Genomic DNA, 144,179 nt, shown 5'->3' on the forward strand with positions numbered 1-144,179 from the left:
TGTGCCACTGTAGTTGCAAGCTGCAAATAATTCTGGTGTTGGCAATATCTTACTCAATTCCTTACGTTTATTACCTACAACATGTGTTGGTGTTTCTCAGCACGTGTCCTTCACGTTCAGCTGCTGGAATTATTCTTCCACCTATGCCACTAAGTATTCCTGTAAGCCAAGCGGTTTTAGGCGCTTCAGTCTGGAACCGTGCGACCGCTACGGTCGCAGGTTCGAATCCTGCCTCCGGCATGGGTGTGTGTGATGTCCTTAGGTTAGTTAGGTTCAAAATGGCTCTGAGCACTATGGGACTCAACTGCTGAGGTCATTAGTCCCCTAGAACTTAGAACTAGTTAAACCTAACTAACCTAATGACATCACAAACATCCATGCCCGAGGCAGGATTCGAACCTGCGACCGTAGCGGTCTTGCGGTTCCAGACTGCAGCGCCTTTAACCGCACGGCCACTTCGGCCGGCAGTTAGTTAGGTTTAAGTAGTTCTAAGTTCTAGGGGACTGATGACCTCAGATGTTAAGTTCCATAGTGCTCAGAGCCATTTGAACCATTTGTTCCTGTAAGCAAAGAAACACACACACGCACACACACACACACACACACCTTTCCGCTGCATGTTATTACGTTTAAGAGAAGGACGAGGAGATTAGTATTTAACGTCCCGTCGACAACGAGGTCATTAGAGACGGAGCACAAGCTATGATTAGGGAAGGATGGAGCAGGAAATCGGCTATGCCCTTTCAAAGGGATCATTCCGGCAGTTCATGGAAATCGCCGAAAACCTACATCTTGAACATTACGAGACTGGAATAGAAGGGAGAACTGATAGAGGTACTCAAAGTACCCTCCGCCACACATCGTCAGGTGGCTTGCGGAGTATAGATGTAGATGTACATGGATGGCCGGAAGCGGGTTTGAACCGTCGTCCTCTCGAATACGAGTCCAGTGTGCTAACCACTGCGCTTCCTCGCTCGTTGTTATTATGTTTACTTTTCTATAGCGTTGTCAACTGTGGGATGTATGTGTGTGACGTCTATGGTCAAAGGTTGTCCCCCCCTCCCCCTCTCTCTCTCTCTTTATGTGTGTGTTTCATGTCTTTGGCAACCTTTTGAAGTGAATCGTTGTTGTGCCTTTTTTGTTAACTTCCAGCTCATGGTTTCTGTTACGGATTTTAAGGCGAGACTTATCTTGAATTATGATGAATTATCTACTGTGATTCCTCTATATGCTAGTGGGGCCATGGCTGTTTTGTTTAAACATATCTTCCAAATGTGAAATGATTAACATCTAAACTTATTTAAATATTCTGTAATATTACTAATATATTAGGATTAGAGATTTAGAATAAGCGAATGACTCCGTACGTGTCCTACTCCTCTTGTGTATTCTTATGTTCGAAATAGTAAAATCATTTTAGACTACATTAAACAACCGTTGTCTTGTGGTTACTTGGGAGCAGCAGTAACTAAGACCAAATCTCAATCTGAACATCCTCATTTGGGTTCTCCGTGGTTTTTCAGAATCATGCTGCTCTGGTTCTTTTAACAAGTCCAAGATTGGTTTTCTCCGCATTTTTGTCCAGATCTGCTACTGATCTGTCTCTAATGATGCTGTTGGTAAGAAGTTAGAGTCTGCCTATCTGTTTCAAATCGTAGTCGAGTCACACAATTTTAGATTTCCCGTGCCTTACCCAAATCATTTAAAGCAAATACCAGGGCATTTCTTCTCAAAGCACTATGGCTGATTCCATTGACCATTATCGTAGAGTCCATTATCGTACAGCCAGAACTTTTACTCTACTGGATATCGATGAGAAGGTAAAAGATCTCCTTGTTATGTATCTGTCACCTTGTTTGTCGCTTTTCCTCTTTTGTATAATGTTTCTGTATGTTTCATCATCTGCTCCCTGCCGCCGTTGATTAAGCAGCTGCCAGCAGCAAGTCGTATACTCCTAGCTTACTTATTTGTTACATAGTTTAGTTCTTAATTTCTTTGCGTGTTTTTGGGTACTTGCATTGTTTAATTCATAAATTTCGACCGTATTATAGTATTTGAGAGTTGTAGCATCGCGTTTTAGTACCTGAATAGTGTAAATTCGCGTAGTCGTTTGTCTTCTGTTTTTGTTTTGAACGGCCAGTGTCGGTTGGTCACAGCCAGTGTGCTCCCTTCCGCCGTTGGATAAGCAGCTGCCAGCAGCAAGTCGTAGGCCTATACTCCTAGCTCACTTATTTGTTACATAGTTTCATATAGGAGGTGTAATTTCGAGTTTTAGTTACTGTAATCGTAAATTCAAGCAGATTGTAGCGCAGTCGTTAGGCATTTGTACAGGTTAGTTCATACATTCTTTGCGTGTTTCCCTTGCGTTATCTAGGCACGGACTCGTGTTTCAGTAACTGTTGTTCAACATCGATTACAATGGACAGGGACTGTGATCGCTGTGTTCGGATGAGGGCTGAGTTGGCATCCCTTCACTCACAGCTTCAGGCGGCACTGACTTCGGTCGCACAGCTTGAGGCTGTTGCCAATGGGCACCACTGTGGGGAGCCGGACTTGGGTATCATAGGGATATCAACCTCGTCCCGTCTGTCCCCAGATCGGTCTGCCGCTGTGGTTGCCCCGGTTGCTGCCAGTAGTGGAGCTGAGCCCTCGCCTGTGGTTGTTTGGGAGGTCGTTCCAAGGCGTGGCAGGCAGCGAAAGACGTCCCCGGAGGTTGATCAGAAAGCCTCCCCGGTGCGTCTGACAAACAGGTTTCAGGTACTGTCTCTGGCTGATCCAGATACAGCTGCCTGCCCTCTTTCAGAGGATGATTCTCAGCCTTCAAGGTCCTGGCAATCGCAGAGGGTGGGCTTATTGGTAGTTGGGAGCTCCAATGTTAGGCGCGTAATGGGGCCCCTTAGGGATATGGCGGCTAAGAAGGGGAGGAAATCCAGTGTGCACTCCGTGTGCATTCCGGGTGGAGTCATTCCTGATGTGGAAAGGGTCCTTCCGGATGTCATGAAGAGCACAGGGTGCAGCCAGCTGCAGGTGGTGGCACATGTCGGCACTAATGACGTGTGTCGCTTTGGATCTGAGGAAACTTTCTCTGGATTCCAGCGGCTATCTAATTTGGTGAAGGTTGCTGGTTTGCTTACGAGGTGAAGGCAGAGCTCACCATCTGCAGCATCGTTGAGCCGGGTGGAGGGTCTGAATCAGAGGCTCAGACGGTTTTGCGACCGTGTTGGCTGCAGATTCCTTGACTTGCGCCATAGGGTGGTGGGGTTTCGGGTTCTGCTGAATAGGTCAGGAGTTCACTACACTCAGCTGACTGCTACACGGGTAGCGGAGGCTGTGTGGCGTGGACTGGGCGGTTTTTTAGGTTAGAAGGCCTCGGGAAAGTACGGGGTGGGCTGCAATCTCAAAGGGTGCATGGCAAATATAGGACGTGCTTGGATCAAGTAATTGTCGGAATTATAGTTGTAAATTATTGTAGTTGTGCTGGGAAAGTCCCTGAGCTTCAAGCGCTAATAGAAAGCACAGAAGCTGAAATCGTTATAGGTACAGAAAGCTGGCTAAAGCCTGAAATAAGTTCTGCAGAATTTTTTACGAAGTCTCAGACGGTGTTCAGGAAAGATAGATTAGGCAGAATTGGTGGTGAAGTGTTTGTGTCTGTCAGTAGTGGTTTATCTTGTAGTGAAGTCGAAGTAGATACTCCGTGCGAATTGGTATGGGTGGAGGTTATACTTAACGGCCGACCTAAGTTAATAATTGGCTCCTTCCACCGGCCCCCAGACTCCGATGATATAGTTGCTGAACAGTTCAGAGAAAATTTGAGTCTCGTAAAAAATAAATACTCCACTCATACGGTTATAGTTGGTGGGGACTTCAACCTTCCCTTGATATGTTGGCAAAAATACTTGTTCAAAACTGGTGGTAGGCAGAAAACATCTTCCGAGATTGTCCTAAATGCTTTCTCCGAAAATTATTTCGAGCAGTTAGTCATAGCTAACACTTGGTTCAAGAATCATAAAAGAAGGTTGTATACCTGGAAGAATCCTGGAGATACTAATAGGTATCAGATAGATTATATAATGGTAAGACAGAGATTTAGGAACCAGGTTTTAAATTGTAAGACATTTCCAGGGGCAGATGTGGATTCTGACCACAATCTATTGGTTATGAACTGCAGATTGAAACTGAAGAAACTGCAAAAAGGTGGGAATTTAAGGAGATGGGACCTGGATAAACTGAAAGAACCAGAGGTTGTAGAGTGTTTCAGGGAGAGCATAAGGGAACAATTGACAGGAATGGGGGAAAGAAATACAGTAGAAGAAGAATGGTTAGCTCTGAGGGATGAAGTAGTGAAGGCAGCAGAGGATCAAGTAGGTAAAAAGACGAGGGCTTATAGAAATCCTTGGGTAACAGAAGAAATATTGAATTTAATTGATGAAAGGAGAAAATACAAAAATGCAGTAAATGAAGCAGGCAAAAGGGAATACAAACGTCTCAAAAATGAGATCGACAGAAAGTGCAAAATGGCTAAGCAGGGATGGCTAGAGGACAAATGTAAGGATGTAGAGGCTTGTCTCACTAGGGGTAAGATAGATACTGCCTACAGGAAAATTAAAGAGACCTTTGGAGAGAAGAGAACCACTTGTATGAATATCAAGAGCTCAGATGGAAACCCAGTTCTAAGCAAAGAAGGGAAGGCAGAAAGGTGGAAGGAGTATATAGAGGGTTTATACAAGGGTGATGTACTTGAGGACAATATTATGGAAATGGAAGAGGATGTAGATGAAGATGAAATGGGGGATAAGATACTGCGTGAAGAGTTTGACAGAGCACTGAAAGACCTGAGTCGAAACAAGGCCCCGGGAGTAGACAACATTCCATTAGAACTACTGATGGCCTTGGGAGAGCCAGTCATGACAAAACTCTACCATCTGGTGAGCAAGATGTATGAGACAAGCGAAATACCCACAGACTTCAAGAAGAATATAATAATTCCAATCCCAAAGAAGGCAGGTGTTGACAGATGTGAAAATTACCGAACTATCAGTTTAATAAGTCACAGCTGCAAAATACTAACGCGAATTCTTTACAGACGAATGGAAAAACTGGTAGAAGCGGACCTCGGGGAAGATCAGTTTGGATTCCGTAGAAATGTTGGAACACGAGAGGCAATACTAACCTTACGACTTATCTTAGAAGAAAGATTAGGAAAAGGCAAACCTACATTTCTAGCATTTGTAGACTTAGAGAAAGCTTTTGACAACGTTAACTGGAATACTCTCTTTCAAATTCTGAAGGTGGCAGGGGTAAAATACAGGGAGCGAAAGGCTATTTACAATTTGTACAGAAACCAGATGGCAGTTATAAGAGTCGAGGGGCATGAAAGGGAAGCAGTGGTTGGGAAAGGAGTGAGACAGGGTTGTAGCCTGTCCCCGATGTTATTCAATCTGTATATTGAGCAAGCAGTAAAGGAAACAAAAGAAAAATTCGGAGTAGGTATTAAAATTCATGGAGAAGAAGTAAAAACTTTGAGGTTCGCCGATGACATTGTAATTCTGTCAGAGACAGCAAAGGACTTGGAAGAGCAGTTGAACGGAATGGACAGTGTCTTGAAAAGAGGATATAAGATGAACATCAACAAAAGCAAAACGAGGATAATGGAATGTAGTCAAATTAAATCGGGTGATGCTGAGGGGATTAGATTAGGAAATGAGACACTTAAAGTAGTAAAGGAGTTTTGCTATTTAGGGAGTAAAATAACTGATGATGGTCGAAGTAGGGAGGATATAAAATGTAGACTGGCAATGGCAAGGAAATCTTTTCTGAAGAAGAGAAATTTGTTAACATCGAGTATAGATTTAAGTGTCGGGAAGTCGTTTCTGAAAGTATTTGTATGGAGTGTAGCCATGTATGGAAGTGAAACATGGACGATAACCAGTTTGGACAAGAAGAGAATAGAAGCTTTCGAAATGTGGTGCTACAGAAGAATGCTGAAGATAAGGTGGGTAGATCACGTAACTAATGAGGAGGTATTGAATAGGATTGGGGAGAAGAGAAGTTTGTGGCACAACTTGACTAGAAGAAGGGATCGGTTGGTAGGACATGTTTTAAGGCATCAAGGGATCACAAATTTAGCATTGGAGGGCAGCGTGGAGGGTAAAAATCGTAGAGGGAGACCAAGAGATCAATACACTAAGCAGATTCAGAAGGATGTAGGTTGCAGTAGGTACTGGGAGATGAAGAAGCTTGCACAGGATAGAGTAACATGGAGAGCTGCATCAAACCAGTCTCAGGACTGAAGACCACAACAACAACAACAGTCCACGAACCCACGCGAATTGTAAATGGTTGCGAAAACACACTTGATCTCTTAGCCACAAACAATCCAGAGCTAATAGAGAGCATCATGACTGATACAGGGATTAGTGATCACAAGGTCGTTGTAGCTAGGCTCAATACCGTTTCTTCCAAATCCACCAGAAATAAACGCAAAATAATTTTATTTAAAAAAGCGGATAAGGAGTCACTAGAAGCCTTCCTACGAGACAATCTCCATTCCTCCCGAACTGACTATGCAAATGTAGACGAGATGTGGCTCAAATTCAAAGATATAGTAGCAACAGCAGTTGAGAGATTCATACCTCATAAATTGGTAAGAGATGGAACTGATCCCCCATGGTACACGAAACAGGTACGAACGCTGTTGCAGAGGCAACGGAAAAAGCATGCGAAGTTCAGAAGAACGCGAAATCCCGAAGGTTGGCTAAATTTTACGGACGCGCGAAATTTGGCACAGACTTCAATGCGAGGTGCCTTTAATAGGTTCCACAACGAAACATTGTCTCGAAATTTGGTACAAAATCCGAAGAAATTCTGGTCGTATGTAAAGTACACAAGCGGCAAGACGCACTCAATACCTACGCTGCGCAGTGCCGATGGTACTGTTACCGACGACTGTGCCGCTAAAGCAGAGTTATTGAACGCAGTTTTCCGAAATTCCTTCACCAGGGAAGACGAATGGAATATTCTAGAATTTGAAACACGAACAGCTGCTAGAATGAGTGTCGTAGAAGTAGATACCTTAGGGGTTGCGAAGCAACTCAAATCGCTTGATACGGGCAAGTCTTCAGGTCCAGATTATATACCGATTAGGTTCCTTTCAGATTACGCTGATACAATAGCTCCCTACTTAGCAATCATATACAATCGCTCGCTCACCGATAGATCTGTACCTACAGATTGGAAAATTGCGCAGGTCGCACCAGTGTTTAAGAAGGGTAGTAGGAGTAATCCATCGAACTACAGACCTATATCATTGACGTCGGTTTGCAGTAGGGTTTTGGAACATATACTGTATTCAAACATTATGAATCACCTCGAAGGGAACGATCTATTGATACGTAATCAGCATGGTTTCAGAAAACATCGTTCTTGTGCAACGCAGCTAGCTCTTTATTCGCACGAAGTAATGGCCGCTATCGACAGGAGATCTCAAGTTGATTCCGTATTTCTAGATTACCGGAAAGCTTTTGACACCGTTCCTCACAAGCGACTTCTAATCAAACTGCGGGCCTACGGGGTATCGTCTCAGCTGTGCGACTGGATTCGTGATTTCCTGTCAGGAAGGTCGCAGTTCGTAGTAATAGACGGCAAATCATCGAGTAAAACTGAAGTGATATCAGGTGTTCCCCAGGGAAGCGTCCTGGGACCTCTGCTGTTCCTGATCTATATAAATGACCTGGGTGACAATCTGAGCAGTTCTCTTAGGTTGTTCGCAGATGATGCTGTAATTTACCGTCTAGTAAGGTCATCCGAAGACCAGTATCAGTTGCAAAGCGATTTAGAAAAGATTACTGTATGGTGTGGCAGGTGGCAGCTGACAAATAACGAAAAGTGTGAGGTGATCCACATGAGTTCCAAAAGAAATCCGTAGGAATTCGATTACTCGATAAATAGTACAATTCTCAAGGCTGTCAATTCAACTAAGTACCTGGGTGTTAAAATGACGAACAACTTCAGTTGGAAAGACCACATAGATAATATTATGGGGGAGGCGAGCCAAAGGTTGCGTTTCATTGGCAGGACACTTAGAAGATGCAACAAGTCCACTAAAGAGACAGCTTACACTACACTCGTTCGTCCTTCGTTAGAATATTGCTGCGTGGTGTGGGATCCTTACCAGGTGGGATTGATCACGTAATAGGGGAGAGAGTGTGGCAGATATGATACGCGAGTTGGGATGGAAGTCATTAAAGCAAAGACTTTTTCGTCGCGGCGAGATCTATTTACGAAATTTCAGTCACCAACTTTCTCTTCCGAATGCGAAAATATTTTGTTGAGCCCAACCTACATAGGTAGGAATGATCATCAAAATAAGAGAAATCAGAGCTCGAACAGAAAGGTTTAGGTGTTCGTTTTTCACGCGCGCTGTTCGGGAGTGGAATGGTAGGGAGATAGTATGATTGTGGTTCGATGAACCCTCTGCCAAGCACTTAAATGTGAATTGCAGAGTAATCATGTAGATGTAGATGCAGATGTGACCATAGAGTGATGACTGTAGCATGAAGCAGAGGTTTTCGACTTGATAGCTGGCTCCACAGACTAGAGCCTATTTCTTTGCATAGTGATGTTGAAGGTCTTTGGGCTGCTTGTCCTCTGGAATACAGGAGTTGGAAAAAATATATAAACACTGCGAGAAATGCATGTTGGAACATAAATGCAGATCTGGCCAATCCTACGGGTTGCGCTGTTGTATTCCACCACGAACGGCACCTGTGCAATGTCCTTAATACAATGCAAATGTCAGTCGTGGTCAGAACAGTGTTCCTTGTAGCAGTGAAGGCAGCGTGTCGGAGCTAAGGCATTCGAACTTTAACAAATTGTTGGTGCTCGTATTGCAGTTGCTGAACTGAATGTCACACTCGCGAACTCTGTCAGCAAACATGAAGGGAGCTCCATAAGCATGGAATTGCAGGACGAGCTGGAATTCCAAAACCACTCATCATTTGTGGAAATACCCGTAACCGGAAAACGAGCTGCCGAAGCCATAAAACCAGAACAAGGAAGCAATGGAAGAATGTCGTTTGGTTGGATGAATCTTGGTTAACACTGTTTCCAATTTCTGACCTTCCCAAGAGCGAAACATTAGGGGTGTTCCGTGTTGATCTGGGCAGCCATATGACGGTATTCCGTGGACGACCTCGTTAGTGTGCATGAGGAAGGACCTGATCAGACAAAATTGTCACATAGTCCTTGGCAATGTCTACTAGCACGCGCAAGAGCAACAGTGTAGCGGACCTGCACGCGCCTATGTGTCTCATCACAGTTTGTCTAAGCACAGGTAGATTTTTAAAGTAGTCAACGAAGGCAGGCAGGTAGGACCAAGGATGTTAATGAACTGGGGAGGGAGATGAGTGTTGTCTTAGAGGGAACCTTTGCCATTTTATTCACGAAGGTGGTTATTTCGCACCCCTCCGTTATCGCTCCACAGAAGGGCTGAAGAAACATATGAAACGTCCCCTTTGGAAAATTAGGAATGACTGTGCTAATAAAACCTCTTACGTTATTTGATTTTCAAACAGCTAAGCAAAACTGAACGAAATCAGACATTTCTCTGTTTACTTATTCTGATCAACACTAAACTGACACAATATTTTTAGCGCAGCGCAATCTGACTTTCAATAATCCCCACAAAAGAATGGCCCTGTCTAACAATAACCTATACCTTTCATGAATCACTTACCTCACAAAAACCTTCGTTACTCGAACTACTGCAATACAGCGAGCGCCAATACTGCCAGCTAAATAAAAGATTGTAACTACTGAAGGCACTAACTACTGTAATTTGTAAAATTTTTGTGGGGAGCATGGGGGCTATGTAAGTAGGCTATTTAGGTTTTTATGTTGGTAACGCCACGTAGCGCTCTGTATGAAAATCACTGACTGTGCTGTGTGCAGTCTGTGGCTAGTTGGCATTGTTGGAATATTCGCTATTGTAGTGTTGTCCAGTTAGATGTGAACAGCGCGTAGCATTGCGCAGTTGGAGGTGAGCCGCCAGCAGTAGTGGATGTGGGGAGAGAGATGGCAAAATTTTGAGAGCGGACGATCTGGACGTGTGTCCATCAGAAAGAGTAAATTTGTAGTACTGGATATCATGTACTGATATATATGACTTTTGAACATTATTAAGGTAAATACATTGTTTGTTCTCAAACAAAATCTTTCATTTGCTAACTATGCCTGTCAGTAGTTAGTGCCTTCAGTAGTTAGAATCTTTTATTTAGCTGGCAGTATTGGCGCTCTCTGTATTGCAGTAGTTCGAGTAACGAAGATTTTTGTGAGGTAAGTGTTTCATGAAAGGTATAGATTATTGTTAGTCAGGGCCATTCTCTTGTGGGGATTATTGAAAGTCAGATTGCGTTGCGCTAAGAATATTGTGTGTCAGTTTAGTGTTGATCAGAATAAGTAAAGAGATAAATGTCTGAGTACGTTCAGTTTTGCTCAGCTGTTTGAATATCAAATAACGTAAGAGGTTTTATCAGCACAGTCATTAATAATTTTCCAAAGGGGACATTTCACATTAGCACTCTTTGTTGCTTCAGATCGCGTTCAAATTTCATCGAATAGTTTTGAACGATTCCTGGTGGTTCCACCCTGTACAGAAGAGCAATAACTGCAGTCGCATTGCACTCCAAAGTGGTGCGATCACGTTAGGTGGGATTGATGGTTCTCGATGTCCTTAGAGAAGGCTGAATCGTCCGGGGTTGTCAGCAGTGTCGAAGGTCGTCAAAGACGTCGTCCTTTTGCCCATCGCACTTAGAACTCTCGTTTCTGATCGCGAAATGTGTGGGAATCAATGGTCCAAGAAAGGGGTACTTTCATTGACGCTCCCGTTACACCACCCTTTGAGGCCTTTTCGTTTCGATTCTGAGCAGCGACATGTCTGAAATGTTTTCCCCGTCAACCCATAAGAAACCCGCGTCATTTCTATGGTGGGCGTCGCGGTTCTGACCACAGTTTGTAACGCAGCAACCACGTTACGTAGTACTGTATAGATATACCCACTCTATTTTGTAGTTTTATTTAATGGCTTCAATAGTAATTTTAATAATAATAACGTAAGGACTTTACCTAAATTTAAACCAAAGTAATACACGCCACCAATAAGGCGACGCGAATTAATATTTTTCGTTATTAATCAAACTAAATGTAAATGAGAGTATGCAGAAGGCAGTGGGCAGGCATGCGTCAAACGATCAGTATAGAAGCGAGAAGGCGCACTGGTTGACGTGGCCGGATGTAGATGGGAGTGCCAGTTGTGCGGGACAATTATAGGTTTCTAGTACTTCCTAGAACAATTTCAGCCTAATAATACCGTCCCAGTATCAGAAATAACCCTTCAGGTTAAGAAAGACATGTTTCAAATGTAATCTAAAGCATATAATTGAGGACAGAGCTTAAGAAAACGATCTCCTCTCTTACGTGCTATTTTCTTTCATTAACTTATAAAATGAGTAACGGCTTGATTACTCATCGGCGCGGCGGGAAGAATAAAGTGGAGGGGAACGCTAGTTTTGGCGTTCTCGCTCTCGAGAATCGCTCTGAGTCCTTCATGATGGACAGACCCATATCTGACCGTTCCGATGAAATGTTGACTTTATTGGGTCAGTAAGTACCTTTACAGTACATGTGGCTTTCCAGGCTCTGCTCTGTGTCAGGAATAGCAGTTGAGTAGTGACAGGTTATTCCGCAATTCAATACGCCAGTAAAAGCGTACGTGGGGCAGTGATTTGGATTGTATGATACAAAGTCTCATTGGAACTGTAATGAACTTTAGAACAACGGCAGAACCGCGCATCGCAATCAAGGTGCAGTCTCATACACATGGGAAAAGATTACTTGCATGGCTCGGCGCTGGTGTGAATTTCCGATAAGTCTTCAGGGTTTTACTGTACGCAAGATGACCGTAGAGCCAACTGCAGTTAAACGAATCTAAATTCATTGGGTAATGTGGTAAGGTTCAGGCGAGCGAGTATTTGTTGTAGTTGCATCATTAGAAGTCCCACCTGGCAGTGCAAAATTGATTGTGCAACCGGTATTTAAATTCTAGGTACGTAAAGAGAAGACATATTGTTCTAGAAGGGGCTAACGTGTATTGCATTGTTCTGAAGGATAGAGCCTGATTCATTGTGAATATAATTTATGAACATAAATGAGAGGTTTGTCATCATAAGGCTCGTAAGGGAAAACGTCAGCCTGATACTCTGGCATTTGTGTGCTCTCTGATTAACTACATATGCCAAACATTACTGTAATAGCAATCCCTTGCAGTTGTAACATGTACTTTATTGGAGGACACTGCATCTCGGAATTATACGTAGGTTGGAGCTTAAATAGTGGCAACACTGCTGTGGAGACACAATGCAATAGAATCTACAATTATTGCCGCTGATAGCACACGTTGTTGACATACCTACCGTACCTCCGAGCAAATGGACTCGCCCGTCCCACGTCACCGACGTGCGCACAATCGAGAGAAACACAGTCACTTGTGAGCGAGCGGCCTAACGTATCGGTGTCACTATGTTTTCTAAATAGGAACAACGGAGCTGGATCAAGACTGAATGTTGCCAGAGGTCGTACAGCACGACAGTGTCATCAAGGTCTCCAAGAGGCGCGCGAGGAATCGTCATTGCCGTACAGAACATCGGCACGTTGGGTAAAAGCCTGCAACGAAGGTCGGAAAACTTTGGCAGACATGCATCGGGCAGGTCGCCCTACCATCTCTGAAGAGGACGTGCATGCTGTTGCCGCGTTAGTGGACAGTGATCGACGCCATACGATTCGTGAGCTCGCCCACGAAACCGGATTAGCGCATACGACTGTGCTTCGCATCCTGAAGGAACGCCTGGGTATGCGAAAAATTGCATCACGTTGGGTTCCGCAAGACTTGACGGAAATACAGAAATGGTTGCGTTACGACGCTGCTCGGACGCACTAGGAACGCTTGAGCGCGAAGGAGAGTCTTTCTTACGCCGTATCGTAACACTGGATGAGACATGGGCCACATCGTACGAGCCGAAACTCAAACGCCAATCCAACGAATGGCGTCATTATGGGTAGCCGCCAAAGTGAAAGTGCGTCGGAACCACAGTATGGTGAAAGTTATGGTTATTCTCGTGTACGACTGTGATGGTGTTATCCTAACGCATTACATTCCTCCACGGAAGACCGTCAATGCACAGTATTACTGTTCATTTTTGGAGCATCACCTGCGACCAGCTTTGCGAAAGAAGCGGCGACAATTTCTGCGCAACCCACCCATCATTTTGCACGACAATGCGCAAGCTGTGGCAGCTCTGTTCGGTCGATGGGACTGGGGAGTACTGTACCATCCACCATACTCCCCGGACTTAAGTCCTTGTGACTTTGATTTGATTCCGAAGATGAAGGAATCACTTCGTGGCATTTGCTTCAGAACTGTTCCAGAGATTCGACAGACAGTAGACCGCTCCATTCGCACCATCAACAGAACAGGCTCTGCTATCGGTATACTACGCTTTCAACATCGCTGGCAAAGGGTTCTGCACAACGCTGGTGACTACTTCGAAGGACAGTAACAGGTGCAAATTTGTAACTCTTTTGTATTAGTTGTGAATAAACAGTTGCCACTATTTAAGTTCCAACCCTCGTATTTTATTTTTCACGGTCGGTCCGTGTTCTTAATGCTGCAACATCCTTTTTCATTACAATATTACTTGGTTGATTTGTTGCTTCCCAAGATTACTTCCAGTGAGTAGCATCAAGAGCGGGAGAGCAGGACTATCTTTGAGAGCCAAACATATTCTAGAAATATAAAGGTCGTGGTCTGTGGTGCTTACGATACGTAACAAACGTTAGGTGAACGTTGGCCCGCTTCGAGCCCGATTGAATACAATTATGTGGTACCAACATGACTAACCACTGGCACAGATACATTAATATTACTCATATCACATTTCAGCATTCGGTTTAGTCATAATGGTAGTCAGGTGGAATAAATCTCAGAGTAATATACACTACTAGCCATTAAAATTGCTACACCGAGAACAATTGCAGATGATAAACGGGTATTCATTGGACAAATATATTATACTAGAACTGACATATGATTATATTTTCACTCAGTTTGGGTGCATAGATCCTGAGAAATCAGTACCCAGAACAAACACCTCTGGCCGTAATAAAGGCCTTGATACGCCTGGGCATTGAGTCAAACAGAGCTTGGATGGCGTGTACAGGTACAATTGCCCATGCAGCTTCAATACGATACCACATTTCATCAAGAGTAGTGACTGGCGTATTGTGACGAGCCAGTTGCTCGGCCACCATTGACCAGACGTTTTCAATTGGTGAAAGATCTGCACAATGTGCTGGCCAGAGCAGCAGACGAACATCCAGAAAGTCCCGTACAGGACCTGAAACTTGCGGTCGTGCATTATCCTGCTGAAATGTAGGGTTTCGCAGGGATCGAATGAAGGTTAGAGCCACGGGTCGTAACACATCTGAAATGTAACGTCCACTGTTCAAAGTCCCGTCAGTGCGAACAAGAGGTGACCGAGACGTGTAACCAATGGCACCCCATACCATCAAGCCGGGTGATACGCCAATATGGCGATGACGAATACACGCTTTCAATGTGCGTTCACAACTATGTCGCCAAACACGGATGCGACCATCATGATGCTGTAAACAGAACCTGGATTCATCCGAAAAAATGACGTTTTGCCATTCGTGCACCAAGGTTCGTCGTTGAGTACACCATCACAGGCGCTCCTGTCTGTGATGCAGCGTCAAGGGTAACCGCAGCCATGGTCTCCGAGCTGATAGTCCATGCTGCTGCAAACGTCGTCGAACTGTTCGTGCAGATGGTTGTTGTCTTGCAAACGTCCCCATCTGTTGACTCAGGAATCGAGACGAGGCTGCACGATCCGTTACAGCCATGGAGATAAGATGCCTGTCACCTCGACTGCTAGTGATACGAGGCCGTTGGGATCCAGCACGGCGTTACGTATTACCCTCCTGAACCCACCGATTCCATATTCTGCTAACAGTCATTGGATCTCAACCATCGCGAGTAGCAATGTCGCGATACGATAAACCGCAATCACGATAGGCTACAATGCGACCTTTATCAAAGTCGGAAACGTGATGGTACGCATTTCTCCTCTTTACACCAGACATCACAACAACGTTTCACCAGCAACGCTGGTCAACTGCTGTTTGTGTATGAGAAATCGGTTGGAAACTTTCCTCATGTCAGCACGTTGTAGGTGTCGCCACCGGCCTCAACCTTGTGTGAATGCTCTGCAAAGCTAATCATTTGCATATCACAGCATCTTCTTCCTGTCGGTTAAATTTAGCGTCTGTAGCACGTCATCTTGGTGGTGTAGCAATTTTAATGGCCAGTAGTGTAGATCGCAGACAAACAACGGTTTCGCAGCACCCTACTAATCGGAGACTATTTCAGCGTTTAGTTGCTGGTTGTCAATTCGATTATATTTTTCCCAACACAGTACGCTCGCGGTGAACAGTATCGTGTTTGAATACACGATCTGCAACTGTCGCCGTGTAGTGAAACTGTTTCATCTTATTAATAATTTTACTTTTACGACCTAGTAGGTATAATCTATTTTTAGAGTCTTCGAGGTCTTCTCGCAGGAATCGTTTTGTCTGTAACAAAATTAAGTTACAAATTTCACGATCATTGATCGTCGTTTACTTTTTGTTGTTGGAATTGCAGGTGCTTGATACTTTGCGTTACCCGTGAAACGTTTGGTAAAATTTTTAGATGTTACGGCTATGCTGGATATAACCGTCCTAAATATCCTTGGCGTCGTTAGGGATAATCTAGTGCCTGGGCGCATGTCGGTTTTTACGACCTCAGGGCGACCGACTTGGAGCCGAAAGTGGCTCGGCCGCGTCGTGTTACTCGGAGACGCCGCTCTCCCCAAGTCCCGGCCGCTTATTATTGCTGTGCTCACTGCTTTTATGGCTACTGTTTCAGTAGTATTTTGTTTCCAGTCGGACAGTTTATTGCTTACTTAGAATGATTCTGAACCAGTTTCCAGCAAAGCTTCACAAAAATCATATACAAAGCAGAAAAGAAAATTACGAAAATCCAGCCTCATCCGCTGCAGTAATTACACATTGAGCACTGCGAATATAAAGGGTTAGGCTACGGACACGGATAGCTCCAATGAGTGTAGCTCCTGTGTTGAAGTGTTTCGTCTGATACGTACACTATGTGATCAAAATTATCCGGACACGTGGCTGAAAATTACTTACAAGTTCGTGGCGCCCTCCATCGGTAATGCTGGAATTCAATATTGTGTTGGCCCACCCTTTGCCTTGATGACAGCTTCCAGTCTTGCAAGCATACGTTCAATCAGGTGCTGGAAGGTTTCTTGGGGAATGGCAGCCCATTCTTCACGGAGTGCTGCACTGAGGAAAGGTATACAGGGTGTTACAAAAAAGTACGGCCAAACTGTCAGTAAACATTCCTCACACACAAATAAAGAAAAGATGTTATGTGGACATGTGTCCGGAAACGCTTAATTTCCATGTTAGAGCTCATTTTAGTTTCGTCAGTATGTACTGTACTTTCTCGATTCACCGCCAGTTGGCCCAATTGAAGGAAGGTAATATTGACTTCGGTGCTTGTGTTGACATGCGACTCATTGCTCTACAGTACTAGCATCAAGTACATCAGTACGTAGCACCAACAGGTTAGTGTTCATCACGAAAGTGGTTTTGCAGTCAGTGCAATGTTTACAAATGCGGAGTTGGCAGATGCCCATTTGATGTATGGATTAGCACGGGGCAATAGCCGGGCCGCGGTACGTTTGTATCGAGACAGATTTCCAGAACGAAGGTGTCCCGACAGGATGACGTTCGAAGCAATTGATCGGCGTCTTAGGGAGCACGGAACATTCCAGCCTATGACTCGCGACTGGGGAAGACCTAGAACGACGTGCAGTTGACGATAACCCTAATGTTAGCGTCAGAGAAGTTGCTGCTGTACAAGGTAACGTTGACCACGCCACTGCATGGAGAGTGCTACGGGAGAACCAGTTGTTTCCGTACCATGTACAGCCTGTGCAGGCACTATCAGCAGCTGACTGGCCTCCACGGGTACACTTCTGCGAATGGTTCATCCAACAATGTGTCAATCCTCATTTCAGTGCAAATGTTCTCTTTACGGATGAGGCTTCATTCCAACGTGATCAAATTGTAAATTTTCACAATCAACATGTGTGGGCTGACGAGAATCCGCACGCAATTGTGCAATCACGTCATCAACACAGATCTTCTGTGAACGTTTGGGCAGGCATTGTTGGTGATGTCTTGATTGGGCCTCATGTTCTTCCACCTACGCTCAATGGAGCACGTTATCATGATTTCATACAGGATACTCTACCTGTGCTGCTAGAACACGTGCCTTTACAAGTACGACACAACATGTGGTTCATGCACGATGGAGCTCCTGCACATTTCAGTCGAAGTGTTCGTACGCTTCTCAACAACAGATTCGGCCGGGGTCAGGGATTTTCTTTGCCTCGTGATGACTGGGTGTTGTGTGATGTCCTTAGGTTAGTTAGGTTTAAGTAGTTCTAAGTTCTAGGGGACTGATGACCATAGATGTTAAGTCCCATAGTGCTCAGAGCCATTTTTGAACAGATTCGGTGACCGATGGATTGGTAGAGGCGGACCAGTTCCATGGCCTCCACGCTCTCCTGACCTCAACCCTCTTGACTTTCATTTATGGGGGCATTTGAAAGCTCTTGTCTACGCAACCCCGGTTCCAAATGTAGAGACTCTTCGTGCTCGTATTGTGGGCGGCTGTGATACAATACGCCATTCTCCAGGGCTGCATCAGCGCATCAGGGATTCCATGCGACGGAGGGTGGATGCATGTATCCTCGCTAACGGAGGACATTTTGAACATTTCCTGTAACAAAGTGTTTGAAGTCACGCTGGCACGTTCTGTTGCTGTGTGTTTCCATTCCATGATTAATGTGATTTGAAGAGAAGTAATAAAATGAGCTCTAAAATGGAAAGTAAGCGTTTCCGGACACGTGTCCACATACCATATTTTCTTTCTTTGTGTGTGAGGAATGTTTCCTGAAAGTTTGGCCGTACCTTTTTGTAACACCCTGTAGATGTCGGTCGGTGAGGCCTGGCACTATGTCGGCGTTCCAAAACATCCCAAAGCTGTTCTATAGGATTCAGGTCAGGACTCTGTGCAGGCCAGTCCATTACAGGGATGTTATTGTCGTGTAACAACTCCGCCACAGGCCGTGCATTATGAAAAGGTGCTCGATAGAGTTGAAAGACGCAATCACCATCCCCGAATTGCTCTTCAACAGTGGGAAGCAAGAAGGTGCTTAAAACATCGATGTAGGCCTGTGCTGTGATAGTGTCACGCGAAACAACACGAGGTGCAGCCCCCTCCACTAAAAACACGACCACACCATAGCACCACCGTCTCCGAATTTTACTGTTGACACTACACACGCTGGCAGATGGCGTTCACCGGGCATTCGCCGTACCCACACCCTGTCATCGGATCGCCACTATGTGTACCGTAATTCTTCACTCCACACAACGTTTTTCCACAGTTCAATCACCCAATATTTACGTTCCTTACACCACGCGAGGCGTCGTTTGGCATTTACCGGCGTGATGTGTGGCTTATGAGCAGCCGCTCGACCATGAAATCCAAGTTTTCTCACCTCCCTCCTAACTGTCTTATTACTTGCAGTGGATCCTGATGCAGTCTGGAATTCCTGTGTGATGATCTGGATAGATGTGTGCCTATTGTTCATTACGACCCTCTTCAACTGTCGGCGGTCTCTGTCAATCAACAGACGAGCTCGGCCCGTACGCTTTTGTACTGTACGTGTCCCTTCACGTTTCCACTTCACTATCACATCAGAAACATTGGCCCTAGAGATGTTTAGGAGTGTGGAAATGTCGCGTACAGACGTATGACACAAGTGACACCCAAGCACCTGACCACGTTTTAAGTCCGTGAGTTCCGCAGGGCGCCCCATCCTGCTCTCTCGCTACGTCTAATGTCTACTGAAGTCGCTGATGTGGAGTACCTGGCAGTAGGTGGCAGCACAATGCACCTAATATGAAAAACGTATGTTTTTGGGGGTGTCCGGACACTTTTGATCACATAGTGTAGTTTGGCCAGTCACACATATGGAATGGAGTCTGATTTTTATGTTCACATATCACAATGACATTGCTGTACGGTGAGTACCTCGATTCGGGATAACTCGCCGCCAGAGTCAACTGATGTTGGTAATACAGTGCTGATAACAGGCCTCACCAAGCATTTTAACACCGGTTGGACGTGCCACTGTGCAGCGAATCAGCCGCCCATTACATTCCGGAGAATAGCTGATGGTATAGGGGACACTGTCCCACGCATTTACGAGGCGTGTCCAAAAAGTAAAGAGGACTCTGTAATTTCGAGAGTTCTTATATGTCCGATAAGGGTGATTTTTTTCGTTGTTATCTTTGCTAGCATGTCGGAAAAGTATTTGTACAGCGTTAGCCATATCGGGTTTTCAGCCAGGTGTCCGAATACTTTTGATCACATAGTGTATTTCGTTTTCCGTGCGACAGTAGCTCCCTCACTCCAATCCAGTGGCTGCCTCTTTCAACTCAAATACAGCGTAAGCAGTCACTAAATTTCAACTTGTAAAGTTTGTAAACAGTAAATTCGTAAAACTGAAACGCAATGCTTTTAGCGAAAGTATACACTGAATATGCAGAGGACTGCAGATATTTCGAGATCATTGGTTTCGTGGGAGCAATATATCTGCGCTAAACTCAGGAACTGCTACCTGACGATGTAGAAAAGGCTCCGAGACTCGTCGTAAATAAAATACTTAAAATTTAGTGATAGATTAGATTGTGTTTTGATTTACACTGGCCACATTGGTTTTATTTATGTTTTAAATAGCCTAACTAACATGTATATACGTAAATCTAATTCAACTGCCCACGGGTGAACAGCTGGGAACACATTTCTTGCACGGAGTTTCAACAGCGTCTTCTTAATTAAGTACACACTGTTTTAAGTTCCATCAAGACTGAATTTCTTTGCATCTCTCACATGTCGGGAATTAACTTGTGAGCCTATCTCATAATGCAGAATGTTTAATGTTCAGTCACGTTATTATGGCCACGTGCTCTTGTCGAGAATGACTACCACGAGCAGTCAACATGTAGCAGCTACACATATTACGACCGAGCAGTGTTCAGACGGCTTCCTGGAGGCATGCTGTCAACAGTAAGGGTGTGAGGCAGAGGTTCGCACAGCAGACACACGATCGAACGGATGTCACAGGTGTATAGGTAAGCCAGTTTTCTGGCCCGAGGTCTTTCTGCATCAATTTTCGGACACTGATACCGATGAAATGGCTGCAGCGTATGCTGAAAGACTGCATTGTCCTTAGTGAAGGCAATCACCGTATACGAGCAGGCGTGATTCACGAGTATGTTGTTGTTGTGGTCTTCAGTCCTGAGACTGGTTAGATACAGCTCTCCATGCTACTCTATCCTGTGCAAGCTTCTTCATCTCCCAGTACTTACTGCAACCTACATCCTTCTGAATCTGCTTAGTGTATTCATCTCTTGGCCTCCCTCTCAGATTTTTACCCTCCACGCTGCCCTGCAATGCTAAATTTGTGAACTCCTGATGCCTCAGAACATGTCCTACCAACCAGTCCCTTCTTCTTGTCAAGTTGTGCCACAAACTCCTCTTCTCCCCAATCCTATTCAATACCTCTTCATTAGTTATGTGATGTACCCATCTAATATTCAGCGTTCTTCTGTAGCACCACATTTCGAAAGCTTCTATTCTCTTCTTGTGCAAACTATTTATGGTCCATGTTTCACTTGCATACATGACTACACTCCATAGAAATACTTTCAGAAACAACTTCCTCACACTTAAACCTATACTCGATGTTAACAAATTTCTCTTCTTCAGAAACGCTTTCCTTGCCATTGCCAGTCTACATTTTATATCCTCTGTACTTCGACCATCGTCAGTTATTTTGTTCCCCAAATAGCAAAACTCCTTTACTACTTTAAGTGTCTCATTTCCTAATCTAATTCCCTCAGCATCGCCCGACTTAATTCGACTACATTCCATTATCTTCATTTTGCTTTTGTTGATGTTCATCTTATATCCTCCTTTCAAGACACTACCCATTTCGTTCAACAGCTCTTCCAAGTCCTTTGCTGTCTCTGACAGAATTACAATGTCGTCGGCGAACCTCAAAGTTTTTATTTCTTCTCCATGGATTTTAATACCTACTCCGAATTTTTCTTTTGTTTCCTTTACTGCTTGCTCAATATACAGATTGAATAACATCGAGGAGAGGCTACAACCTTTCTCACTCCCTTCCCAACCACTGGTTCCCTTTCATGCCCCTCGACTCTTATAACAGCCATCTGGTTTCTGTACAAATTATAAATAGCCTTTCGCTCCCTGTATTTTACCCCCGCCAGCTTTAGAATTTGAAAGAGCGTATTCCAGTCAACATTGTCAAAAGCTTTCTCTAAGTCTACAAATGCTAGAAACGTTGGTTTGCCTTTCCTTAATCTATTTTCTAAGATAAGTCGTAGGGTCAGTATTGCCTCACGTGTTCCAATATTTCTACGGAATCCAAACTGATCTTCTCCGAGGTCGGCTTCTATCAGTTTTTCCATTCGTCTGTAAAGAATTCGTGTTAGTATTTTGCAGTTGTGACTTATTAAACTGATAGTTCGGTAATTTTTACATCTGTCAACACCTGCTTTCTTTGGGATTGAAATTATTATATTCTTCTCGAAGTCTGAGGGTATTTCGCCTGTCTCATACATCTTGCTCACGAGATGGTAGAGTTTTGTCAGGACTGGCTCTCCCAAGGCCGTCAGTAGTTCTAATGGAGTATGTAAGACGGACAAATCGCTCCCTTTAGATACATCGCTAGCGGCGAGATTGTGTACACGTTACGTGGCATACTTAATGAACTACGCACATATACAAACTTGTTTCGATAATACGTCTCCACAGGGCACAGTTGGCATCCCTTTGATACGCTGTTCGAAGTTACGATGTCTACGTTTCAAGTATCCAGCTTTAGAACTATGCAGGCGTATTCACTTCACAAGAACATTCACTCGCTCACATTTTTTTATGTTGATACGTCACTGCCCGATACCTAGAGGTCACACTGGCTGTGTTACATACACTTATTAGCTAGTATCAATTTTGACTAAGTGATCTCTCTCTCGCTCTCTCTCTCTCTCCCTCTCTGACACACACACACACACACACACACACACACACACACACACACACACACAGACTAACACACAGATAGGCTCATACACGCCAAACAGGTGGGAGCTGTTTATCTCGTAAACAAGCGCTCGCGCGCCTAGTGTGGTTGAGAGAGCGAGCGAGCGAGTGAAAGAGAGGGAGAGAGAGAGAGAGGGAGAGAGAGGGAGGGGGAGAGAGAGAGAGATAGTGCGAGTGACTTCTTGGAATGCAGCCTGTGTCAGAAGCACTTGCTTCTAATTACTGGTAGGAAGAATTACTTTTTCAGACAGACCAGTTCCATTGTATGAGTCTACAGATATTCCTGCACTTTTTTACTTTTTCCCGCAGGCCTCCGCTCCGCAGGCCAGGAGAGGCAGCCGCTACGCCTTCCGGCCTTTTATCCGCGGCCTGCATTTAGCGGCGGCCCTTATCGGCTGAGCGCAGAGGCGGCGGAAGGCCTCGCTGCTGGTGCCGGCTTTCAGCGCTGCCGGCGCCACCTGTTCCGATTTCGCGCCGCCGCTGAGCACACCCCACCCCAACCGCTGCCGCTGCGCTCGGAACGATACGATACACCCAGCTCCGCACAAATGCTCTCGCTGCCCGCACGGTTTTCCAGCTCGCCTGCCCTGTGCTGCTTATGCTGTTCCGCGTCTCTGCACAAAGAGCACTTTTGGACCCTGTAACTCTTAATACAGAAAAATTAAAGAGACCTTTGGAGAAAAGAGAACCACTTGTATGAATAACAAGAGCTCAGATGAAAACCCAGTTCTAAGCAAAGAAGGGAAAGCACAAAGGTGGAAGGAGTATATAGAGGGTCTATACAAGGGCGATTTACTTGAGGACAATATTATGGAAATGGAAGAGGATGTAGATGAAGATGAAATGGGGGATATGATACTGCCTGAAGAGTTTGACAGAGCACTGAAAGACCTGAGTCGAAACATGACCCCGGGAGTAGAGAACATCCATTAGAACTATTGACAGCCTTGGGAGAGCCAGTCCTGACAAAACTCTACCATCTGGTGAGCGAGATGCATCAGCCAGGCGAAATACCCTCAGACTTCATGAAGAATATAATAATTCCAATCCCAAAGAAAGCAGGTGTTGACAGATGTGAAAATTACCGAACTATCAGTTTAATAAGTCACGGCTGCAAAATACTAACGCGAATTCCTTACAGACGAATGGAAAAACTGATAGAAGCCGACCTCGGAGAAGGTCAGTTTGGATTCCGTAGAAATATTGGAACACGTGAGGCAATACTGACCCTACGACTTATCTTAGAAGAAAGCTTAAAGAAAGGCAAACCTACGTTTCTAGCATTTGTAGACTTAGAGAAAGCGTTTGACAGTGTTGACTGGAATACTCTCTTTCAAATTCTGAAGGTGGCAGGGGCAAAATACAGGGAGCGAAAGGCTATTTACAATTTGTACAGAAAACAGATGGCAGTTATAAGAGTCGAGGAGCATGAAAGGGAAGCAGTAGTTGGGGAGGGAGTGAGACAGGGTTGTAGCCCCTCCCCGATGTTATTCAATGTGTATATTGAGCAAGCAGTAAAGGAAACAAAAGAAAAATTCGGAGTAGGAATTAAAATCCATGGAGAAGAAATAAAACTTTGAGGTTCACTGATGACATTGTAATTCTGTCAGAGACAGCAAAGGACCTGGAAGAGCAGCTGAACGGAATGGTCAGTGTCTTGAAAGGAGGGTATAAGATGAACATCAACAAAAGTAAAACGAGGATAATGGAATGTAGTCGAATTAAGTCGGGTGATGCTGAGGGAATTAGATTAGGAAATGAGACACTTAAAGTACTCAAGGAGTTTTGCTATTTGGGGAGCAAAATAACTGATGATAGTCGAAGTAGAGAGGGTATAAATTGTAGACTGGCAATGGCAAGGAAAGTGTTTCTGAAGAACAGAAATTTGTTAACATCGAATATAGATTTAAGTGTCAGGAAGTCATTTCTGAAAGTATTTGTATGGAGTGTAGCCAAGTATGGAAGTGAAACGTGGACGATAAACAGTCTGGACAGGAAGAGAATAGAAGCTTTGGAAATGTGGTGCTGCAGAAGAATTCTGAAGATTAGATGTGTAGATCACATAAATAATGAAGAGGTATTGAATAGGATTGGGGAGAAGAGAAGTTTGTGGTAAAGCTTGACTAGAAGAAGGGATCGGCTGGTAGGACGTATTCTGAGGCATCAAAGGATCACCAATTTAGTACTGGATGGCAGCGTGGAGGGTAAAAATCGTAGAGGGAGATCAAGAGATGAATACACTAAACAGATTCTGAAGGATGTAGGCTGCAGTAGGTACTGGGAGATGAAGAAGCTTGCACAGGATAGAGTAGCATGGAGAGCTGCATCAAACCGGTCTCAGGACTGAAGACCACAATAACAGCAACAACAACAACAACTCTTAATGCTTGAGGAGCAAAACAGTGTCCTCCGAAAATTTCTAAAACTGCCCAGAATAAAAAGAGAGCTTTTCATCAACTGGATTCATTCCTCGCAAATTTTACTAAATGCTATAACGCCATGCCCCACACCTCGCTCTCCGTACACATTTATCCTCACCTGCTATTTCCTGCACCACCTGATAAAGCTTCCTTGTATCGATCACTACAATAGCTTTCTCTCCACTATGGACCAGTTGTTCCAACCCTTCTGAGAGCACTAGCTCTAAGAGAAACAGCATAAACAGCATTAGTGCCTAACTAAACTTTAGAATGAAAGCGCATTTTCTTTGACCATTTATATTCTTAAAATGGCGAAAGATAAATGATATTCAGGTTTCGCAGTGGTGCATTAAACTACTAATTAATGAGTTAATGAGACAGCTAGTATTGCTTATTTCTGACAACCTAGTTTTATAGGATAATAAAGTATTTCTCATTGCATCGCGAGTACTACCTACAACTCCTTCTCAGAAAAGAAAGCTAGCTATCCACATTGAAGGTAGACACTTGTTACAGAACATGAATCCTCTGCACCATGCCTCTCCCCAGCGGCGCTTGCTTCACTCGCACCATGCACACACATCGTCAAAAATGTGTGCTCCGTACTTAGTTTCTAAATCATTTGATTGCTGGACCCCGTACCTCTGAACTGGCCGAAATCGGATGAGTTCAGACTTACAATGCTTTTTGTGTGACCACTGACACTATTAACAACAATAATAATAACAATAGCACTGTGTAAGTCCTATAGCAGTTCAATAGCCACTACACAGTTAAATGTTGTGTTACGCAACCAGTTAGTTAGTTTATTTGTTGTGAAATGTATAACGAACCAATTGGTGAGGAACCAATATATGGGGAAAAAGATCATACATTCTTTTCAAAAGCTAAAAACCGAACTCACTGTATCACACGTTAAGCCCGGTATTTTTAAAAAAATTGTAATTATTGGTAACTTACGTACGAGGGCGTGCTGGAAAGTAATGCCTCCGATTTTTTTATGTCAAAAAAACAAAACAAATTTCATAAACATTCTACATCTTCATTCTTCATGTCTACATATTTATTCCTCAACAAAGTCACCGTGGCGACGTATACATTTCTCCCAACGAGAGACCAGTTATTGATGCGTCACTGTAGAATGCAGCCACATCACCGCTTGGACCGCTTCATGACTATCAAAGTGAAGTCTTCGAAGGGGTTCTTTAAGTTTCTGAAACAGAAGCAGGTCGGAGGGAGCATGTCGGGAAGGAATGGAATGTGATCGATGACAGTGAACTTGGGCTATTCGATTGTTGCGGAAGTCACAAGGCTCATGTGTGGTGTGGCATTGCCATGCTGAAGGAGAGTGTGCTCCATGTGAGGACGATCTTATCGAATTCGAAACTCGGTTACATCATACTGTTCCTCTCGCAGCGACGTAGTTACATCACACACCGACAGGTTACATGGTACAATTCGGAGGCCTCGAGCGGCAGTGGGCTGCAAATACTGGGTAGCTACACTATTGGCCATTAATATTGCTACACCACGAAGATGACGTGCTACAGACGCGAAATTTAACCGACAGGAAGAAGATGCTGTGATATGCAAATGATTAGCATTTCAGAGCATTCACACAAGGTTGGCGCCGGTGGCGACACCTACAACGTGCCGACATGAGGAAAGTTTCCAACCGATTTCTCATACACAAACAGCAGTTGACCGGCGTTGCCTGGTGAAACGTTGTTGTGATGCCTCGTGAAAGGAGGAGAAATGCGTACCATCACGTTTCCGACTTTGATAAAGGTCGGATTGTAGCCAATCGCGATTGCGGTTTATCGTATCGCGACATTGCTGCTCGCGTTGGTCGAGATCCAATGACTGTTAGCAGAATATTGAATCGGTGGGTTCAGGAGGGTAATACCGAACGCCGTGCTGGATCACAACGGCCTCGTATCACTAGCAGTCGAGATGACAGGCATCTTATCCGCACGGCTGTAACGGATCGTGCAGCCACGTCTCGATCCCTGAGTCAACACATGGGGACGTTTGCAAGACAACAACCATCTGCACGAACAGTTCGACGACGTTTGCAGCAGCATGGACTATCAGCTCGGAGACCATGGCTGCGGTTACCCTTGACGCTGCATCACAGACAGGAGCGCCTGCGATGGTGTATTCAACGACGAATGGCAAAACGTCGGATGAATCCAGGTTCTGTTTACTGCATCATGATGGTCGCATTCGTGTTTGGCGACATCGCGGTGAACGCACATTGGAAGCGTGTATTCGTCATCGCCATACTGCCGTATCACCCGGCCTGATGGTATGGGGTGCCATTGGTTACACGTCTCGGTCACCTCTTTTTCGCACTGACGGGACTTTGAACAGTGGACAGTGTTACGACCCGTGGCTCTACCCTACATTCGATCCCTGCGAAACCCGCATGTTGCAGGTCCTGTGCGGGCCTTTCTGCATGCACAAAATGTTCGACTGCTGCCAGCACATTGTGCAGATCTCTCACCAATTGAAAACGTCTGGCCAACGGTGGCCGAGCAACTGGCTAGTCACAATACGCCAATCACTACTCTTGATGAACTGTGGTATCGTGTTTAAGCTGCATGGGCAGCTATACCAGTACACGCCATCCAAGCTCTGTTTGACCTAATGCCCAGGCGTATCAAGGCTGTTATTACGGCCAGAGGCGGTTGTTCTGGGTACTGATTTCTCAGTATCTATGCACCGAAATTGCGTGAAAATTAATCACATGTCAGTTCTAGTATAATATATTTTGAATACCCGTTTATCATCTGCATTTCTTCTTGGTGTAGCAATTTTAATGGCCAGTAGTGTATAATTAAAGTGCAGCTACTCACAAAGGTCTAGTGTGAGCCATAATTATCGTATGACAGCGACAATCGATAGATATTCTAATGCGTTAATGCGGAATTGATTTACGATGGAAAAAAAGTTCCAGTTTTGGCCACCGGATGCAAATCTGGCGCAGTGATTGCAAGGAAGACATATAGAAATGTTTCCATGTGTAGTGTATTAGGAATGGGACATAGACAAAAGAGGTCAAACAAGTGAGAAAGTCATAACGTTGATTTTATTACTAACCGCCGCTTACACGGTTTGATGAATATGAGCTCAGGCAGCGCCAGATTTGCACCTGATGGCTAAAACTGGAATTACTTTTTTTCAGCGTAAATCGGTTCCGCGTTATCACAATAGCATATGTATTAAGTTTCACTGCCGCACGATAATTACAGACCACACTGGACCTCGGTGAGTAGTTACACTTTGCTTATAACCACCCGGTGTAATACACATTTGTTGCAATGACAGTTGTAACTTCATTCAGCAGACGCAAAAATTACATGTGGAAAATATGTGGCCGGCCGGTGTGGCCGAGTGGTTCTAGGCGCTTCAGTCTGGAACCGCGCGACCGCTACGGTCGCAGGTTCGAATCCTGCCTCGGGCATGGATGTGTGTGATGTCCTTAGTTTAGTTAGGTTTAAGCAGTTCTAAGTTCTAGGGGACTGATGACCTCAGATGTTAAGTCCCATAGTGCTCAGAGCCATTTGAACCATTTGGAAAATATCTCTATGCCTAATAAAAAAAGTGTAAGTGTTTTAGATTGAGATTTAGAGATTGTATGTGCCATTATATAAGAGTCAGATAGAAAGACGCCATCAAATGTTAGACGAAATACTGCGTCAGCTTTTAATAACCAATTTTCTAAAAAACTAATTCAAATAAGATATTTACCAACGCCATCCTTAATGATAGGGCTCCAATTCGAATGTCTACATTTAATTAAATAAAATTGGAAATGTCAGTCTATTATGGCGAAAAGCGCTAGTGAATAGAACAGCTTCTGAGTTGTCCAATAGCAAAATTAGTCTTTTGATTTATAGACTGTTTCAGGAAGTGAGCAAACCACAGTGTAATTTCTGTGGAAAAGCAATTAGGCGAACTACAATTTTAACACGAATTTTTCTCGTACATTGAGGACAGAATGAACTGAATAATTAAAAGGTTTTCAAATTAAATCAGCCAGGATATGTTGCGCGTAAGGCATCTGTTTAGTAGCTCTATAATATTCACTACTATTATCGCTAAAAATGAATAAAATAACCTCTGCAACTCCAAGCCTTACGAAGCAGAGCGAGGACTAATACTTCGACGGATTGTTGAAATTAATGCATCCCGCGAAAGACAGCGTAACACCACACTTACAGAGATTCTCGTGTGGGAAACGTTTACATTGGATGAAATGGAGGACCAAAGGCGGCAATTGTTGCCTCTTATGGGTGAATGACACAGAATCCTGTACTTTTAGGTGCATAGCCTACAGCAAGGCAGTACACCACCCTATCGTCCTCAGGTTGTATTGGGCTGATTTGATGCACATTCCAAAGTCATGAAGATGCTTGTTAGGCTCCCCAGATAGCCTGGTCCCAATGCTGTTGCGTATCTCTGTGTGCCATGGAGGGGGACGTGCTCGTCTTAGGCCCATATTCAACCAATCTACATGAATTATTTTCTGAGCTTGAACGATCGCAGATCAATATGACTCCCCAACACTTTCGCTCTCTCAGTAACTCCACGCCACTGAGTGTCGCTTTCATTATCAGGGCATAAGTGTGTGCCACACGCTACTACGTGGTGCGTCTCTAATTCCATTGCTCAAACGTGTCCGATTACAGCTGGAGTCTTGAGTAAAAAAGTAGAGAATGATGACCAAGGTAGGAGACGTGATACTTACAGAAGTAAGGCTGTGAGGGCGGGGCGTGTGTCGTGCTTGGGTGGCTCAGATGGTAGAGCACCTGTCCGCGAAAGGCAAAGGTCCCGATTTCGAGTCTCGGTTCGGCACACACTTTTAATCTGCCAGGCAGTTTCTTTTTTAGACAATGATGAATTTCGCCATTTTTTAGTTATGCACTACTTATTGTAACCGAGACAAAGATCTTCGGGGACAAACCGGATCATATCTTGGCGTGAATATTTTCTCGCCATGTCTTAACAGGTTTACTACTAAAATGTGAAATCTCTTTTCTCAGTAATACAGGGTGTTTCAAAATGAACATACCGGTTTTAAGGGGTTGTAGCATTTATTACGTTCAACTTACAAGTACACCGTCAGGTGGCTTGCGGAGTATGGATGTAGATGTAGATGTAGATGTAAATAATATACCAAATGAAAGAGCAACTCAAACAGTTTTGTTTGTATACCTGTGCGCAATGGGATGAGTATGGAATGACAAAGAGTGACTGAAAAACTTGTTGAACGAGTGCGAGTCTTTCACGCTTAGTCCCAAGAAATACACCCGCTGAAAGTTTATGGGCCTTTCTTTCTCGGTGAATCAACTGTAACTGATGTTTCTTATCTTGATGTGCTACAGCTATGGCCCGTGCCTCAATGGGAAGAAGGTGAACAACACATCTTTATTTGGGGGCAAGGTGTTGCGCCGCCTCACTGGCATAACTCAGTACGCGACTGGTTAAACGACGTTGTATCCGAGCGGTGGATTGGGCGCAAGGGGTCGGTTGACACAGAATTTAATGCATGACCTCCACGTTCACACACGAGCTGACGCGATCATGTGTCTGTCCCTCCGATACCAGGTGATCTATCAGACTTTAGAAACAGTATTATTGCAACAGTTACTCCTGACAATTGATCAAGGTTTCGGAACAACTCGCCTATCGACTCGATGTGTGATCGGTGTTCACACTGAATAGTTGTAAGAAAAACTGTCTGTGTTTCTCTTTCATTTGGTGTATTATTTACAATTGTAAGGTGAATGTAATATGTGCTACAAAGCCTTAAAACCCGCATATTCATTTTGAAACACCCCGTATAAGGCGCCATGTCTCTTGAGTGTTGAATGATGTGGACTGTGTGTTGGAGTTTCACATTTGCAGTAATTCTGGAGACGATAAAAGTAGTTATAAATGTAACAGTTCGTTATATTTTTGTAAATTCTAATTTTTAATCCGCACTCCTAAACAACCCCACGAAACGTCTTCCTTGCACAGCCCCTGTGCTCTACGCTTTCTATCTTAATGTGACACCACAGAATGGGAGATACGTTGCTGCAGGCGAAGATGATCAAATCAGCAGCTCCAGCACTGGAAACGAAGGAACAGTTATGGTTTCATAAATATTTGGGTATTCTGCCCGTATAAGGTATTTGCTTCGAAAATGCTTGCTGTGAAAATGTGGACATGGTCCAGCTTTCGTAACCATCCCAACAGCTTAATAATAAGAATGGGAACATTTACGAAACCTCTGGAAGTCTAATTTCATCGTAACCATGATTTCATTATGATTATATTCTAATTATTATGAAATGACGTTTTCATGTGTGATATCTGTATTATTTGTAATAGACGAAGAAACCTAAGTAAGTGCGTTTCTGTCCATAGAGAGGATATGGTCATGGTCCAGTTTATAATAAACTATTTAACAAAAGGCTCCCACTGTTATTTTTGTGGTCGTGTACCACAGTCCATTCTTTTGAAAAATTTTATTCCGAGAGTACTAGCGTTAAGGCGTTGTTCCTTATTCTCATAGAGCGAGGTTCGAATTTCCGTCCTCCCATGCTGATTTGAGTTTTCCGTGGTTTCTCTGAACCACTTCAAGCCAAGGCGGGAATAATTCATTTAGTCGAGCAAAGCTATCTCATTCCTTCCATCCGGATACTGCTGAACTAGCGCTTCGTAACGAATGTTCCCGTCGCTTGCGAGCTCTACAACTGTAACCTCTACTTTTTGATTTTGCCAATGAAACACACCAGTTTTCTTACGGTCACCTGCATGGTTCCCGATTCTGAGAGTTTCTTCATATTAATGACAGACCACGTGTTTACATCATGTCTTCTCTTCAGAGTTTTAAACTCTCAATATAAATGACTTTCGTTTGTCATACGTACGTAGATGCCATCTCGTAACCACATCGTTTCTGATAACCGCACACGCCCCTCGTATATCAGCATTTGACAACGTAACGCGCTACATCTTCGATTGCGTTCCTTGTGATATCTGTACGACGTTTCAAGTGGAGCGTAATAACGTGTAGTCACGTTTTAATATTTCGCGCTCTTGCCCAGGTAACGCTATCTTGGCAGGCCACTTTACTGCGAGGCGATAGCCGCTAGTCAGATAAGAGCTTGCGGGTCGACGTTCCGTGCAAACTCATTTGGCTCACTCGCTTGTCTCTCTTCATACAGTAAGGCGTGACTTTTGTTTGTGTGGTAATTACACAGAGAATACCGCAAATAGTCATCTTCGAGCTTTAGGAAAAACTCTAGACTTTCAGACTGAACAGTTTAGAATAAAATAAGTAAAAGTGACATTCGCAAGCACCCAATTACCCGAGTTACTGCGTATTTGTGACTGCATAGATCATCGAAAAACACAGATAATCTAAAAAAAACACATTTTACCGGAAATTTACACTACTGGCCATTAAAATTGTTACACCACGAAGATGACGTGCTACAGCGCGAAATTTAACCGACAGGAAGAAGATGCTGTGATATGCAATGATATAGCTTTTCATAGCATTCACACAAGGTTAGCGCCGGTGGCGACACCTACAACGTGCTGACACGAGGAAAGTTTTCAGCCGATTTCTCACACACAAATAGCAGTTGACCGGCGTTGCCTGGTGAAACGTTGTTGTCATGCCTCGTGTAAGGGGCAGAAATGCGTACCATCACGTTTCAGACTTTGATGAAGGTCGGATTGTAGCCTATCGTGATTGCGGTTTATCGTATCGCGACATTGCTACTCGCGTTGGTCGAGATCCAATGACTGTTAGCAGAATATGGAATCGGTGGGTTCAGGAGGGTAATACGGAACGCCGTGCTGGATCCCAACGGCCTCGTATCACTTGCAGTCGAGATGACAGGCATCTTATCCGCATGGCTGTAACGGACCGTGCAGCCACGTGTCGATCCCTGAGTCAACAGATGGGGACGTTTGCAGGACAACAACCATCTGCACGAACAGTTCGACGACGTTTGCAGCAGCATGGACTATCAGCTCGGAGACCATGGCTGCTGCGGTTACCCATGACGCTGCATCACAGACAGGAGCGCCTGCGATGGTGTACTCAACGACGAACCTTGGTGCACGAATGGCGAAACGTCATTTTTTCGGATGAATCCAGGTTCTGTTTACAGCATCATGGTGGTCGCATCCGTGTTTGGCGACATCGGTGAACGCACATTGGAAGCGTGTATTCGTCATCGCCATACTGGCGTATCACCCGGCGTGATGGTATGGGGTGCCATTGGTTACACGTCTCGGTCACCTCTTGTTCGCATTGACGGCACTTTCAACAGTGGACGTTACAGTTCAGATGTGTTACGACCCGTGGCTCTACCCTTCATTCGATTCCTGCGAAACCCTACATTTCAGCAGGATGATGCACGACCGCATGTTGCAGGTCCTGTATGGGCCTTTCTGGATACGGAAAATGTTCGACTGCTGCCCTGGCCAGCACATTCTCCAAATCTCTCACCAAGTCACCACTCTTGATGAACTGTGGTCTCGTGTTGAATCTGCATGGGCAGCTGTACCTGTACACGCCATCCAAGCTCTGTTTGACTCAATGCCCAGGCGTATCAAGGCCGTTATTACGGCCAGAGGTCGTTGTTCTGGGTACTGATTTCTCAGGATGTATGCACCCAAATTGCGTCAAAATGTAATCACATGTCAGTCTAGTATAATATATTTGTCCAATGAATACCCGTTTATCATCTGCATTTTTCCTTGGTGTAGTAATTTTAATGCCCAGTAGTGTATATTTACAGTATTTACAAAAAATGCTACTTCTCACATCTGAAGGCCCACTAGGTTACTTTACTCGTTTTCGTCCAAAATGTACAATGTATTTATAAAATTACACTTACCTTTAATTCAGTTTCAGGAAATAGTCGTACAGTTTTCTGTTTCTGTTTCATTCTTTTCACGTTTACGACGTTTCCAAGTTTTCCGAAGGATAAGGACTTCAGTAGAGTGAAATGAATTTTATCTTACATACTCTAATAACAGAGCACACGTTTGAGTACCTCGGTAAGCTTGTTAAAACAAGAGCCATTTGCATAATACTGCATTCTAAATGAAAATATTACTTTATTATTATCCTATTAAATCAGTGAATTATAATTCGCAAACCGAATAACAAACACCCAGACTGTCCGGTGCTATCTGTGTTTGCACACTACGCCCTTCCAAAAAATGCTCCTGAGCTTCAATTCACTTTTTCGTTTGAATTTTAATTTTTCGAAGTACTCATTAATTTACCGTTTCTCTATACCTGACAGTGCCTCTAATGATGACTTTATATTAATTTAGAATTATTAGAAAGTACCTAGAATTTGATCAAGGAAGTAAAGTTACTATCCAAGAACTCTTTGTCCATTTAGCTAAGAACTGCTTGATAACGATAATCGTGTGAGAGGACGCTTTGTCACGGTGAAGCACACAGAATTATTGCCACCTCATTCGAGACTCGCGTCTCTATTTGCGAAGGATATAACTCAAAATTGTCACTACCTCTAGGCAGTGAGCAGAACTGACGTCTGACTGTGAGTCGGCGGTCTGAGTGGGCCTGTCCAGTCTTCTGCACAGAAACGGAACGGGACGCCCTGACAACTTTTCGTCCCTGTTGAACTTCTCCTCTCTCCTAACTTCCATACCTGCTTGAAAAACGAACTTGTCTTTGCAAGAAGCTACAATAAATAGGTTTCATCATTTCGAGAATTCCTTGAGTACGATTTCCTGTTTTTCACAAGAAATTTCGTCATAGCTTGCTCTTTGCAATATCACTGTCACTTTCTATCATCACATCTACACCTACATCTACATAGATACCCCGCAAGCCACCGTACGGTGCGTGGTGGAGGGTACTCTGTACCACTTCTAGTCATTTCCACTTGCAAATAGAGCAAGGGAAAAACGACTCTCTGTCTCCATATCAACCCTAACTTCTCGTGTCTTATCTTCGTAGTCCTTAAGCGCAATTTATGTTAGCAGCAGTAGAATCGTTTGGCAGTCAGCTTTAAGCGCCGGTTCTCTAAATTTTCTCAGGTGTGTTTCTCGAAAAGAACGTCGCTCCCCCCCTCCCCTCCCTCCACCCCATTTGAGTTACCGAAGCATCTCCGTAACATTGATGTGTTGTTCCAACGTACCGGTAACAAATATAGCACCCCGCCTCTGAATTACTTCGATGTGTTCCTTCAATCCGAATTCGTACGGATCCTAAACACTCGAGCAGTACTCAAGAATAGGTCGCACCAGCGTCCTGTATGAGGTCTCCTTTACACTTGAACCACTCGTTCCTAAAATTCTCACAATCAGTCCAAGTCGACGACTCGTCTTCCCTACCACAGTTCTCACATGCTCATTCCATTTCATATCGCTATGCAACCTTACACCCAGAGATTGTGTCAATCAGGACACTATTAATACCTTATCCGAACATTACAGGTTCCTTCTTCCTACTCATCCTCTTTAACTGACCTGTTTCTACGTTTAGAGCTAGCTGCCATTCATCACACCAACTGGAAACTTTGTCTAAGTCGTCTTGTATATTCCTAAAGTCACTCAATTTCGACACCTTATCGTACACCACAGCATCATCAGCAAACAACCACAGATTGCTGCCCACCCTGTCCGCCAAATCATTTGTTTAGAGAACACCAGTGGTCCTATCACACTTCCTCGGGGCACTCCTAACGGTAGTTTTGTCTGAGATGAACACTCACCGCCGGGGACAACATACTGGGTTCTGTAACTTAAGAAGCCGGCGAGCCACTCACATATCTCTGAACTTATTCCATATCCTCGCACCTTCATTAAAAGCCTGCAATGGGGCACCGTGTCAAAAGCTTTCCAGTAATCTAGAAATGTGGAATCTGCCTGTTGCCCTTCCTCCATAGTTCGCAGTATATCGTGTGAGAAAAGGACAAACTGAGTTTCATATGAGCGATGCTTTTTAAAACTGCGGTGTCACCGCCAGACACCACACTTGCTAGGTGGTAGCCTTTAAATCGGCCGCGGTCCGTTAGTATACGTCGGACCCGCGTGTCGCCACTGTCAGTGATTGCTGACCGAGCGCCGCCACACGGCAGGTCTAGAGAGACGTCCTAGCACTCACCCCAGTTGTACAGCAGATTTTGCCAGAGATGGATCACTGACAAATACGCTCTCATTTGCCGAGACGATAGTTAGCATAGCCTTCAGCTACGTCATTTGCTACGATCTAGCAAGGCGCCATTACCAGTTTATATTGAGATTGTAATTAATGTATAGTCAAGAGCGATGTTCTCCAATTATGGATTAAAGTTAAGTATTCCAGAAGCTATGTACTATTTTTGGCTACTATAACTCCTTTAACTGTTCCAAACATCACGCCAGTCTGCGTGAGCTTAAACGCGTGCATTTCGGCCTCCTCTAGCAACACGGTGTTGGCTCTTCTGCCAACACATCAAAAACTATGCTGATTCGTGGATATGTCTCAGTCTCAAGCAAGTTTAATATATTGAAACGGAGAATATGTTCAAGGATTCCGCAGAAAACCGAAGTTAGGGATACTAGTCTGTAATTTTGCGTGTCCGTTCTTTTATTCTTCTTATATGCTGGAGTCACCTGCGCTTTTTTCCAGTCACTTGGGATTTTTGTGCTTGACGAGAGATTCACGGTAAATGCAGGCTAGATAAGGGACCAGTGCCGTAGAGTATTCTCTGTAAAACCGAAATGGGATTCCTTCCGGACCTGGTGACTCATTTACTTTCAAATCTTTCAGTTGTATCTGTACGCCAGTGATGCTTATTACTAGGTCGTCCCTACGGGAGTCTGTCCGATGGTCAAATGACGGTATGTTCGCATGATTCTCCTGCGTGAACGATTTCTTGAAAGTGAAATTTAAAACTTCGGCTTTGGTTTCGCTATCTTCAGCGGCCACACCACACTGGTCAACAAGGGACTGAATGGAAGCTTTAGATCCGCTGAGCGATTTTACATAGTACCAGAATTTTCTCGAGTTCTCTGCCACATCCTGTGTTAAGGTGTGACGGTGGTTGTTGATATATGCTTGGCGCGTAGATCTTTCGACAAATGCACGAATCTCTACTAATCTACGCTTGTCATCATTTGTGTGTTCTCTTTTGAACCGAGAGTGCATCAGGCCTTCCTTCCTCACCATCTTCCGAATTTCGTTGTTAAACTATGCTGGATCTTTCCAAGCCTTTATCCACTTGCTAGGCACATAATTTTGCAGACCACGATTTACGATCTGCGTAAACGTTGCCCATCATTCCTGTACATCCATCTTATTGGAAGTACGTAATGTCAATTCACTGTCTAAGTGAGATGCTAACAACTGCTTATCTGTTCTATCAGAAACGCTCTCCTAGTCATCTTGCCTGATTTATTAACTCTCGTAATCATAGTTGCTATAATAACATCATGATGCCTAATTGCAGTTTCTACACTGACATTGTCGATAAGGTTTGGCCTATTTGTAGCTACAAGGTCTAAGATACCTCCTTTGCGTGTGGACTGCTGAGCTAGCTGCTCAAGACAGTTTTCAGAAAACATGTTCAAAGTATTTCGCATGACTGTCTGACAGACATGCCATCTACTCGCTAGGTTAAAGTTGCCTCCAACTAGTATTGCTTGATCTGGGTATTAGGCGTTATTCACCGGAGACTTTCTTTGAATGACTCTAGAACTGTCAAAGAGGAATCGGGTAGCCGGTAAAACATCCAAAAATTAACTTGGTTTCACCTAGACCTGTTATACGCGAGCAGATAACTTCACTGTAACATTCAAGTTCGACCTCAATAGAGGCAATATTTTTGTCAGGTGCAATGAACACGCCCCCTCCTATGGCCTCCAGTCTGTCTTTCCGGTATACTTTCCATGACTCACTAAATATCTCAGCGCTTCCCACCTCGGGTTCCAACCATCTCTCTCTCTGCGAACGATCTGCTTCCTTTCGTTGGTTATCCAGTATTTTTCTCACGGTCACCACCCCCTTGTCAGTTTCCTCTCAGAGATGAAAATGGGGGACTATTCCGAAACCTTTTGCCAATTGAGAGATCATCACGACACTTTTTCAACTATAGGTCGTGGATAAACATTATGTGTCTTTAATGCAATGGTTTCCATTGGCTTCTGTATACTCACGCCGTTGATCGTTGCTGATACTTCCGGCTTTAGGGGAACTTTCACACCCAAGCATCAAGAGCCCTGAACCTCTGTTCGCTCCTCTGCCCTATTTGAAAAAGCCGTTGGCTGAATGAGGGTGATTTCTTATGCTGGAAGTCTTCGGCCGCCGATGATAATGATTTTTATTCAAAATTTAAGCGTTGGCCGAGTTTGCACCCGGAACCGAGAACATTTTGATTGTTAATCAAAGATGCTACACTTTTCTTTTTTTCGTTGCCTTTGGTCGTGGCAGACGTCTCATGACACTCATTCAAGTTCGTCGTTGATCCCTTCACTCAGTTTTTTTTTTTTTTTATTACAGAGAGCAGTCATCACACTGACCGAACACGCTGATGTGTTTTTATTATAAAGGAACAATAAGAGCTGGAAGAGTCGAGCAATTAGGCTTGCTAACGAAAAGCAGATGCAAGAGTAGGGACATGGTACTATAGCTGCACAATAGGATATTTCGAACAATTTCATCACTGTGAAATGATATGTTAACAGATGCGCCACACTGTTATCTTGGCTGAGAGGTTGAGAGCCAACGGACATAGCAAAAAGATGGAAAGGAAAAAGGAAGTAAGATTGGGTTTGCCGTCCGGTCGACATCGAGGTCATTAGAGACGGAGCACGAGCTCGGATTGTGTCAAGGATGGAGAAGGAAATCAGCCGTGCCCTTTCAAAGGAACCATCCCGACATTTGCCTGAAGCGATTTAGGGATATCAAGGAAAACCAAATCTGGATGGCCGGACGGGGATTCAAAAAGATGGGCTAGGCCTAAGAAAGAGGATATTTTTGTCTTAAGACCATCCATTCTTCAAACGTGCATTTGTAATATAGCAGCAGTAGGTTTTCAAGATATATTGACATCACTACACAAGTATCCTATGAAATCAAGAAGATGATAACTGTATGCCTACGGTCACACAATTAACAACAGCTGTTGTCAAAAGCTAGCTTAAATGTACATAACACAGCAAGGTCCTGTCTGAAAACTTCATGGGGAGGAAACAAATATATTCACCGCTGCCAACCTTCCAGTGCTGCCATACGATTCACAACATAAACTGTATGCGAACTTTATGCTGGTACATCGTATCGTATGGCTGTGTAGAAATTCAGTTTGCGTAGATATGGGTCAGAGAATTAACTATCATGATTCGAGATTGTAATGTAACATTACCTTTATCATTGATAATCAGTCTGTCAGTAAAACAGCCACATTTCTTCGAGAGAGGTACTTACAGGGATGATGAAACAAGAGCGTCGATGGAGGCAGCTTCCATCGCAATTCTAGAATTTTATTTGGCTGCAAGACCAGGCATACAAAGCCGTTTTTAATTAAAGTCCTGTTGGGGATGTGATATGCGAAACTAAACCTAAAATTTCATGAAAGCTGGTCTAAAAGCGACAGTCTGCTTCCTCGAATCTTGAATCTAAACGCGTGTGAGAAGAGGCCGTTATAAGACACTGGACTTGCAGCCGGGAGGACTGTGACTCAGATCACCTTCCGGCTATACGCACTCAGGCTTACATAATTCGCTTAAGGTAAATTATTCCTTTGAAAGGAGACGCCGAATTCCTTCCCAAACCGGAGTTTGAGCTCCTTGCCGTCGGTGGTACGTTAAAGCCTTATCTTCCTTTCTTCTTTTCTTCCTTTTTGTTGAATCTAAACGTCACTTCCTCATATGTACGAGCTGGAAGTAAGAAGAGGTTGAGTTGATGAATCGCAGTCATGCCCAAAGAGGTGAACACCACTTCTACTGTCACAGAAGTACGCCAGAGATGTTACATGCTGAACTACTGAAAAAAAGAGCTCCCACTCTAAAATTATCATTGCTATTGTCTTCTCAAACTTTACCTTATTCCTTCTAACATATGATGTACACAACATTGCTAGATACATTCCTGCTTCTGCCTTCCTGGATCAGTGAGTTATGTCATTATCAACTAAAATGTAACAAATATGCCAGAAATACTTTCTCTGACAACCCTACCGCAAGCACTTTCCTCTCTCTTCGAAATATTTATTTGCTTCTTCGGCATACAATGTGTACAAAAAATGCTTATGATCGGTAGTTACTAGCGTATCCAAAGTGTTGCCGTTCCTCTAACCATGTTTGATGCCCACCAGAGATTTACCACTGTTTGAGCCAGCCACCGCAGCCGTGGTTGTTAACTCACTTTGATGTGTCCGTGACCGACTCAGAGGGCGACGGTTCGAGTCCTAAGCTTTTTACATAACCAGCATTTGGCCGTCGACAACAGGAGAGTTGGTGGAGTAAAGTTCCTGATTATCAGACAGCTTCAGTTTTCTCACCAAGCCTCTCCGAAACGTCCATAAATAATGCCATGTCGATCATGTTATTTAATGAGAACTGTGCCAACAAAAGGCTTCACCATTTCTCTTCTCTCACCATCATCAACAACACGAGGCCTTATATTCTAAGCGCACTCATCAGAGCAACCGAGGCTAAACAGTTACACCTTTGACACAAAACATTTTCCAAAGCAAAGTCATCAATGAGCGAGATAAGATTCTGAACTAATTCTACACGACTTACATTTAACATTTGAATCTCAGTAACTAATCTCCATTTGAATAACGTAAAACAAAAATATTTATTTGTCTTCATTAACTTACGTTACTAATAGCCCACAGCTGATAGCATAACAGCATCCATATCGTCAGACGTTATAATTGCTTATAATGTCCATAGCGTATAATTTTTCAGTATTTTCATAAGAAACGTAACTTCAAGTTATCGTAAGATTATGAAAACACAATAGAAATGTAGCTCACAGCATACAGTGGTATCTCTCTCTTTGTTTTCCAATGACGTGAGCTGTTTGAGAAGTAAAACCATAATGTGGCTCTGAAACAGTCACGTCAAGGCCAGATTTCCGTTCACATTCTCTTCACAACCAGTTTTTAATTTGGTATTTCCAGGAGAATAATATCTTAAGTGATTCCAGACATTTCCATGTAGTTTCTACGGACTTGGATACAACAAAAATAATTTTAAAACGGGTTCATTCCGAGAAGCTGTTAGTGCAAAAGCAACCTCATAAACAAATAAACAACTACAGTAACACTTGTTATTAACGCCACCGCCCTCCCCTTCTTCGTTGCAATAGGGAACAGAAAAAAGTAAAGATTTATGTTACCTGACGATTTGCAGCAGTTACATTGCAGAAGGAAATGGATGGAAACTGAAACCCGTAACCGAACAGTCTTCAGTTGTCTTTCTGCTGTTAAAAGGTATTTATGTAAATATATCAGAGAATTATTAACTTAGGAAACTTTCTGAAGTACGACGTCATGTTTTTTCGCGAGAATTCTCAGCTGAGTTTTATCGGCACCAACAGGCGCAGAAATGCCACTTGTAGTGGTAGTTCTCGTATGATAGGTTCGATCAGGCGTGCCTGCCGCGATCGCCGGCGAAGATTGCAGCATTGGAGTCCAGCGCTGCGCTGACGACTATGTCAGCAACTACAGAGATAACAATCAGCGATAGACGCCGCGCAGCGAGGCTAATTTGCCGACAGGTACGAGTTGTGCGGTTTGCGGAAATCGCTGAAAAGGGAGTGACGTAAGCTAGTGGCTCAAAGAAACAGACGTTGAAGTATGCTAAGTTTCGTTTCCTGCAGTTTCCGAAGCAGTCTGCTGCCCGTGAGCCTAGCAGACGTGTTTTATAGTAATTGCTATGTGATAATAATTCTAAGTTCTCCAAACAAGAATTTTATACTGGCAGACATAACCTTAAATATTGTCATAAACACTCTAATGAATTATCAGGTACGTCGGCCAATAATGTCAATGCTCAGGCCACGTTGTTGTTGTTACTGTGGTCTGCAGACCGAAGACTGGTTTGATGCGGCTCTCCACGCTGGTCTATCCTGTTCGAGTCTTTTCATCTCTACGTGACTACTGCGACCTAAATCCATTTGGAACTGCTTACTGTAGCTAAGTTTCGGCCGCCCTCTACAATTTTTGCCCCCATTATCACCCTCACACCACCACATTTGTCTTCCTTACCAAACTGAAGATTCCTTGAGGCCTCAGGATGTGCCCTATCAACGGATCCCTTCTCTTCATCAAGTTGTGCTATAAATTTCTTTTTTTCCCCAATTCGATTCAGTATTTTCTCGCTATCTGTCCAGTTTCCTCATCCAGTCTTCAGCATTCTCATGTAGTACCACACCGAAGATGGTTCAAATGGTTCAAATGGCTCTAAGCACCATGGGAATTATCATCTAAGGTCATCAGTCCCCTAGACTTAGAACTACTTAAACCTAATTAACCTAAGGGCGTCACACACATCCATGTACGAGGCAGGATTCGAACCTGCGACCGTAGCAGCAGCGCAGTTCCGGACTGAAGCGCCTAGAACCGCTCGGCCACAGCGGCCGGCACACCGCAGATGCTGTACCCTTCTTGCCTAAACTGTTTATCGCCCACCTTTTATTTCCACACATGGCTGCACTCCAAATACGAGGACATGCTGAAAAGTAATGCCTCCGAATTTTTATGTGAATACTCTTAAAGCTTTTTTTAAATAAAACAATCCTTATTAACATTCTACATCTTTATTCGTCATGTCTACATATTGATTTCTGAACATAGTCACCCCAGCGACGAACACACGTCTCTCAACGAGAGACCAACTTGTTGATACCGTCACCGTAGAAGGTTTGACTTTATTGACGGAGCCACAACCTCACCTCTGCATGCACCGCTTCATCACTGTCAAAGTGAAGTCCTCCGAGGTGTTCTTTAAGTTTTTGAAACAGACGAAAGTCGAAGGGGGCCAAATGGGGACAATATGGAGGATGATCGATAACGTTGAACATAAGGCGTCTGTTTGTTGCAGATGTTGCAACGCTCGTATGTGCTGGCATTGTCGTGCTTAGGGAGGAGGTGCTCCGTGTGTGGACGAACTCTTTGAATTCGAAACTCCATTACAGCACGCCGTTTTTCACTCACCGACATAGTTCCGTTACACACTACCATGTTACTCTCTACAGTTCGGAGCCCGCTAGGGGCATAAGGCTGCAAATATGTGGACATGAAGAATAAAGATGTAGAATGTTAATAAAATTCGTTTTATTTAAAAAGCTGCAAGAGTTTTCATATAAAAAATACCGAAACTTTACTTTTCACCACCACCTCCAGAAACGACTAGCTATGGTAAAGTTTAAATTTATATTCGATTGTTAACAAATTTCTCCTCTTCAGATATGCTTTTCTTGCTATAGCCAGTCTGAATTTTATATCCTCTCTATTTAGGCTATCGTCATTTACTTTGCTGCACTAAGAACAAAAGCCGCTGGTGTGGCCGAGCGGTTCTAGGCTCCTCAATCTGGAACCGCGCGACCGCTACGGTCGCAGGTTCGAATCCTGCCTTGGGCATGGATGTGATTGATGTCCTTAGGTTAGTTAGGTTTAAGTAGTTCTAAGCTCTAGGGGACTTATGACTTCAGATTTTAAGTCCCATAGTGCTCAGTGCCATTTGAACCATTTTTAAGAACAAAACTCGCCTACCACTTTCAGTTCCTCAAGTTCTAATCTTGTTCACTCAGCATCGCCTGATTTAATTCGACTGTATTCCCTCACCCTTGTTGCTGGCCACGTTAATCACCTTAAAAATGGAAGACTGCTGAGAGGGAATGGGGGAGGTGGGCGGCCAACTCCTGTAAAAGTAACACATTATTTTATTATCATTGTATTTATAACAATAGGTAAATGTAGTCACCGTTGTAGAGTCATTGCTCAGACATTGGGGGTGTTCTGAGTGACCACAGTTATCGGAAGAAGAGTTTCGATGTCATCGAACTGCTGAGCGAACTGCGGTTGTCATTGGTGTGAAAACACTACACGACGCTTTAATATTCTTTCGTCGATCCTTCAGTGTGTCTTGTCTTCGTCGACAAGCCTCATCCTTCAGGATCCTCAGAGGTTGTTGTTGTTGTTGTGGTCTTCAGTCCTGAGACTGGTTTGATGCAGCTCTCCATGCTACTCTATCCTGTGCAAGCTTCTTCATCTCCCAGTACCTACTGCAACCTACATCCTTCTGAATCTGCTTAGTGTATTCATCTCTTGGTCTCCCTCTACGATTTTTACCCTCCACGCTGCCCTCCAATGCTAAATTGGTGATCCCTTGATGCCTCAGAACATGTCCTATCAGCCGATCCCTTCTTCTAGTCAAGTTGTGTCACAAACTTCTCTTCTCCCCAATCCTATTCAATACCTCCTCATTAGTTACGTGATCTACCCACCTTATCTTCAGCATTCTTCTGTAGCACCACATTTCGAAAGATTCTATTCTCTTCTTGTCCAAACTAGTTATCGTCCATGTTTCACTTCCATACATGGCTACACTCCATACAAATACTTTCAGAAACGACTTCCTGACACTTAACTCTATACTCGACGTTAACAAATTTCTCTTCTTCAGAAACGATTTCCTTGCCATTGCCAGTCTACATTTTATATCCTCTCTACTTCGACCATCATCAGTTATTTTACTCCCTAAATAGCAAAACTCCTTTACTACTTTAAGTGTCTCATTTCCTAATCTAATTCCCTCAGCATCATCCGATTTAATTTGACTACATTCCATTATCCTCGTTTTGCTTTTGTTGATGTTCATCTTATATCCTCCTTTCAAGACACTGTCCATTCCGTTCAACTGCTCTTCCAAGTCCTTTCCTGTCTCTGACAGAATTACAATGTCATCGGTGAACCTCAAAGTTTTTACTTCTTCTCCATGAATTTTAGTACCTACTCCGAATTTTTCTTTTGTTTCCTTTACTGCTTGCTCAATATAGAGATTGAATAACATCGGGGAGAGGCTACAACCCTGTCTCACTCCTTTCCCAACCACTGCTTCCCTTTCATGCCCCTCGACTCTTATAACTGCCATCTGGTTTCTGTACAAATTGCAAATAGCCTTTCGCTCCCTGTATTTTACCCCTGCCACCTTCAGAATTTGAAAGAGAGTATTCCAGTTAACATTGTTACCTCAGAGGTATAAAAGTGTTACCCCTGGGGACCTGTTTCCGCCCATACAGCCTTTCATTTCCGAACAGAAAATCTAAGTCTTGATCCACCGCCTTCTTCTCCGAGCACACAGTTAAATCTTGTGACCTTCACCGTCGGTGTAAACACTGCCCTGCAGTGCAAGACTGGTGTCGTTATTCCATTTTGTTCCAAAGATAATGACGATTAAAACTCGACACATAAGTTCCTACAGACGGAGAATCAAGACAGGGCCATCTGAAAACAAGTAAAATCTGGAACTCCCTCTATTCTAAATACTGCAAATAAATACGGAGAAAATATAGAAAAGGAAGACCATGTGATAGTACCATAGTAGCTCGCGTGAAAAGAGTTTTATTGAAAAGGAAAGTTTTATCGAAGAGGCAAAACACACGCAGAGCTTGTTAGTTACGAAGTACACTGACAAACAGCTGACGTAGATGCTATGCTGCAGAGTCATCGCTACTTCTGCCTCAACGAATGGAATACTTCATCACGCCATTTGACCGTAACGTCTGTAGGTCATGTGCTGGCTATATGAATGACTGTACGATAAAGGCTGGGTAAAACACGAGATTGCAGAGCATTTCATAGCTCTGAGACTAACGTCTTTAGTCACACTGCTTGATTTATGTTTTCGCATTCCTTAGCCTCGAAGGAATGGCGTTAAGCAGCTTTCGTTTGGTTGCACTGTTCTTGGAAACTTTCCCGAGGGCAGACAAACAGTGGATGACGAGGCTCCCACAAACACCGCAGAACACTGCTACAGTGCGGTTTTACAATCACGTGCAAAAGTGCCGACTGGAAGAAAATTCTAGAAGATTGTTCCATAGGCGACCAAAAATTCTTCGGGACTAGAGATGCCGACGACAAGATATTCAACGTTCTTCATGAGAAATACTGATAGGCACAAGCCGTAGTTAGACCTCTCACATGCGGCACGGGGCCCACCATCTTAGTGGCATCGTTATAGATGTCTTGGCTAAGGGGCTTAACTGCATGGTTGTATCTAATTGTTTAAAGCCCCCAACTGTTGCAAGCAAAGCTAGGCAAAAACCTGGGAGAGTTGTGCGATGAGTTAAACCACCGAAATTAAACACCTTCAACGAAAAATGATGGGCCTTTACATAGCTGCGAAACAAATATCACAGTGTCTTCATCCAAGCAGGCAGAGGTAACGTCAGTGTGTTATCAACGCTATGGACTACGGTAGGAAAATACACGACGTACCTCAGGACTTCGTATTGAAGAAATTTGTAGGAAATTACACGACCACTACTATAATCGAAATACGAGATTCACTTAAGAAAATTAGGTCAGATATCGACAATGCCAATAGAGCAATTTCCCAAGACTTGTTGGATCTGGAATGTATGAGATCACGAAGATACACAAAAAACTGCTGCCCACTAAGGTTGATGATAAACTGAAATAATTCGTGTTACACAGTCTGGTGAATTATCTACCAAGATAGCTGTGACACCTTGCGGGCAACAAGCCGCTTACCTTTCCAGCAACGCTCTATTTATCCTGTGGATGGTTCAAAATGGTTCAAATGGCTCTGAGCACTATGGGACTCAACTGCTGAGGTCATTAGTCCCCTAGAACTTAGAACTAGTTAAACCTAACTAACCTAAGGACATCACAAACATCCATGCCCGAGGCAGGATTCGAACCTGCGACCGTAGCGGTCTTGCGGTTCCAGACTGCAGCGCCTTTAACCGCACGGCCACTTCGGCCGGCTTATCCTGTGGACTTCGTGGTTAGTTTTGAGATGATGCCACTTTTCGCAGATGTGTCAGCGGTACAGACGGTGAATTCAAGAGTGAGTGGCCCCCGACATTTATGTCGTCATGCAACATCGTTTGACGAACACTTTTCTCATGTGAAAAGAGAAGTTTTACGAGCAGTCGGACGGCGCAGAAATGGAATCCTCGATCTCACCATTACTAGGAGGAACCTATAAGGAGGCATCTCAAGAGCCAACACTCCATTCAGTACAGTTACGGTGGCTACGCTATCTTGATACTCTTGTCATCTTTCCACTTCTTCTTTGGCATATTTAACATACGACGGGTATCGATTGGACGTTTCCCTGTCCTGTGCCTGTTCCTTAATTTCCTCAAAACTTCATTCATTTTTAAGGTCGTCTTCCTCTCCTTCTCTTCCCTGCAATGTTTCTTTCGATTTCTTTTCGTTGTATGCAGTTTCATTACGATATGTCACAGCCAAGTTGTTTTCCTCGTTGTTATCATTTTCACAAGTTTCCATTCTTTTTATACTCTTAGAAGTATTTCTTCATTCCCAATTTTGTCAGTCCATTTAATTTTGACCACTTCCTTCGGCAACCACTACAACTTACAACTTACAACTATCGGAGTTGTTTTTACTTTCGGGAAACGTTTCAGCTTTACTCACAGATATTCTACAATATTTCTTATTTCCTGCAAGAAGCTTCCATTTCCTCTTACCCAATTTCCTAAAAACCTAAAAGTTTTTACTTCTTCCAAGGTCTTTCGTTCCAATGATATTTCGGTGGAACCTTGGCGTTTGTTATCCTCATTTCATATACTTTTCATCTTTTACGACACTCAGCATCATAAATTTGTTTTTTCACTGATTCAGCCAAGACTGCTCGATCATCTACATACTTAATTTTCCTTATCCTTTGTCCACATATTATTATGCTTCTTGCACTTTTTAATGCTTTGTCTTTAGATTTCTCGCGGTAAATATTGAAAAGTGTCGGTGCGTCCTTAAATATTCAATCATATCATTTGCTTCTTTTTTTTTTCTAAACCCAGACTGGCCCTCATCATGTTTCCCACAATTTTTCTTGCTAATCTTTTGAGTAATCTAATCTTCTGTCCGTAATACAGCAAGAACTCCGCAAATTTCACCAGTGTTTCAACTAACTGAATGTAAGCATACAATTCACGGTAGAATTTGATAAGAACAGTGTGTGGCCTTCCTTTGACGTGGAAGTGATATAGTTACCCATGCATACCCTGGGGCAGACAATGTCCAGAGGCCTACCGGCATCTGCCTCTACGTGTGGAATCTCTGCACCACCTTCGCAGCTAATGTTACGGCAAGCAATAGCCACAACATTATGACTACAATGACGGAGAGCGATAGATACGAAAAGGAGAAACGAAATATTTTGACGCATGTGTACTTGGCCGATCTATTTTACCATTGTTACTGGACTTTTTCCTATTTCAACCAGCGCAGCAAGCTGCCTGAGATGCAGCGCAGTACAGAGTCGCGGTTCTTTTCTGCCAAGTATCTCAGTATGCTGGCAGTGAGATCGATAGAATCCCAATTGTGAATATTTGAAAGACCAAATTCGGAAAGCTGCGTAGTAATCAACAGAAACCTCCCAAAAAACCTTTATCAAATGTTGGGGTTTTTCAACTAGTTCAGATTATTTATTGGATAATTTTGTCCACTGTCCCAGACAAATATTAAACTATAGTGTATGTGTGTTTGGGGAGCGGAGGGGGGGGGGGGGGATGAGTGTGAATGTAAGATTCGTTGGTTGGTTGATTTGGGGGAGGGTCCAGACAGCGAGGTCACCGGTTCCATTCTACACTACTGGACATTAAAATTGCTACACCACGAAGATGACGTGCTACAGACGCGAAATTTAACCGACAGGAAGAAGATGCTGTGATATGCAAATGATTAGCTTTTCAGAGCATTCGCACAAGATTGGTGCCGGTGGTGACACCTACAACGCGCTGACATGAGGAAAGTTTCCAACCGATTTCTCATACACAAACAGCAGTTGAACGGCGTTGCCTGGTGAAACGTTGTTGTGATGCCTCGTGTAAGGAAGAGAAAAGCGTATCATCACGTTTCCGACTTTTATAAAGGTCGGACTGTAGACAATCGCGATTGCGGTTTATCGTATCCGGACATTGCTGCTCGCGTTGGTCGAGATCCAATGACTATTAGCAGAATATGGAATCGGTGGGTTCAGGACGGTAATACGGAACGCCGTGCTGGATCCCAACGGCCTCGTATCACTAGCAGTCGAGATGACAGGCATCTTATCCGCATGGCTGTAACGGATCGTGTAGCCACGTCTCGATCCCTGAGTCAACAGATGACGTTTGCAAGACAACAACCATCTGCACGAACAGTTCGACGGCGTTTGCAGCAACATGGAGTATCAGCTCGGAGACCATGGCTGCGGTTGCCCTTGACCCTGCATCAAGGACAGGAGCGCCTGCGACGGTGTACTCAACGACGAACCTGGCTGCACGAATGGCAAAACGTCATTATTTCGGATGAATAAAGGTCCTCTTTACAGCATCATGATTGTCGCATCCGTGTTTGGCGACATCGCAGTGAACGCACATTGGCAGCGTGTATTCGTCACCGACATACTGGCGTATCACCCGTTGTGATGGTATGGGGAGCCATTGGTTACACGTCTCGGTCACCTCTTGTTCGCCAGTCACTACTCCTGATGAACTGTGGTATCGTGTTGAAGCTGCGTGGGCAGCTGCACCTGTACGCTCCATCCAAGCTCTGTTTGACTCAATGGCAAGGCGTATCAAGGTGGTTGTCCTGGGTAATGAATTCTGAGGATCTATGCACCCAAATTGCGTGTAAGTGTAATCACATGTCAGTTCTAGAATAATATATTTGTCCAATGAATACCTACTTATCATCTGCATTTCTTCTTGGTGTAGCAATTTTAATGTCCAGTAGTGTATTTGCAATTCCAAATTTGTTTTTGCCTTTCCTTTTCGCGTCTTTTATAAAACACTAATAAATACAGTATAGTGAGGATTCTTTCGGTTTATCTGCGGTGTAAGTAACGCAAAAATTGAACATAAAAAAGTTTCTGAATAGGGACTCGAACCCGCAACCTTCGGATTATTGTTCTGTATTCTTTCTGCTACGTCAATCATTGCCTTGGAACAATACTAGCGTAAATGTCTCTTGCGTCGCCTGACCCTCGCCAAAAACGCTATTTTTTTATACGATTGGCCATGTGGAGCTACAAGTTCTGTCACTTTCGTTTCTAGCGAAGCCCTGCCCTTCCCATAAACATGGACGAAATCGGTGAAGAGTTTGCGCGTTTCCTTTTTAGCTATTTCTCTCTTGTACTAAGTTGATCTCGTAGCCTTAGACGAAGTATCGGTTTATTCACTAAACAACGTGGCAGTCCTTGTGAGAGGTGCATCACTTACAAACATAGTGTTCTTTGCATGCGGATAGATTAGATTAGTTTTTCGTTCCATAGATCCGTGCTGAGGAGATCCTCGTGAATGTGGAACATGTCATTTTTTTAAGCTGAAATAACAATACTAATAGTATGTGTATATACAAGACATCATTTGTTTCTATTAAAAAATTCATCAATGGAGTAGAAGGAGTGCTTTTAAGTCCTTGTGCAGATCATTTTTGTTCCTGGTATTGTATGTATGAACTGAGCTGTTTGTTGGAAAAAAAGATATATTATTTAGGACAAATTTCATTAAGGAGTAAATATACTGAGAGGCAGTAGTTAGTATACCCAGTTCTTTGAAGAGGTTTCTACAGGACGTCCGTGAATTTACTCCACAAATAATATGTATTACTCGCCTCTGGACTCTGAAAACTTTTTTTTGACTTGAAGAGTTACCCCAAAATATTATACCATATGACGTTATGGAATGAAAGTAGGCAAAGTATGCAAGCTTTTTCATTTTTATGTCGCCTATGTCTGCTAACACTCGAATTGCAAATACAGATTTGTTAAGGCGTTTCTGCAGTTCTGTGGTTGAATGCATTGTGCTACAGCGCAGAAGGAAAAAAATAGCCATAAACGCTTTTTCAACAATACCAGTGTTCCCACATTTTGTCCTTTTTTTGTTGTTTCGAACAAGTGTAAGCTCCCTCTTTATGCAGATCCATGTCACGCGACACATTTATGTACGATAGCTCTTCTGCAGCAGCAGCCTAGAGGCGGGAGGGAGGAGCGCCAGCTTCTCTAAGCTTCGAGTCGACCTTGGGGGCAGTGCGGTCTCGTCACGCCGTGTCGTCCTGCTAGCTGCTGCAGCTGGCGAAGTTTGCTCACTGCAACGACCGACCTGTCGTGAATTTTAGTTAAGTCCGTTTGTTAGTTTCGAGTACGTTAGCCTCCACACAGTGCCTATTTTTGAGAATTAGTTGAAAAGATACTATTTTCACTTTCATATATGATTTTTCCATTTTTCTATGTTAAAGTGCGCTATTTAATATTGACTTAGTGTCTTTATGACTAAGCTTTTACATCGATCTGATGTTATATAATACAATTTTTTTTTTCGCTTTGAATGATTTTGACAAATAATGTGCCTCGAGAATACTGATGACTTTTCTGGTAAAATTTTTCTTTCCAACAAACATCTGTAGTAGGCATTTCGAATGTAATTCCCCGTCTTCAGTTTACTTACAAATATTAGCAAAAACTCGATAGCGGCGTTTATGCATGGCCAGAAGAGCCAACTCTGACCAAGGTAAATGACTGAATAAAATAAACAAATCAAACAATCTGTCTACAACTTAGGATGATCGTATTTCCAACGTATAAACGGCAATGGGCAGAAAAACGAATTAAATCGGGTGATGCTGCGGGAATTAGATTAGGAAATGAGACGCTTATTAGTAGTAAATGAGTTTTTCTATTTGGGAAGCAAAATAACTGATGGTGGTCGAAGTAGAGAGAATATAAAATGTAGACTGGCAATGGCAAGGAAAGCGTTTCTGAAGAAGAAAAATTTGTTAACATCGAGTATAGATTTAAGTATCAGGAAGTCGTTTCTGAAAGTATTTGTATGGAGTGTAGCCATGTATGGAAGTGAAACGTGGACGATAAATAGTTTGGACAAGAAGAGAATAGAAGCTTTCGAAATGTGGTGCTACAGAAGAATGCTGAAGATTAGATGGGTAGATCACATAACTAATGAGGAGGCATTGAATAGAATTGGAGAGAAGAGAAATTTGTGGCACAACTTGACTAGAAGAAGGGATCGGTTGGTAGGACATATTCTGAGGCATCAAGGGATCACCAATTTAGTACTTGAGGGCAGCGTGGAGGGTAATAATCGTAGAGGGAGACCAAGAGATGAATACACTAAGCAGATTCAGAAGGACGTAGGTTGCATTAGGTACTGGGAGATGAAGAAGCTTGCACAGGATAGAGTAGCATTGAGAGCTGCATCAAACCAGTCTCTGCACTGAAGACCACAACAACAACAACAACAACAAATGTGAACTTGCGATGGTCTCTGGAGAGCTATTTGTTCAGTGAAGGCCGCTGGTTACCTCATGGTACGTATATTCTCTCTTCAAATACGTGGATAGGAACGCATCTCAGTTTCCCTACAAAATCAATATTCACAAATACAATACTCATAATGTGAATATTGTACGAGACGCCAGTCCACTGTTGTCAGTGAAATGCTATCAATAAATACCGTACTGGCTGAGACTGTAAATCTTGGGCTGTTTTCTTTCCCTAGCTGTCGCGGCCCTCTCTTTTCGCAGACACTTAATGTCTTACCTCTAGAGAAATCTCTTGTCACTACGACCATGTCAGCGTCGGACTTCTTGTGTTCCTGCAGGTTTTCTGCCGGAAATTGCTGTATAGGTATACTGGGACAGGTAGGATGGTTACAGATAAAAATAATTTAGCAAAGGTTTAACTTAGTTTAGCTGTGTTCTTTCGTGCGCATGAAAGATGAGGCAACTTTTCAATTTCGGTGCCACTAATCCACAATACCGGATTATTAGTGGAAATAGTCCTGTCACACACAGGAAACTGATAGAAAGCTAAATAGGTTCGCTGACTCTAGTCTGCAGCATGTTATAAACTACAAGATGGCAGCATACCAATTAACTTCCATACTTACGAAAGAAACAAAGAAAATAGTTCGAATCAAGAAAGGAACTCAGGAGAAAACTATGCTGGGAGAGAATGGCAGTTGTTAACTAGCTATGAGAGTTCTAGGGATTCGTTGTAAGTGGCGCCACGAAACGTGTCAACAGCATGCAAGTTGGCGGCAAGTTGTAGCATCGACCTGAGGCGTGCGTGCTCTCCATTTTGGCGTCAGTAGGTGTGATATTCTGGCTACGTGGCGAAATTTATTGTAAGCCTGTACTCTGCAAGTTTGACTTCGAAGGTAATCGTAGTCAGAGCATGTTGTTATCTAGCATGGAGGTAGACTGCTGCGCCAGTGTAGGCGTTGAAACAAAACGAGAGAGTTAACTCCGCGAGCGAATGGATGGTGAGGCGGAGCGCCATGTCTCCAGCAGTTTTATAACTTCAGTGGTCTGCCTTCACGACGAAAAACAAAATCCGCGTTGCCAACAATACAATGTGGCTCGTCTCTTAGCTCTGTTACGTCTTTATGACGGGACAAGATCTCTTATAGCCCTAAGATGGTCCACTCCACGTGGCGCTAACGCGAAGACACGGAGGTAAAAGTCTCCTTCTGCGACCGAGCGCGCCACAGCAGGGGCTTTCCCTTAAGGGAATACTGGGAATTTTAATAAAAGTGATTTACGGAATCACGCCATTATTCTGACATCACCGTCTGATAGTCCGACCCTTCCGTAGTACATTGGAAGTTTCAGAACTATGAACATAATTGATTTTATGGGAGAGATCTGCGTGCACTTGCTTCATATACGATTTGTAATTTCGTCAGCTGTTAGGATCTGTGATGTCAATTTAACTGTCTAGTTTTCTAAAAGGCCCTTTCTTTTTATGGGCTGGACGTAATGGTTCCTTTCGCTTTGCCAGAGAAGGTGTGAATCGCCTTGGGAAAGTGTATGATGTACAAGGTGCAACAGAAGATGTCGCACGAAAATCATATTCCGAAGGTGCAGATTCAGAAGCCCATCTGGCCACCCTGAATGAGGTTTTCTGTCGTTTCCCTACACCGCTTCTGTTGAACTCTTAATTTTCCTTTTTGGTTATCAAGAAACACAAGCCTCAGCGCAACGACTGTTAACAGGTGACGACAAACGAAAGTTCTGTGATTCCATCCCCTATCGTCAGTGCGATTGACCAACAGCCATGGGAAGCTCAGACGGCTATTCTGAATGTTTATATTCCTTGGAAGACTTTGGTACTCGCAGTTTTCTTTCACTTATTCTAAAAGGATTAGCGTAGTATTTGCCTGCTGGCACGGACCTCTAATCTGGATGGCTTTTCTGGGTGCTTAACGGCTTTAATGAGATTGATGGATGCGTTTCGTGTTCGACTAACGTGTCGGTTGCTGATAGTCTTCCTTATCTATCAAGCAAAGCTATTGGCTGAACTCACAGCGGTCTCGGTTTCAAATCCTTCTCCCGAGTTACTCTTTTAATTAGTTATCAGAACTTCTGGACTTTTGGTACACTTCTTTGCGCTCTTCTGGAATCGTTCCAGTACATCCGAGTCTTCTACGGCTTCGTACGCAGAAATTTGGACGGGAAGTTGGCTCGGATGTGGTTGATTCGTCGTAGCACCTTATTCTGCGGTGACTGGAGATTCTGGGGATGTGATTTAGCCACATTTCCCCATACAGCTGAGGCGTAATCCGTTACTGGTAGGCCGAAGCACGTGTAGCTGGCCGGCGTCTGTGGTCGAGCGGTTCTAGGCGCTTCAGTCCGGAACCGCGCTGCTGCTGCGGTCGCAAGTTCGAATCCTGCCTCGGGCATGGATGTGTGTGATGTCCTTAGCTTAGTTAGCTTTAAGTAGTTCTAAGTCTAGGGGACTGATGACCTCAGATGTTAAGTCCCATAGTGCTTAGAGCCATTTGAACCATTTTTTTGAACCTGTAGCTGTTGAGGCCACAGTCGATGGATAGTTCCGATTTTTACTTATGAGTGGGTACAGTGCACCAAGTCGCTGTGAAGTCTCGTTTTCGATTTCGTTAATATATTGCCACGACGTCACTTTTCCATCCATCTTGACTCCAAGTGTCCCGGTTTCTAAAGACCTGAAGAGGCTGTAATACTGGATTGCAGCATTTCATATGCAGAAGTTATAGGCTTTTAACTGCGTGCAATCCGTGACCAGGCCCCAGGTTGCAAGATTTGTACAAGTTGCGTGCAGTCTCCGAGAAACTGCCTGTGTGCGAGGCAGTGTCACCTGCGTAAATGATTTTGGAGAATCTTAGCCTTGGAAGCAGGTCCGATATGTAAACACAGTACAGCACAGGACCCAATACGAAACCCTGCGTCATCCCTGCTTGTGCTCCTCTGGTTGTGGATGTTACTTGCACTACTATTACGACGTCAGTGCAATCCAATGGCAGCTCGCCAGGAGCAGCACATATGTAGACTCCACGGAAAAAACGAGGCAGGTTCATTTCACTAGGAAAGGCAGTTAAAATTAATTTCAAACACCGTGGCAAATCACCGAGATAGAAAGGGTTACATTTTTAGTGTTAACAGAAATAACGTTCTGAGTCGGCCTTCTCTACGGGAAGAATGGGGAAAATCTAAGGTTTGCTACCACTGTTCACATTCGCCTGTTAGGTCAGTTGGGTTGGGACTGCAAACGTGATCGGCTAAGTTTTTATTCTGTTTTGTTTCCTGGCCATTAAAATTGCTACACCACGAAGATGACGTGCTACAGGCACGAAATTTAACCGACAGAAAGAAGATGCTGTGATGTGCAAATGATTAGCTTTTCAGAGCATTCACACACGGTTGGTGCCGGTGGCGACACCTACAACGTGCTGACATGAGGAAAGTTTCCCACCGATTTCTCATACAAAAACAGCAGTTGACCGGCGTCGCCTAGTGAAACGTTGTTGTGATGCCTCGCGTAAGGAGGAGAAATGCGTACCATCACGTTTCCGACTTTTATAAAGGTCGGATTGTAGCCTATCGCGATTGCGGTTTCCAAGACAACAACCATCTGCACGAACAGTTTGGCGACGTTTGCAGCAGCATGGACTATCAGCTCGGAGACCATGGCTGCGGTTACCCTTGACGCTGCATCACAGACAGGAGCGCCTGCGATGCTGCACTCAACGACGAACCTGGCTGCACGAATGGCAAAACGTCATTTTTTCGGATGAATCCTGCTTCTGTTTACAGCATCATGATGCTCGCATCCGTGTTTGGCGACATCGCGGTGAACGCACGTTGGAAGTGTGTATTCGTCATCGCCATACTGGCGTATCACCCGGCGTGATGGTATGGGGTGCCATTGGTTACACGTCTCGGTCACCTCTTAATCGCATTGACGACACTTTGAACAGTGGACGCTACATTTCAGATGTGTTACGATCCGTGGCTCTAACCTTCATTCGATCCCTGCGAAACCCTACATTTCAGCATGATAATGCACGACCGCCTGTTGCTGGTCCTGTAAGGGCGTTTCTGGATACAGAAAATGTTCGACTGCTGCCCTGGCCAGCACATTCTCCAGATCTCTCACCAATTGAAGACGTCTGGTCAATGGTGGCCGAGCAACTGGCTCGTCACAATACACCAGTCACTACTCTTGATGAACTGTGGTATCGTGTTGAGGCTGCATGGGCAGCTGTACCTGTACACGCTATCCAAGCTCTGCTTGACTCAATGCCCAGGCGTATCAAGGCTGTTATTACGGCCAGAGGTGGTTGTTCTGGGTACTGATTTCTGAGGATCTATGCATCCAAACTGCGTGAAAATGTAATCAAATGTCAGTTCTAGTATAATATATTTGTCCAGTGAATACCCGTTTATCATCTGCATTTCTTCTTGGTGTAGCAATTTTAATGGCCAGTAGTGTAGTATTTAGTTTGAAGTGTGACAGTAGTGTGGTCCTCTTAGGGTTACCAGAACAGATTTGTAAATATTTCTCGCTAATTGGTGCTGATAAAACTAGTGATAGGCTTGGAAGTTTCTACATCTGTTTACTTACTCCAACAACGAGTTTGTTCTGCGATGACTGGATCTGTGATTCGAAAAACTTACCTGTTCGTCCTATAGCAGAAGACGTGTCATACAGTAAGGCCTCTCAATGCCAGTGTTTGTTTCCTTTACGTCTCCACAGCCACTGAACCTGTCGCTCACTGCAGGAGCCTTATATCACGGCTAAAAGTCCTGAATCTATGCAACGGAAGAAAAAAGATATTTTACTGGGAAGTCCTGAAGTAGGTTAGAGCTAACGCAACTAGTTCAGTTACGACTGAATCTGATATTTCTGAAGTGAAATCACAAATCAGTTGCTCGTATAGGTCAAGAAGTGGTCACTGATTAACTAGGCAATAAAATGAAGCGAACTCCAGATCAGTGTTTCGCACGGGATAGTGATCAACCACAATGGATGCGATTTGGAGGTCATCCGTAGCCATTCAAGCGTGTGCAGGACTGGTTCGCAATTTACACCTCGAACACACAACACAGATATAATTGAAGTACAGACTGGAGACACGCAAGGCGCTATCCTTTAGCAAGGGGCAGTGCCAAGCAGAAAAGATAGGATACAAGGTAAAAGTAAAAATGCTGTCGATCTCGATGTCATGACTGACGTAGTATCGGCTCATTTATCAGTAGATATGGGGAGGAATCGACCTTTCCGTAGGAAACTATCCAGATGATTGTCCTAAACGATATAGGAAAATCATGTGAGCAATGCTCTTATCCACTGCGAAACCATGATTGAAAGAAATGAGCCATAATTAACAACGTGTATCTCTGCATATACACTTATTACAAGGGCGTGCTGAAAAGTAACGCCTCCGTTTTTTTATATGAAGACTCTTCAAGCTTTTTAAATAAAGCAAATGTTAATAACCTTTTAGAACTTCATTCTTCATGTCTACAAATTTTCAGCCCTCTGCGCTACCAGGGCTCCGAACTGTAGCGTGTAACATGACGGTGTGTAAAGCAGTTATGTCGGTGCATGAAAAACAGCTTGCTGTAATCGAGTTTCGAAGAGTTCGTCCACACTTTAGGATCATCCTCTCCTTCAGCCGGACCATGCCAGGCCACATACGAGCTTTGCAACATCCGCTACAATCTGGCGCCTTGCGTTCACTGTTATCGATCATCCTCAGTACAGTCCCGATTTGGCCCCATTCGATTTACATCTATTTCGTATACTTAAAGAAGACCTAAGAGGACTTCACTACGTTAGTGATGGAGCAGCATAAGCAGGGGGTGAGGTTATGGGCCGACGACAAAGTCAAACATTCTACAGTCACGGTATCAACAAACTGATTTCTTGTTGAGAGAAATGTGCTATTTCGAGGGTGACTGTTGTTGTTGTTGTGGTCTTCAGTCCTGAGACTGGTTTGATGCAGCTCTCCATGCTACTCTATCATGTGCAAGCTTCTTCATCTCCCAGTACCTACTGCAACCTACATCCTTCTGAATCTGCTTAGTGTATGCATCTCTTGGTCTCCCCCTACGATTTTTACCCTCCACGCTGCCCTCCAATACTAAATTGGTGATCCCTTGATGCCTCAGAACATGTCCTACCAACCGATCCCTTCTTCTGGTCAAGTTGTGCCACAAACTCCTCTTCTCCCCAATCCTGTTCAGTACCTCCTCATTAGTTACGTGATCTACCCATCTAATCTTCAGCATCCCTCTGTAGCACCACATTTCGAAAGATTCTATTCTCTTCTTGTCCAAACTAGTTATCGTCCATGTTTCACTTCCATACATGGCTACACTCCATACAAATACTTTCAGAAAAGACTTCCTGACACTTAAATCTATACTCGATGTTAACAAATTTCTCTTCTTCAGAAACGCTTTCCTTGCCATTGCCAGTCTACATTTTATATCCTCTCTACTTCGACCATCATCAGTTATTTTGCTCCCCAAATAGCAAAACTCCTTTACTACTTTAAGTGTCTCATTTCCTAATCTAATACCCTCAACATCACCCGACTTAATTCGACTACATTCCATTATCCTTGTTTTGCTTTTGTTGATGTTCATTTTATATCCTCCCTTCAAGACACCATCCATTCCATTCAACTGCTCTTCCAAGTCCTTTGCTGTCTCGGACAGAATTACAATGTCATCGGAGAACCTCAAAGTTTTTATTTCTTCTCCATGGATTTTAATACCTACTCCGAATTTTTCTTTTGTTTCCTTTACTGCTTGCTCAATATACAGATTGAATAACATCGGGGAGAGGCTACAACCCTGTCTTACTCCCTTCCCAACCACTTCCCTTCCCTTTCATGTCCCTCGACTCTTATAACTGCCATCTGGTTTCTGTACAAATTGTAAATAGCCTTTCGCTCCCTGTATTTTACCCCTGCCACCTTCAGAATTTGAAAGAGAGTATTCCAGTCAACATTGTCAAAAGCTTTCTCTAAGTCTACAAATGCTAGAAACGTAGGTTTGCCTTTCCTTAATCTTTCTTCTAAGATAAGTCGTAAGGTCAGTATTGCCTCACGTGTTCCAGTATTTCTACGGAATCCAAACTGATCTTCCCCGAGGTCGGCTTCTACTAGTTTTTCCATTCGTCTGTAAAGAATTCGTGTTAGTATTTTGCAGCTGTGGCTTATTAAACTGATAGTTCGGTAATTCTCACATCTGTCAACACCTGCTTTCTTTGGGATTGGAATTATTATATTCTTCTTGAAGTCTGAGGGTATTTCGCCTGTTTCATGCATCTTGCTCACCAGATGGTAGAGTTTTGTCAGGACTGGCTCTCCCAAGGCCGTCAGTAGTTCCAATGGAATGTTGTCTACTCCGGGGGCCTTGTTTCGACTCAGGTCTTTCAGTGCTCTGTCAAACTCTTCACGCAGTATCGTATCTCCCATTTCATCTTCATCTACATCCTCTTCCATTTCCATAATATTGTCCTCAAGTACATCGCCCTTGTATAGATCCTCTATATACTCCTTCCACATTTCTGCTTTCCCTTCTTTGCTTAGAACTGGGTTTCCATCTGAGCTCTTGATGTTCATACAAGTGGTTCTCTTATCTCCAAAGGTCTCTTTAATTTTCCTGTAGGCAGTATCTATCTTACCCCTAGTGAGATAAGCCTCTACATCCTTACATTTGTCCTCTAGCCATCCCTGCTTAGCCATTTTGCACTTCCTGTCGATCTCATTTTTGAGACGTTTGTATTCCTTTTTGCCTGCTTCATTTACTGCATTTTTATATTTTCTCCTTTCATCAATTAAATTCAATATTTCTTCTGTTACTCAAGGATTTCTACTAGCCCTCGTCTTTTTACCTACTTGATCCTCTGCTGCCTTCACTACTTCATCGCTCAGAGCTACCCATTCTTCTTCTACTGTATTTCTTTCCCCCATTCCTGTCAATTGTTCCCTTATGCTCTCCCTGAAACTCTCTACAACCTCTGGTTCTTTCAGTTTATCCAGGTCCCATCTCCTTAAATTCCCACCTTTTTGCAGTTTCTTCAGTTTTAATCTACAGGTCATAACCAATAGATTGTGGTCAGAGTCCACATCTGCCCCTGGAAATGTCTTACAATTTAAAACCTGGTTCCTAAATCTCTGTCTTACCATTATATAATCTATCTGATACCTTTTAGTATCTCCAGGGTTCTTCCATGTATACAACCTTCTATCATGATTCTTAAACCAAGTGTTAGCTATGATTAAATTGTGCTCTGTGCAAAATTCTACCAGGCGGCTTCCTCTTTCATTTCTTAGCCCCAATCCATATTCACCTACTACGTTTCCTTCTCTCCCTTTTCCTACACTCGAATTCCAGTCACCCATGACTATTAAATTTTCGTCTCCCTTCACAATCTGAATAATTTCTTTTATTTCATCATACATTTCTTCAATTTCTTCGTCATCTGCAGAGCTAGTTGGCATATAAACTTGTACTACTGTAGTAGGTGTGGGCTTCGTATCTATCTTGGCCACAATAATGCGTTCACTAAGCTGTTTGTAGTAGCTTACCCGCGTTCCTATTTTCCTATTCATTATTAAACCTACTCCTGCATTACCCCTATTTGACTTTGTGTTTATAACCCTGTAGTCACCTGACCAGAAGTCTTGTTCCTCCTGCCACCGAACTTCACTAATTCCCACTATATCTAATTTTAACCTGTCCATTTCCCTTTTCAAATTTTCTAACCTACCTGCCCGATTAAGGACCTGACATTCCACGCTCCGATCCGTAGAACGCCAGTTTCCTTTCTCCTGATAACGACATCCTCTTGAGTAGTCCCCGCCCGGAGATCCGAATGGGGGACTATTTTACCTCCGGAATATTTTACCCAAGAGGACGCCATCATCATTTAATCATACAGTAAAGCTGCATGCCCTCGGGAAAAATTACGGCCGTAGTTTCCCCTTGCTTTCAGCCGTTCGCAGTACCAGCACAGCAAGGCCGTTTTGATTATTGTTACAAGGCCAGATCAGTCAATCATTCAGACTGTTGCCCTTGCAACTACTGAAAAGGCTGCTGCCCCTCTTCAGGAACCACACGTTTGTCTGGCCTCTCAACAGATACCCCTCCGTTGTGGTTGTACCTACGGTACGGCTATCTGTATCGATGAGGCACGCAAGCCTCCCCACCAACGGCAAGGTCCATGGTTCATGGGGGGGAGGGTGACTATGTTGAGAAATAAACATGCAGACGGGAAGAATAAAGATATAGAATGTTAACGAAGTCTGCCTTATTTAAAAAGACTTAAGAGTGTTCGCATACAAAATTTGGAGGCCGTATTTTTCAATACGCTCTCGTGCCTCCGTAGTGTGATTTAGTCACATCTAATATAGATTTTTGCTGTCGATGTCTGATCTTTGAGTTAGATCTCTAGAATTTTGTAAACAATGAGAATACTTTGGTTTCGCAGCACTGGTTTAGAAGTACGACGATCGTTCAATGAATAATGTTCTACATTTTTTTTCCCTCAGATTATATTTATTCTTAGAAGTTAGAATTTGGTGATAGTATCAGTCAAAAATTCATTTACATGTACTATCGTAGTCTCCATCACGTTATATCGCCTTTAGTCAGCGTTGTGTGTCAGTATGTACTCCCAGTCGTTGCCGGCCGCTGTGGCCGAGGGCTTCTAGGCGCTTCAGTCGGTAACCGCGCTGCTGCTGCGGTCACAGGTTCGAATCCTGCCTCGGACATGGATGTGTGTGATGACCTTAGGTTAGTTAGGTTTAAGTAGTTCTAAGTCTAGGGGACTGATTACCTCAGATGTTAAGTCCCATAGGCTTAGAGCCATTTGAACCATTTTTGAACCGAGTCGTTAAAAACTCTTGCCCTGCGCTCGTAGGAATGGGGCATTACTTATTGAATGAATCTGGTATAAATATCTCAATGCTAGGGGTAACATTCAGGGAAAACAGACGCTGGAAATAAACGATATGGAGAAGTCAACTCTTATCTTTTTTATGTTCGTTACCAGTTATTGTTGCCTTATGACAGAGTGTAATGGGCGTTGAACTAATAATATACACTGATAATACAAAAAAAAATGAATTTAATAACAAACTGAAAGCAAAGATCAGACACAGTTTGCGCCACATGTGACTCGCATTAACACATAGAGAGACAAGAAAAAATGGCTCTGAGCACTATGGGACTTAACTGCTGTGGTCATCAGTCCCCTAGAACTTAGAACTACTTAAACCTAACTAACCTAAGGACATCACACACATCAATGCCCGAGGCAGGATTCGAACCTGCGACCGTAGCGGTCACGCGGTTCCAGACTGTAGCGCCTAGAACCGCACGGCCACTCCGGCCGGCAGAGAGACAAGAAAAAGGGCGTGGAATTGGCCAGGGATGGTGCTCCGGACACCTGATTTTATTGTATTACGCGCTTTTAAAAATATTGTCATTGTTTAATATGCATAAAAATTACTGTATTCTTAATGAAAAACCTCGAACAACTTTTCTTCAACGTGTTATCACCTGTTTGCCATTCTGTTCCAACCTGCGGATCACTTGCACCGGTAAGTGAAATTATCATTTCAGCAAAACAAACTGAAATTACAGTAGAGGACACTGTGCATGCGTTACGTCACTTTTCCCAAACAGAAACAACATTATTGGATATAGCTTCCGCCCACATGCAAAACATGTTCTTCCTTGGTACCCTAACATGTTTCAGCATCTCTGTGCCATTATGAGTGGTTTCTGTTTATTGAACAACTGTAAAAGTGAACATATTTTAGGTTGTAACTGATGTAACAAAATGAGGCCTACATATAGTTTTTGTTCTTACCTTGATTTTATATGGTGTTGCAGGACCATCTGTTTGGTGCCCTGAACTGATAGCTTGTCACGTGCAAGCCAAACGATGTAAATGTGAATCTTGTCAGCGAGTTAACATATCCCTTGATTTTTTAAAACATGACTTTGGTGTTGCAAAATGTTTTGTGTATATACTTCTTGTTGCTCTCGTTTTGTTGTGACTGATCCTCCTTCTTTTACAGTTGTTCAATAAACAAAACCCACTGATTATGGTACAGAGGTGCTGAAACATGTTTGGCTAAAAAGAAAAAAAACGGTGTTTTGTACAAAAGGCGGAACACATGTGCAATAATTTTAACTGCAAACACAGAAGAAATACATTAGTTGCAAATCCAATAGATGAAAGAAACAATATTATTGACTAATCTAGTTCCCTCACAGCAGTAAAATAATAATAATTGTGGATGTCTCAAAAACTATAAAATTAATTATTTAGCCTAGGTAATCAGTTCACAGGAAATCAAGTTCGTAAATTTAATGGTAAATTTCAAGAGAAAAGACTAAGCTTTAAGCAAGGTTTAGTTCAAAGACAGAGAAATGAAGGACATATATAAAAACCATGGAAATCCCTGCCGGAATATGTAAAAGAAAGTGTTAAACTGAAGTACCTCTTATTAAGTGTTAACGTTTGTTTTCTCAGCGCATAATTGTAAAAATTAATGTTAAAGTTTGTTGTGTAACTTGTAGTAACGATAAAAGTCTCGAAATGATCAAGTATGAATCAAACCAGCTCCCTTATATGTTGTTGTAACACTATTTTTGTACAGCGAGGGTCGATAGCTCCTTCGTCGGTAAGCATCCTTCCCAGTTACAAACGAGGAAAAGAAAGGATAAAAATACTCAACAGTCGGTTGATGGTGAATTCGGTAAATGTGTTGAATTGATAACTCTGTGTAGTTCTTGCACTTAAACCTCCGAGTGCTTGTGACGCACTACAATTTAGTGTTACTGAAGTTGTGTGTGACACTTACCTCTTGATGCGTCATTCCAGTATGGAGCAATACTTCTCATCTTCATTTGCTTCTGCTGTTTTCAAAAACGCCAACAAAAAACTCAATATAACTTGCAAAAATCTTTTAGGTACAATGTCTCCACATACTGTGGACGAAGTAAAATTTAATGCTGACATATTTACCTCCACGGTCGCTGACGACGGCAACTGAAAGGCGGTCGAAATTTAGGAACTTATTTATTCCATTTTAGGATATAACTTGGCGTCATATCGAGAAGAATTTTATTCAAATCGGCAGTAACCGTAGAGACTTACACACTTAAATCGACGTCACCTTACCTTGAGTCGATGTTGCTGGTTCCTGTTCTGAATCGATTATGTACGTATGTTTTAATTATGCCATTCCCAAAGGTACCTATCGGACTAAAGCAAAGTAAATAAAAAACGCTACAGTAAATTCAGTAAGAACCCGAACTTCACGGACAAAATTTCGGGGCTTGTTCACGGATATTTTCTGAGTATTTTGATATTTGAGACTCATGGTCTGCGGCGGCTCATTACAGAGCAACTGCATTTCGTTTGATTTCTTACCCCCCTTTATCTTTGTATCTGTACAGTAGTATCAATATGTGCACAACAGTGCAAATGTCGACTGTGCGAGTAGTATATCTAGTTCGAAAACAAGTTTGTCCCATCCACTAGCGGTACTTGCTGTTGGCCACAATAATGGACACTTTACGCTTCACCCTCAAGCTTGATTTCGTTAGTGTTTGATTATCCCTCGGGTTTTCACGTTTGAAAAGATATTTCACAGAAACTGAAGTAACTGGGCTAACAAAGCTAATAAATCGTAACTGTTTTATTACTCTGAAACGAGCCACCGAAGACCACTTGTCTCTGTACCAAAATAGTCAGAAAATATCCGCGAACCACTTCCGAAATTTTGTCTTTGGAATTCGGATTAACTCCGTCTGTCAACAATATGAGTTGGAAGTACGACCACATGTGAAGTGAAAAAGGAGCGAAGGAAACGGTGTAGTAGATAAGGCACTAAACTCGAACAAGGAGTAGTCAAAGTCCCAGTCATCATCTCCAAAAAAACGTCTAATTGTTTCAGCTACGTTTCTTTAGTCTTGTTACGCACTGAAATACCTCTGATGCAGTACCATATCAGAAAGTACTGTACCGAGCTGAACAATCCGCCATTACGAGTCCAAATCCGAGGACAGTGTTGTGTGCTTTGCGTGGCTTAAGAAAATGAATCAGCGAATTTTCCTTTAATTTTATTGTCCCACAGCGTCAAATGGTTTGGTATGCAGCTCCAAACTGCTCAAATAATAGCAGACATGGTCGCTATAAGTTTTACCGGTTTGCTTCACATATAGATCGACGTAAAAGGTGGCTTGTGAATTCAAAGCGCAAAGATTGTATACCAAAATTGAGCAGCTATCTGTGTATTCTAAATAAAAACGTTTTTTCCTTTCTTTAGAAACAGATGTGCTCACAGAGCAATTATATATGTAAGAAGTGTGCTTATTTCAATCTTGCTGCAGGTTATATTTTCAAAACACGATGTAACATTGTAAGTTTAAAGTTAGCTACTTTTCTTGATTTTTGTTTACAACTGTGTAAAACCATAAGTCATCCTAAGGTGCAGTTAATCTTTTAGAAAGAGTAAATAAATAACACTTTACAGCAACTTGTTGGTAATAACAAAATATTTGCAGTTTTTTTTTTTTTAAAATAACTTCTCTTTTATCAGCAGCATTATATTCTCTTCGAGAAGCTTTTGAAATAGTCGATGAAATTGGGATCAGTAATGTACTTTGAGTACTCCTGGAATTCCGTCTTGTGCTGACATGAAATTTTTATGCCACTTGTGTTCCATTTTAATGCTATTCCATAATTGTTTACGAATGCAGCTCATACTTACCGTAAACTTAAGTGGATGTACCACACATAAACAAGAAAATTCGATAGTGGTAACTGTATTTGGAGCCGGCCACTGTGACCGAGCGGTTCTAGGTGCTTCAGTCCTGAACCAGGCTGCTGCTACGGTCGCAGTTTCGAATTCTGCCTCGGGCATGGATGTGTGTGATGTCCTTAGGTTAGTTAGGTTTAAGTAGTTCTAAGTCCTGGGGGGTGACGACCTCAGATGGTAAGTCCCATGGGGCTCAGAGCCATTTGAACCATTTTGAACTATATGTGGTAAATATTTAGAACAGCAACGTATGACTTTCATGGCACGTAAGTGAATTTATCATATCTCTAAATACCCGTCTAATCACCTACTTTAATTTGTTCGTCTTTTAAAGTCAAATGTAAGCCAATACATTTACTACGCTGTAATATTATCTGCGCAAGGAATGTTCATTTGATGGCCTTAAGAGAATATTAAAAAGTGTAAGCGTTCTGTAGAGTTAAGCGGGCACCTTCGACGTGGGATTCAAAATTGCGGGTTGTTCAGCTTGTGCTATACAGTGCTCTACAGTACCAAGCCGCTAGGCGAGCCAAACGAAAATGGCGCAGCGTACTGACACACCACAGTGTCGTGCGTTACTTCATTTTCGGGGGCAGCGAAAATGTTGCAGCCAATGAGGAGGGCTAGAAAAATCCTCATGAGGATGCCAGCTGCCTCACTGCATGTTAACAATATATTAGTTGGGTTCAAAGGGTTCAAAGGGCTCTGAGCACTATGGGACTTAACATCTGTGGTCATCAGTCCCCTAGAACTTAGAGCTACTTAAACCTAACTAACCTAAGGACATCACACACATCCATGCCCGAGGCAGGATTCGAACCTGCGACCGTAGCGGTCACGCGGTTCCAGACTGAAGCGCCTAGAACCGCACGGCCATACAGGCCGGCAATATTAGTTGAGGCAGAAAAATATCGAATTAATGTCTCATTTCCCATATTCAAATACGTTATTGTCTAATGACATTTTTGTTCCCTAGTGTCCAACAAAAAGTTAGTGGACTGCCGTACCATCACCTCGTATGACTGTTGTCACGTTCTAGTACGTGAAACACGAACAGGCACATCGCACCCAACCACGAAAACATTCCTTCTTTACGACCATACAACGCGCTAGCGGTTAGTAGATCCTTTAATTGCGTGTGTAAATACCTAGCAATTACTCTGTAATACACTAATCGCTTTTGATGGATAGTGGAAACGTCCAGCCATTCTTACCCCTAGATTACAAAACCCAAGTAAAATTTTGATTGCAGTTGTATCTCTTCGCAGTTCCCGCCGATCTGGACAAATGAGCGACACGTGCTCTGGCGTAGCTACATTGTGAACATTGTTGTTACAACGGATAAATTATTTGTTTCCTGGCTCCAACGTTTGCTGACACTGATGCTCTTGTCGTAAATACTGTGAATGTTTAGTAATGGTGTACCAGTTTTCCAATAATCGACGTACTTATTTTATTGTTTAAAATTTCTCTTAGGTTGGCATCTTAGGCAGAATGTCAAGCAAAGGAAGAAAAGTATGCCCATTTCGTCCTTTGAGCAAATGAAGATTGACGAGATTTTGTAACAGGTGCTCAAGAGCAGTTTGTGCAGAAGACTGAGCTGGATCTTCTTTGTAGTAACAGTGTCTCATTTAAATATACTAAAAATACTATTGGAGCTATAATAATTGTAATAAGCTCTGACTTTGGTCATCTTTGGTGGCACTAGTGTTCAGTGTGTGTGTTATTTTTCCTGCTTCAGTCCGAGAACCGAGGTTTTAAATTTGCATGAACGTCGCCTGTCCGTTGCAGTTTGGCGGGGTGTTCTCCCGCCGAAATATCGGCGGCCGCTGAAAGTGTTACCTGGCTGAATTCCCGGAAGTTATTTGAAAGTCGTATACGCCAGGAGAAACTCAGGTCTCAGATTATGACTTCTTTTCCAATTACACTTTGAGCAATGTAACTGGCTGTCCAGATATAAAACAGGACATTTTGTTCTTAGTTGGGTGTTTAAAGTACCACTGGGGATATAATGGTTGTACTTAATTGATGCATAACCTATAAATTATGAATTTCTTTGAATAAAATGTGTAGTACTAAAATTTACGATGGTTTACGCTGAAAGTGTTACCTGGCTGAATTCAACGAAGTTATTTGAAAGTTGTATACTCAGGTCTCAGTCTATGACTTCTTTTCCAGTTACACTTTGAGCAATGTAACTGCCTGTGCAGATATAAAACAGGACATTTTGTACATAGTTGGGTGTTTAAAGTACCACTTGGGATATAATGGTTGTACTTAATTGATGCATAATGTGGTGTACATAGTTCCGCGTACTCAGCGCGTACACAACTTTCCCACTAGAGCGCGCCCCGCTAAGCACAACAGCGCAGGCGCAGCGCTCGTCCGTCTCCGCACTACGAGATGGCGCTGTCTTAGAGACGGACCAAATTCTGCTTCCGCCGATCCGCGTATTAATATGTAACGCAGCCAATGAGATTGCTGCTAACGTAGAACCTTTTCTCCTCGCGGATCACACTCGCGAGGTATTATAACGAGTGTACAGACCTCCGATTAGTTAGTCTGCATTTGTCTGCACCGATCTGCATTTGTCTGCACTAGTCTGCATTAGTCTGCATTTGTCTGTACCAGTGTATAGTCAAGTTTCAGTCTGCCTAATAAGATTACCATATTCCTGTACATAGCCATGAAGATAAATGAATAGACACTTTGTCAAGTATCAGAGATATGTGAGAATAAGATTAATGTACCAAGACCAAAGGAACTTCAGATTGTCCATTGTAAATAGCATCCAGAACCAAGTTAAGTTATTTGTATACCTGTTATTATTTTAATAAATGTGTGTGAAAATTAATCAAGTTCTGTTTAAAGTTGGTCACCGTCAATGTGCTACTCTAAGCGTGCAAGTGGCATTTCTATCGTCTGCCCTAACGGCAGAAGATAAACACGCCACGATAAGACCACGAGACATATTGCTGACACTCGCTTACTTCGCTAGAGCGACAAGCCAAATAATCTGATGGTGTGTGTACCGAAGGTCTTACAGTACGCACACCACACATAACCTATAAATTATGAATTTCTTTGAATAAAATTTGAAGTATTAAAATTTACGATGGTAACATCTCTTCCCCCAGTCCCCCTTTTGTGTTTTAGGGCTAACCAGAAACGTATCAGTTCGTCTGATACGTAGTCCACTGTGCATTACTGGCCGTAGTTAAATTAGTCAGATCGCGCGTGTCGTAGGGGAAACGTCGGCATCGCGCAGGGGACAGCAGGTTGTGAAAGCTTGCTGCCGTGGCCGGCCTAGGAAATGCGCCGCTGGCAACAAACAGCCTTGAGGCTGCTGCTGCGGCCTTCGGGGGCAGAGCTGACGTGAGTAAGTGTCGCTAATCGCGAGCTGACGCGGGGACCGCCGCGGCGGCAGGCGTACGTGCCGCGAGCAGACCAGGGGCGGGCTTTAAGAGCGGCCATTCCATTCCGTACCTGTGTCATTAAGACCGCCTGCGAACGAGGCTCCGACCAGTGATAAACACGTTAAGTGATTCCCAGACATGCAACGCAATTACACCATGACACTAGCACTGGTAATTAATTTTGTTCTGACTAAAACGAGAGCAAAAAGCCACGTAAAGGCATGTAAGGGGAGATAAATATTCCGAGCATTTCAGCCGGGGATTACCCTTTGTATATTCATCAAGAAAGAAACGAATAACTCCGCTTCTAAAGCCCAGTAAACCGAGCGAGGTGGCGCAGTGGTTAGCACACTGGACTCGCATTCGGGAGGACGACGGTTCAATCCCGCGTCCGGCCATCCTGATTTAGGTTTTCCGTGATTTCCCTAAATCGCTCCAGGCAAATGCCGGGATGGTTCCTTTGAAAGGGCACGGCCGACATCCTTCCCCATCCTTCCCTAATCCGATGAGACCGATGACCTCGCTGTCTGGTCTCCTTCCCCAAACAACCCCAACCCAACCCTCTAAAGCCCAGTAAGATCAAGAATCGCTGTGTATTGTTCACATCTCTAAAGGAATGTTGGGTTTTAATGTCCCGTCGACACTGATATCACTGGAGTACACGCTGGATTGGACAGGAATAGTGGAGAAAATTTTCCCCGCTCTCCCTGAAAGGACCACCCTCAGCAGTCACGTGAACTGCTGTAGGTAAACCGTGGAACACCTACAACTGGATAATCGAACAGGAATCGAACCCAATGCCCTAATCACGGCACCATCTCCCTCAGAGTACCTTTAATCGATGTTAGAGCCGTCGATTGGTTTAAAGTATCTTCAACGGTATTATTTTCACACTGGGCTGCACATGCAAATCTGTTTATTAACATGTTCGCAATTTTCGTTTTATTTCCACAATTTTAAAACCTGCTGAACACAAAATGTGTGGTAGTGTATCGTTCTCACCTGACTAAAATGTGCAGAATGTTGTAAAAAGGTGTCAGCAGGAGCAAATACCAAACGCATCCTGAGATTGTAGCCCAAGCGTTTAGAGATAGATCATGAACAATCTGTTGATGCGTGAAAAAATAAAAAAAAGTGTTCATAAAATTAAAAAAAAAAACAGTCGTTAAAACCTTCCACTCGGTGCCACAAATAAGACTGGGAAAAAATCAAGAGAGAGTAAGATGTCAGTGTACAGAACGACGAATTAACAGTGGAAAAGTCTCTTGTGTTTCAGGTCGCTAAAAACTGAGTGATTGCCTACATATCTGGAATTTTGAATTTCCACTCAAATAGACCGGATAATAGTTGAAGCCATGAAATATCGCTATCGTCTTGTATATGAAGTAAATATCATAATTATTCTTTACTTACTGTACCTAATGCGCATCCTGACCGAAAACACCCAATATCGAGACATGTTTCAGCAAACTGTTGTTTATATTTTCCCAGTTATATTCAAATTATTTTTCATCACATTAATGATCTGTTACATTCTTGATTTACTGTAGATAAATTGACATCTACGTTTTGAAATGGTGTCCGTGTATACTCTTCATGAAAGAGCTGAGACGTTAACTCGAATGGCAATAGTAGAAGATATACGTGTTGCCACTGCAATCGTGAGTAACTGAAGGATCTGCTGGAATTATAAAGTTCTTTCTAATGCTGCCTACTGTAACAAGACTCTGTGTTGGGAAGAAAAATAATTTTGTTGACATAACAGGGAGGTGACACATCTATTTTGCCAGAACATTACCGACCAGCTAGCTTGTCTAAAGAAATATGTGTTTTTTAAGTCCACCTATTTTCTCAGATGTCGTTATTTTACTGCTAAAGGAAGCACATCTACATTTTTGTTGTCTCCTGTAGATTTCTTCATGAAGTGCAACTAATTTTGAACGCTGTGAATAAGAGATTAGATCTGAGCGACTGGTATTTTTCACAGACAAAAGAAGCATTATTGCGTTAGCTAAAGAAGGAGAAGAACTAAACCAAGAGTCTGTGTATTTCAGGGGACAGTATATAGGAGAAATAATTTTTCTGCTTTAACTGTAAGGATTTCTTATGAATCCAGAGATTCACCAGCACCACACCTACAGAAGGATGTGTTCATCGCCATAGGTGTTAATTACCAGTAACCTGTAAGTATTTAATCTTATAAAACTGAGAAAAATGAGAAAGTTGACCAAGAATTACAGTAGCAGAGCTGTGTGTAGGTGAACACGAAGAAGTGTCCCTAGGACAACCCATGTATTATGTCAGCAGATGTGAGAGCTATTGGAAGCTTACTGCAGCTGTTTATGTCTGGAGTAATCTGACGCCTCCAAGCAGTTTATGTTCCGGCTGTCGTGTGAGTACGAGCGTCATTCAATAAGTAAAGAGACAACAATTCGTGTTTTTAAAAAGAGTCTACATAAAATAATGACACTATCAGTATTATAAGTTTGCATCCACGTCAGTTTAAAATAGTTTAAATTCTATACCTCGAAATCAGAACTTTGGACGATTTGTGTTCAGTTTATTCGTTGCAGTTATGTGGTATCACATGATGTTTATATATGAATACATCAGCAATAGCGAGGAAAACTTTATGACTATATCGCTCTTCTGCAAGTGAATTAATCAGTTCAAAGTTGTCGGAAAATCTGGTCTAACTACTTGTAAATTTCTTTGTTTGCGACTACCACATTTTGACTAGATCCTTTAAAACTTACAGTGCTGAACATTTTACAGAAGAGGAACGAATTGAAGCTGCAGAAGTTGTTGAAATTTTCCATGTAAGTGTTAACACAGTCCATTCTGTGTCTTCTACTGCATCACACTAAAACATAGTTGTTCTACAGCGGACATTAAAAGACTAATTCATAACCTGGAAAGTTCAAAAAGAAACCAAAAACTTGTGTCAAGAATGCATATGTGCGAGGTTCATGTAAACACTTCGTATTGTGCAGTGCAGAAAATTTTTCCCAAATTGTGTATTTACAACAACATGCTGCTCTACACTGTCGGTACCTACATAACTAATTATGGAGTGGAGAGCTATTGGTACTAAATGGCGACGCAAGATTCTGTACCTGCCCCACATGTGGAATAATTCCTGGTTTTTGAATAGAATAATTCCTGGTTTTTGAATACAACTGAGAATTTGTCATTTTCATTTATATTTGCAGATACTAATTGCATAGTTATGAAATTTCCGTGAGAAAGTTGAATAATACTAAGCATCAGAATGCACTCTGACCCAAATATGTTTAGAGAAAGCTGTAACTCAGGTACAAAACAAAGAACCACCACGGTAGCGCATATAATTTGATGAGAGGTACTGCCCTGCCGGCAAGCAACGTGCAATTGATAAACGAAGACAACTGCATTCAGACTCGTCTGAATACATAAATCTCTTTAGTAAGACAGGATTCGTTACCTCTACAGAAATCAGACTGAGTCTATCTTTAGCACAAGAATAATATCTTAGATTTATAAGCTTGTTTACTTTGTGCAGTTTCATTAACTTATTTCGTACAGTGTAATACCTAACAAAAGGCATTCTGAACACAAAAGATGTCACAAGAGTATTTATGAACTAATTCGCAGAACTTCATGCATAGCTCCATTTAATTAGTAATAAATTTACACTGATTGGTTAATGCATCTACTGAATGAGCTACTTTCATCAGTAAAATATGTTCTACTCCAATGAATGATTGCTTTCGTTTCGCATATATAGTATGACTTTTTTTGCCATATACCTGTGTTATTATTGTTCTGAAAAAAGAGCTCTTTGCAGCAAGTAATATTTTAAACAACTAAATTTTCGAAGTGGATGGAAGTACCCAGTCGTCGAACACTACCAGTCACTGTGAAGTCAGAAAGCATTAAAAATTCTTTACGACAGCTTAATGCATATTATTTTATGTCTCTAATAATAGCACTGTTATGTTCAACGTCACAAAGGATAGTATGTAGGCCTATTGTAACCATTCATATATTTCCATTTACTCGTTCGTACTAAGTAAAACACACTGTTTCAGTGCAGTGTTGTGCATAATCTGCTTCAGGGTGACTGTGCGAATGACGTCGCCTGTTGCCTGTTGTGAACGAGATGCAGTCCACGCCGCGAGCTTCTGACTCGTCGACTCCGTGGAATTACGAATTAAATAAAAGGAATAAACAAACAGTGATGGAGTTTCGATTTGTCTCTTTATTACTGAATGACTCTCGTAATTCCACTTCTTCGAGAGGTGGAAGAAGAAATGGGAAGTGCATTTTAATGTGAGCATGCATGGCACAGACTGGACAAAGAAAGTCTTCGAGTGTTCGAGCAGAGTAGAAATTTTATTTTGTACAATATTTACAGGTAGCAAAAGAACAACAAAAACAAATGTAAACATCGGTCGCACTTGCGCCGTAATGAGATCATCACACATCGAGTAGAGTATACAGAATGTGACGCAGTACAGATCACAGGGGCGGCGCCTGGCGTGGTCCGAGGCGGCCGGTGGTGGGTAGGAACTGGAGGTCGGTGGTAGCGGTGGCTTTGGCATGGCAGAGAGCTGGCTAGGGGCTACTCACGGCTACTGCGGCCGGCGGCTGGCGCGCGCCGCCTTCTCCTCTCGCTTCATGTTGGCGATGGCCGCCACCGAGCCGAACAGCACCTTGGCCGTCACCTGCACCTTGCGCTGCGGGGGCGGCCCGCCGCTGGGGCCCGTGTAGCCGCCTCCGCCCCCGACGCCGCCCCCGGCGCCGCCACTGCCGCCGCCCAGGCCGCCGCCGCACGCCGGGCACCGCTCAGGCATCGCTGCGCCGCGCACCGTCCATACGACACTCGCCCGCAGTCCGCTCTTCTCCGCTACGACCGTCCAGTTCGCGACCTCACCGATGCGTCCTCCAACTCGTGCACTCTGCTCTCTTATTTGACCTACACACTCACTCAAATCCTTCAATCACTTGCTAACCTTACAACCTTTAAAAAAAAACACGATTTTATCTTCAGTTTATGACAGAAATCTCACTCGGATTATGCACGCTCTTCGTTTACTTGTTTGCTGAAAAGTGGCGCACACAAACAGCCTCTTGTCACAGCTAAGACAGTTCTTTTCGCCAAGAGCTGGATCTTCAAAAGTTCAACCCGATCAGTGACGCAACTTGTATCTGCGACAAGTCACCACGATTGGAGTCGTCCTGCGCGAATGTGAGATCTCGGTTTCTTCTGTCTCAGAAACCGACCTTCAGACGCTTTCTTCTTATCTTTAAGAGGTTCCGGGGGTTCACTTACATGTCACAGCCTAATTACAGCTCTACGTTATCGTCTTGCAACTGAGTCACTCCCAGCACTCCTTTATTTGCCGCACAAGTTCACAGTTCACCTCTCGTGTACCCGCAGTTTTTCACGAACGTCAGAGAACACTTAATCCAGGTCTGAACACTTTCTTGTCACAGTTACCAAAAGTTCCTACTTCGCTCCGAGAGAAGTGCGCAGAGTAGATCATTAATAACAGCTGACCCCCGTTAATGAGGCACTGAGTCTCACACGTAGATGGAGAACTGAATCACTCCAGTACACAAACACACAATCACAATTTATGCTGTAGCTTTCTATTCGAGCTACACACGATCACCAACTGTCACACAGTATTGTCACGTTACTTCGTCACCACTTTTTACAGTAACTGAAAACAAGTGTGTCGGAGTTCAACTTGACAGCAGACTAGATATTGTTCAGTTGTAATTATTTTAAACTAGTATTGCAACTAGCTGTGTAGAACGTCGAAGCATAGAGCATTAATAACGAAAATTAGGCTGAATTTCGGAAAATACGTTCACGTAAAAAGAAGAAGGTGTAAAGTTCTATTCGTCCAGCACTGTTCCATTATCCGAATCCGACACTGTGGGCAGAAGAACCAAATGCAGTGTCACAACCGTTTGTTGTCAGCACGCAGCGCCGCGTTCTGCAACTGCCGAGTTGCCTCGTGACAGCGGGGCGAGAGATCTGTTCCTCTTGCGCGACGTCACACCTCCTGCACCCGGACGCATCCTCTCGCGGACGTCGCCGTGCCGGTCCGCTCACACACACACACAAAACTCGTCACTCGCGCCGGCACGCCGTACGTACTCAAATGAATGTTAGGTTATGGTCAAACTTCTTAAAGTGTCCCTCTCTCGCGCGCGCGTGTCCGCGTGGACAGGGTGGTGGGGCGGCGTCGGAGGGAGGGTAACGGCGCAGGGCGGTGTGGTGGGGGAGACAAACGGAGTGGCGTGGAGGGGGCAGCCGGCACGGCATGTGAGTCAGTAGGTCAGAGAACCGGCGGCGCGCTCGGGCGCCCGGCGGAGGCGACGGAAAAAAGGCGGGGGGAAAAACGAGGAGAGGAACCGGGCCAGGTGGGTCGCGCGTCGCCGAGAGGAACCAGCTGACACGAGATGACTCGCGGCGGAAAGGAAAAAAATAAGGAGGAAGCCGGCGAGGTTTCGTCTGGCGAGCCGGAGACGCGATCGGAGCGCGTCAGCGGCTCGGCTGCGCGGAGCAGTTAGTCGGGCAGGGAAGTGGGTCGCCGGGCCACGGCGGACTGCGCGCAGCTCGCGCCTGCAGCCGATTGATCGCGCTCCGGCCCGGCTGACCGACTGCGGCGGCCGCGTGCACACTGAAATTTCGGGGTCCCCACCCCGCGGCGCTGGGTGGGCGGGGCCGCGCACGCGCACTTCCGGGTCCGGGACGACGCCAGCTGCAGGCCCGTGCGCTCAGTGCCGCGCCGGCGCCTGTGATGGCAGGTCGTGTCAGTGGTTGCGTGCGGCGTGATAAGCATATTCGGCGGGAACAAGGCGCCGGTCTTAATACAGTTGAGGCTAAGCACTTCTTCGAGAATGAATTTTATCTAGAAGGTGTATTATTCTTACATATCTTCCACCTTCAACAGATGTTTCGAGTTAATCAAAATATGCTCTAATGCTATCATCATCCCCAAGTACTATAGGTCAAAATTCCAACTTTTTCCTTTTGGTTTCGAATTAAAATTTTAATCTGCGTTTTAATTTGATTTACGTTTCTTTAACTTTGGTTGAATAGAACAGTGGTCGGCAAATCGCTGCTCGCGAGACACATGCGGCTTTTTGGCCCGTTGAGTGTCGTTTTTCCAAACAAATAAATTGCTAAAACAGTGAAAGTCAGAACATTTTTAATACAACCAACCAGCAAGCGAAGTCCTTAAGTAAGTCTCAGCTCTATCAATAGCATTTGAGGAGTTTTGTTATGTAAATATTACAGCGCAAGTTTCACTTTTTTGCGATTTATTTCATCTACAGGCTCTAAACAAAAACTCTTTGGATTATAACCACTCAAAGGTACAACGCGTGTGGAGGATATAGCAAACGCCGTAACTGAGTGCATTGAAAAACATATTCTACTCGATAAAACTGACAACAGACGGAGTGAAAAGTATGATCGGCTTAAAAAATCTTGTTGCTTTTTGAAAGAAAAATTAATCACAAAATAGTAACTTACCGTTGCATTATCACAAAGTGCTTTGCGTGCAGCCATTTCCAGAAGAAACTTGCGAAGTTATGATACTGTGATTATCAACTCCATTACTGTTAAAGCTCTTATCTTCGACATTTCATACAATTTTTAGTTGAAGCGGGAAATGAATATCCAGATCTTCCTCTGTATAGCGAAGTACGTTGGTTATCAAGAAGAAACGTTTCGAAATGTTTCGCTTCCTTATTAACAAATGTTCAAGAATTTCTAACAAGCGATCTAACAAGCGATCACTGGATCCAAAAATTTCATTGCATGGTGGATGTTACATTTCACGCAAATCGTAAATTACAGGGTAAAGAAAAGCAATGTTTACGATGTTAGAAATTTTTTTTCATTTGAAAAGATATATTTTTTTCTGTTCAAGATTCTGAAAGCGAAATTTTGACTTACTTTCGTAACCTGTTGAACTTTGCTAACTCAAAACAATAGTATTTTTAAATATGAGAGAAACCTTTCTTAACCAGTTTTAGAAGTTCAGAAAACAGCAAAGTTGCATTAGCCTTTGTCAAAAAGAAGTCTCACTTTAATATTCGCATTGGCAAATGTGAAACGCAACTGCTCGATATAAAAAACGAAGAACTGAGGAGGTCTAAATTTGAACGTCTTTGTGATGATGTAGAAATATTGGAGAAAAACAAATATGGGCTTAGTTCACGGCATAAGTGGTCTGGTTAGAAAGACCTGGAGAAAGAAGATATGTTGATTTTTAACGCCTGGAATAGTATTCCTGAATCATAATCAGCTGACAACTGTTTTCTTTTCTTTCCTTGTTCGTGTCTTACATATTCATCCGAACAATCGCTTTCAAGTGTGAACCATAGCAAGAGCACATTGAGAAGTTGTCTTATTGGTGAGAACCTGGAATCGTGCCTACAATGAAAAACAACAGCACACAAACTTGACTTACCTAAACTTACCCAGGAGATGCAAGATCATAGTTCACAATAATGTTTCAGTTATATTGATGAGTGAACTTTGTGTGTACCCCACAATTTAATTTTACCAGTAAATAATATCATTATTAAGTATGATACCGAATTTTACCCAAGACTTAAAACTTTAGTACAGTTTACGAAGTTAATTTTAGGGAGCACTGTGGAGTGAAAGAAGAATTAGTGTCGAGCATTGGGAAAGGTATATAGAGATGGTTTGTTACAGAGGATGAAGGAGATAGATTAAACAAGTAACAAGCCTAATGTGGATGGGAGGGGTGGGGGGCGACCTTAACGTTCGTAACTTAGTCATACTGAGGACGTGTCACAGCCTACTGCGGACGTTTTTACGAAGACCAGCTTAGGAACACCCTTGTTAACTTAATAGCGATATACCTGCCTATATGGTTTACATTTTAAAAATTTTAGCTCGAAAAAGAAATTCCAATCATTGTACTGTTGATATTTGGCTCTGTTGACAAACGAATTAGCCGACGATTGTGATATAAGGCGATCTGATTAATTTTTTATTAATACGGTGTGGAGTGTTATTTCAGATGAAAAGTTCGATTTCCTTACTTAAATCTTTTTATCTCGGTACCGTCATAATTCAAAAAGCTGTGGCTTAGCAATAGTGTTATGAGCATTGGATGGCACCATTTCAGCTGACGCTTGTTTTTTGTTGACGTGGATAGTAACGAATTCTGAATGAAATAGTGTGTTTACTAGTTGCCGGTTTTTCGTCATAACGTTACACAGTGCGTAACATTTATTCTTCCATAATGAAACCTCCTAATTTGAACTACATTGTATCAGAACTATGGTCAAACTATTAGAAACAATAAAAACAAAATATATGCGATGAGAAGAATTCTACGGACAACGTACTTTTTATAATGCCACTACTGATCAGCATAGTCTTCACAATTTACGTCCCACAGTACAGTGTTAAATATAAAAAAACTCAAGACAGAGGAACACTTAATCACTTCACTGACAAAATATTTGCCTATGTTGTTTTGGAGATCAAAAGTGAGCGTGTAGAATTTTAACAAACCCAGACTTGTTAAAAACTATGACAGGAAAAACGCAAAATGTCCATGTGTCTTTTGCATTGTAATTTAGCCATGGCTTACAAAAACTTGTCTGAAGGACATCAAACACTCAAGATTGGAATAAATAATACTGACGTCACATTTATTGATGGAAATAAACGACGAATAAGAGTTCTGGAAGAACAACAATATTTTTTGATTGTTTGGACAATCAGCAAATAGCAAGAGCGCAGCTTCAAATTAAAAATATGACACAAGAGAAAATGTCTCTGAACAGGAGAGAAAGATTAAATTTGAGGAGCATAGAAAATAATAATGATTACAATGGTAGAGAATTTCAGATTATTCTGGTGGATGTAGCTAAATTATTATTTTTTTTCATTTTTCCCAATTGCTGCTTCTGAAAAACTATATTTTTGTGATAAATTACCGCTTTCTAATAAACTGAGCTAGACACTTCAATTTCTTACCGTACGATCAAAACATTGCTATAACACTAAGGATGTAGAATATTAAATGTATTTCGTTCAGAAATCAGAAATTAAAACTTGCCAAGAAACGGATAAAACTTAAACTATTGTTTCAAAAATTGATCTCATTTTCCATAAAAGTAAACCAGTATAAATAATCAGCTACGAACAAGTTCCATACATCTAACTTTAACAGTTCCTGAAACAATGCGTCAGGAATACTGCTTTTTTTACACTGCTTGCACAATCCATTTAGACTCTCGTTAACCGCTATGTCCAAATAGCCTGTCTCCATGTCCTCGGTCTATATTTTACTCAGGTTACTATTCAGTTCTTAATAAAGCGTTAATGTTAGTACTACGCAGTGCAGACTCTAAACGAAGTATGTTACTGATCTGAAATCTTCTTAAGAGGCAGATCGCACCACTATATCCTTCACGGTTGGTTATTCCAAACACACAAGCAGTTTTTTGTGTGCATTATTTAAAACAGAAGCGCAATTAACTTTATCCTAATCATTTTAATGTTCAAATGTGTGTGAATTTCTAAGGGACCAAACTGCTGAGGTCATCGGTCCCTAGACTTACACACTACTTAAATTAACGTATGCTAAGAACAACACACACACCCATGCGCGAGGGAGGACTCGAACCTCCGTGACATGGCGTCTCAAACCGCTCGGCCGCTGCGCGCGGCTAATCATTTTTAGTTTTTGTCTCTGTGTAACTCAATGTTATTATAATACGGTGTAAAGTTGCATGCATATTTTGGATGTTGTGCTCCCAAGTGTTTCAATGGTGGAGTCAGACAAAGAGCTTCACAGACAGAACAACAAGAATACGACACATAGTATAAAGAAGAGACACACACTGCCACTGACACGCTAAAATAGATTTAGACCGAACACGTATGGAAAACAAAACTGCATTTATTCTGTTGCACATAGACGTAACCTAAAAATAATCAGTGCAATATTATTAGCATCTAGGTACTGCCAGAAGAACCGTACTGTAGGACCATTAATATTCATGGACCATTAGTCCCTTACACCAAAATACTTAGAAAATATCCCTTAACAATCTCCGAAAATTTGTCGGTGGAGTTCAGATTTACTCCTAATACTGAATTAACAAATAGCGTCACTTACAGTCCCGTATTTTTCGCTGGTGACGCGGTTATCGATGAGAATGTGTTATCCGATAAAAAAAGCAACGATGTTCACTTGCGTCTTGACAAAATATCAACCAGGTATAAAAACTGGCAATTAGTACTTACTCTAGAGAAATGTGAAGTTGTGCACTTCAAGAAATATAAAAATACAGGGTGATTCAAAAAGAATACCACAACTTTAGGAATTTAAAACTCTGCAACGACAAAAGGCAGAGCTAAGCACTATCTGTCGGCGAATTAAGGGAGCTATAAAGTTTCATTTAGTTGTACATTTGTTCGCTTGAGGCGCTGTTGACTAGGCGTCAGCGTCAGTTGATGCTAAGATGGCGACCGCTCAAGAGAAAGCTTTTTGTGTTATTGAGTACGGCAGAAGTGAATCGACGACAGTTGTTCAGCGTGCATTTCGAACGAAGTATGGTGTTAAACCTCCTGATAGGTGGTGTATTAAACGTTGGTATAAACAGTTTACAGAGAATGGGTGTTTGTGCAAAGGGAAAAGTTCTGGACGGCCGAGAACGAGTGATGAAAATGTAGCACGCATCCAGCAAGCAATTGTTTGCAGCCCAGGAAAATCGACTCGCAGAGCTAGCAGAGAGCTGCAAATTCCCCAATCAACTGTATGGAGAGTCCTACGAAAACTGTTAGTTATGAAACCTTATCGTATGAAATTGGTTCAAGCACTGTCTGCAGCTGATGAGATTAAAAGAATCGATTTCTGTGATTTTATCCTTGCTCAAATGGAAACAGATGAATCTTTCGTTTCAAAGATTGTGTTTAGTGATGAAGCAACTTTCCACACTAACGGGAAAGTCAACCGTCACAATGTCTGTATATGGGGCACTGAGAATCCGCGGGAAACAACTCAGTATGAACGTGACTCGCCTAAGGTGAACGTTTTCTGTGCCATTTCAGCCAATAAAGTTTTTGGTCCCTTTTTCTTCGAAGGTGCTACTGTAACTGGACTACAGTATCTGGAGATGTTAGAGAATTGGCTGTTCCCTCAGCTCGAACAAGAAGCACAACAATTCATATTTCAGCAGGATGGAGCGCCACCACATTGGCACTTATCTGTCCGTAACTACCTGAACGTCAACTACCCGAGGCGATGGATCGGCCGCCAGGCAGCCCGTGACAGAGCACTTCATCACGGGCCTCCAAGAAGCCCTGATCTTATCCCCTGCGATTTTTTCTTATGGGGGTATGTTAAGGATATGGTGTTTCGGCCACCTCTCCCAGCCACCATTGATGATTTGAAACGAGAAATAACAGCAGCTATCCAAACTGTTACGCCTGATATGCTACAGAGAGTGTGGAACGAGTTGGAGTATCGGGTTGATATTGCTCGGGTATGTGGAGGGGGCCATATTGAACATCTCTGAACTTGTTTTTGAGTGAAAAAAAACCTTTTTAAATACTCTTTGTAATGATGTATAACAGAAGGTTATATTATGTTTCTTTCATTAAATACACATTTTTAAAGTTGTGGTATTCTTTTTGAATCACCCTGTATAATAGCCTTGGAGTACACATAAGGCCCAGTTTCAGTCACTCACGTGATACAAATTCCTAGTAGTAACACTGCGTGGCCGTATTAAATAGAGCCATGACATAGGCTCAATTGTACTTACTGTCACTGACAAGCTCCTATTTATGGCAGTATGCTGAGCAACTAACGTTTAAAGAAATAGTAAAAGTGTAAACAAGTCTGTCAATGAAAAATATTGAAAGCAAAACACTTATAGCTTGTACGCTAAAATAACTGTCCCTCGCATACGATTCGTATCAGGTAAGACAAATAGAGAACGACATGGAGCGTATGCAAATGCTGGCTGTACAAAGGATCATAGGCTGGAGGGTAAGCGTAAGGGAAACGTTGAAAAATCTCAACCAGGAGAGACTCGAACAAATTTCGCCCGTCTAGTTTTACAAATTTATTAGTTGAGCTTCACCAATGCTGTAGATTTCCAGCATCATTACTGCGGGAGCATTTTCAACTATTTGGCATTACGATTAGGGTTATTAATGGCAAGGGCTCTTCTTAGCGTCCGTACTACAGTGCTGTAAAACGATTGCAGCTTTAAAGTTTCCAACCTTGTTTTCTGAGGCAAATGTACCAAGTGGAAGGCTAAATTTTCATATGAACTTCCCGGCATCACTCTTATTTTCGATGCTTTTAACACTGTTTTTGTTTCAAAATACTTCTAATAAAAAATATGATACATTTTCCTTAGTAACAGTGACATTCTTCTTGCCAGTTTACAATTATTCATAAAGTGTTACTCTCATAATACAATCTAAGACAAAAAAATAGACGCATCGTGAAGAATTATTCGAATGGGAAGGAAATCGGTAGATGTGATGTACATGTACATACAAACAAATGATAACCATTTCAGAAAAATTCGGTGATTCATTCAAGAGAAAGGACTTCACAAGTGGAGCAAGTCAATAACGCTTTGGTACACCTCTGGCCCTTATGCAAGCAGTTGTTCAGCTTGGCACTGATTGACAGAGCTGTTGCATGTCCTCCTGAGAGATATCGTGTCAACTTCTGTTCAAATGGAGCGTTAGGTCGTCAAAATTCCGAGCTGGTTACAGGACCCATATGCCGATAATGCTCCGAACGTCCTCAACTGATGAGAGATATGGCAACCCTTCTGGCCAAGGGAGAGTTTGGCAAGCATGACGACAAGAAGTAGAAATTCTCGGCCTGTGCGAGCGGATGTTATCTTGGTTAAATGTCATCCCAGGATGGTTTGCCGTGAAGGGCAACAAAACGGGGTGTAGAACATGGTCGACGTACCGCTGTGTTGTAAAGGTGTAGTAGATGACAACCAAAGAAGTCCTGCTATGAAAGGAAATGGCACCACAGACCATCACTCCTAGTTGTCGGGCCGTATGGCCAGCGACAGTCACGTTGGTATTCTACCGCTGTAGACACGTCTTCGGTCTGGAATCTCATTGAATTGAGTAGAATTACCTTCAGTGATTATTCTCGCTTCCATTTCTGCCCCAATTACCAGTGAAGACGTGTCTGGACATATCTAGACATTCCCCTGGACAGCGGTGAAATACCAGCAAGACTGTAGCCCGCCATACGGCCTGACAACCGGGAGTGATGGTCTGGGGTGGAATTTCATTCCAAAGCAGGACCCCTTTGGTTGTCATTCGCGGCACTCTTACATACAGCAGCATGTCGACAATATTTTACGCCACGTTTTGTTGCCCTTCGGGGAAAGTCATTCTGGGCCTACATTTCAGTAACATAATGCCCGCCCGCACACAGCGAGAATTTCTGCTACCCGTCTTCGTGTTTACCAGACTCTTACCTTGGTCGGAAATTTCGCCAGATCCCTCCCCAGTGAGACCTTTTGGAACATTATGGGCAGGGCCCTCGACACAGCTCGGGATTTCGACGATCTAACGGGCCATTTGGACAGAATTTGGCACGACATCTCTCAGGACATCCAGCAAGTCTGTCAACCAAGGCTGAGCTGAATAATTGCTTGCATAAGGGCCAGAGGTGGACCAACAGTTATTGACTGCCTCAATTTGTGAACCTCCTTTTCTTGAACACACAATCGAATTTTTCTGAAACTGTAAGCGTTCGCTTCCTCATTTTTGTTTTGTTTTGGAGCTCTGGAGAAAGACATTCACTGTCGTCGAGTTGCTTCGGACGAAGAGATGTACGTCTGGGTGCAATTACGGTTCCGCAGGCAACCGCAGACGTTTTTCCATAAATGAATGTAACTCCATCATCTAACTGGAGTGCGGGACTACGCCAGGTCAATATCCAATAAAACAATACTAATCGCCATTATTTAGATTTTATTTTTATTTTTAATCTACCAGTTTCGACGATACATTACGTCATCTTCAGGCCTATACAGTGAAGGTTGTAACAGAGCAATAAGTACATATTAAAATTAAAATACTGAGCGTATTGTCTAAAAGATACACGTTTTGCATATTAATTTACGTAATTAAAATATATACAGTGAAGGTTACTTTACCTGATACCTTTACATATGATTAGTCGTTCACTTTACCCGTCTTTTACTTTTTGACGAAACCTGTACAGTAAACAGTAAACAGTAGAACAAGTTTGCTGTACGTGTAAACAAACATTTTTTACAGACAACGAATGTACTAGACTGATGGTTGCATTACTGTGACACTACTGTTTTATAAATACTTCCAATAGTTTACTGAGGATTTCACAATATGCATGAAGAACTAATTAATTTTGGATACTAAGAATTATGGTGTATCATGTAGATTTTAATTAAGACTGAGTTCTTTTAGTTATATAACTTAATATGTCCCCCCACCCCCATTAACCATGGATGTTGCCGTTGGTGGGAAGGCTTGCGTGCCTCAGCGATACAGTGAGATAGCCATAACGTAGGTGCAACCACAACGGAGGGGTATCTGTTCAGAGGCCAGACAAACGTGTGGTTCCTGAAGAGGGGCAGCAGCCTTTTCAATAGTTGCAGGGGCAACAGTCTGGATGATTGACTGATCTGGCCTTGTAACACTAACCAAAACGGCCTTGCTGTGCTGGTACTGCCAACGGCTGAAAGCAAGGGGAAACTACATCCGTAATTTTTCCCGAGGGCATGCAGCTTTACTGTATGGTTAAATTATGATGGCGTCCTCTTGGGTAAAATAATCCGGAGGTAAAATAGTCCCCCATTCGGATATCCGGGCGGGGACTACTCAAGAGGACGTCGTTTTCAGAAGAAAGAAAACTGGCGTTCTACGGATCGGAGCGTGGAATGTCAGATCCCTTAATCGGGCAGGTAGGTTAGAAAATTTAAAAAGGGAAATGGATAGGTTAAAGTTAGATATAGTGGGAATTGGTGAAGTTCGGTGGCAGGAGGAACAAGATTTTTGGTCAGGCGAATACAGCGTTATAAATACAAAATCAAAAAAGGGTAATGCAGGAGTAGGTTTAATAACGAATATAAAAAATAGGAGTCCGGGTAGGCTACTACAAACAGCATAGTGAACGCATTATTGTGGCCAGGATAGACACGAAGCCCATGCCTACTACAGTAGAACAAGTTTATATGCCAACTAGCTCTGCAGATGACGAAGAAATTGAAGAAATGTATGATGAAATAAAAGAAATTATTCAGATAGTGAAGGGAGACGAAAATTTAATAGTCATGGGTGACTGGAATTCGGTAGTAGGAAAAGGGAGAGAAGGAAACGTAGTGAGTGAATGCAGAATGGGGATAAGAAATGAAAGAGGAAGCCGCCTGGTCTAATTTTGCACAGAGCACAACTTAATCATAGCTAACACTTGGTTCAAGAGTCATAAAAGAAGGTTGTATACATGGAAGAAGCCTGGAGCTATGACAGCTTTCACATAGATTATATAATGGTAAGACAGAGATTTAGGAACCAGGTTTTAAATTGTAAGACATTTCCAGGGGCAGATGTGGACTCTGATCACAATCTATTGGTTATGAACTGTAGATTAAAACTGAAGAAACTGCAAAAAGGTGGGAATTTAAGGAGATGGGACCTGGATAAACTGAATAAACCGGAGGTTGTACAGAGTTTCAGGGAGAACATTGGGGAACAATTGCCAGGAATGGGAGAAAGAAATACAGTAGAAGAAGAATGGGTAGCTTTGAGGGATGAAGTAGTGAAGGCAGCAGAGGATCAAGTAGGTAAAAAGACAAGGGCTACTAGAAATCCTTGGGTAACAGAAGCGATATTGAATTTAATTGATGAAAGGAAAAAATACAAAAATGCAGTAAATGAAGCAGGCAAAAAGGAATACAAATGTCTCAAAAATGAGATCGACAGGAAGTGCAAAATGGCTAAGCAGGGATGGCTAGAGGACAAATGTAAGGATGTAGAGGCTTATATCACTAGGGTCAAGATAGATACTGCCTACAGGAAAATTAAAGAGACCTTTTGAGAAAGGAGAGCCACTTGTATGAATATCAAGAGCTCAGATGGAAACTCAGTTCTAAGCAAAGAAGGGAAAGAAGAAAGGTGGAAGGAGTATATAGAGGGTCTATACAAGGGCGATGTACTTGAGGACAATATTATGGAAATGGAAGAGAATGTAGATGAAGATGAAATGGGAGATATGATACTGCGTGAACGGGTTGACAGAGCACTGAAAGACCAGGGTCGAAACAAGGCCCCGAGAGTAGACAACATTCCATTAGAACTACTGACAGCCCTGGGAGAGCCAGTCCTGACAAAACTCTACCATCTGGTGAGCAAGATATATGAGAGAGGCAAAATACCCTCAGACTTCAAGAAGAATATAATAATTCCAAACCCAAAGAAAGCAGGTGTTGACAGATGCGAAAATTACCGAACTATCAGTTTAATAAGTCACAGCTGCAAAATACTAACGCGAGTTCTTTACATACGAATGGAAAAACTAGTAGAAGCCGACCTCGGGTAAGATCAGTTTGGGTTCCGTAGAAATATTGGAACACGTGAGGCAATACTGCCCCTACGACTTATCTTAGATGCTAGATTAAGGAAAGGCAAACCTACGTTTCTAGCATTTGTTGATTTAGAGAAAGCTTTTGTCAATGTTGACTGGAATACTCTCTTTCAAATTCTGAAGGTGGCAGGGGTAAAATACATGGAGCGAAAGGCTACTTACAATTTGTACAGAAACCAGATAGTTATAAGAGTCGAGGGACATGAAAGGGAAGCAGTGGTTTGGAAGGGAGTGAGACAGGGTTGTAGCCTCTCCCCAATGTTGTTCAATCTGTATATTGAGCAAGCAGTGAAGGAAACAAAAGAAAAATTCGGAGTAGGTATTAAAACCCACGGAGAAGAAATAAAAACTTTGAGGTTCGCCGATGACATTGTAATTCTGTCAGAGACAGCAAAGGACTTGGAAGAACAGTTGAACGGAATGGAGGATATAAGATGAACATCAACGAAAGCAAAATGAGGATGATGGAATGTAGTCGAATTAAGTCGGGTGATGCTGATGGAATTAGATTAGGAAATGAGACACTTAAAGTAGTAAAGGAGTTTTGCTATTTGGGGAGCAAAATAACTGATGATGGTTGAAGTAGAGAGGATATAAAATGTAGACTAGCAATGGCAAGGAAAGCGTTTCTGAAGAAGAGAAATTTTTTAACATCGAGTATAGATTAAAGTGTCAGGAAATCGTTTCTGAAAGTATCTGTATGGAGTGTAGCCATGTACGGAAGTGAAACATGGACGATAAATAGTTTGGACAAGAAGAGAATAGAAGCTTTCGAAATGTGGTGCTACAGAAGAACGCTGAAGATTAGATTGGTAGATCACATAACTAATGAGGAGGTATTGAATAGGATTGGGGCGAAGAGGAGTTCGTGGCACAACTTAACTAGGAAAAGGGATCGGTTGGTAGGACATATTCTGAGGCATCAAGGGATCACCAATTTAGTATTGGAGGGCAGAGTGGAGGGTTAAAATCGTAGAGGGAGACCAAGAGATGAATACACTAAACAGATTCAGTAGGATGTAGGTTGCAGTAGGTACTGGGAAATGAAGAAGCTTGCACATGATAGAGTAGCATGGAGAGCTGCATCAAACCAGTCTCAGGACTGAAGACCACAACAACAACACCATCAACAAATTAACATGTAACGCTTGCATCTTTTAGACAATTCTCTGTGTATTTTGATATTTACTTTTTGCTCTGGTATAATCTTCACTGTATAAATTTTAATTACGTAAATTAATATGCGTAACTTGTATATTTTAGACAACACGCTCTGTTTTTTAATTTTTATATGTACTTATTGCTCTGTTATAACCTTCACTTTCTAGTCCTGAAGATGACGTAATGTATCGTCGAAACTGGTAGCCTAAAAATACAAATAAAACTTAAGTAACAGCGATTGGTATTGTTTTATTGGGTTTTTCCAAAAATCTTGTCCGCTCTGTCTCACAGTGGGATAAATGTATTAATCGTTATGGCGATTACTTTTGAAATAATAAACACTTTACTTACTTTTTCCATGCGTCTTGTTTTCATGTGAATGCCTCTTATATTTCTTAATGACTGTCATCTTATTCTTATAGAGTTTTTATGAATGTATAAAGGACAGTAATAAGTCACAATTGTGCAACTTAACGACTGTCTTCTTTTATTTTACTCTTCACTAAGCAGGATCTATAAAGTTCAAAATCAAAATTTTATTTAGAATGTTTCCCATTATAACTCATTTACATCACCTTAGGTTTGCTTTGCAATTCGTGTCAAGTCGGCAAATTCATTAAAAATAACTTATTGCTGCTAAAATTCATAAAGTACGAGAAAATTCTATTGTAAAGCAAATTTAATTTAAAGAACAAAAACTCTGTTTTGAATACATTCGAATTTGTATTCCGGAATATATGTTTTTTTTTCGTTTGATTTTACCTTGTTTGGAAAAATCAATTGTATTTTTGGTAATCTTTCTGGAAGTTTATGTTCCAGAAAGTTCGTGCTCCGAATGCGAAGTTATTTAAGATCGTATTTCAGTTCACATCAATATGACAGTTCGTCAGTTAACTATCAGCAGTTCAGTTCGTTTGTAAATGTCAGCTGCACAAGATGTAAGTCAGTTTTTACTCAATTCTGTAATGGTCAACATCCGTGTTAGCTGACAGCTTGGTGCTTGTGTCTCTAATATTGGCTACATTGTAACTTCTTTTATTAAGTACAGTGTGTGCAGTATACGTTATTTAATCCAGATTTTTGTAAATGTTCATGACAAATCTGTCGCAATAAAAGTTAATGAAGAGAATCATCTGACTACTCAGTCTGTTCATAATACAGTCGCTGAGTGAAGCGAACCCTTGGACACTGAAGCCAGATTAAAAAACTACACTCTTTTCTTATGACACTCCATAATGAGAAAAGCATTCTTTACATTCAGAAATTGTGGTTATCACTCAAAGTACATGCACATGACTTATTTTATATTTTGTCTAACCTAATTTCATAGAGGTTCTTATAAGACTATCGCACACACTCGTTTAGTTTTATAAATTGTCTATATACCCGTAGGATAAAATTTATTACAAAATTAATTACGACATATTGACAGTGATTACAGTAGTATATGTGAGAGACATGTAGATGACCGGTAGTACTGATCTAAAGGTATGTAACTACTTTGCTATCAGCGCAACATCAATGCATGGACTACACTTATACAGGGTGTTCAGGAACAGCCTGAAAAGCTAGTAAGGCTGTTGCAGGGTAGGTTGTGCTGAGAAATAATTATTAACAAAAAATCGATACGTTGCTCCTTTTCCGAGTTAATTAACACTGATGTTGACCAATCAGGCCCATGTTCGGGCAGATTCAAACGGTCTACCAGAGGTGTCGCCAGACGTTTTCTTCGTTTGGTTTCGTAAAACTGAACAAGAGAGTGATACAAAAATTAGACATGAACGGCAGTAAGACTATTTGGAGATTTGTTTGTGGTGTTCACAGTACAATAGTGGCAAGTATCTGAGTGTGCTATAATCAGTGTGTGGTATAACTAGCCTGGCAAAGATTTGGTTTGCCATGTGGCGAGATTTCACGTCTCTCTCTGTATTGTTGTCGTATAAATAGCGAAGACGTTAGTGAAACCAGGATAATTCTAAGTAAGTCGAACATTTTCAAGACATGTGCATAATACTAAAATCATTGCATGATGGATTTTAGGAACTGTTGGATGTTACAATATTCATAATTCACCAAGCATCTGCCAGTCACGACGAATAATAACATATTTAACCCTTAATTATATCCATTCATAGCAGAAAGTATGCTGAGACAGTAGAAAAAGAAATCGTCTTGTATATCGGTTGCGTGGCTGGAGTCTTTGGAACGAACAGCAATCTGCCCACACACTGTTCAGCTATATTTCGAAAATATAAACATCGCCGTGTAGCTTATGCTCACATTAGGCACGGGATTTTATTATGATATTTTGTCCAAATTGTACGGAGGAATACTGCGAATGTACTAAAACAGAATTTGTATTGCTGTGCTAGCAAGTGAGCAGATGTCGGAAAAACTTCGTTTCTTTAAACCATAGTCAGTTTACAGAATATTTTGCTCATCCCCTGGCGGCATTGTATATTCAGCACAGCTGTGGATGTACAGTTTACTCATTATGTATTTCTCCCCGCAAATGATATTTCGTCTGAAAGCTAAACTGAAAAAAGTGTTGTAAAATAAATTTTTGTTTGAAGACAGCCATGTTATTGGGTGGGTTTGACTCATCCTAACTACAGGTCGTTTTTGACCTGTGGCATAGTGATGATGAGGCGTACGAAGTCATGTATGCGCAAGCAGAGATAGAAGAAGGCAATGACAACATTTGTTCTTGGTAAAATTTTATTTTTGTGGGGGTCCACTGCCTCAACGGGTTTTGAGATTGAATACACGATCCAAGTAGGCTATATTCTAAATACAGCTTACTCGAACCATGATTTCATGCTAAAAAAAATCATGTATACAAGACAAACATCAGTATATATTCTGACCTTATATCTTTTTTTGGAAAGTACGTTGTGGAGAAATACTGCTATGTAGCGTAGCTCGAGGTCTAAGTTGGGCTGGGGGTGTATGTTTGAAGTTGAGTTGGTAAAAGCCAACGAATGAGATGTGAAACAAGCTACAAGGTGTGTCATATTTAACAGAAAAAAAGTATACGGTAATAGAAAACCTGCCAGTAAATACAGGATCGCAAACAAGCCATTTTGGAAAAATGGTTCAAATGGCTCTGAGCACTATGGGACTCAACTGCTGAGGTCATTAGTCCCCTAGAACTTAGAACTAGTTAAACCTAACTAACCTAAGGACATCACAAACATCCATGCCCGAGGCAGGATTCGAACCTGCGACCGTAGCGGTCTCGCGGTTCCAGACTGCAGCGCCTTTAACCGCACGGCCACTTCGGCCGGCGCCATTTTGGAGCCGGCACTGACTGCAGTATGACATTGTGAGAGTTAGTACAAATGTATTTGAAATGTGAACTATAAGATTATTACCCGTCTTATTGTTCTCTTATTGGGTAAAATATTCCGGAGGTAAAATAGTCCCCCATTCGGATCTCCGGGCGGGGACTACTCAAGAGGAAGGCGTTATCAGAAGAAAGAAAACTGGCGTTCTACGGATCGGAGCGTGGAATGTCACATCGGGCAAGTAGGTTAGAAAATTTAAAAAGGGAAATGGATAGGTTAAAGTTAGATATAGTGGGAATTAGTGAAGTTCGGTGGCAGGAGGAACAAGACTTTTGGTCAGATGAATACAGGGTAATAAATACAAAATCAAATAGGGGTAATGCAGGAGTAGGTTTAATAATGAATAAAAAAATAGGAGGTATTGAATAGAATTGGGGAAAAGAGGAGTTTGTGGCACAACTTGACAAGAAGAAGGGACCGGTTGGTAGGACATGTTCTGAGGCATCAGGGGATCACAAATTTAGCATTGGAGGGCAGTGTGGAGGGTAAAAATCGTAGAGGGAGACCAAGAGATGAATACACTAAGCAGATTCTGAAGGATGTAGGCTGCAGTAGGTACTGGGAGATGAAGAAGCTTGCACAGGATAGAGTAGCATGGAGAGATGCATCAAACCAGTCTCAGGACTGAAGACCACAACAGCAACACATTGTGCTCAGGTTTCAAAATGGGTTGCCATAATAAAAAATGCAACACTATCTCATTACGTGCCGTGTTACAACTGCACTCTCGTGCCTGTTAAAGGAGATGTTCCACATTTCGTTCTCGCATTTGAATGCAATACTGTACTAGTTACGAACTGTTTCGAACTCATTCGGATCATTTTCTAAACTGTGACAAGACTCTACGATTAACTGCTCCACTTCTTCAACTTTATCAACGGAAGTGCTATACACTTCACTTCTGTGACGACTTCACACAAAAACTATCCAGAGGATGAAGGGTAGGCGATTTCGGAAGCCATGGTACAGGTTTTACTCGACCATATTGCCCCATAAGGTGACGTCTTACATTGGAGCAAAATGTGCCAGCGCTCAATTAAGCTTCTGCGACATGTCCCATGGATGAAATATGAGTCGAATTAAATGGTACTTAACCGATAAGTTTATATATCAAACACGTTTGTTCTAAATAACACGACACTTCATACTGTCGTCAGGGGCGTGTCGTAAAAATATACACTACTGGCCATTAAAATTGCTACACCAAGAAGAAATGCAGATGATAAACGAGTACTCATTGGACAAATATATTATACTAGAATTGACATGTGATTATATTTTCACGCAATTTGGGTGCATAGATCCTGAGAAATCAGTACCCAGAACAACCACCTCTGGCCGTAATAACGGCCTTGATACGCCTGGGCATTGAGTCAAACAGAGCTTGGATGGCGTGTACAGGTACAGCTGCCCATGCAGCTTGAACACGATACCACAGTTGATCAAGAGTGGTGACTGGCGTATTGTGACGAGCCAGTTGTTCGGCCACTATAGACCAGTCGTTTTCAATTGGTGAGTGATCTGGAGAATGTGCTGGCCAGGGCAGCAGTCAAACATTTTCTGTATCCAGAAAGGCCCGAACAGGACCTGCAACATGCGGTCGTGCATTATCCAGCTGAAACGTAGGGTTTCGCAGGGATCGAATGAAGGGTAGTGCAACGGGTCGTAACACATCTGAAATGTAACGTCCACTGTTCAAAGTGCCGTCAGTGCGAACAAGAGGTGATCGAGACGTGTAACCAATGGCACCCCGTACCATGACGCCGTGTGATACGCCAGTATGGCGATGACAAATATACGCTTCCAATGTGCGTTCACGCGATGTCGCCAAACACGGATGCGGCCATCATGATGCTGTAAACAGAACCTGGATTCATCCGAAAAAATGACGTTTTGCCATTCGTGCAGCCACGTTCGTCGTTGAGTACACCATCGCAGGCACTCCTGTCAGTGATGCAGCGTCAAGGGTAACCGCGGCCATGGTCTCCGAGCTGATAGTCCATGCTGCTGCAAACGTCGTCGAACTGTTCGTGCAGATGGTTGTTGTCTTGCAAACGTACCCATCTGTTGACTCAGGGATCGAGACGTGGCTGCACGATCCGTTACAGCCATGCGGATAAGATGCCTGTCATCTCGACTGCTAGAGATATGAGGCCGTTAGGATCCAGCACGGCGTTCCCTATTACCCTCCGGAACCAACCGATTTCATATACTGCTAACAGTCATTGGATCTCGACCAACGCGAGCAGCAATGTCGGGATACGATAAACCGCAATCGCGATAGGCTACAATGCGACCTTTATCAAAGTCGGAAAAGTGATGCTACGCATTTCTCCTCCTTACACGAGGCATCACAACAACGTTTCACCAGGCAACGCCGGTCAACTGCTGTTTGTGTATGAGAAATCGTTTGGAAACCTTCCTCATGTCAGCACGTTGTAGGTGTCACCACCGGCGCCAACCTTGTGTGAATGCTCTGAAAAGCTAATCATTTGCATATCACTGCATCTTCTTCTTGTAGGTTAAATTTCGCGTATGTAGCACGTCGTCTTCGTGGTGTAGCAATTTTAATGGCCAGTAGTGTATTCACAATTCTCTCGTGATCGATTTCTTTGCGGACCCATTTCTGCTGGAAGGTTTTTGCTTCTATACTTTCAGTAGAGTAAGTTCTCATTATTAATTATACGTATATGGTTCTTGTAGTGGCGTGAATTGTATGCTCGGGTTTTAATGAGCGGTTTATGTCCGCCAGTTTGATGACTTCATGGGCCACGGCAGGTACAATATTTCTTGTTTTATTATACCATTCATGATGAGAAAGGTTTGGCATTCGGTGACCAAAAGGAGAAAACAGCCACGCCGGCTGCGAGGTGGCGGCGGCGGCTGGTTGGCCTCTGGGAGGCGGCAGCTGGCCAGCTGGGCCGCCGTCGGCCGCCTCGATCGATCCACGGCCTCCCACGCAGCAGCCGCATACACGACGCGCTCCGTCGCACTCTTGCACTTTTATTTGAAGGAAATGCACGACGGAAATGTTGGCTTTAATGCAATTTATTTACCGACCGGTTTCAGTCTAGGATCACATTCACGGTACTGTATAAAAACAAAACAAAAATTGCAGTAAAATGTAGTGACCAATGTGACCTGCAAGGTCAAAAAAATACGGCAACAACATTCATTGGAAGTTACTTACGTCAAATATGCAATTACAAAACGAACATTACATTTCACACATTGTTCGAAATCCACGGACATAATTAAGGTTAAACAAGTTCAAATGGCTCTAAGCACTATGGGACTTAACGTCTAAGGTCATCAGTCCCCTAAACTTAGAGCTACTTAAACCTAACTAACCTAAGGCCATCACACAGATCCATGCCTGAGGCAGGATACGAACCTGCGAACGTAGCAGCCACGTGGTTCTCGACTGAAGCACCTAGAACCGCTCGGTCACCGCGGCCGGCTCCATAATCTAGGTCAAACCTCGCAATTCTGAACACAATAACTATGTGAATCGCAGGTGCTATTCGCTAAAAGATAAAAGCATTAAAGCGGTTCAAGATAGTCAACAACAGTATCAGATATGATCAAAGTATCATGATCAAGCACCATGGAGTACAAAGATAGCACAAACCTGGAACATACTTGAAATAGTCAGAGATTACAAGGTCAAAATGTGAATAACGTGTACATAAAATACTATACGAAATACTGTAATGCATTTTATATAAAAGATTAAAGTGGAGGTTTGGGTAGTTTTTTATGTTTATAGGGCTTAATCTTCAATGTATCCATAGTTAGATCTTTATTGTTTTTTTTTTTTCTTCTGGGGTTGATTACCGATGTTATCTGTCAGTATACCTTCTTCTGTTCCATCTAGAAGGTCACAGTTTGTATCTTCAACTTACCATATGGTTTTATGACATATTGGGCCTCATGTTAGCCATACTTACAACTGTGTCACACAGTTTGTATATTGTTATTACAATTGTGGCTAGTTTTATAGTTAAATAAAATAAATTAATTATAAAAATCCTTGACTTCTACTCCAATATTTAGATATTTCACGTAAGACACATTATAGTATTTTGTAGAATAGTTAATGTACGTGTGTTTTACATTTTGACCTTGCAATCTCTGATGTCTTCAAGCATGGTTCAAATTTGTGTCTTCTTTGTACCCCATAGGGCTTGACCATGATATTATGATCGTATGTGACTATCTTGTTGTCTATCTTGAGACGGTTTAATGTCATCTAGCGCCTGCACTTCAGATAGTTTTCGTGTTCAGAATCGTTCTTCTTGACTTTAATTATGTACCTTAGATTCCCAAAAATGTATAATACGTAATGTTGGTTTTAAAACAGTATTTTGGCGTAAGTATCTTCTTATGAATGTTGTTATCGTAATTTGTTGACCTTACTGGTCATAGTGGTCACTGCATTTTTTGTTTGGTTTCTTAATGTGCCGTGAATATCATATTGGACTGAAACAGATAGGTAAATAAATTACATTAAAGTCAGCATTTGTGGTATGGATTTCCTACGGTATATGGGTGACGATACTAGCTAGACAGGATGTTCATACTCTTATTTTCCACTGCCACAGTTTCTACATTCGCATATATAGTCCGCAAACCACTGTATAGTGTATGGCAGAGGGTACATCGGGCCAGTATTATCAATTTTTTTGTCCTACGCCATTTGCTAGTCGAGCGAAGAGAAACACGTATGATCACAATATCATGGTCAAGCACCAGGGAGTACACACGTAGCACAAACATGCAACGTACTTGGAAGACGTCAGAAATTACAAGCTAGTTGATCGAAGGAAAAATGAATACCTATGTTTCTCTGTATGCGAACTAATCTCATTCTCATGACCTACCAGGAATACACGATGGTGGCAAAGTAATGGCCTCATGGTCTTCGTGCAACAGAAGGATGGGAGGTAAGAAGGTTAGAGCTTAACGTCTCGTCGACAGCGCCGTCATTAGAGTTCAGAGCACAAACTTGGATGGGGAAAGAAATCGGCCGCGCTCCTTTCAAAAGAACGATCCCGGCATTTTGCTGGAGCGCATTGGAGAAATCACGGAAAACTAAATCTGGAAGCCAGACAGAGATATTGTAATATCTAAATTTACCGAAAGGGGTTTCACGAAAACTAAAAGGCCCTTCGCCCAATGAATATTTATCAAATAGAACGACAACAGAAATGAACGAATTCAGAGACGCGGTGCTAGGATCGTAATAGATTGGTAGAAGTGCCGTAGCGTGGACTCGACTAATGTCTGAAGTAGTGCTGGAGGGAACTGACACCATGAATCCTGCAGGCCTGTCCATAAATCCGTAAGAATACGAGTCGTATCCAGACGTATCAGGGGTCCCATATCACTCCAACTGCACAAGCCCCATACCATTACAGAGCCTCCACCAGCTTGAACAGTCCCCCGCTGACATGCAGGGTCCATGGGTTCATGAGCTTGTCTCCATACCCGTACACGTTCATCCGCTCGATTCTATTTGAAACGAGACTCGTCCGACCAGGCAACATGTTTCCAGTCATCAACAATCCAATGTCGGTGTTGACGGGCCCAAGCGAGGGGTAAAGCTTTGTGTCGTTCAGTCTCCAAAGGGTACACGGGTGGACCTTCGACTCCGAAAGCCAATATCGATGATGTTTTGTTGAATGGTTCGCACGCTGGAACTTGATGGCCCAGCACTGAAATCTGCAGCAATTTGCGGAAGGGTTGCACTTGTGTCACGTTGAACGATTCTCTTCAGTCGTCGTTTGTCCCGTTCTTGCAGGATCTTTTTCCGGCCGCAGCGATGTCGTAGATTTAATGTTTTACCGGATTCCTGATATTCACGGTACACTAGTGAAATGGTCGTACGGTAAAGTCCCCACTTCATTGCTACATCTGAGATGCTGTGTCCCACAGCTCGTGCGCCGACTACAACACCACGTTCAGCCTCACTTAAATCTTGAAGCAACAGTAACCGATCTCACAACTGCACCAGGCACTTCTTGTCTTATATAGACGTTGCCAACTGCAACGCCGTATTCTGCCTGTTTGCATATATCTATATTTCAATAAGCATGCCTATACTAGTTTCTTTGGCGCTTCAGTGTAATAATAATAATAATAATAAATCGTCCTCGACAGTCCATAGGTGTGCTACACATCCCTTTCATATTGTATCATTTACAAATAATAACTCATGGGGAAAGATACCAAGTCCAAATTGCGGCAGCGGTGCTGAACAACAAACAATCCAACACACGGTGGAAGAATGCCCTGTTCGAGTTTATAAGGGAAACTTCATCGACTTCCTAGCTGCAACAGAGGAAGCTATCGATTACATTCAGTGTTTGGGTGTCAGTTTGTAATTAAATAGTATATAAAGTGTATAAGAATAGGGATGTACGCCATACGATAAATAAAAATAAAATAGGCCAACAATTAAATACTGCTACACACATATGGATGAACTTTCCTATATGTGTAAATACGAGGGTTGGAACTTAAATAGTGGCTACTATTTATTCACAAACGATACAAAAGAGTTACATGTTTGCACGCCGTTGTGTAGAACCCGTTCCCAGCGACGTGGAAGGCGTTGTATACCGTTAGCAGAGCCTGTTCTGTTGATGGTGCGAATAGAGCGGTCTAAAGTTATGGTGATTCTCGTGTACGACTGTAATGGTCTTATCCTAACGCATTACGTTCCTCCACGGAAGACCGTCAATGCAGAGCATTACTGTTCCTTTTTGGAGTATCACCTGCGACCAGCTTTGCGGAAGAAGCGACGACACTTTCTGCGCAACCCACCCATCATTTTGCACGACAATGCGCGGGCGCGTACAGCGCAAGCTGTGGCTGCTCTGTTCGGTCGCTAGGGCTGGGAAGTACTGTATCATCCACCATACTCGCCGGACTTAAGCCCTCGTGACTTTGATTTGATTCCGAAGATGAAGGAACCACTTCGTGGCATTCGATTCAGAACTGTTCCAGAGATTCGACAGGCAGTTGACAGCTCCATTCGCACTATCAACAGAACAGGCTCTGCTAACGGTATGTTACGCCTTCCACATCGCTAGCAACGGGTTCTACACAACGCTGGTGACTACTTTAAAGGACAGTAGCAGGTGCAATCATGTAACTCTGCCGGTCGGAGTGGCCGAGCGGTTCTAGGCGCTACAGTCTGGAACCGCGCGACCGCTCCGGTCGCAGTTTCAAATCCTGCCTCGGGCATGGATGTGTGTGATGTCCTTAGGTTAGTTAGGTTTAAGTAGTCTTAAGTTCTAGGGGACTGATAACTTCAGAAGTTAAGTCCCATAGTGCTCAGAGCCATTTGAACCATGTAACTCTTTTGTATCGGTTGTGAATAAATAGTTGCTACAATTTAAGTTCCAACCTTCGTAAATAGCCTTTTCTTTTAATTTCCCGACTGTTTACACTGAGTTATGTCCCATATGACATCTTAGGGGTTGGGGAAAATCCTATATCGTGGCCTTGAGTGTGGAGATATATGACTTTTCTCAGATCCTCTTGGTGACCCTTTGGGCATCTACCATGTTGGAGCATTGCATTTGGTCATAAATTGTACTAATTGGGTAGTAAATAAAAACAGCCCTCTTCGGTCATGACTTATAGCGACAAGGCTCCCAAATAAACATCATTAGCTGCCTTCTGACCAATAGGATAACAGTGAACCCTAATTGAATAATAAATTTTAGTGATAAGGATAACAAATTGAGTAATAAATTATAGCAATAAGTAACTAATAAACAACGCTATCTGGCAACCAAGAAATAGGATAATAGCCCACCATTTATACATATGGCAATTGAATGAGGAGGTGGGAGAGAGAAGGTGGGTTATAAGTCACTCTGGCCCCTCAGATATAGACGTGGAGAAACTGTGCTCGTGCCGGCTTAGCCCCCTGACTGGTTCAAATCAAATGGCTCTGAGCACTATGGGACTCAACTGCTGAGGTCATTAGTCCCCTAGAACTTAGAACTAGTTAAACCTAACTAACCTAAGGACATCACAAACATCCATGCCCGAGGCAGGATTCGAACCTGCGACCGTAGCGGTCTTGCGGTTCCAGACTGCAGCGCCTTTAACCGCACGGCCACTTCGGCCGGCCCCCTGACTGGAATGGATGTTAAAATATTTTGAACAGTTTCTTAGAGTTCACGAAACAGGAGATCCGGTCGCAAACGCTCCTGGATGTGGCGTCCCAGTTGTGTACTTTATGAGGTGAAAGTCGTGTTTAAAAGTGGTTGACGTTTCTTAAGTCCGGAGTAAGGTTTTCTTCGTGATCAACAATGTTTTTCTGCCATGGAAGACCTGAAAGAATTAAGCAAATACGTTACCGTTATAGAGGTGGGTAAGTTTTAGTAGGAAGAGGCCTTTGTAGCAGGAAGTGGAGCCATAACTAGAGGTGGGAGCGACAATAAAGACAGATTTGTCAAAGTCTAACAGAAGCCGACAGATCGTATTTACTTCCATAGAAACTTGCGTTGTATGCGAGAATGAATCTTTCTCACTGCAACAGTGTGCCCGCTGTTGTGGAAGTTCCCGGCAAATTAAAGCTGAGCCGGACCCGGACTCCAGACTGGAAAATTACCCTTCGTGGGAAATCCTGTTACTGACTGAGACATCCGGTTACGACTACGACCTGCCCTCACAGTTTCACTTCCTCCAAATACTCAGGAGATCTCCTGAGAGCGGTACCGGGTAAGGAAAGCTGTTAAGAATGGTCGTGCGTCGTGTCTGGCTAGCGCAGTCGCTAACACCAGTGTACGTTTTTCAGTGCAGTGGTCGAATTTTAGAATCTTCCCGTACGCAGGAACATAGCTGCAGGGGATCAATCTTTTTGGGAGCAGTGACACGTTTAAACCTGTCTAGCGTATCAAGGCTGGCGACCCTTACTTAGGTTGATTTTGTAAGTGTAACAGTGCTGATAATTTATCTGGGTCCGCCGATAAATGTTTCTTTAATTAATCTTCGGTGCACTACACCGCATAACGAGTCCAGCACATCAACAGCAGATAGATTCCGGCCATTGAGACCTCGCACAACGCCACAACCTCGCCGAGGAAGAGGCGGAGGACTCCTTCGACATAGAGTGTCACTTGACTTTCAGAGATACGCCGCAAAAACAACAATATTGCTTCAAAGACAGAAGTAAAGAACGAGAGATACGGTTTAACCTCCCACAATAGGCGAAATCATTAGAGACGTAGAACATGCTCAAAATGGACATGCATGGAGAAAGGAATTAGGCAGTGGATGTACTCCTCAAGCCTTTCTTTCACTCGACTAACGGCAGCTAAAATCCGTCAGAGACCTCGAGCTAAATACACTAAGAAAAAATTTAAAAAAATAAAAAAGTAAAAAATAAAACGAAAGAATTATTCGAATCGGACGGAATTCGGCAGATGTGATGTGCATGTAAGGACAAACAAATCACTACAATTTCAGAAAAATTGATTGATTTATTCAAGAGAAAGAGCTTCACAAATTCAGCAAGTCAATAACACGTTGGTCCACCTCTGGCGCTTATGCAACTAGTTATTCGGTAAGTCATTGGCTGACAAAGTAATTGTATATCATTCTGGAGGATCTCGTGCCAAATTCAGTCCAATTGGCGCGGCAGTTCGTTAAAATCCTGAACCGGTTGCAGATGACAGTCAGGTTGGTATCTCGCCGTTGTCTGGTGTTTCTCCAGACAGGTCTTCGCTGGTCATCGCTATCCTGGAATCCCGCCTCGAACTGAGTCCCGATGACCGGCGAAGACGTGTCTCGAGACATCGCGGACAGCAGTGGGATACCACCTATCTGACTGTCGCCCGCCACACGGTCCAACAACCAGGAGTGTTGGTCTGGGCTGCCATTCCTTCTTACAGCACAACCCCTTTGCTTGTCATCTGCGGCAGTCTTACAGCACAGCAATACGACAACAACATTCTACACCCCGTTTTGTTGCTCTTCATGGTAAGTCATTTTAAGTTTACCTTTCAGCAAGATAATGCCCACCCGCACATGGCGAGAGTTTCTACTGTATGTCTCGTGCTTGCCAAACCCCACATTGGCCAGCAAATTCGCCGGATTTCTCCCCAAATGAGAACGTTTGGAGCCTTATGGGCAGGACCCTCCAACCACTCGGGATTTTGACCATCTTAGGCCCCAGTTGGACACAATTTGGCACGATATCCATCAGGAGGTCATTTACCAACACTATCAATCATTGCCAAGCCGAATAAGTACTTTCATAATGATTAGAAGTGGACCAATGAATTATTGACTTGCTCAATTTGTGAAGCTCTTTCTCTTGAATAAAGCATCCAATTTTTCTGAAATTGTAATCATTTGTTTGTCTATACATGACATCTACCGATTTTCGTCCCATTTGGATCATTCCTTCGTGGTGCGTCGTTTATTGTCTTCGAGGGTATGAGAAACATCCGTAAGGCAAAACAGTCAAAAACAGTCCAACTCACAAGAGAAACCTCACCTTCGACACAACGCACAAAGCAGAACTTTTTACTACATCAAGAGGACCAATCACAAGAAAAGACAAGAATGAACAACAAATCAAAACAGCAGCCGACCTAATTCGGCACAAAAAATATTATTATCAACCGTAACTAACGGCGACGAGAAAAGTGAAGAGAATAATAAAAAATCAGCTCCAGTTCTGCTTCATCGATGAAATCACTGGTTGTGGTAATCAGAATTTACAATAGCTACCTAATCAGAAGTTACTTCTCTGTTAAATGGAAGACTTCAAAAACAGTTTCTTTACCTAAACCCGTAAAAGACATCAGAAAATCACAGACCTATCAGTTCATTGCCTACAATGTCAAAAACCAATAATGGACGATAATTTCATAAGACCAGAACTGCTCGTGTTCCAATCAAAACTCCTGCGAATATGGGACTATATCTATTACTATGTGAACAGGTCGCACTTCACAGCAGCAATATTCATGGATACAGAAGAGGACTATGACAGTGTCTGGAGTGACATGCTTATTGCCAAACTTCAGGAAACGACAAATACCCCAGATGACTACACAAAGATCATAGATAACTACTTAAGCAGACATAAAGTTTTGTATCCAAATCAACGGGAAGAGATCAGAGACAAAAATACTTCAAGAACGAATGCCAGAACAATCAGTCATATCTCCTGCGCTCTTCACCCTGTATGCGAATGACGTGCCAGTTCTGCAGTATTTATCATCATCTTAAGCAGCAGAAGACTGGACACCACGATTAGAAGGCTACTAAAACAGATCGACTTAATTGAGGAATGAACCACCAAAAACAAAATTAAAATAAATCCGACAAAAAATGAAGGAGGTCATGTTCAACGGAAGTTACAAATTTAAAATTGAATGAGTAGGTAAAAGAAAATACCTAGGAGTGGTTTTACGCAAGAAATTAATCTAAAACACGACATCACTGAAAAGAAAATATGAAGAACAATCCTGAAGTTATATGCTTTCCTGGCGAGCCAGTACGTCCACCCAAGAACGAAACGTCGACTACATCTCGCAATAATCCAGCCATTGTTGCTTTATGGTTGCAGAACAGGGGCATCGCGAGCAAAACTAACACAAAAATTCGCCAGTGACTTCAGAATACATGTTTACGATTAACCTTACAAGCACCAAGATGTGCGAGTACACGTCAAGTCCACAAACAAAGAAACATTAAGACGATGAAAGAAAAAATCAAAGAACACGCAAGCAAATTAGTTAAAAAATTCAACCCGCTCAGACCTACTTCTCGGCGGTCACAAGATGTTAGAGTGACAGAACTACATGCATGTCTGTGTATTCGCAGCACATTACACTTGTCTACATTGAGATTCAATTGCCATTCCCTGCACCATTCGTCAATTCGCTGTAGATCCTCCTGCATTTCAGTACAATTTTCCATTGTTACAACCTCTCGATACACCACAGCATCATCTGCAAAAAGCCTCAGTGAACTTCCGATGTCACCCACCGGGTCATTTATGTATATTGTGAATAGCAACGGTCCTATGACACTCCCCTGCGGCACACCTGAAATCACTCTTACTTCGGAAGACTTCTCTCCATTGAGAATGACATGCTGCGTCCTGTTATCTAGGAACTCCTCAATCCAATCACACAATTGGCCTGATAGTCCATATGCTCTTACTTTGTTCATTAAACGACTGTGGGGAACTATATCGAACGCCTTGCGGAAGTCAAGAAACACGGCATCTACCTGTGAACCCGTGTCTATGGCCCTCTGAGTCTCGTGGACGAATAGCGCGAGCTGGGTTTCACATGACCGTCTTTTTCGAAACACATGCTGATTCCTACAGAGTAGATTTCTAGTCTCCAGAAAAGTCATTATACTCGAACACAATACGTGTTCCAAAATTCTACAACTGATCGACGTTAGAGATATAGGTCTATAGTTCTGCACATCTGTTCGACGTCCCTTCTTGAAAACGGGGATGACCTGTGCCCTTTTCCAATCCTTTGGAACACTACGCTCTTCTAGAGACCTACGGTACACCGCTGCAAGAAGGGGGGCAAGTTCCTTCGCGTACTCTGTGTAAAATCGAACTGGTATCCCATGAACCATGGACCTTGCCGTTAGTGGGGAGGCTTGCGTGCCTCAGCGATACAGATGGCCGTACCGTAGGTGCAACCACAACGGAGGGGTATCTGTTGAGAGGCCAGACAAACATGTGGTTCCTGAAGAGGGGCAGCAGGCTTTTCAGTAGTTGCAGGGGCAACAGTCTGGATGATTGACTGATCTGGCCTTGTAACACTAACCAAAACAGCTTTGCTGTGCTGGTACTGTGAACGGCTGAAAGCAAGGGGAAACTACAGCCGTAAATTTTCCCGAGGACATGCAGCTTTACTGTATGATTAAATGATGATGGCGTCCTCTTGGGTAAAATATTCCGGAGGTAAAATAGTCCCCCATTCGGATCTCCGGGCGGGGACTACTCAAGAGGACGTCGTTATCAGGAAAAAGAAAACTGGCGTTCTACGGATCGGAGCGTGGAATGTCAGATCCCTTAATCGGGCAGGTAGGTTTGAAAATTTAAAAAGGGAAATGGATAGGTTAAAGTTAGATATAGTGGGAATTAGTGAAGTTCGGTGGCAGGAGGAACAAGACTTTTGGTCAGGTGATTACAGGGTTATAAATACAAAATCAAATAGGGGTAATGCAGGAGTAGGTTTAATAATGAATAAAAAAATAGGAGTGCGGGTTAGCTACTACAAACAGCATAGTGAACGCATTATTGTGGCCAAGATAAACACAAAGCCCATGCCTACTACAGTAGTACAAGTTTATACGCCAACTAGCTCTGCAGATGATGAAGAAATTGATGAAATGTATGACGAGACAAAAGAAATTATTCAGGTAGTGAAGGGAGACGAAAATTTAATAGTCATGGGTGACTGGAATTCGTCAGTAGGAAAAGGGAGTGAAGGAAACATAGTAGGTGAATATGGATTGGGGGGAAGAAATGAAAGAGGAAGCCGCCTTGTAGAATCTTGCGCAGAACATAACTTAATCATAGCTAACACTTGGTTTAAGAATCATAAAAGAAGGCTGTATACATGGAAGAACCCTGGAGATACTAAAAGGTATCAGATAGATTATATAATGGTAAGACAGAGATTTAGGAACCAGGTTTTAAATTGTAAGACATTTCCAGGGGCAGATGTGGATTCTGACCACAATCTATTGGTTATGAACTGCAGATTGAAACTGAAGAAACTGCAAAAAGGTGGGAATTTAAGGAGATGGGACCTGGATAAACTGAAAGAACCAGAGGTTGTAGAGAGTTTCAGGGAGAGCATAAGGGAACAATTGACAGGAATGGGGGAAAGAAATACAGTAGAAGAAGAATGGGTAGCTCTGAGCGATGAAGTAGTGAAGGCAGCAGAGGATCAAATAGGTAAAAAGACGACGGCTAATAGAAATCCTTGGGTAACAGAAGAAATATTGAATTTAATTGATGAAAGGAGAAAATATAAAAATGCAGTAAATGAAGGAGGCAAAAAGGAATACGAACGTCTCAAAAATGAGATCGACAGGAAGTGCAAAATGGCTAAGCAGGGATGGCTAGAGGACAAATGTAAGGATGTAGAGGCTTGTCTCACTAGAGGTAAGATAGATACTGCCTACAGGAAAATTAAAGAGACCTTTGGAGAGAAGAGAACCACTTGTATGAATATCAAGAGCTCAGATGGCAACCCAGTTCTAAGCAAAGAAGGGAAGGCAGAAAGGTGGAAGGAGGATATAGAGGGTTTATACAAGGGCGATGTACTTGAGGACAATATTATGGAAATGGAAGAGGATGTAGATGAAGATGAAATGGGAGATAAGATACTGCGTGAAGAGTTTGACAGAGCACTGAAAGACCTGAGTCGAAACAAGGCCCCGGGAGTAGACAACATTCCATTAGAACTACTGATGGCCTTGGGAGAACCAGTCATGACAAAACTCTACCATCTGGTGAGCAAGATGTATGAGACAGGCGAAATACCCTCAGACTTCAAGAAGAATATAATAATTCCAATCCCAAAGAAAGCAGGTGTTGACAGATGTGAAAATTACCGAACTATCAGTTTAATAAGTCACAGCTGCAAAATACTAACGCGAATTCTTTACAGACGAATGGAAAAACTAGTAGAAGCGGACCTCGGGGAAGATCAGTTTGGATTCCGTAGAAATGTTGGAACACGTGAGGCAATACTAACCTTACGACTTATCTTAGAAGAAAGATTAAGAAAAGGCAAACCTACATTTCTAGCATTTGTAGACTTAGAGAAAGCTTTTGACAACGTTAACTGGAATACTCTCTTTCAAATTCTGAAGGTGGCAGGGGTAAAATACAGGAAGCGAAAGGCTATTTACAATTTGTACAGAAACCAGATGGCAGTTGTAAGAGTCGAGGGGCATGAAAGGGAAGCAGTGGTTGGGAAAGGAGTGAGACAGGGTTGTAGCCTCTCCCCGATGTTATTCAATCTCTATATTGAGCAAGCAGTAAAGGAAACAAAAGAAAAATTCGGAGTAGGTATTAAAATTCATGGAGAAGAAGTAAAAACTTTGAGGTTCGCCGATGACATTGTAATTCTGTCAGAGACAGCAAAGGACTTGGAAGAGCAGTTGAACGGAATGGACAGTGTCTTGAAAGGAGGATATAAGATGAACATCAACAAAAGCAAAACGAGGATAATGGAATGTAGTCTAATTAAATCGGGTGATGCTGAGGGGATTAGATTAGGAAATGAGACACTTAAAGTAGTAAAGGAGTTTTGCTATTTGGGGAGTAAAATAACTGATGATGGTCGAAGTAGAGAGGATATAAAATGTAGACTGGCAATGGCAAGGAAATCGTTTCTGAAGAAGAGAAATTTGTTAACATCGAGTATAGATTTAAATGTCAGGAAGGCGTTTCTGAAAGTATTTGTATGGAGTGTAGCCATGTATGGAAGTGAAACATGGACGATAACCAGTTTGGACAAGAAGAGAATAGAAGCTTTCGAAATGTGGTGCTACAGAAGAATGCTGAAGATAAAGTGGGTAGATCACGTAACTAATGAGGAGGTATTGAATAGGATTGGGGAGAAGAGACGTTTGTGGCACAACTTGACTAGAAGAAGGGATCAGTTGGTAGGACATGTTTTGAGGCATCAAGGGATCACAAATTTAGCATTGGAGGGCAGCGTGGAGGGTAAAAATCGTAGAGGGAGACCAAGAGATGAATACACTAAGCAGATTCTGAAGGATGTAGGTTGCAGTAGGTACTGGGAGATGAAGAAGCTTGCACAGGATAGAGTAGCATGGAGAACTGCATCAAACCAGTCTCAGGACTGAAGACCACAACAACAACAACATCCCATCAGGTCCAGAGGCCTTTCCTCTTTTGAGCGATTTTAATTGTTTCTCTGTCGTCTATTTCGATATCTACCATTTTGTCATCTGTGCGACAATCTAGAGAAGGAACTACAGTGCAGTCTTCCTCTGTGAAACAACTTTGAAAAAAGACATTTAGTAATTCGGCCTTTAGTCTGTCATCCTCTGTTTCAGTATCAATTTGGTCACAGAGTGTCTGGACATTTTGTTTTGATCCCCCTACCGCTTTGACATAAGACCAAAATTTCTTAGGATTTTCTGCCAAGTCAGTACATAGAACTTTACTTTCGAATTCATTGAACGCCTCTCGCATAGCCCTCCTCACACTACATTTCGCTTCTCGTAATTTTTGTTTGTCTGCAAGGCTTTGGCTATGTTTATGTTTGCTGTGAAGTTCCCTTTGCTTCCGCAGCAGTTCTCTAACTCGGTTGTTGTACCACGGTGGCTATTTTCCATCTCTTACGATCTTGCTTGGAACATACTCATCTAACGCATAATGTACGATGGTTTTGAACTTTGTCCACTGATCCTCAACACTATCTATACTTGAGACAAAACTTTTGTGTTGAGCCGTCAGGTACTCTGTAATCTGCTTTTTGTCACTTTTGCTAAACAGAAAAATCTTCCTACATTTTTTAATATTTCTATTTACGGCTGAAATCATCGATGCCGTAACCGCTTTATGATCGCTGATTCCCTGTTCTGCGTTAACTGTTTCAAATAGTTCGGGTCTGTTTGTCACCAGAAGGTCTAATATGTTATCGCCACGAGTCTGTTCTCTGTTTAACTGCTCAAGGTAGTTTTCAGATAAAGCACTTAAAAAAATTTCACTGGATTCTTTGTCCCTGCCACCCGTTATGAACGTTTGAGCCTCCCAGTCTATATCCGGCAAATTAAAATCTCCACCGAGAATTATAACATGGTGGGGAAATCTACTCGAAATATTTTCCAAATTATCCTTCAGGTGCTCAGCCACAACAGCTGCTGAGCCAGGGGGCCTATAGAGACATGCAATTACCATGTCTGAGCCTGCTTTAACCGTGACCTTCACCCAAATCATTTCACATTTCGGATCTCCGTCAATTTCCTTCGATACTATTGCACTTCTTATCGCTATAAACACGCCTCCCCCTTCACTGTCCAGCCTGTCTCTGCGGTATACATTCCAATCTTTTAGGATTTCATTACTGTTTACGTCTGGTTTCAGCCAACTTTCTGTCCCTAGTACTATATGGGCGTTGTGACCGTTTATTAATGAGAGCAGTTCTGGGACCTTTCTATAGACGCTCCTGCAGTTTACTATTAGCACATTAATATTGTTATTCCCTGTTGCATTTTGCCTACTCCTACCTTGCCGCGTCTCAGGAGGCGTCTTGTCGGGCCTAGGGAGGGAATTCTCTAACCTAAAAAACCCACATGTGCACTCCACACGTACTCCGCTACCCTTGTAGCCGCTTCCGGCGTGTAGTGCACGCCTGACCTATTCAGGGGGACCCTACATTTCTCCACCCGATAGCGGAGGTCGAGAAATTTGCACCCCAGATCTCCGCAGAATCGTCTGAGCCTCTGGTTTAAGCCTTCCACTCGGCTCCAAACCAGAGGACCGCGATCGGTTCTGGGAACGATACTACAAATAGTTAGCTCTGATTCCACCCCGCGAGCGAGGCTTTCCGCCTTCACCAATTCCGCCAACCGCCTGTACGAACTGAGGATGACCTCTGAACCCAGACGGCAGGAGTCATTGGTGCCGACATGAGCAACAATTTGCAGTCGGGTGCACCCAGTGCTCTCTATCGCCGCCGGTAGGGCCCCCTCCACATCTCGGATGAGACCCCCCGGCATGCAGACAGAGTGAACACTGGCCTTTTCCCCGACCTTTCCGCTATTTCCCTAAGCGGCTCCATCACCCGCCTAATGTTGGAGCTCCCAATAACTAATAAACCCCTCCCCCCGTGTGCCTGCTCGGACCTTGCTGAAGGAGCAGCCACATGTCCACTCACAGGCAGAGCGGGCGATGCCACACGGCCAGCCTCCACATTGACCCTCCGCCTCGTGCGCCGCGAACGCCGCTGAACCCGCCACTCCCCTTGGGGAGAGAGTGGCCCAACCGCGCCCGGTACCCGCGAAGATGTCTGGACAGTAGGGACAGTGGGTGAAGCATGTAACACCTGGGGTGTACCTTGCGACGCACCAGACTCCCCACTGCCGCTACACTCCGAGGCAGCAGCCTGAAGACGGCTGACCGCGGCCATCAACACGCTCAGCTGTTCGCGAACAGTGGCCAGCTCCTCCTGCGTCCGTACACAGCAGTCACACATCCTATCCATCCTAAGGAATCAATTTACTGAAGAGAGTTAATCAACCTTTAACTAGACTGGTAATTCACTAAAGGCGGATGTTTATTGACTAAACTGTGGTTGCTAGCCACTTCTTGTAGAAAACAATGAAAATAGAACTACCTGTCTCTGGACTGTATTGAAAACAAACACTAGCACTACTGGCATTATGGTTGACTAAAGGGACTCTCTCTGACTGTATTCAAAACAAACACGAAATCTATGGAACTATCAATAGTACTCGACAATTAAAGCTTCCTAAAAGCAAAAACACACGGAAGAAGAAGTGACAAGTAAGAAAAATACAGTTAATACTTAAATTAAGGTAGCTCGCTGCACAGCAGACGTGAAGCAGACGGCAGTTACGACGATATAAGCTATTGAGATAAGGACAAAAATAACTTGTAACTAATTTTTGTAACTTGTAACTTGTAACTAATTTTTGAACTCATAACTGGAAGATCAGCGATCTTGTATCGTAAAGTAACAAAAAACAGTCAGTTGAGATCGCAAACTAACTGCAACTGCTTTGCTTAGCGGTTGCACTACCAACGGCTCCACGCACCGGCAGCACGCGTCACCAATGGAGACATTACTGGTCTGAAGATGGTCTATGTACGACTGAAACCGATTATCATACCATAAAAATAAAAACTATTTGCGATGTGGACTAATTGTTTCTTATTAAATTAATTTGTGCCCAATGACCCAACAAGAATAAATACACTGAAGCGCCAAACAAACTGGTCTAGGCATGCGTATTCAAATACAGAAACAGGCAGAATACGGCGCTGCGGTCGACAACATCTACACTCCTGGAAATGGAAAAAAGAACACATTGACACCGGTGTGTCAGACCCACCATACTTGCTCCGGACACTGCGAGAGGGCTGTACAAGCAATGATCACACGCACGGCACAGCGGACACACCAGGAACCGCGGTGTTGGCCGTCGAATGGCGCTAGCTGCGCAGCATTTGTGCACCGCCGCCGTCAGTGTCAGCCAGTTTGCCGTGGCATACGGAGCTCCATCGCAGTCTTTAACACTGGTAGCATGCCGCGACAGCGTGGACGTGAACCGTATGTGCAGTTGACGGACTTTGAGCGAGGGCGTATAGTGGGCAAGCGAGGGCGTATAGTGGGCATGCGGGAGGCCGGGTGGACGTACCGCCGAATTGCTCAACACGTGGGGCGTGAGGTCTCCACAGTACATCGATGTTGTCGCCAGTGGTCGGCGGAAGATGCACGTGCCCGTCGACCTGGGACCGGACCGCAGCGACGCACGGATGCACGCCAAGACCGTAGGATCCTACGCAGTGCCGTAGGGGACCGCACCGCCACTTCCCAGCAAATTTGGGACACTGTTGCTCCTGGGGTATCGGCGAGGACCATTCGCAACCGTCTCCATGAAGCTGGGCTACGGTCCCGCACACCGTTAGGCCGTCTTCCGCTCACGCCCCAACATCGTGCAGCCCGCCTCCAGTGGTGTCGCGACAGGCGTGAATGGAGGGACGAATGGAGACGTGTCGTCTTCAGCGATGAGAGTCGCTTCTGCCTTGGTGCCAATGATGGTCGTATGCGTGTTTGGCGCCGTGCAGGTGAGCGCCACAATCAGGACTGCATACGACCGAGGCACACAGGGCCAACACCCGGCATCATGGTGTGGGGAGCGATCACCTACACTGGCCGTACACCACTGGTGATCGTCGAGGGGACACTGAATAGTGCACGGTACATCCAAACCGTCATCGAACCCATCGTTCTACCATTCCTAGACCGGCAAGGGAACTTGCTGTTCCAACAGGACAATGCACGTCCGCATGTATCCCGTGCCACCCAACGTGCTCTAGAAGGTGTAAGTCAACTACCCTGGCCAGCAAGATCTCCGGATCTGTCCCCCATTGAGCATGTTTGGGACTGGATGAAGCGTCGTCTCACGCGGTCTGCACGTCCAGCACGAACGCTGGTCCAACTGAGGCGCCAGGTGGAAATGGCATGGCAAGCCGTTCCACAGGACTACATCCAGCATCTCTACGATCGTCTCCATGGGAGAATAGCAGCCTGCATTGCTGCGAAAGGTGGATATACACTGTACTATTGCCGACATTGTGCATGCTCTGTTGCCTGTGTCTATGTGCCTGTGGTTCTGTCAGTGTGATCATGTGATGTATCTGACCCCAGGAATGTGTCAATAAAGTTTCCCCTTCCTGGGACAATGAATTCACGGTGTTCTTATTTCAATTTCCAGGAGTGTATATGACAACAAGTGTCTGGTGCAATTGTTAGATCTGTTACTGCTGCTACGATGGCAGATTATCAAGATATAAATGAGTTTGAATGTGGTGTTATAATCGACGCAGGAGCGATGGGACATAGTATTTCCGACGTTGCGTTGAAGTGGAGATTTTTCCATGTGACCATTTTACGAGTGCACCGTGAATATCAGGAAACCGGTAAAATATCAAATATCCGACATCGCTGCGGCCGGAAAAAGATCCTGCTAGAACGGGACCAGCGACGACTGAGGAGAATCGTTCAACGTAACAGAAGTGCAACCCTTCCGCAAATTTCTGCAGATATCAATGCTGGGCCATCAACAATTGTCAGCGTGCCGACCATTCAACGAAACACCATCGATACGGGCTTTCGGAGACGAAGGCCCACTCTTGTACCCTTGATGACTGCACGACACAAAGCTTTACTCCTCGCCTGGACCCGTCAACACCGACATTGGACTGTTGATGACTGGAAACATGTTGCCTGGTCGGACGAGTCTCGTTTCAAGTTGTATCGAGCGGATGGACGTGTACGGGTATGGAGACAAGCTCATGAATCCATGGACCCTGCGTGTCAGCGGGGGACTGTTCAAGCTGGTGGAGGCTCTGTAATGGTATGGGGCATGTACAGTTAGAGTGATATGGGAACCCTAATACGTCTAGATACGACTCTGACAGGTGAGACGTATGTAGGCATCCTGTCTGATCAGCTGCAACCATTCATATCCATTGAGCGTCTCGACGGACTTGGGCAATTCCAGCAGGAGAATGCGACACCCCACACGTCCAGAATTGCTACAGAGCGGCTTCAGGAACATTCTTCTGAGTTTAAACGCTTCTGCTGGCCACCAAATTCCCCAGACATGAACATTATTGAGCATATCCAAGATGCCTTGCAGTGTGCTGATCAGACGATATATCCACTCCCTCGTACTCTTACGGATTTATGGGCAGCCCTGCAGAATTGATAGTGTCAATTCCCTCCCGCACCACTTCAGACATTAGTCGTGTCCATGCCACGTCGTGTTGCGTCACTTCTACATGCTCGCGGGGCCTCAAACGATATAATGCAGGTGTACCAATTTCTTTGGTGCTACAGTGTATTATTATTATTATTATTACAGATTGGTTTTTTGAAAATGAATAAACAAGCTGGTGGATCTAGCCAATTTATACATGCGGTGTGATCAAAAAGCAACGAGAATTTTTTAATTTCACGGGCTTTATACACCGATTTTCAGTTTTTTTATCTTGTTGGTTCACATGTTCCTGATATATGTTTGCATTTCCAGCAATTTTGAATGTTTAGTTTACTGTTAACAGTCGGAATTTTATACTTTCAGAAAAGATGGAGCAAAGAATTTGCATGCTTGAGAAATGGAATGAGGTTCAGGGCCGCAATAGAAATGTTGACAGTGGCTTTTGGCGAATCTACTATTAGTAAGACAAGAGCTTACGAGTGGTATAAACGTTTCAAAGAGGGTCGAGAAGTCGTTGAAGACGAAGGTCGCTCTGGACGCCCTAGCACATGTATTACTGACGAAAATTTGGAAGAAGTAAAGAAAATGATTCTGGAAAACGACGAATCACCATCAGAGAGATTGCTGATGACGTCGGCATATCTTTAGGCTTATGCCAAGCAATTTTTATCGGATGTTTTGGGCATGAAACGTGTAGCAGCAAAGTTTGTTCCGAAATTGTTGAATTTCGACCAAAAATGACATCGCGTAGACATCGCTCAAGATCTGCTGAATGAAGTCGACAACGATGCAGAACTCCTAAAGAAGGTAATAACAGGTGGCGAAACATGGGTATACGGGTATGAAATCGAAACCAAGGTCCAATCGTCCCAATGGAAATTGGCTGTCAAACCAAGACCGAAAAAGATTCGACAAGTTCGATCATGTGTGAAGATTCTTCTCACTGTTTACTTTGACCACATATGGACAGTGCAGCATGAGTTCATGCTTTGTGGTCGTACAATTAATAAGGAATACCACCTGGGTGTTATGCGCCGTCTACTTTGAGCAATCCGAAGAAAACGACCAGAATTGTGGCAAAACCACTCATGGAAGTTGCATCATGTTAATGCCCCCGCTCACACCTCAATGCTTCTTCGTGATTTTTTGGCAGAAAGCAAACCCATTGCGTTGCTTCGCTACCCCATTCGCCGGACATGGCCCTCTGCGACTTTTTTCTATTCCCGAGTCTGAACAAAACTATGAAAAGACGTTGTTTTGTCACCATCGATGAGATAAAAACAGAATTACTGAAGGAGCTGAACACCATAAGGAAAAGCGAGTTCCAGATGTGCTTTCAACATTGGAAATAGCACTGATATAAGTGTATTTTACCTTCGAGGGATTAGTTTTTGGGGGGCAAAGTTGATGTTGATGAATAAATAGAGCCTCAAGGGGGAAAAATCCCGTTGGTTTTGACCACGCTCGTATGTAAGAGACTTTTTCGTAACGCAGCACACTCTTGCTACGTAATAGTTACACTGTAGAAGTATTGGGTTCACTTCTCTAAACAAATTACACTTTTTCTATTTAACAATCACTCTGTATAGGAGCATGGTTCTTTTTTCCAACAAATTACACTGATAGCCCCCCCCCCCCCCCCCCCCCCCAGCGTCTACGTTTAACAACTGCCGCTGCCGCCTCGGAGATGTGTCTAGCTACGTTTAATTATTGCTTACTGCGCAAGGAACGCTCGAGTGGTCGCGTATTACGCGGCCGACAGCATGTAGCCCGTGGCCAGACGCGTTCTGCAATGACGCACGAGCGCTGCTGCGTGTCTGCTGCCTGATTTCCCTCACCCCGCCTTGACGGCAGACCACTCCATCGCATCCCGCACACCATCCGAGACCTGCATTTTTTGCCAGGTCATGGACCAGCAATCATCACATGTAGTGGTAGCACAATACAGCACTACTTAAACAGACGAGTGTAGCCCCATGTTTGTGTGGTAGAGTAATGGTGGTGTACGCGTACGTGGAGAACTTGTTTGCGCAGCAATCGCCGACATAGTGTAACTGAGGCGGAATAAGGGGAACCAGCCCGCATTCGCAGATGGAAAACCGCCTAAAAACCATCCACAGACTGGCCGGTGCACCGGACCTCGACACAAGTCCGCCGGGCGGATTCGTGCCGGGGACAAGGCGCTCCTTCTCGCCCGGAAAGCCCTGCATTAGACCGCACGGGCAACCGGGCGGGCAAAGACGCTTTACTTATGCATGTTTTAACTAGTCTGCAAATGTTCCGCTGATAAGAGATTGATTACACAAATAACTTAAGACAGAACTCAACTCACATTAACGCTCTTTCATTATCTGCGTTGTTATGTTATCATAACCAGTAGAATAATATGATTTTAAGGATTTTATGTTGGTTGGTATTTCTTTGGGAAAAGTGAGTGTCATTTCCATTTTACTGAAGTTATTTGCAGTGATTAGTGTCAGATATTCCATTGCAGTGTTTAATGGACATGATAACCCCAACCTATCACTATCAGGATCAAAGTACTTGTTTAAGAGGTTTACAACAACACATGCCCTTGTTACCAACTTCCTTTTCGTCCCACATGTTACCTTTATTCCTTGTCTAATCCATGGTTTATTTTTAGACTTCTGTTTGCTTTGAGTTACCTTTAGGGGAAAAACTACTTTCAGATGAGGAAGTAACTTTATTAACGAATGCTTTGTGTTTTCCATTTGACTCAGAAGTATTGTAAACATCTATCCAATTGACATCTTTGAGCAATCTCCTAAAATTCTAAATTTTTGACTGATTTACTACTCAGATTTAATAGATTTTATATTTTGACACGACACGTTCACTGAGCCGAATATGTGCTCTATCTCTAATGACCTCATCATCGAGAGGACTTTAAACCAAAATCTACCTTCCTTTCTTCATTTACGTACAGGATGCATCAAAAATACTTTTATAAGTTTAGGAGCAGATCATAACCAAAAATAGAATCAACGTAGACATATATTTGAAAATTTTTTGTTCTTGAGATGTTGTTGAAAGAAAGCGTTTGAAAATGATTAAGTCAAAAACTCGCATCAATATTCAAAACGTTTTTCAACCATTCAAGCACTCGATTCAGGGACTGTCGTAAACTCTGGAACATACCCCGACCGTGCCAAATGGTTTTCGGGGGATTTCATACGCTGAAGAAGCGTCTTTGTGTTAGCAATGCTTGACGCGTAAACCAATTGTTTTATGCAGTCGCAAAGATAATAATTCATTGAGACCGGACCAGCGTACACGCCAAAGAACTGGTCCTCTCCCAGTAGCTTTGTTTCATGGCAGATATAATCCAATCGATGCATCTCGAACAATGTGACTGAAATGTGCTGGAGCCTCATCTTGCACAAGCCATATGCTTCCAGTTATTTTAAGCGGGACTTAGTATAGCAAGTCTCTAAGGAAGTTCTGAAAATAGTCTCTGGAAACGGCACCTACAAGACGGGTGTGGAAGAAAGTATGGACGTACCAGACACTTACCTCCAATAGCAAATCATTCGTTAATCTTTGTACAGATGATGTCCAGCTAGAACTGTACCATGAGGATTTTCATCTTCCTACAAATATCAGCTGTGAAAAATTGGTATTCCATCTCTTCCACATGTTTTCACGGTTGTAAGCTACACAGAAGATTCAAACAACAGATTGGCGGTTTGTGCAACAGACCATCGATAATATGCAAGCGAAGTACTCTGCACACATTGATGTTGAGACGGGTGCATGAATTGATCGTAAATAACCCTCCATGTGGTACTATCAATAGAACACTCTGTGGAAACGTGTCGTAGCTGATTCCCAAATGTTCGACAGACTGTAGAATGAGCTCTTCCTAATAAGTCTTAAGAGGATAATCTTCTTTGGACATTTCAAAAAACTGATTTTTTGTGACTTAAAATGTTCTCTTGGATCTGCTTCATTGTACTCTTGATCCCAAATTTGCCAGAATCATCGTTACAGAGTTACAAGGCAATTTGTAGAGAAGTATCTCAGAAAACCATTCACGGCGAAAAAAAAATAGTCGACACCTCAGCCATCGCGGAAGCATGTAATTTCAACGACGCCCTAACACGCGTTATGGGAATTATAAATGTGATCGAACTTGTGATTGTACCAGCCTGTTACAAGTTCTGCACAAAAACGGACGAAAAGCATATGGAGCGAGCAGAGCAGCCGATGACAGAAGTTACCAAAGAGACCCACAGGAACACCACGGCCAGGAAGAAGGTGGAGGAGGACCTTCTTTTGAATGTGGAAGGATTTCTGTATGGTCCAGGGATCGCGGACTAGAGGGATTTTAACTAGTTTTTCTGTGTATAAAAGCAGCCACATACCATCCAACGAACATGACATGATGTTTGCTAACTAATAAAGGGCAACAGAAAAAAGAGCACAAAAATATGTCGCAAACAGCGCCAATAATTGCTTAAAACATGCTGTAACATACAATAAATAAGATTAAAAAAACACCACTGATGATGGTGATATTTCTCGCCGAAACTAGATTGAGACAATAAAGAAATAAACGAATAACAAGGTGTTTTGCATCAGGGCGGACTCAATTTATGATATTACTGTTTTTCTATGCAAACACGGACCAAATGGAAGAGTTCCAAGATAATATCATTAGTACTTACGATCTTGATCGGAAGTTGATGCCGACATTCTAAATTTAATTCTTATCGGCGTACGTCGCCGTTTTCTTCAAAAGTCCTTTTCTGCTGAACACTTTTGTCTCAATTTTGTGGTCAAACAAAATGACATTTGTTTCGAAATATCACCCTTTTGTTAGAAATTAATGTTTTTGGATTATCGTATGTATGCTGACAGAAAATATATTGTGAAAATGACTTGCACAAAATTATTTTATTACAGCTCCTATCGAAGGCTTCGGGAATTACCGCCGAGGTCCATGTTCCGGCTGAAAGGGGCCATTCCACATGGTGCAGCCGTTAAGGGAGCGTCCGGTGTGGACATAAAAATGATTTCTTAATGACGAAAAACTGAGCGAGGTGGCGCAGTGGTTAGCACACTGGACTCGCCTTCGGGAGAACGACGGTTCAAACTCGCGTCCGCCCATCCTGGTTCAGGTTTTCCGTTATTTCCTTAAATCGCTTCACATAAGTTCCGGGATGGTTCCTTTGAAGGGGTGCGGCCGATTTCCTTCCCCATCCTTACCTCATCCGATGGGACCGATGACCTCACTGTTTGCTCACCTCCACCAGATCAAACAACCAAACAGAGACAAAAAGGGTAAGAAACAGAACTATATCGTCCGATTTAGCATCACTTTTTATTTTACTTGAAATAAAAATCACGAAAATCATGTCTTTTTCATGCGTTCCAAGATGGATGCGCTCTTAAAAATTTTGGAAATCTGTGGTAAGATCCTATGGGACCATCCTGCTGACGTCATCGGTGCTTAAGCTTAGACACTACTTAATTTAACTTAAACTAACTTACGCTAAGGAGAACACACACACCCATGCCCGAGGGGGGACTCGAACTGTGGCAAGGCGCCGCGACCGTGCGGCTACACCGAGTGGCGATGCCCTCTTAAAATTGAATCTTTGTTTACATTGAGCCACCGTTTGTGATGCTACGTATGCTGCTTCACCAATGCTACGACAAATGGCATAAAGACTGGATGTCTCTTCTATTGGGAAACGCATTTTGATACAGCAGTAAAGCCTCGGATGTCTTACCGTTTGCACGGCCACGCATAAAAATCATGCCTATGTGGTCATGAAATTAATATATTTTTACGAGTAATAAAGGACTTAAGCAGGGAACTCACTACTACTACCCACTCTGATGCCACATCCTTAAGGTGTGGCAAACTGTTATCGCCACATCAGTGTTAAGGTAATCACGGCCTAGCCTGTCTTTGAGGCTAGGAGAGATGTTCTGGTGTGGTGGACTAAATATACAAACTGGACACAAGATGAAACTTCCTGGCAGATTAAAACTGTGTGCCCGACCGAGACTCGAACTCGGGACCTTTGCCTTTCGCGGGCAAGTGCTCTACCATCTGAGCTACCGAAGCACGACTCACGCCCGGTACTCACTGCTTTACTTCTGCCAGTACCTCGTCTCCTGCCTTCCAAACTTTACAGAAGCTCTCCTGCGAACAGGTCCCGAGTTCGAGTCTCGGTCGGGCACACAGTTTTAATCTGCCAGGAAGTTTCATATCAGCGCACACTCCGCTGCAGAGTGAAAATCTCATTCTGGACACAAGATGATACGGCATAGGATTATTGCACATGAATTTTGCGTTTCATTGTTGCTATAAATTGAGGAGTTGTTAATTTTTGGAAAGATGTTTTCTGTTGCAAGGGTGCTCCCTGTGTCTAGTTTGAACGGCCCTTCACGCATGGGTACATCGACCTCGACCCTTAGATGAGGGTAGCCAATATAAATTAACTTAGTAGCTTGTCCAAAGCTCTGCAAATGAGCACTGTTAAGTTGCCTACGAAAAGTAGAGCCTTCCTCGCAGTTTCTCCGAAAACCGAGATGTTAAATAGTCTCCACATCAAGAGCTATGCCTCATTCGAACCGAGTTGTTCTGCAATCCAGATGTATTTTTGTGGTTAGTACAGTCACTCCAGTCCTACCGTTTGAATGTCATGTAAAGATAGTTAACTGAGCGCTACAGGCATGAGGAGGTCCATATAATGCTACCGATTAATCAGAGACTCAATCCATAGTCTTGTTGCATGCTAGTTGCGGCAAGCTGTGCATCTGAAATTACGAAGGCCACTGCAGCCGCCGCCGGACCGCCGAGGTCTCCCTTCAGCTATTACGGTATTCTGCCTCTTTCTAATGCTGAGTGCATCAATAGATCGTATCTCTCTACCTCGCTCCCAGTTCTATTTTTTTATTATCTCCTTTTGTAAGTGTCCTTTAATACAAAGGTTGTCCAGAAAGTAAGTTCCGATCGATCGCGAAATGGAAACCACCCGGAAAATCCGGTAAAGCTTTGCACAGGTGTGCTGGGCAGTGTCTCTAGTATGTCCGTCGATCGTGTCGCGTCGCTCTTTTCAGTTCTGAGTGAACAGTGAGCACATAAAGATGCGTAGGGAATAGCGTCTCCCGCCAGGTATGAGCGACTGGTTAGAGATTTCTCCTGCGTCATGCAGCCCACATAACACAACTGTCAAGCAGTTCCTTCTTCATCCCAATTCTCAGACGCACACTGCAGGGGCAGTGAAGATGCTCCAGCAGCGTTTCAGATGAGAAGTGCTTAATCACCCACAATACAGTCCGCTATGCGGCAGGATTTTGGAACATATATTCTGTTCAAACATTATGAATTACCTCAAAGAAAACTGTCTATTGACACACAGTCAGCATGGGTTTAGACAACATCGTTCCTGTGAAACACAATTAGCTCCTTATTCACATGAAGTGGGATTTCAGATCGAGTCCGTATTTCTGTATTTCTGGAAGGCTTTTGATACTGTACCATACAAGCGGCTTGTAGTGAAATTGTCTGCTTATGGAATATCGTCTCAGTTATGTGACTGGATTTGTGATTGCCTGTCAGAGAGGTCGCAGTTCGTAGTAATTGACGGAAAGTCATCGAGTAAAACAGAAGTGATTTCCGGCGTTCCCCAACGTAGTGTTATAGGCCCTTTGCTGTTCCTTATCTATATAAACGATTTGGGAGACAATCTGAACAGCCGTCTTAGGTTGTTTGCAGATGATGCTGTCGTTTATCGAACCATAAAGTCATCAGAAGATCAAAACAAATTGCAAAACGATTTAGAAAAGATATGTGAATGGTGCGAAAATTGGCACTTGAGCCTAAATAACGAAAAGTTTGAGATCATCCACTTGAGTGCTAAAAGGAATTTGTTAAACTTCGGTTGCACGATAAATCAGTCTAATCTAAAAGCCGTAAATTCAACTAAATACCTAGGTATTACAATTACGAACAACTTAAATCGGAAAGAACACACAGAAAATGTTTTGGGGAAGGCTAATCAAAGACTGCGTTTTATTGGCAGGACACTTAGAAAATGTAACAGATCTACTAAGGAGACTGCCTACACTACGCTTGTGCGTCCTCTTTTAGAATACTGCTGCGCGGTGTGGGATCCTTACCAGATAGGACTGAAGGAGTACATCGAAAAAGTTCAAAGAAGGGCAGCACGTTTTGTATAATCGCGAAATATCGGAGAGAGTGTCACAGAAATGATATAGGATTTGGGCTGGACATCATTAAAAGAAAGGCGTTTTTCGTTGCGACGGAAACTTCTCACGAAATTCCAATCACCAACTTTCTCCTCCGAATGCGAGAATATTTTGTTGACACCGACCTACATAGGGTGAAACGATCAGCACGATGTCTCCCGCAGTCGGAGACGAAACGTTAGGAGACAGTTTTATACTTCGACCACGGCCTATCAGCCCGGAAGTTTTACGTGTATACTTGTTTAAAATAGTGTTTAACCCATATCTGCCTGAATTAATTTTCACTTCTGAATTTTAGAAATCAGATATTTTGTTTGTTCATTGTCATTAACGAAACATACTACAACAAGCTAAACAAAAAAGTGATTAATAATTTAAACAGAAGAGGATGTAACATGCATGCCACGCTAGGCAGATCATACATTTTAGATGAAATACTGACAGTAAATAAAATAAAACAGTGTTTGTCACTTACATTATGTTTAGGCAAAAGCATTCATTTTCTGTGTAACTCTACGCACAAACAACATCACATTTGTAGTACATTGTTCTTGGAGTTCCCTTGCAGTTTTCTGCAGCGCAACATCTTCTATTTTTCGGTGGCACCATGGCTACCTGACGATTTTTTTCATCGTATCTGTTGTCATGCAGCACTCTACCTTGATATGGATTACCTGCAGGGCGATCAGGACCTCTAGGGATGGTTGCATCAGAGGTCAGATAAGATTGCACAATGTAGCGTCGAAATTCCAGTTATGACTTATTCATACCTGTCTCTCTGTAGAGAAGCCACGCATTATGTACAGACACATCCCATAGCGACGTAAAAGTTGGCCGCCACCGTTTCTTTCCTCTGATGATCACTTTATATAGCCTTATATTTTCGCCCATTCGGTGAGTTCCCCCCCCCCCTTTTTTTTTTTGTATTCTCCAATAACATGTGGTAGTGGTACACGTACTCTTTTCTCCTCTTGTGTTGAATAGCGGCTCAAAGAGCTCACTGGACTGATCCCATGGCTGCTCGAAACAATTGTTACTGCAGAATAATCTAGCTATCTGGTAATAATCATTCCACTTTTCTTGCTGCTCTCGTAATCAAAATCTCCTCTCTCATTCCTTTTGGACATTGTCTTAGATGGTGTAAGTCGACTTTTTTAGGCAAACGATCCTGACGAATAGTGCCATTTGTACCATAACGTTGTTCTTTTAGGTGAACCAACAATGTGGGCAATGTAAACAGACTGTGAAAATAAAACCTATAGGGCAGATTTTTACTGTTATCAGGAAGTGAATCAACCATTTGAACCAGAGGTGCAGCACATTTTCCAAATGCTTTCTCGTACACTTCGTTACTTTTGACAGCATAACACACCCAATTTATACATGATAAGTTGAAGTCACCCCCTATTACAACGGCATGATCAGGTAAATTACTAAAGATATTCTGCAAGTTCTGCCTGAAGCGCTCTACAAATACACATCCGGACCCAGGTGGTCTATAGAAGCATCCGATCACCATTTTTGACCATTTCTTGATACTCAATTTCACCCAGATTAATTCATATTCGGAATCCGTGATAACCGCCATGGATTTTATCGAATTTTTTACTGCAATAAACACGCCGCCACCACTGGCGACAAACATATCCTTACGATAAACATTTCAATCTGAACTTAGGGTCTGGAATCGCGAGACCGCTACAGTCGCAGGTTCGAATCCTGCCTCGGGCATGGATGTGTGTGATGTCCTTAGGTTGCACCCAGTGCGCTCGATAACCGCCAGCAAGACCTCCTCCACATCACGGATGAGACCCCCCGGCAAACATGCCGAATGCACACTGGTATTCTTTCCCGCCTTGCCTGCTATCTCCTTGAGGGGCTCCATCACCAGCCTAATATTGGAGCTCCCAATGACTAGCATACCCACCCTCTGTACATGACCGGACTGGGCAGGAAAATCGACCGCTGGCCCAACAGGAGAGGCATCCCGTACTAGCTCAGAGTTATCATCAACACTAGGAAGCACCTCGTACCTGTCGCTAAGACATAGGGAGCCAGCGCACGGCCTGCTCCCTCTTTCGCCTTCCGCCCAGTGACACGCGAACCCACCACTGTCTGCCACCCACTCTGGAGGGAGGACGTACCGGTCAGATGTCGCGTATCAGAAGCCGCAGCGACGTCCGAGTCATCATGAGATTCCAGTGGCACCAAAGGTGTCGCAGATTTCGTCACTGGCGCCCCGACGTCACCGAAACTTTGAGCATTAGATAGAAGCTTGTCGACGGTAGCCAACGTAGCTTCCATCTGTTTACCTACAGCAGACAACTCTCCTTACGTCCGCAGGCAACAAGCACAGCTTTCACTACCGACTCGTGTCGTAATATGTGCCCAACCATTCTTTTTCTTTGCTTCATCGCGCTCTTTATTAGGCCTTTTTTCCCTTTAATCACTGAACGGTGTCTTGCCCGATCAATCGTTCTGATCATTTCTGTCCTTCCCATCGAACGTGTTTCACACTCATACGGAGCTGTGCTCCAAACATTGATTTCCCATGAATGCTTTTTCTGAGATTAAGATTTACATTTTTTTATATTAGTACTTGTTTATTTTCACAGAAAGACCTATCTTGTGCAATTCTCATTGCTATGGCTTTCTTGCATCTTCCTTCCTTATCTGTTCCTCTTCCTGTAGAGTAAAATTCACCCACAACTTCAAAAGTCTCTTGTCTGACTTTAACATTTAGCCATCTAACATGTCCTATAGCTAATATCACTCTGCCAAAGCAATGAAGCCATTTTACTCCAATCGACATTATCAATAGCCTTCTCCAAAGCTGCGCCTGTAATATATGTTTTCTGCTTTACGTAAATTGGCCTCTATTATCAACTGCAAAGCTTAAATTTCTTGTGTAGTGTTCTGCTTCTCCTAAGCTCAAACTGATATTCTCCTGATGCACACCTCATTACACCTTCCTTTCTTCGATTAAGTACTCTTGCGAGAGTGCCTAACGCATGTACTATTAGGCTGATCACTCGATTATCAAACAACATAAATTTTAATTATTGGTTCCAAATCTGTTGGAATCTGACCTCAAATCAATGAACGCATACATTCATTAATTACTTGAAAACACTGGTTTTTCCGGCAAACATTTACATGCAATCTTTTCTTGTTTTAGTGTGGGTAATCTGACCGTAAAATTTGTGAAAGTATTTCTGATAAACTCTGTAAGTTATGGCGTCATTACAAAGATACTTATAATATCTTGCTATAATATCGCATTGTTGACCGAAAGGTGTCATTCCGTCAAAGCGTAACACGAATTGCTCTAATTTTGTGCGGACTGGTCTTTTAATAAAAGAAATAACAAAAACGCTTATAACAAACTATAACAATTTCCAGCCTTAAAAATTTGATTTGACCTTCATAAAATCGTCTGAATGTGTAGGGAACGAAGGTCACTGGACCCTGTAGCTTTTGCTTGGCTATATGTCAGCCGCGCAAAAGTACTGTGCTAAAAATATTTGTTTTCACTAACCCATCCATCACTGTGAGGCGATGAATATAGTGGATTGTTTCTCAGAAGGCTATTTATCTTCGAAGAGCTGCCGAACTCAAACATCCGTGAGACTGGCCAGATATCGACGTTCTTCGAAGGCCGGTTTAAGTTTTCTTTTTCTCAGCCTTGTCCTGCATCTATTCCTGAAATAATTAAAGCAAGTCATCCCGTTACGAGTTTTTATTTTTTACTATTTTTCATATCCTGTCACTACATTGATTAATAATTGTGTGTTCCGTAAAATGCAACAAAACAAAAGCCCATAAGAACTGCATCTGGCTTTCTGAGAAAGTATTTCGGTGTCAAGGTATCGTACTGGTTTTCTAAATATTGTAAAAAGGAAGCAAGGAACATCTTCAACTTTTGTAGTCCTTTTCTTCTCAGCTGCGTGTAGTATTGCCACAGAAAAACCAAACACCAGAACTGTTTATAACTTTTATATTCATTGTCCTAAAAGGTAAACCAAATAGTAAAAATATGTATATATTCCAGCCCACTGAAGATGCCTTGCAGAGAAAAAAGGCGAAACACGTATGGCGCGAAAATTATTTCATTCAGTTTAGTTAGACGGTCAGCAAGTAAAAATTAACAATATCCCATAATAAAGGCAGCAAGAAAGGTTAGGGCTTAACGTCCCGTCGACACCGAGGTCGTTAGAGACGGAGCACAAGCTCGGATTATTTCGAGGACGGGGAAGGGAGTCGGTCGTGCCCTTTCAAAGGAACCATCTCGGTATTTGCCTGTACCGATTTAGTAAAATCACGGCAAGCTAAATCTGGATGGCTGGATGCGTGTTTGAAGGGTCGTCCTGCCCTGAATGCGTGTCCAGTGTGCTAACCAATGCGCCACCTCCCTCGGTGTAAATATGAATTGTAAATATGCTCTGACAGTGTCAACGAGCAGTTAACAGAAAATATAGAAATTTTAAACCCCACGGCAGAAGAACTGATGCAAATAATAATGACAGAGGAAAACGATTTCCAGTCTGAAGTATTATTATTTATAAACGGAAGGCCTCCTATTGGGAATCTTAGTTTCATACATTCTAGTAAATATCTTAATAAATCACACTAACAATAGATGTTTTGGCAGCAATAACAGAAGCGAAAAATATAAAGTGAGATGTGCAGACATATACCACACACACGATGTTTTCTACGAAGCATTTCAGTAGGCAGTTTGAAAAGTAAAAGGACAATTAGAGCGTTGAAAACAAATAATAGATTTGTTATTTGTTTCATTACATAAAATAAACGTACATCTTCAGCTGAAGGGTGTGAAACACACGAAGCCGGTATAGGGAAACAAAATAAATTTGATAACACAAATGGTGAATGACTAGTGCGAGTGTACTGATTCCTCAGTTATTTCATATCCCTTATAGATGAATCGTAGACTTAAACAATACGAGTAAATCACATACTCCATAACATTCAATTCACTATGGTAAGGGAAGCAGTAGAAACAGTACACTTTGTCGAACTCTAATTTAATAAAAGTCCAACAACTTAACCAGCGCCAATATTTTCAGAAAAGAAACAGTTACAGATACGTTAACACGGAAGAAATCAAACTTTACACTTCTCAACAACTGAAAGCTGTCAGATATCTGCAGAACACCTTTAAACAGAATTAAGTATCCAGAAGAAGAGGTAATAGTTAATCGTAACTAAGAGAGGAACAGAATTTCGGGAAGATCGTACAATGTGCCCTCGGGAGGCTGACTGTCCTACCGACGAACTGACGAACCAGTTGGCCGTGAGATGTCAATTGTGCGTAAGTGTTGGTGTTCAAGACGCACGTGCTCATCGTTCTGGTTCCGAATGTCACCTGCGTACAGTCATGCGTGAACTGCTGCATCAGACGGGCAATCGTGTTGATCGCAGGAAGACTGCAGCATCAACTACATCTAGTCATAACGTCGGATTTAATCCATTGCTTAAAACTAATTGAAACCTGGGTTCTCGGATACGCCTCTCCGCGAAGCTGATCGTCTTTCCTGAAGCGCAGGCCGCTGATGTTTGATGGGCATCTTCGTAAGGCTCTCGTGCTTACTAATCGAACCGTCACGAGACGTGCCGTTCTTCTTTGGATCCTCTCCGGTTCCCCTGTTAATTAATACCTGGTAATGGTTCCTCACAGAAGGACAATACTAAAGAAACGGTCAAACTAGTGTCTGACAATTCTTCTTGGATTAATTGTGTTTCTAATGAATTGTTCAGACATCTGCTTCTACTGCATCTACATCTACATCTACATGATTACTCTGCAATTCACATTTAAGTGCTTGGCAGAGGGTTCATCGAACCACAATCATACTATCTCTACCATTCCACTCCCGAACAGCGCGCGGGAAAAACGAACACCTAGACCTTTCTGTTCGAGTTCTGATTTCTCTTATTTTATTTTGATGATCATTCCTACCTATGTAGGCTGGGCTCAACAAAATATTTTCGCATTCGGAAGAGAAAGTTGGTGACTGAAATTTCGTAAATAGATCTCGCCGCGACGAAAAACGTCTTTGCTTTAATGACTTCCATCCCAACTCGCGTATCATATCTGCCACACTCTCTCCCCTATTACGTGATAATACAAAACGAGCTGCCCTTTTTTGCACCCTTTCGATGTCCTCCGTCAATCCCACCTGGTAAGGATCCCACACCGCGCAGAAATATTCTAACAAAGGACGAACGAGTGTAGTGTAAGCTGTCTCTTTAGTGGACTTGTTGCATCTTCTAAGTGTCCTGCCAATGAAACGCAACCTTTGGCTCGCCTTCCCCACAATATTATCTATGTGGTCTTTCCAACTGAAGTTGTTCGTCATTTTAACACCCAGGTACTTAGTTGAATTGACAGCCTTGAGAATTGTACTATTTATCGAGTAATCGAATTCCAACGGATTTCTTTTGGAACTCATGTGGATCACCTCACACTTTTCGTTATTTAGCGTCAACTGCCACTTGCCACACCATACAGCAATATTTTCTAAATCGCTTTGCAACTGATACTGGTCTTCGGATGACCTTACTAGACGGTAAATTACAGCATCATCTGCGAACAACCTAAGAGAACTGCTCAGATTGTCACCCAGGTCATTTATATAGATCAGGAACAGCAGAGGTCCCAGGACGCTTCCCTGGGGAACACCTGATATCACTTCAGCAACTAATGCTATGTGATTATTCCACTTTATGTCGCTCCGGACAAACATTTTACAGTTGTTACTGTTTCCAATTATTTATAGCCAATAGTATAATCGAGTAGTAATGGATCTTTCCGCCCATTTGCAGGTATAGTCAGTTATATTTATTTACCTGGCTGGTCAACTGCTGACCCCTGTACCAAATGACAATCCTCTGCAGGTCTTCCTCCTTTTCACTACAGTATTCTGACGCTATGTCTTTCCCACATACAATCATCTGCGAACAGCCTCACGGAAACTGCAATGTTATCAACCAGGTCATTCGTATAAATTACGAATAGTAACGGTCCTGTGACTGACTCTCGGAATACTCACCAAATTCCTGTTACATCTTACGATTTCTCTCCATTAGAACAAGGTGTTGAGTTCTACCGGCAATGAATTCTCGAACAGAGTCACAATAAAGTCCCTTATCCGGTATGCCATGTACGAGAGACGTACAGTAAGCCATGCAGCACTTTTTTCTCACGGACAGTTTCGATTGGAGAATGCGGAATGTATTGTGGGACATCGTGGATTATCCCCACTTCATCCCCTATATTTTCATGCAGTTCCAATAGGTGGCGGCGCTGTGCATTACCTTCAAAATGGTGTCTGTAATGGAGATGCGTTCCAAGCAGAGAGCTCTCATTGCGTTTCTTTTGGCGGAATACCAGAGCATCACAGATATTCATAGGTGCATGCATAATGTCTACGGAGACGTAGCAATGAACAAAAGCACGGTGAGTCGTTACGCAACACGTCTGTCATCATGGTAACAAGAACGCGCCTACCTATCGAATCTCCCGCGTGTCGGCTGGCCACACGCAACTGTGACTCCTGCAATGTTGCAACGTGCAGACGTTCTAGGTGATCGACGGATCACAATCAATCACCTCACTGCACAAGTGGGCGTCTCTGTTGATAGCACTGACACACTCGTTCACCAGTTGGGGTACTAAACAGTGTATGAACGGATCTCGCACCTTATGACTTCTGTCTGTGTGGCCCAATGAAGAAAACACTCCTTCGGAACTAGTTCATGGGTGTTGTGGAGGTTATTGATGCAGCAAGACGTTGTCTCCGACGTCGACCAGTAAAGTGGTACCATGTGAGCATGCAAGCCCTCCAAATAAGGTGGCGTAAGGCCGTCGCATTGAACGGAGATTATGCTGAAAAATAGGGTTTCGTTGCCGAAAGAGTGGGGAATAATATGTTGTATTTGAACCGTGAATGAAACTAATCTGCTTTCAGGATCAAAATGTTTTGCGTTGCTTGTTGAACACTCCTCGAACTATGTTCAGTTGCCGGCCGAAGTGGCCGTGCGGTTAAAGGCGCTGCAGTCTGGAACCGCAGGACCGCTACGGTCGCAGGTTCGAATCCTGCCTCGGGCATGGATGTTTGTGATGTCCTTAGGTTAGTTAGGTTTAACTAGTTCTAAGTTCTAGGGGACTAATGACCACAGCAGTTGAGTCCCATAGTGCTCAGAGCCATTTGAACCATTTATGTTCAGTTAGCGACAGTTCGTAACTGTCGAATATCTTCCGGAAAAGACGGCATCACGCAGGGAGCTGTACGACCCTCTCGATCTCATGGACGATATGAACCAGTTGAGTTTCAAAATATCTACGTTTGCAGAATCCATGTTGATTTCCTACATAGGGGATATTCGAGCTCTGACTGCGTGGGCATAAAACGTTTTTCATAGTCCTACAGCATTGAAAACGGAAGACAAAGTCTTTATAGAGGTCATCGACCGTGATGAAGCACTTATACACAATTAATTATCTCGATCTCACTTCATTTTTCCACACAGATCATGCGTTTCGGCATACTGCCGAATGTGTCGTAAGGCAAAAAAGGGATAAACAGAGGATAATTTGTTTTTCATATGTTAGTCTACCAGCAGTGACTCGGTGGCTCAGAGTGTTCGGTCCGGGGAATGGCCGCCGTCTGTAATGAAAAAACTGGCTGAAGTACTCACCGAGAAAAACTGAAAGATGTCATACACATCGGCAAAGAACCACTAACAACGGGTGACTGTGTGATCAGCAATGTTCAGTCACAAGGAAGGGAGAAATGGAGAAGTGGTAAGGTCACAGACTACCAATCCAAAGGTCTCAGGTCCGCTCCTTGGTCAATCCTTGGATATTTATATGCCACTTATCACTTCTTTCACATCTGGCAGTGTTTGGTGTTGTGAAAAAATGCCGACCTTCCTATAACTAGCTGAGTAAGTCTGCTCATAGGTCGGGGGAAGGCAACAGTGCACCACCTACAAGACCATGCCCAGTAAAGCCCTGTAGTGTTCAAAACGACATTCACCATGACGACTGCTTTGCTTATTCAGTCTGCTACAAAGAAAATGTGCATACCAACAAACAAGGGAAAAACAGGCAACACAGTTAGAAAATATACATGTATTCTGTTATGCATACTTTATATAAACACACACATATATGTAGAGTGTGACAATTATTGAACCATAAGAAAAAAATCGTCATAACTTCTGATTGGTTAGGACGTTCAAAATGCATGGTTGGTCGCGGGCATGATGTGAATTAGAATAGGCCTGCATGCTTTGGTTTAGCGACAAAGCCCGCTTTCATTTTGGTGGGTTCGTCACTAGGCAAAATTGACGCATTTGGGAGACTGAGAATTCGCATTTCGCGATCGAGAAGTCTCTTCACCCTCAACGGGTGACTGTGTGATCAGCAATGTTCAGTCACGAAATAATCGGTGCGATATTCCTTAATGGCATGGTGACTACCGAACGGTAGGTGAAGGTTTTGGAAGATGATTTCATTCCCATTATCCAAAGTGACCCTGGTTTCCACAAGATCTGGTTCATGCATGGCGGAACTCGACCCCATCGAAGCAGGAGAATGTTTCATGTCCTGGAGGAGCACTTTGGGGTCTGCATTCTGGCTCTGGAGTGCCCAGAGGCCACTGGTATGGATCTCGATTGGCCGCCATATTCTTCGGACCTGAACACATGCGACTCCTTTTTGTGGGGCTATATTAAAGACAAGATGTACAGCAATAACCCCAAAACCATTTCTGAGCTGAAAAAAGCCATTCAGGTCATCAACAGCAGCGATGTTCCGACAATTCAGCCAATCATTTAGAATTTCGCTCTTCGTGTGCGCCACATCATCGCCAATTATGGCAGGCACATCGAACATGTCATAACAAGTCATGACCTAAATCCGAATATCTGTAGTGACGTTTACATCTTGAATAAGTGTGTGCACGCCGTAGTTTTGTAACTAATTTATTTTATATATATATATATATATATATATATATATATATATATATATATATATATATATATATAGTTCAGTAATTGTCACCCTGTACCTTAGAATGTACATTTTGTATACGAATTTACTTTATTTTTTTCCCTTGTGTATTACCTTAAGGCAGATCCGACGATTGCAGTCTCCCTAAACGTGTAATCTATCTGAATGAATAAAGAGCGATCTAGGCCGTTAATTTCATATGAGAAATTCTACAAAAGTTGGAATCAAAGATATAGGTCTTTCATTATGTGTGCGAAATAGTACATTTGTGGAAACCGTAATAATATGCATAATTTTCTAATCGCAACCGAATCTTACTCCAATGATCGAACTACTGCTAGGTAGAAGAGGAGCGATGATGTGTCGATAATAGGAACCATCTGTGCATATGTTCGTAGCGTTTTTTCCTTAATTTTAATTAACACATCAGCTACACATAACAGAGGCATTAATCATCAATAATACATTCTCCTTCGCTATTTACAACAGTCTGCCAATGCTGGAGTAAATTTCCGATTCCGCGACTGTAGAAATCACGTAGTTTTGAGCCGAAGAACTCGTCAAGCCGTGTTCGGGTTGCATGTTCATCGGGAAAGGAAGTTCCTCGAAGGTTGTCTGATAGAGAGCAGAAATGGTGAAAATCTGAAGGCGCAAGATCTGGTGAATAAGGTGCATGGGGAATGACTTTCCAACCCAGCACCTGTATAGTGTTTCTTGTCAGACTTATCGTAGAGTAGCATCACTTCACGCAGCCATCCTGCTCGTTGTTCTTGGACTGCGCCTGCGACACGTCCTACTTGTTGACTATAAATGTCAGCAACGATGGTTCCATCTCAGGGAAGCAATTCGTACTACACTACACCGTCGCTGTTCCACCAGATGCATAAAATCTTTTGTGGATGGGCGCTGATCTTTGCCCAGAGAGTTGCAGCTTTGTTTGGGCTCATCCAGTTCTTTTTTTACCTTACGGTAGTACAAAGATAACATTTCTAAAATTTCCCGCCACCAGTAACGATATGGAATAGGAATCGTCAGTGTTGTTAATGAGCCAATTCTACATCTACATCTACATGGATACTCTGCAAATCACTTTTAACTGCCTGGCAGAGGGTTCATCGAACCACCTTCACAATTCTCTATTATTCCAATCTCGTATAGCGCGCGGAAAGAATGAGTAATTATATCTTTCCGTACGAGCTCTGATTTCCCTTATTTTATCGTGGTGATCGTTCCTCCCTATGTAGTTTGGTGTCAACAAAATATTTTCGCATTCGGAGGAGAAAGCTGAAGATTGGAATTTCGTGAGAAGATTCCGTCGCAACGAAAAATGATGTCCAGCTCAAATCCTGTATCATTTCTGTGACACTCTCTCCCATATTTTGCGATAATACAAAACGTGTTGCCTTTCTTTGAACTTTTTCGATGTACTCCGTCAGTCCTATCGGGTAAGGATCCCACACCGCGCCACAGTATTCTAAAAGAGGACGCACAAGCGTAGTGTAGGCAGTCTCCTTAGTAGATCTGTTACATTTTCTAAGTGTCCTGCCAATAAAACGCAGTCTTTGATTAGCCTTCCCCAAAACATTTTCTGTGTGTTCTTTCCGATTTAAGTTGTTCGTAATTGTAATACCTAGGTATTTAGTTGAATTTACGGCTTTTAGATTAGACTGATTTATCGTGCAACCGAAGTTTAACAAATTCCTTTTAGCACTCAAGTGCATGATCTCAAACTTTTCGTTATTTAGGCTCAAGTGCCAATTTTCGCACCATTCACATATCTTTTCTAAATCGTTTTGCAATTTGTTTTGATCTTCTGATGACTTTATGGTTCGATAAACGACAGCATCATCTGCAAACAACCTAAGACGGCTGTTCAGATTGTCTCCCAAATCGTTTATATAGATAAGGAACAGCAAAGTGCCTATAACACTACCTTGGGGAACGCCAGAAATCACTACGTTTCACTCGATGACTTTACGTCAATTACTACGAACTGTGACCTCTCTGACAGGAAATCACAAATCCAGTCACATAACTGAAACGATATTCCAGAAGCACGCAATTTGACTACGAAGCACTTGTGTGGTACAGTGTCGAAAGCCTTCCGGAAATCCAGAAATACGGAATCGATCTGAAATCCCTTGTCAATAGCACTCAACACTTCATGTGAAGAAAGAGCTAGTTGTGTTTCACAAGAACGATGTTTTCTAAACCCATGTTGACTGTGTGTCAATAGACCGTTTTCTTCGAGGTAATTCATAATGTTCGAACACAATATATCTTCCAAAATCCTGCGGAATATCGACGTTAACGATATGGGCCTGTAATTTAGTGGATTAGTCGTACTACCTTTCTTGAATATTGGTGTGACCTGTGCAACTTTCGAGTCTTTGGATAGGGATCTTTCGTCGAGCGAACGGTTGTATATAATTGTTAAGTATGGAGCTATTGCATCAGCATACTCCGAAAGGAACGTAATTGGTGTACAGTCTGGACCAGAAGACTTGCTTGTATTAAATGATTTAAGTTGCTTCACTACTCCGAGGATATTTCTTTCTACGTTACTCATGTTGGCAGCTGTACTTGATTCGAGTTCTGGAATATTTAGTTCATCTTCTTTGGTGAAGGCATTTCGGAAGGCTGTGTTTAGTAACTCTGCTTTGGCAGCACTGTCTTCGATAGTATCTCCATTGCTATCGCGCAGAGAAGGCATTGATTGTTTCTTGCCGCTAACATACTTCACATACGACCAGAATCTCTTTGGATTTTCTGCCAAGTTTCGAGACAAAGTTTCGTTGTGGTAACTGTTACAAGCATCTCGCATTGAAGTCCGCGCTAAATTTCGAGCTTCTGTAAAAGATCGCCAATCTTGGGAATTTTGCGTCTGTTGATGATGAGCAAGCAGAGGTGCACATACGGCAACCAGCAGATTTTTGTGATTTTGACTTTGCACATGCTGTACCCATACTACGCTTTTGAACCTTCCCCACTGCATGCAAATGTCGCAAGACGGTGGAATGATCACAGTTCGTCACATTTGCCAGTCCTCGAGTACACAGACGCGGATTACTGTGCATTAACGCTTTTAAAAGATCTTCATCTAGCCCCGAAGGTCTTCCCGAACCTTGAGTCACTAATGACAAAACGATCCTTCCTCCTTAAAACGGGAAAACCACTTCCTTGCCGTGCTCTGACCAACAGTATTATCCCCACACGGGGCGCAAGTGTATCTGGCTGCCACCGCTGCTGTCACCCCTCTATTCAAGTGAAACAGAAGATGATGTCAGAAACGTTCCGATTCCTCCACTTGGCACTCCATTACCTTGAGTCCTCAGCTGCACTTTCTTCCTCCAAATCACAAAATGTCGGTATGTAAACTCAAATAGCAACAGTGAACTACAAATAAAAAATGACAATCAACAGGTCAGCGCATAGCAACCAGAATACCGACATGCAAAACAAAAGACGCTACGAACTCATGCACCAACGTAATTTTCAGGGCGGGGCAGATAAAAGTGACCCGTACGAGTGGATACGATTGGACGTGAATTGTGGCAGCATTAACGGAGGAGGAAAAGACCTACAGCTAATTCGAACAGGGTGGAGCAACTGCGCATACAGCCGGCCGAACCTTAAAGCACATTTACACTATCTTCACGCCTGACAGGGTTGTCAAAATATGTCTATCTGGTCGTGATCCTAGCTGGCCACCGAGGTCACCTGATCTGTCAGTGTGCGATTACTTTGTGTGGAGAGCCCTCAAGTCTAAGGTGTATCGCAACAACCCTTTTAGTCTTCAAGACTTGCAGCAGAGCATTTCGGATGAGACTGCAGCAATTCTAGCAGTCCAGCTTCGATCCGCCTTCAGCAACTTACTGACCATGGCCGAAAATAGCCAAGAGTCACTTTCAACATCTGCTATAGTCACGTTAGTACTGTATTTCCTTTCCTCTGCTGTGTTCCATTACCCTGGGACTCTGTTGTCCATGCCACTTTTATTTGCCCAGTCCTGTATTACAGATCGGCTAAAACGATCGCAAAAGCCCTGTTGTAGGTTGCCTATCTAATGGATTCCAGGGGCAACAGAAATTTCATTTTCAGCATTTCAAACATATACTGACCGAATTGAAAAATTTAAAATGCTGTCATATTCTCATTATGAGGTATAATCTTACGTTAATTTAACACAGTAAGTATCGAAGTTAGAAAATGTGTGTATGCCTTTAGATAGCATTAGCTCACTGCGCGCAAATTGCCCTGACTAATTGCTAGTCGTTATACGTTGAGTTACGTCGTAACACATTTGTTAGTCTTAATCCCTGATACTCCGGATCCGGTGATTCAGGGGCCCCCCACGAATTTAGCAGTCACAAAACTGTTATTCATAAGAAAACGCTATCAAGTTGGAAACATGTAAATTAATTAATAATGACTGCAACATTAAGTTATGGTGGATAGTAGCTTAGCTATAATAATACAAGAGATCTCAAAACTAACAGATGAAAAAGCGTGATTTAGAACATCTTTTTTTACAAAAAGCTAACAATATTAGAGTTGCCACAAGCGTCACGTATGCTTGAAAGAAAATCTGTCTTGAACTTCTTTGTACAAGAAAAGTTGTAAATTTAATAATCAAAAGAAAGAATAATAATTCGATATTTTCTCGTAATTAGTGGAGGAAACGACGGGTTGAATTAAGCAAGAAAACCAGTGCAGATGCTTGTCTTTTAACTGAAATGCACTAACAAGGAAAACATTTGACCTCGAACGCTCGGTACCGCACGAAACCATGCTTAGAATAACACTCGATTATTAAAAAAAAAATTGCAGGTATCACTTCCAGAACTGAAACGTATTTCTCGGATTGGGATAAGGAAGGAGCTAAGAGAGTACCGGGCGACTGACTGCAACACTTTCAGTGGCTTCAATATTTAATTATTACGGTGAAATCCTCCAATATTCTCTTACGTTACACACACCTTATGCAGAAAAATTACGCTGTAGTTAAGACAGGAATTTTCATCATTCTTGTTTTTAATTACAATAGCACGTTAGCTAAAAACGATAACGTGTTGCGATTTTCATCTAGTCGTCTAAGGACCATATTGTGGGAGATTTGCAGTGTATTATTTCATTCTGCTTAAAAATTAAATGACATTCGAAGCTGTATTGTTCCTCTGATCGTCTCTTTTTACATGTGAACTCCAACTGGCCACATCACAGCGGTCTAGCTGTACAAGCTGACTGGCCAGTGCTGTCCAAGTTAAATGCGCCGGTAAAGCTGTTTGTTGTCCCGTATTATCGTTAAGTCGATGTGCGCGTAACGCACAGCACAAAACGTACACTTATTATCGTACTTGACAGTACTCGAGGCAGCTTGGCTGTAGTCCCACGTGAAACGGAAAACCAATGAGGTACCAGCAAACGCGAAAGAATACATAGTGCAATGTTATATCAGGTTTATTCTTATGATGAACGGATTATAGTGATGTGCGCACCCTTGGGCGGTCGCCATCCGAATCTCAGTCCGGCAGACAGATTTAATCTGCTAGGAAGTTTCATATCAGCGCACACTCCGCTGCAGGGTGAAAATCTCATTCTGGAAACATCCCACAGGCTGTGGCTAAGCCATGTCTCCGCAATATCCTTTCTTCCAATAGTGCTAGTTCTGCAAGGTTTGCAGGAGAGCTTCAGTGAAGTTTGGAAAGTAGGAGGCGAGGTACTGGTGGAAGTAAAGCTGTGAGGAGGGGACGTGAGTCGTGCTTGGGTAGCTCAGTTGGTAGAGCACTTGCCCGCGAAAGGCAAAGGTCCCGATTTCGAGTCTCGGCCCGGTACACAGTTTTAATCTGCCAGGAAGTTTCAATCTTTGGTCTTGTTGTGACAGCCTTTGCCTTTGTGCAGTCTGCTGCGTTCTTAGTTGAAGTGTGTTAGGTGATGGACGCATTCAGTCGTGCTGTGTTGACTTGTAATTGTATCTGCTAGATGAAAAAGGATTTACTGTGAAGGACAGAATTATATTGGAAGACGAAAAGAATTTAAATTTTGAATAATATTGTTATCTTTGACGAGAAAAATTTTGAAGTAAGACTGCTACACTGCGCAGCTAGTTAGTCGTAATAATTATTATCAGCTAGTTAACTTGACCAGAGCTGAGAGAAAGCCAACACCACGTACCTGAATCATGCATTAAGATATCAACTGATTAAGCTGTTTGGTTTTTATAGAAATTCTCTGTTAATACTGTACCCTTTTCAAATCACTGTTTGCTTGTTAAGCATAGATTGTTCAGCCCAATGTCATGTGTAAGATCACGCGAAGTTTTACACTGTCTTTTTAAATACATACGTCTTTCTAAAATCGTCTTTGAATGTCACATGGTAGGAATAGTTCCTGTCCCCGTCCTCCTGTTTACAGAACGTTTATCATTACGCATTACCACATTGCACAATACGGTATGCAACAGTTCGAATACTGCCCGCATCTCGTGGTCGTGCGGTAGCGTTCTCGCTTCCCACGCCCGGGTTCCCGGGTTCGATTCCCGGCGGGGTCAGGGATTTTCTCTGCCTCGTGATGGCTGGGTGTTGTGTGCTGTCCTTAGGTTAGTTAGGTTTAAGTAGTTCTAAGTTCTAGGGGACTGATGACCATAGATGTTAAGTCCCATAGTGCTCAGAGCCATTTTTTGAAGTTCGAATACTGTTTGGAAATTTTATTTAAATAAATAGGAATCTAGCTTTGCCGCTGCCTGTTTACTGTTGTGACTTCAAGAAATCTGCAACAATGTCGTCGAGACGCGAGGTAAGTGGAAATTTTCATTAGAGCCAGACAGTTTTTTTACTTCAGTTGCGCATTTGATATAAAGACGTATTCATACCAGATAGAGTTCAGTTCAAATTAGGTTCTGTTTAGTTGAAGGTTAGCATACGAGTTTAAGTTGGATAACAGTTTGTGAGTACATAGGTTCGGTAATGGGTAAATTTTTTATAGAGTGGATACATAGGTTTAGTGGTGCGTAGATTTTTTATAGAGTGGGAGCTAAATTTGGGCTAAACTTTACACACAAACATATAATAGCGGGCTTACAACTTATTCATAGCAAAATTACTGATATGCGAGCGCGACCGTGGGTAACAACCAGTCACTAATAAAATCCCTTACCAATATATAAGTATATCCGTTTACAGCTTCATGAAAAAAATCCTTGCTTAAGAATCATCATTCAGAGATACTATGCACGTAACATCTGGCTTCCTTACCATAGTCGAGTCATTATGCTTTCCACACCTCTGAATGACAATATCGTCTTCATTTTTCTAAAATCTCCTTGCAGCTGATTCGATACACTCGTCTACTTTGTTGTGAAGTATGAGGACCATTCTAAAAGCTTTGATGAGCACAGCTCATGAAAAGTAAAGAAATAAAGTCATCCTTAATTTGAAAGAATCAAATTAAATTTTTCCTGTAATTTTTGTGGTGTTTCATTGACGTGTCCCAAAATGTGGAGGAACAGGATAATAACGTGTAGCCACATTTCGACTCTGGTCCATCGCAGTTGATTACAAGTAACATTTTCTCTTACCTTCTTTCAGACGTAGAAGATTCAATTACGCCCTTTCCTTAGCTCAAAGAAGGAAGAATCGGATTTAATATCCTTCACGAACAGATTCGTAGATACGATGTTCAGGCTTGGACAAGGATGAGGAACGAAGACCTCACGGCTTTTTGAAAGGAACTATCACAGAATTCGCCTTGACTGCTTAAGAAAACCGCGCGAAATATAATCTGGCTGGTCGGATAGGACCCTTGACCCCCCCCCCCCCTGCACCTCCCTCAGCTCTACCCAAACGCATGTCCACTATGTTAGGTATTGCGCCACCTCATTTTCTGCATGGTACTACTACTCAAATTGAAGTATGAATTGGAATGCAATCATACATCTAAAAACTCGCATACATTTTAAGTGGTAAGATGTAACGCAAAATCATATTGTGGTAATGAGTTATAACAGTATTATGTTAAAAAAAATCCATGTATTGATCAATTGGTATGAACCGACACGTGCTATGCACCGTTTACTAACGACCATATCCTTACGGTGAACATCTTAGACCTGTTTTCGTCTGAAGTAGGAAAATAACTGGAGGAGTTCCTAATCTTCGTAAAATACTGTCCTTCACAGTATTTGTTTTAACTGCAATGAACTTCCATCGCAAAATTTCTTTACCAAGATATTCTGTATTATGTGGATAATTCATAACTCAAGTTAGTAGCATACAGTTGTTCTCAACCAGGTCCAAACAGTAACAGACAAGCATCAATCTGAAAATAATATCGTTGGCAGCCAAATAGTTCTAAATCAGTTTTTCCCTATATTTCGTGCTCCAAGGGCAAATTATTACTCCTAGCAGAAATGTGACGCTGGAATAGCGAAGGCACTGCCACAAGTCTCAGTTCTCTAGTATCATTATCCTACAATGCTGTAGCCATTGTAGCAAACTAATTAAAGAAGCAGCTCGTTGTATCTTCAACTGGTACATTATTGCAATTTTTTTAAGTGGGAAACTACCAATTTCGCCCTCAGAATTTTCAGTATGTATTATGAAAAGTAATTCTGTTAATCCAAAGTGTTTTGACGTTGGGTGTTCACTCAGCCGTTTAAGTGCTGCTGCTATCAATGTAAGTATCCCGTGTTCAAATCCACTGTAATAGTTGAAGTTTTCATATTTATCTAAAAAATGCTAGACTGTAGGCCTACTGTGATGCACGTCAAACTCGATTAGTCACTTCTACGCTCGGAGGAAGACAAGGTACTAAAATCCTTTGTAGCGTTATTATTCAGGAGTGGATTTCTTAGGTAAAGGTGAGAAGCTTTGAACGAGTTTCAAAGGTTTTCAAATACGCGCATATTGAACCGTCATACTTTCTAGATGCTTTAGGAGGCCAACGCCAATCAACAAATTAAATTGTGTGTAATTTGCGGATACAAATTCGACAGCAAAACGCTTTAGAACACTCGATATTAATGGAATAGAGAGTTTGAAATTAGACATTGCAGCCACTGAAAAATAGAAGACCCAGATCTAAAAGGAAATAAAATCCAGATTCGTAAAGCAGCGTGCTCCAAAAACCTATTGAAGAGGGCGTCTACAAAAGATACTTCTTACAAAACACTCGTGGCACCCATTCTGGAATACTCCTCATATTTATCGACCCATACCAGATACTTCTAACGGAGGATACTGAAGAAAGGCAACGCGACTTGTAGAAGAGAGACACCAAAACGTTGGGAAACATAAATTGGCAGACGCTTGAATAGAGACGTTAATTGTCCAGCGGTAGCTTATTTACGAAGTTTCAAGAATCACTATTCAATGAAGAATATACAGACATTGTTCATCAGTTTATGTGCAGCTGTACTCAAAAGTATTTTGAAGAAAGTTGTTGTTGTTGTTGTGGTCTTCAGTCCTGAGACTGGTTTGATGCAGCTCTCCATGCTACTCTATCCTCTGCAAGCTTCTTCATCTCCCAGTACCTACTGCAACCTACATCTTTCTGAATCTGCTTAGTGTATTCATCTCTTGGTCTCCCCCTACGATTTTTACCCTCCACGGTGCCCTCCAATACTAAATTGGTGATCCCTTGATGCCTCAGAACATGTCCTACCAACCGATCCCTTCTTCTGGTCAAGTTGTGCCACAAACTTCTCTTCTCCCCAATCCTATTCAATACTTCCTCATTAGTTATGTGATCTACCCATCTAATCTTCAGCATTCTTCTGTAGCACCACATTTCGAAAGCTTCTATTCTCTTCTTGTCCAAACTATTTACCGTCCATGTTTCACTTCCATACATGGCTACACTCCATACAAATACTTTCAGAAACGACTTCCTGACACTTAAATCTATACTCGATGTTAACAAATTTCTCTTCTTCAGAAACGCTTTCCTTGCCATTGCTAGTCTACATTTTATATCCTCTCTACTTCGACCATCATCAGTTATTTTGCTCCCCAAATAGCAAAACTCCTTTACTACTTTAAGTGTCTCATTTCCTAATCTAATACCCTCAACATCACCCGACTTAATTCGACTACATTCCATTATCCCCGTTTTGTTTTTGTTGGTGTTCATCTTATATCCTCCATTCCGTTCAACTGTTCTTCCAAGTCCTTTGCTGTCTCTGACAGAATTACAATGTCATCGGCGAACCTCAATGTTTTTATTTCTTCTCCATGGATTTTAATACCTACTCCGAATTTTTCTTTTGTTTCCTTTGCTGCTTGCTCAATATACAGATTGAATAACATCGGGGAAAGGCTACAACCCTGTCTTACTCCCTTCCCAACCACTGCTTCCCTTTCATGTCCCAAGAAAAAGTTCGTTACAATTACATAAAGAGAATTGTGTAACAGGAAAAAACTGCTAGTGGATAATTGAAAAGTATGTAAATATAATCCGTTTAGTACTAAAGTATATTTAATTTAAACACAGTTATCTTACAGTATACGTCTTATCTCACATCAAAACAGAAATAACAATTCTTCTGGCTCACAAGTAATTTATAGGTCTAAGTATTTAAGAATAAATCAAAACTATTTTGTAATCTCAGTAACGTGTCAGAAATTTGTTGTATACCCATGGGCTTTGATCATACCTGCACAGCTAGTTGGCAAATCCACCACTTTCGTAATAGATCAAGTGGCAGTTTTGACCACACGCCCAATAAGGCAACAGCAAATCAACCCTTGTTTGAGTAGCCTGCACGACGAAATCGTCGATCTGATGAATCCCAGAGGTGTTCAACTGAATTCAGGTCCGGACTCTGGTTTAATCACTCTAAGAGTTTGATTTATTAATCTGAAAAGATGTTTTTAAATACCTAGAGATGCGCTTTGAATCATTGTTCTGCAGTAATATCGAATTAAGTGGCATATTCTTGCTCCCATCAGGGACAATACTCTTTTCTAAAATTTACTGGACAGGAAAAGATCAATTTTGCCTTCTATTTGGACTAAAGGACCAACTTTAAGTCTAAAAAACTATCCCCACACAGTGAAGTTGGTACCTGGCACTTTTTGTTCTCCCTTGGGGCTTTTGGTCGACTCATTTACTGCACATCTTCAGAAGATAATACATTAATTTAAAGTGAATTGTAGCCATAGTGGATGCTGTTGAATTCCGTGACTGTTCCTTTATAGGGTGTAGAAAAATTCCCGCTACCAGTCATAATAAAAGATTATTTATTCGTCATACGACCGGTTTCAGGCTTGTGCCCATTCTCAGTTGTTTATACATTCATGTACATACACTCCTGGAAATGGAAAAAAGAACACATTGACACCGGTGTGTCAGACCCACCATACTTGCTCCGGACACTGCGAGAGGGCTGTACAAGCAATGATCACACGCACGGCACAGCGGACACACCAGGAACCGCGGTGTTGGCCGTCGAATGGCGCTAGCTGCGCAGCATTTGTGCACCGCCGCCGTCAGTGTCAGCCAGTTTGCCGTGGCATACGGAGCTCCATCGCAGTCTTTAACACTGGTAGCATGCCGCGACAGCGTGGACGTGAACCGTATGTGCAGTTGACGGACTTTGAGCGAGGGCGTATAGTGGGCATGCGGGAGGCCGGGTGGACGTACCGCCGAATTGCTCAACACGTGGGGCGTGAGGTCTCCACAGTACATCGATGTTGTCGCCAGTGGTCGGCGGAAGGTGCACGTGCCCGTCGACCTGGGACCGGACCGCAGCGACGCACGGATGCACGCCAAGACCGTAGGATCCTACGCAGTGCCGTAGGGGACCGCACCGCCACTTCCCAGCAAATTAGGGACACTGTTGCTCCTGGGGTATCGGCGAGGACCATTCGCAACCGTCTCCATGAAGCTGGGCTACGGTCCCGCACACCGTCAGGCCGTCTTCCGCTCACGCCCCAACATCGTGCAGCCCGCCTCCAGTGGTGTCGCGACAGGCGTGAATGGAGGGACGAATGGAGACGTGTCGTCTTCAGCGATGAGAGTCGCTTCTGCCTTGGTGCCAATGATGGTCGTATGCGTGTTTGGCGCCGTGCAGGTGAGCGCCACAATCAGGACTGCATACGACCGAGGCACACAGGGCCAACACCCGGCATCATGGTGTGGGGAGCGATCTCCTACACTGGCCGTACACCACTGGTGATCGTCGAGGGGACACTGAATAGTGCACGGTACATCCAAACCGTCATCGAACCCATCGTTCTACCATTCCTAGACCGGCAAGGGAACTTGCTGTTCCAACAGGACAATGCACGTCCGCATGTATCCCGTGCCACCCAACGTGCTCTAGAAGGTGTAAGTCAACTACCCTGGCCAGCAAGATCTCCGGATCTGTCCCCCATTGAGCATGTTTGGGACTGGATGAAGCGTCGTCTCACGCGGTCTGCACGTCCAGCACGAACGCTGGTCCAACTGAGGCGCCAGGTGGAAATGGCATGGCAAGCCGTTCCACAGGACTACATCCAGCATCTCTACGATCGTCTCCATGGGAGAATAGCAGCCTGCATTGCTGCGAAAGGTGGATATACACTG

This window comes from Schistocerca nitens, chromosome 2 (assembly GCF_023898315.1).
Source record: "Schistocerca nitens isolate TAMUIC-IGC-003100 chromosome 2, iqSchNite1.1, whole genome shotgun sequence".
NCBI classification, from domain to species: domain Eukaryota; kingdom Metazoa; phylum Arthropoda; class Insecta; order Orthoptera; family Acrididae; genus Schistocerca; species Schistocerca nitens.